This window comes from Spea bombifrons, chromosome 6, assembly GCF_027358695.1.
Source record: "Spea bombifrons isolate aSpeBom1 chromosome 6, aSpeBom1.2.pri, whole genome shotgun sequence".
Taxonomy (NCBI): domain Eukaryota; kingdom Metazoa; phylum Chordata; class Amphibia; order Anura; family Pelobatidae; genus Spea; species Spea bombifrons.
This window is the reverse complement of record NC_071092.1, coordinates 12260020-12404198: the sequence shown is the minus strand read 5'-3', so window position 1 is coordinate 12404198 and position 144179 is coordinate 12260020. Positions and strand designations below refer to the sequence as shown.

The 144179-nt window shown below is 40.1% G+C and overlaps 2 protein-coding genes across 2 annotated transcripts; both read left to right on the top strand.

Annotated features, from left to right (window-relative positions):
• The first annotated feature begins 44185 nt into the window (after positions 1–44185).
• On the top strand, positions 44186–112919 carry LOC128500520 (complement factor H-related protein 4-like). The gene is made up of 5 exons (XM_053469682.1): positions 44186–44231; positions 92985–93167; positions 94996–95178; positions 95570–95688; positions 112887–112919. Exons 1-5 carry the CDS (start codon positions 44186–44188, stop codon positions 112917–112919), a joined length of 564 nt encoding a protein of 187 aa, XP_053325657.1.
• Positions 112876–127552, top strand: LOC128500161 (complement factor H-like). Its single transcript, XM_053469207.1, has 10 exons — positions 112876–113069; positions 114220–114393; positions 115377–115553; positions 117292–117474; positions 117852–118049; positions 120144–120323; positions 121055–121228; positions 121308–121508; positions 121841–122039; positions 127255–127552. Exons 1-9 carry the CDS (start codon positions 113042–113044, stop codon positions 122026–122028), a joined length of 1503 nt encoding a protein of 500 aa, XP_053325182.1. The 5' UTR covers positions 112876–113041; the 3' UTR covers positions 122029–122039; positions 127255–127552.
• Positions 127553–144179: the final 16627 nt, after the last annotated feature.

Genomic DNA, 144179 nt, shown 5'->3' with positions numbered 1-144179 from the left:
TTCTTTTGTGCATTCGTATGAATGTCCGATAAGAGGAGGGCTTTTAATGTAATAAACGAAAACAAATGGCAAAATATCTGAAATTATGTTTTGTGATTTGTTATATTCGATACATATAAATGACTGATACATAGAAGTAGCCAAAAAAAGCAGGATGGTCTCATCAGCATTTACAAGTGGAAGGGATACGCATAGACATGCAAGTGTGTTGATGTTGTTATAACTTGTCAGTAGCAGCCACTGAATAAGACAGTCAGTGATAGTGTCCGCAGCGGTGTTTCCATACTGCAAGTTTTAACAGTGGCATGCAAAAAATGTACGTGGGTGGATTGGAGAAGCTGACCAACTTTTTATTGATTTACTGGGACTGCAGCAGAAGTTGTGATAATATTTTATTTATTTATTTTTGGGCTGTTTTTTCAATATCTTTCCATTTTCCTATTAAGTTGTGTCTTAGTCATTTTATTTTTGGACAATACGAAACAATGGATCATTAACATTGGTCACAAATTAGTAGACGTGCAAATTGGAAAAAAAATGATTTAGACAAAAATTGGGGGGGACATTTTACACAAGTCTGCAACTTAGGCAGTGCAGGCGACAATGAATGCAGTGTGTTTTATTTCCTGAAATACTGTTCCTGAATTGAGTTTTACACAGTTGCACATTGATGCTAGCAGCAAAATCTCTAGTTTGTGGACAATGCAAAACAATAAATCATAAATATTGGTAACAAATTAGACAGGGCAGATGACTATTCAATGTGTGCAGTGTGTTTTAGTTTTTGAAATACTGTTCCTCAATTGGGTTTAAGTTTCATATTTGCACTATTTGCACTATATTTGCAGCAAAATCTCTTAATTTTGGACAACACAAAACTACTACAGAGAGGTCACGCAACGTGATGTAACCTCCTTATTAAGAGTGCCAGAGAGAACTTGCCTTGGCGAGATTAATTGCTCCCGGTATCAAGGTGCCACTTGGTGCCCATGGACCCAACAGGACCCATCTAAGAGGCAGCTCTAGTATTGGTAGTTTATACACTGAACATAAGCAACTGAATTATAACGGTAGACGCCTACCCAATACTCAGAAATTTCATTGTTAGAAAATAAATATTTTTATATATTTAGTTATTCTACCTGTCCACTTTATAGGTGTGTTGTGAATGGCACTAAACTCTCCCCCAGCAAGAGTCACTGGGCTCCTGGGAGCTATCCATCGTCAAAGGTGACAGTTCCTTGTTTGGTGGACATGTAATTCAGCCTATGGCAGGAGATGTTCCAGCCTGGAAGCTCCTGAAACAGAAAGGGAGGATCAGAGCTGAGCCAGAGAGAAAGGAAGGCAGGTAACAGTATACTATTCTCATTTCAAACGAGCCCTGGATTTAGCTTGCCATTTCTAAAATGTGCACTGCTGATGTCCAAAGAATGCACTAAAACATGTGTCAGTGTGCAAACCACTCAGCAAGCCTGAAGAGTCTGAGTCTGAAGAAGTACCCATAGTGAGTCTGCAGAGTGTTCCAAGTTCTAGTCATATTTACCTAGAGTCACAGCTCCAGTGAGAGAAGACTACAGCAATTTGTGTGCAAAGACAGCATTAGTTTCAGCCAGGAGAATAAAGGGGCTGCATTCCAGGGCTGCCTGGAGACATTAAAGAGAAGTATCCTATTAAAATGTACACCAGTATCCAAACACTTTTCCCTGAGTAGGCTACCTGCATAAAGGCCCCCAACAGTACACCAATACAGGGACTACCTGGGTGGGGAAAGCACCAGAATTTGAGGGGGAAACTTGATGTTATTGTGTTCTGTCCTTATCCTTTGAAGACTGTGTATCCACTGCCAACACACTGAACTACTTTATTACACTGGTTTATGTGTTACATGGTGATTGTAATACATTTTCCTTTCTGTTTACAAGTTTATTTTCTGTGGAAGGGGCCATCTCTCAGTGGGTGAATTTCACTGTTTACTCAAATCAAATCAGTGGAGGCACTGTGAAAAAGAAGATGTCCAGCAGCCACATCATGCGTGCCAACCAGATGGAGGAGCAAGATTACAAAAAGGGGTTAAATTGCATTAATTTCAGTGTACCCCTGAAATTTTTTGTAGTGTTTAGTGTTGGCTTGTACAGAGGAAAGGCTTAGCGTGTTACACCATTGCTATTGAATGCCTTTCTCAATCGATGTTTTAAACCAACTGTCTCTTATTGCAATACAGATAACAGCTTATTTCTTTCCATTTCACTATCAAGCTGGTCAATGTCTACTATTTTATCAAGGATTTTCAAAATGTAGCTGTCTGCATTTTTTTTGGTTGGCTTCCTGTCTTCCATCAGTGACAGATCTCAGCAAACTGCTTTCACCCTGGGGAGACAATATTCCAAATATCAGAAACTCATAGAGAAAGACAGCCCTTAATGCCTTAATTAAACACTTATTGCTGAGAAGTAGGCAAAAATAAGTTGAGCTGATCTTATGTTTTAGAAAATTATCAGTGTACACTTGTTATAGGTCTTGTAATAGATAACTATATTTTATCTTTTAGAATCGTTAAGTATGCCATTTCATCCTATTTTTTAAACATTAAACTACACATTTTTTGGTTTCCAGAAAAAACTGAATAAAGTAAAATTACAGTATAGACTGTTTTGTTCTTTTCGACATACAGTAAAGGAAAAAATTATTTGATCTCCTGGTGGTTTTGTACATTTGCCCACTGACAAAGATATGATTCTTACGTTCTTCCCATGGGCTTAGGCTCTCCTCCTCACTTATCACCTCTTACTTTTCCCGTCTACAAGATTTCACTCAGGCTGCCCCATATCTCTGGAATCCACTTCCACTGAACCTTCAGTATTCACCCTCCCTCCCAACATTCTAGAAACATCTCAAAACTCACTTCTTCAGAGAAGCATACCTTAGCTGCTAGAACCTCCTTGTCGTTGATACAACCACCACACTACCTCTCACCCTTTCTCTGTGCCTTATGTTGGTCACCCCATTCCCTCAAGATTGTAAGCTTGCGAGCAGGGCTCTCTCCACCTAATGTATCGGTTTGTCTTAGTCTGTCAATTCTCGTCTTGCCATACCCCTTGAATATATGTATTGTATTAAGCGCTGCATAAATTGTTGGCGCTATATAAATAAAAGATTATAATAATAATAATGATCAGTCTATATTTTTTTAAATAATTTATCAATTGAATACGTATTTGATCCCCTATCAATCAGCAAGATGTCTGGCTCCCAGTTGCCTTTGTACAGGTAACGAGCTGAGATTAGGAGCACTCTCTTAAAGGGAGTGCTCCTACTCTCAGCTTGTTACCTGTTTAAAGTACAACTGTCCACAGAACTGTCAATCAGATTCCAAACTCTCCCCCATGGCCAAGACCAAAGAGCTGTCCAAGGATGTCAGGGACAAGATTGTAGACCTACACAAGGCTGGAATGGGCTAAAAGACCATCGATAAGCAGCTTGGTGAGAAGGTGACAACAGTTGGTGCGATTATTTGCAAATGGAAGAAACACTAAATAACTGTCAATCTCCCTCGGTCTGGGGCTTCATGCAAGATATCACCTCAAGAAGTTTCAATGATCATGCGAGCGGTGAGGAATCGGCCCCCAACTACACAGGAGGATCTTATCAATGATCTCAAGGCAGCTGGGACCATAGTCACCAAAAAAACAATTGGTAACACGGTAGATTGTGAAGGACTGAAATCCTGCAGCGCCCGCAGGATCCCCCTGCTCAAGAAAGCACATATAAGGGCCCGTCTGAAGTTTGCCAATGAACATCTGAATGATTCAGAGAAGAACTGGGTGAAAGTTCAACCTGTTTAGCATCAACTCAACTGTTGGTGCAGTGTTGAGTTGTTGCAATGTTGCCTATGACCCCAAGAACACCATCCCCACCACCAAACATGGAGGTATAAACATTATGCTCTGGGGGTGTTTTTCTGCTAAGGGGACAGGTCAACTTCACCGCACCAAAGGAACGATGAATGGGACCAAGGAGTGGCTCAAGAAGAAGCACATTAAGGTCCCCAGCCAGTCTCCAGACCTTTATCCCATAGAAAATCTGTGGAGGAGGCTGAAGCTTCTAATTGCCAGATGTCAGCCACAAAACCTTAATGACTTGGAGAGGATTTTCAAAGAGGAGTGGGACAAAATCCCTCCTGGGATGTGTGCAAACCTGTTGACCAACTAGAAGAAACATCTGACCTCTGTGATTGCCAACAAGGGTTCTGCCACCGAGTAGTAAGTCATGTTTTGCAAAGGGTTCAAATACTTATTTCACTGAGCAAAATACAAATCAATTTATAACTTATTTGAAATGTGTTATTCTGGATTTTTTGTTGTTCTGTCTTTGTCAGTAGGCAAACGTACAAAATCAGCAGGGGATCAAATAATTTTTTCCTTCATTGTATTACAATTTAGAAAAGGAGCAGTAAAGTGGACAAAAAGCAAACAGTGGTAATTTGTTCTATCAATGGCAAATTGCAACAGCAAGCAGCAGGGTTAGGATCCAGATCTCCCGCAGAGCTGCAGGGGACCTGGATCCTCCTCTCCGGCAGCCGGTGGACGTCTGCATGACGCTTCCGTCCAGGAGCGGCTGCAATACATGACCTTCCGGTGCTCCACCATAGAAGCCCTGGCGGAAATACCGGCCAGCAACAGTGGGGTTGTCTGCATCGTGCAGACATCCACCGGCTGTCACTGGAAGACACCAGGGAGTCTGGGGATGGATTGGTAAGTCGAGGGGGTTGGGCAAAGCGGCATATCAGGGGGGGCATAAAGCATATCTAGGGCAGCAGAGTGGCATATCTGGGGGGGGATGATGCATATCAGGAAGCAGAGTGGCATATCTGGACGGCATAAAGCATATCAGCGGAGCAGAGTAGCATATCTGGGGGGGTAGAGTTTCTTTTTGTATATAACATATGCTGACTATGCTGCATAATAGATACCAAATATGTTAAAATACATGTATTCATGTATACGGTTTTACTATTCCACTTGCGCATTTTTAAAATAGCACCAAACTTTATGGGTGCGGCCTATAATCGAGTGCAGCCTATAATCGAGCAAATGTGGTAATTTTGCACAACTGTAAAATTCTAGTTCGTCATAAATATGATTCAAACATTTAGGTTGCCACTGTTCATGACTATATTGTTCATTAGGGTTTTACTGCCACCAAGTGTTCAGTTGCTCTATTTTTCTCTCTTTCTACACAATCTACATGGACATTCATATTTCAGTAAATTGGCGATGACCGTCATTCAGATCTTTACATGTTAAGACATTAAAAATCTATACAAGTGCAGTGAGTTGTCTGAAAATATTATACATGTTTTATAGATAGAATTTTATGTTCTATCTGTAAAATGAAGGTGTCATGCCTCCAGCATCTATATGTACTGTGTAGTGTGCTTAATTACATAGGCACTCGATCTAGTGGCTGGCTTTGCCTTTCAGTATTTTGCCCCTCTGCTGTTCCCATCCCTCCTCAGTGAAGTGAGGCATTCTGGGAAAGAGAACTCCATTTTACAGACTGTGTTAAGAAGATAAAAACTGTAACTTTCATGCTCAGCATCGCTGGTAAGCCTGTGGACTTACTCCACAGTTATTCTGTCACAGCTGCCACCAGTTACACAGACTCTTATATTCAGGAGCAGCAGCTGTATTTGTCTTAAGTTGTGACTAGCAGACCAGTTCTCCACATGTCATCTATGTTATTACATGTTGTGTTTCAGCCATCTTGTATTATGATGACATGTTAGTTGTATATGAACATGTGTTCATTCATGTTTTCTGCTCTATTGTTTTCTAGTTTCACCGCACATTTCCTATAATTCAATAAATCTACTGACTTCATCATACAGTCTTGTCTATTGAAATTAGGGCGGTTTATCTGCATGTCAAACTACACACACGCCACGGGGTAACGTGTAGCGAGGACAGAACAGAAGGAATCCTAAAAATGTCTCAGTAGTGCCTCTAAATCTAAGAATTGTGTAGTCTTTGAACAAGAGAGTTTTATGAAAAGCTGTGTGAATTTGTGGCAGAGCAGTCATCGTAACAAGAGGTCCGATAGCTTTGCAGTCCTTTGGATTTTACAAACTCAGTACAAGGCACTGTGTCCTAGACACCACTCCTAGGTAGGATGCAGAATGGCAGAAATATGGCCACTGTGTGTGTGTGTGTGTGTGATAGGACTGCAAAAGAAGAGAACTAAATATGTAAAATAATAAATTGAAGAATACGATGCACTTTATCAGTGTTTATAGTATTAAAAGCATAATGCACCAAATGTGCACTTAAAAACATACATGCACAAATAATGTTACCAAAGAATTATTTATTTATAGCTAAATATACATGTACATACCTAGAATAAACATAGTACAAACACAAGACGAGAACATACAAAGCATGGTAAAAGGAAACTACATGATGTTTAGTCATCAATGTCTTTATCAAGATTGTTGGCTTGAAGGACTCTGTCAGGCTATGCGTTTGCAACTAAAATATATTAACTGGTTGTGACACCTGTGATGAAACCCTCTTTTACCCTGGCTGGGTACCTCCGCCAGAACCTTGCTTCTTCGCTTACCAGCTATCAGAAGAGCTGAGGAACATAATGTACGCCACCACCAATCACCCAAACCACTAGCCCAAGCTTAGTGTAGAGTGCAGAAAAAGAACAGTAAGCAGAGCAGGGAGTGTTAGCAATTCACTCACTCACCAGGCAATACCAATGTAGAGTGAAACAGAAACTCTGAATAAAGAGTCCCACACAGGGTTTTTATACAGACATAAATACATTTTCAACATAGTGGAATACTATGGAATACTGATTAACTGAAAGAATGGCTGTCACTCCCTGGTTGCATATCCTTGCTGTCTGCAAGAGTTAATCCCCTCAGCAAGTGATAAGAAAATACACTTCTGGGGGTAGCTGAAAACATGGGCTACCATGTTATGTTTTGTATCAGTCTGCAGTCTAAAGCTATGTCCTTGGGTTAGTGTTTAGATTCAGTGTTTGGTTTCAACTTATTAGTGATTCAGTAGGCAGGGTTTAGCGTTAGGACTCACCGAATATTGGAGTACTTTGTCGTAGTGGTGGGCTAAGCATACTATGGCCATATGATGTGACGGAATCTCCATAGTCCTAGGCTAGTTATCGTATTCATGTTTGTCTGTCTCTTATGTACCTTTGCTCTCTTTTCCCTGAATCATCTGAGGATTTTGGTTCCTCTCTCCTCTCCCCATGTCCCAGTTAAGATGTCCTATCCTTGCTTAAAGGAGAAGCGTCCTTGCCTTGTTCCCAGTCCTTTGTTGTGCCCTGTATCATGTATGTCTTGTCTGGTTATGTTTCTTGCTCGGTCTCCCTGTTCCTTGCTCTGTCCTCCTTGCTTGCTATGTTTCTGTTGATACTCTGCTTAGCCTCCATACTCCCAGCCTGCAGCATCCTGCACATGATTCTAGTGTTATGTCTCATGCCTGCTCCAGGGTGCCTGCAGGATATCTCCTAGTTCTGCTTTGTTCTGGACAGTGGCGTCTCCAGCTTTCATATTTAGGGGGGGCACATGGGGGGCCAGGGACCAAAGTAGGGGGGCCAATTATAAAACAGTACATATACACATATATATATATATATATATATATATATATATATATATATATACATATATACACACACACACGTTAGACGTGCATTTTTAACTACATAATATGCACTTATCACTTTGAAGTAAAGACCGTGATTGAAATAACAAATAACAGCTAAAGTGACAGTTATTTTTCATTCTTTAATATTAGCCCCTGCTGACAATATATATAAATATTAGACCCTGCTTCCGATATATATTAATATTAACCCCTGCTGTGGATATATATTAATATTAGCCCCTGCTGCGGATACATACTTATATTATACCCTGCTGCCGATATACATAAAAATTATACCCTGCTGCCAACATATATTAATATTAGCCCCTACTGCTGATATATATTATTAGTCCCTGCAGCCAATATATATAAATATTAGCCCCTGCAACCAATATTTATTGATAATAGGCCCTGCAGCCAATATGAATATAAATACTAGACCCTGCTGCCAATATATATATATATAAAATAAATAAATAAATAGTAGCCCCTGCTTCCGATATATATTAATATTAGCTCCTGCTGCTGATATATATTAATATTAGACCCTGCTGCCGGTATATATTATTAGTCCCGGCTTCCGATATATATTAATATTAGCCGCTGCAGCAAATATATATTAATATTAGACCCTGCTGCCAAAACATATATAGATATTTACCCTGCTGCCAATATATTTTATAGTGAAAATATTGGACCCTACCCAAGCATTTTCTTGGGCCCCGCTCAACGCTCCCTAGCATGCATGGGCGTAGGAACCCCTAAAAATCTGGGGGGGATAGCATTTTTACTGGTAAGGTATACCTGACCATTTCACCAACAGGGACTTTTATGACATTGCATTATAAATACATAGACATTAATATGTAGTTGGTCCCCCTTTTGCAGCAATAACGGCTTCCACTCTTCTGGGAACGATTTCCACAAGATTTTGGAGAATTGTGGGGAATTTTTGCAACCATGCCTTTATGGACCTTGTTTTGTACACTGGGGCACAGTCATGATGGAATAGAAAAGGACCTTCCCCAAAACTGTTCCCACAAAGTTAGAAGCATAGTGTTGTCCAAAATGTCTTGGTTTATCACCTTCAGCTCATAAAACGTTCTACTAGATGAATGGGAGAAAATTCCCACAGAAACAGAAAAATCTTACAACCACAGATGGACCCCGCTGGACACGGCCACAGAGACTACTATGATGTATGGAAGGATCCATCTAAGACTCCTAACACGTCATGCACACAGGAACATATCCACACACTTAGACACTTGAATAACATACATACACATGCACACACTAACAAACACACACACACTCACAATAATACACCCCAAAACAATCCCACCCTAATATACCTAGGCACATGCCCACCATAACACACCTGGAAACAGACTAACATACCCATAAAAACAGATGTGCACAATAACATACCCACAAACATACGCTATCACACCCAGACACGCATTCAAACACATCCTTCACTTACTCTGCCTACCCGTAGATTTAACACGTGGTGCTTTGTATTAGTGATGCCCTAGATCAAGTAGCACCCCGCAATATTCTCTTGTGTCCAAATGCTACATACAGTGACACACACACTCATTTTAACCAGAAATAGGCCTGGATTTAACCCTAGGTGCCCCTGAGTTAAACATGTGTTACAGGGAATCATTGTCTTCCCTTTAAGTACGACATGCCTGCTCATACACACACACATATGCACTGCTCTTACGCATGCCTGCCCACAAAAACACACATATACGCTGCAATTGCCTGCACATAGACACTTGCCAGTACTCACACATATGCACTACCCTTATACACGCCTGCCCAAACATACATAAACTGTTCACACACACATGCCTCCCCATAAATATACACTGCCCTTGCACATACTTACACAGACGTATACACTATAAGACAAATACACTCCTTATATACACACATATACACTGCCCATACAGACACATATACACTGCCCATACACACGTATGCACATACAGTGCCCATATATGCGCGTGCCCATACATGCACATATACACACCTGCCCTATACACACACATATGCCTGCCCAAGTGCCCATACACATTCATAAACATTGCCCGAATACATGCCTCACCATTTGTATATGCACACACACATATCTACCATCAGACCCCCCTTCGTTTTGCACATCAGACCCCCCCTCGTTTTGCACATCAGACCCCCCTCGTTTTGCACATCAGACCCTCCCCCTCGTTTTGCACATCAGACCCCCCCCTCGTTTTGCACATCAGACCCCCCCCTCGTTTTGCACATCAGACCCCCCCTCGTTTTGGACATCAGACCCCCCCTCGTTTTGCACATCAGACCCCCCCTCGTTTTCCACTTCAAACCCCCCCTCGTTTTCCACTTCAAACACCCCCCCCTCGTTCTTCACATCTCTTACCTTTCTCTTCTTCCTTTCTGCTTTCTCTTCTTCCTTTCTGCTTTCTCTTCTTCCTTTCTGCTTTCTCTTCCTCCTTTCCTTCTGGTTTGCCGCTCACTCTGTTTATGCTGAGCACCGGGGCTGGGATATAAACGTCATATCCCATCGCCCGGCGCTCAGTGACAGAGAGCACACGGATCTTCCCAACCAGTCCTGCACGCTGCAGCTGCTGATCGGGCAGCACCACTTACAGCCCTGGGGGGGATTTCTCTATTATCGGTCCCCCCCTTCGGTTTTACAGCAGCTCAATGTGCCGGCACACCGGGAAATGTCCCGGTTTCCCGGCGGTGAGCCGGGTCAATTGGGGGGGCACACTGGGGGGCACAGCATAATGTAGGGGGGCCATGGCCCCCTCTGGCCCCCCCCTGCCGACGCCACTGGTTCTGGACAACTCGAGCTCTACGGTGGGTCTCTTGTGTATTTCTTTGGAGCGGGCACAGGGAACGCAGGAGGATTCAAGGATAGGAGCAGAGGCAAATTTCTCCTTCAAATAGTCAAAGGACTTTTGGGCTGCCTCGGTCCAAATAAATCTTTGTGTTTTAGAAGAGAGGGTAGTGATAGGTTGTATTGTTCTTGAGAAATTGCGAATTAATTTACGATAAAAGTTTGCGAATCCGACAAACCATTGTACTCTTTTTCGGTCTGTAGGAGCTGGCCAGTTGAGTATCGCCTTGACCTTTTTGGGATCCATCTCAATACTGGTTGGAGACAGGATATATCCCAGGAACTCTACACTCTGTACCTTGAACACGCATTTTTCCAATTTGACATATAGTCCGTGTGTCCTCAGACGGGCCAGAACTTGGCACACATGTACGCGATACCTTTCCAGAGACGGGGAGAATACTAATATGTCATCCAGATACACGATAACGAAATGGTCTAAAATATCATGGAATACATCAGCAGGGGAAGTAGAGTGTCATATGAAGCCCTTTGCAAGATTCTCTTGAATAAAGTCTTTCAGTGTAGCGAGTTCTGGTTCTGAGAGAGGATAAATACGGCAGAAAGGTATAGCCGCACCAGGTAGGAGATCAATGGGGCAATCATATGGTCTCAAAGGGGGTAATTTGTCAGCAATTTGACATATTCTTTTTGAATACATCTTTAAATTGTTGATAGGGAAGGGGAATCTCTTGGGGAGAAATGGTCTGTGTGAGACAGATGGATTCAGTCTTCAGACAGCGACTGGTAAAATAGAAGGAGGAGAACTGAAGCACACCAGTCTCCCAGTTTATGAGACGGTAATGTCTCCTGAGCCATGACAGGAGATACTGGAGAAGGTACAACATCGAACCGGATGGTCTCGGTATGGCCATTCCCTATTTTAAGGGTCAAAGGAAAGGTTTCTCTGACAATGGGGCCTGTTTTGAGAGAACTTCAGGCCACGAGCTGGATAGCTACCGGATTCTTCTTGAGACATGTAGGGATGGTGAGAGTCTGAAGTGTTTCGATATCGATAAAATTCCCACTGGCTCCTGAGTTCACCATGAATGTGAGACGGCTCTACCTTTATTCCACTGCAATAACACAGAAATAGGTGATAGGTAGGGGTGTCTATTAGAACTAGTATGAAGCAGAATGATCGGTTCCTTGTCCTGGGTACGGATTCTACAGTCTTTGTATAGATGGCCTGGTTTGCCACAATACATACAGAGGTTCAAGGCTCTATGGTGCTCTTTTTCTTCGGTCGAGAGTGGGCCTCGAACTATACCTATCTGCATAGGTTCTTCCGTAGGAAGAGGAGAATGAACCCCAGGATGGTTACGTGCTGGTGTCCAACTGGAACTGGTGGCTTAGCCTTCAGATCACCTTACTTGTAGCCTCCTGTCGATCTGGATTACCAGGCGTACAAATTCCTCTAAAGATGACGGGATAGAGGTACATGCAAGTTCATCCTTGATGGCCTCTGATAAGCCCCAGCGAAACTGGTCATGTAGTGCAGGTTCGTTCCAGTTAGATTCCAGAGCCAGGCGCCTGAACTCCGAGATGTATTCTTATACTGGTCGCCAACCCTGCTTTAAGGCTCACAATATGGTTGTAGCTGAAGAGACCTTGTATGGATCTCCATAGAGGGTATCCAAAGCCTCACAAAAGGAATGCCATGAGTCCAATAGTTGGCTATTGCTGTGCAATAGGTGGTGTGCCCAAAGTTGAGGTTAACCGGATAACAGGGATATGTCCGTGTGCACCTTGATGTAGTCTGTAGGGTAAGCCCGGGGTTTCAGACGAAAGAAGATACAGTGGGGTAAAAAAGTATTTAGTCAGCCACCAATTGTGCAAGTTCTCCCACTTAAAAAGATGAGAGAGGCCTGTTATTTTCACCATAGGTACACTTCAACTATGAGAGACAGAATGGGGGGAAACAATACAGGAAATCACATTGTAGGATTTCTAATGAATTCATTGGAAAATTCCTCGGTAAAATAAGTATTTGGTCACCTATAAACAAGTAAGATATCTGGCTCTCACAGACCTGTAACATCTTCTTTAAGAGTCTCCTCTGTCCTCCACTCGTTACCTGTATTAATGGCACCTGTTTGAACTTGTTATCAGTATAAAAGACACCTGTCCACAACCTCAAACAGTCACACTCCAAACCCCACAATGGCCAAGACCAAAGAGCTGTCGAAGGACACCAGAAACAAAATTGTAGACCTGCACCAGGCTGGGAAGACTGAATCTGCAATAGGCAAGCAGCTTGGTGTGAGGAAATCAACTGTGGGAACAATTATTCGAAAATGAAAGACATACAGGACCACTGATAATCTCCCTCGATCTGGGGCTCCACGCAAGATCTCACCCCGTGGTGTCAAAATGATCACATGAACGGTGAGCAAAAATCCCAGACCCACACGGGGGACCTAGTGAATGTCCTGCAGAGAGCTGGGACCAAAGTAACAAAGGCTACCATCAGTAACACACTACGCCGCCAGGGACTCAAATCATGCAGTGCCAGACGTGTCCCCCTGCTTAAGCCAGTACATGTCCGGGCCCATCTGAAGTTTGCTAGAGAGCATTTGGATGATCCAGAAGAGGATTAGGCGAATGTCATATGGTCAGATGAAACCAAGGTAGAACTTTTTGGTAGAGACTCAACTCGTTGTGTTTGGAGGAGAAAGAATGCTGAGTTGCATCCAAAGAACACCATACCTACGGTGAAGCATGGGGGTGGAAACATCATGCTTTGGGGCTGTTTTTCTGCAAAGGGACCAGGACGACTGATCCGTGTAAAGGAAAGAATGAATGGGGCCATGTATTGTGAGATTTTGAGTGAAAACCTCCTTCCATCAGCAAGGACATTGAAGATGAAACGTGGCTGGGTCTTTCAGCATGACAATGATCCCAAACACACCGCCCGGGCAATGAAGGAGTGGCTTCGTAAGAAGCATTTCAAGGTCCTGGAGTGGCCTAGCCAGTCTCCAGATCTCAATCCCATAGAAAACCTTTGGAGGGAGTTGAAAGTCCGTGTTTCCCAGCGACAACCCCAAAACATCACTGCTCTAGAGGAGATCTGCATGGAGGAATGGTCCAAAATACCAGCAACAGTGTGTGAAAACCTTGTGAAGACTTACAGAAAATGTTTGACATCTCTAATTGCCAACAAAGGGTATATAACAAAGTATTGATATGAACTTTTGTTATTGACCAAATACTTATTTTCCACCATAATTTGCAAATACATTCTTTAAAAATCAGACAATGTGATTTATGGACTTTGTTGTCTCATTCTGTCTCTCATAGTTGAAGTGTACCTATGGTGAAAATTACAGGCCTCTCTCATCTTTTTAAGTGGGAGAACTTGCACAATTGGTGGCTGACTAAATACTTTTTTACCCCACTGTATCACAAGATGTTACAAAAGCACGATATTTACTTCGATCCCCCGAGAATCGTTCTAGTAGAGGTATCTGAGGCTCAAGAGCAGTGGCGCCTTTGGCAACTGGAAGTGCTACAGCAGGTGGATTGGTTGGAGCTTGTTGGAATGTGCGTTTTGTTGCATCAAAAGGTGTCTTAAGTGGTGGTGGCCGGCTTGAATCTCCTGAAGAGTCTGTTAGAAGTTGGCCAACTGCTGTGTGAGAGCAGTAATCTTGTGCGATAATCCTGCGGGTACCATGATGGCTCAGTCATTATGTCAGGTTCGGGACGTGGAACCTGGTATGCAGGATACCTCACAGCAGGTGAGGGCAGATAGCAAACACAGCAAAGTCCAGAAATAAATAGCCAAGGGTTCAGGATCGGAGAAATCAGTGTAAACAGTATTCAATAGCCAAGGCATCAGGAACAGAGAAATCAGCATAAACAGTATTCAATAGCCAGGATACATCAACAGTAATCAATAGGATAATGCAGCAACACAATAGAACTCCGTTAAGCACAATAACTGAGCACTGAGTGATACTCAGTGCTCGTTTTTAAAGCTACCACCAGGGGTTGCCCCGTTCTCCTAAGGATAGGAGAATGGGAATGTTGTGAAAAGGAGAAGCTGCAGCAAGCATGGTTAGACATTTTATTGGCTAGAAAGCACTTGGTTGATTAAGTGAGGGCCAGATTTATATTGCACACTTGTATATGCCCAGTACATTTGTCATACACTCTGTACAAAATGGGAAGTGTACAGGAGCAGGATGAGCTACCCAGTCTGTCTTGTAAAACATCAGCTGTGGCCAACATGTATTTGTAATTTACTTGCACCCAATAAAATAATTGTTTGTGTTACTAGCTAACTAATAGTACATTGGATGTAAATACTATATTTTGGGCATCAAGCATGATCATTTCCTGGTCAGCCTCTGCTTGGTAGGATGGGAGCTACAGGTCAATAAGCCAAGCTTAAAACTATGTTAGCCAAGGATGCAACAGCTGCCAATTGGCAATTTGCCAGTAGAGTCTTTTCAAATAGACTTATGGCTTTGATATTTTGACATAAACCATATGGTCAATACACCTGGCCATTACACAAACAGGGACTTTTCATACATTGCATTCCCTATACAGACATTAATATGTAATTGGTCCCCCTTTGCAGCTATAACAGCTTCCACTCTCCTAGGAAGAAGTCCACAAGATTTTGGAGTGTTTCTGTGGGAAATTTCGCCCATTCACCCAGTAGAGCATTTGTAAGGCCGGGCACTGATGTTGGAAAGAGAAGGCCTGCCTTGCAATCTCCTTTCCAGTTAATTCCAAAGGTGTTCAATGGGGTTAAGATCAGGGCTCTGTGTGAGCCGGTCAAGTTCTTTCCCCAAACTCATCCAACCATGTCTTTATGGACTTTGCTTTGTGCACTGGGGCATGGTCATGCTGAAATAGAAAAGGACCTATCCCAACCTGTTCCCACGAATTTTCAAGCACATTGTCCAAAATGTCTTGGTATGCTGACACATTAAGCTCAACCCCTGAAAAACAGCCCCATACCATTATCCCTCGTCTACCAAACTTACAGTTGGCTCAATGTAATCAGGCATGTAACGTTCTCCTGCATCCACCAAACCCCGAGTCGTCCATTAGACTGCCAAACAGAGAAGTTTAATTTGTCACTCCACAGAACATGTTTCGACGGCTCCAGAGTTCATTTGTTTTCCTTTGCAACTGCATGTTTTATTACCCCATAATGCATTACCTGATTGTCAGAGAACAGCCAGCGATGGCTCAATTGAAATTCCCAGGGGGTCCAACATCTGCGCATGGCATTGACTACATAACTCCCAAGTGTACCAGATTTTGCATTGCAGTCACAATTGTCTTGTTCTGTACCCTGAGGGCAGTGTGGCTTATGCATATTCTTTATGTTTTATGACTACTTAATAAAGTTCATTCAAAGCCTATAGCTGATCTGACAATCTAGATGCATACGTTGATGTGTGCAGAATCAAAACTGCAGATTCAAAGCTACAAACCTGTATACAGTATGACAAATGACAAAAGGAAAAGAGAATGGCTGCAAATAATGTCCAATTGGCTGTAGAGGTGACCTGGCTTCAAATTGGGCTTTTACCAGGATCCAGTGGGAGGATTGTGAAACAGCAACTGAGCTAGGTAGCAAAGATCCAAAGTTACAGATTGCATTCTTTAATTTTGTAATGGGGAGAGATAGGCTGCACATTAACCAGCACTTTTCTGTGTCTTAAGAAGATAAGTAGAATGTCAGCGAAACCATAGATGCATTAGAACAGTAATGGCGAACCTATTATGACTCAATAGCCAAGGCATCTGTTTTGGCACATGGCTAGATTGTGAACTGACTGGTTAGTTTTTAAAATTGGCATAAAATAAAGAAAGCATGAGGACTAAAACAGAACTTGGGCTCCCTATATGTTGGGCCAATTTGAAAACATAACTGGTAAGTGCTCTGTTGGAAAACACCAGCCATTCATGCTATGCACCTGGATCAGTAGCGTACCTGGCGGGGGGGGGCGGTCCGCCCCAGGTGCCGCTCATCAGGGGGGTGCCACGGGCTAAGGTGACCGCATGTCCCAGATCCCTGGCGGCCTCGTCACTTTTTTTTTTACACAGAGGAGAGAGAGGACTTTGCGAGGCCTCTAACTCCGTCGCGATGCCAGCATGTCATGCTAAGCGCCGAAATATTACTTCAGATTTCGGCGCTCAGCAGTGAAGCAGCACAGCGGCAGAGCAGAAAGCAGCGGCAGAGCAGGAAGACGGAGGCGTCGTGCTCCCACCGCAAGACTTCTGGATGGTATGTCCAAAACCTTTAACTACAAAGGGGGAGAGGGTAGATAGTGGGGAGGGAGGTAGATAGTGAGGAGGGAGGGGGGGAGAGGGGTGTAGATAGTGAGGATGGGGAGGGGGTTAGCTAGTGAGGGGGGAGGGGGTATATAATGAGGAGGGGGTAGATAGTGAGGAGGGAGGGATGGATGCGGTAGATAGTGAGGAGGGAGGGGGTAGATAGTGAGGAGGGAGGGAGGGATTTAGATAGTGAGAAGGGGTAGAAAAGGGGGAAAGGTAGATAGTGAGAATGAGTGAGAGAATGAATGAATGTATGGATGAATTGTCTGAATGAGGGAGATAATGAGTTTGTGAGAATGCATTAATGAATGTGTAAATTTGTGTGAATGAGAGAGAGAAATGATTGTGTGAATTAATTATGTGAATGAAAGTGTGAATTAGTGAGTGACTGTTAGTGTTTGTGTGTATGATAGATGTATAATTGATTTATGGAAAGGCAAAGATGGCACAAGCAGGATGTTTGAGCCTTGGGGACCAAGATGACACAGGCAGGGTGTTTATGGGACAAAGTTGACTCATGTTGGGCTGTTTGGGGACAAAGATGGTAAATCCTATGTGTGTAATCTGGGTGCTGGTCAGGTTCTATGTGGGCAGTGTGGACGCCAGAGCTGGCTTTGGGATGTGCAACCTATCATCTATGATGACTGTAGTTTCATCTCTTGCTATGTTTCCATACATTATTATTGTATACCTGCAAATACAGGATTTGTATGTCTGATTCTATGCCTCCAGTGCTGAGTTCACATGTACATGAACAATGATAATAACAATATATATATCTATATATCTATATCTAAATATCTATATATAGATATATAGATATATATATATATATATATATATATATATAATTGCCAACAGCAATCACACTCCTATCATGCCAAGTCAGCTAGTACATGCTGGAATCTGGGTATGCCTGGGCATGATAGGAGTGTGATTGCTGTTAACAATCATATATATATATATATATATATATATGTATATATATATATATATATATATATATATATATATATATATGTATATATATATAAAATATTAATATTGTTATTGAATTTTTTTGTCCTATTTTGCTGTGTTACTTACTTTAAATAAGAGTGTGAGATTTTTTTTATGGTCATATTTGGTTTCGGACAGGTAAATGCTGGATTTTCGGTTTCATTCCAGAATTTTCGTTTCGGTGCATCCCTAAGCCAGATAATGAAGTGGTAGGCCTACACCACATCAATGTTTGGCTTAGTATATAGTGATAGGAGTCATGCTGCACTATTATCAGTGTCTGGCTCAATGTATAGTGATAGGGATTACGCTGTACCACAGTCAATGTCTGCCACAGTATATAGTGTTAGGTGTTATGCTGTACCCCTGTCAATGTCAGCCTCAGTATATAGTGATAGGTGTTATGCTGTACCCCCATCAATGTCTGCCTCAGTAGATAGTGATAGGTGTAATGCTGTACCACCGTCAATGTCTGCCTCAGTATATAGTGGTAGGTGTTATGCTGTACCACCGTCAATGTCTGCCTCAGTATATAATGATGACAGTAATGCTGTACCACCTTTGATGTCTGCGCCAGTATATAACGATAGAAGCTAAGTGTTTGTGGGGGGGGTGCCACATACAGTATCCGCCCCAGGTGCCAAATACTCTAGGTACACCCCTGACCTGGATGAAATGACCATTACTAGCTAGGACTATGTAATTATGGTAGACTCCTGCTGTGACTTCTGGGAGGTTGAGCCTGTCACAGAAACCACTACAGCAACCAATATAGAATGTTACAAAACACAGTTTAGTCCAGAATTCCATTTATGTAATTTATGTAATTTTGACTGCAGCAATCATGCTAGTCCGTGTCAGTGCACTAAGCTGTGGAAGGCTGAGATCTGATCACCAAGTGGTAATGCATCTTTTTTTTAAGACACCACTTGGAATATCTGATTCCAGCACTATTTTATTGCATGGTATCCTAGCTAGTTGTGCAGGTGCTGCTGACCCTCAGATCTGTCACTGTAGAACTAGACCAGGCAAGAATACGCTGGTGCATATTATAGAGTATAGAGGAGAGGTACTGTTTCAACTCTTGGATACCACAATACAATGTCACAATGCGCAATGTGACTAATGCATTGTAAACCTGTGGGGTAACTATTTACTCAAATGTCAGATTAGAGATCAATACATGAATTCGCATATTCAGAATCATATATTTTATCCAATATGTGTAAACTAAAATGCTACAATGTTATATATCAAAAAGTTAAGGTGCAGCATAGTCTTGAGCTAATCTCTGTACCTATTTTGCATTTAATGGTATTTAGCCAACCTACTTAGGAATGATCAGCCATGCTGAAAAAGTGCTGTATATTGATCCTTCTGAACTGCACTTTGCAGGATTGTTTAAATACTTGGTTTGCTAGCTCAGTACTAAGATGTACTTCACTCTTCAGGAAATGACAGCCAGCTTATACTGATTTAACACTAAATGATGACCCTGCCACCCATTTCCATTACAAAATCACAAGTAGGTTAAGAACCATTTGCAAAACTTTTAAATCACGTTCTGGAACAAAGTGTGTTTTTAGGATTGAAGGAATATCAGCAATTTATTATTGCAGTTAATGTATTATGTTATCTCGCAGTCAAGCCAAGTTTTTATTGAATGAGTCCTAGCATCCATCAGCAATGAAAATTCTTCTTGTGAACATATATAAATCTGTTTCATGTTATTCATGCATTTTTCTGTTTTTCTCTGCCTGAAAGTCTAACATAAAGGGGATGCACTTACATTGGAGGGAGGGGTGGGCTGACAACTTCCTGCACATGGGGCACTGTAGCTGCTTGAGTACAGCAAGTGGCTGATCTATTGTCACAGGGTCACGTAACACTGTGTAACCCCACCTCTGCAAGTGGGTTAGTTCAACTTTGGGCTGCCTTGTAGTAGGGGGAAATTCAAACAAACTTGCCCAGTAATAAGCAAACAAAGACATCTGGAGATAACATTTTCTATGTGTATGATCCATTCCTGATCAAAATACATTTACAGAAAGAGAATGTACAGAAAATCCACTGAATGATGCCAGCTTCAAAGAAAAGCCCCTGTTACTGTAGACATCCGGGTGGCTATAGAGTTGGAATAGATCTAGAAAGACAAAGCTTAATTTAGTCGCCCCAAATCAGACCGGCCCAAGGGGCAAGTGCCTCTTCCTCACAGCCAGCTTTCCTAACTAGCCCACCGTGCTGCAGTTAATGTGGCACATGAGTACCCTTAATAACAGCAAGGCCCATTGTAAACTGGAAAACTGTAAATAAAACTGTAAATTCTGAGAGTAAAATGAAAATTAAATAGATAAATTAGAGGAACCAGAGATATTCAGACCTGGGAGGCAAGGGGGAAATTGCCCCACACGACTGTCTAAATTTCCTTTAAATAGGGCCAGCCCAAATCAGACACGCAGAGGCGGGAATGAGGTGGGGTCATGTAACACAATGTTACTTGACCCAGTGATAATAGTGTGGCCACTCGCACAGTGTGCAGGAAGCTGGAAAAAGGCTCAGATGGAGGTAAAGAAGTGAATTGTTTGATAGAGTGGCTGAGTGAGTTTTACTAAGTGTATGTTAGCATGAGGGTGGTTGTGTAAGAGGCTGTGTGTTTGTCAGGGTTGTGGGTTCCTGGTCAGGTTGGAGTGTCTGTGCAGCGGCAGGACTGGGCTTAGCACTCAACTGAAGGCAGAATGGTATTGGTGTGTCGAGTTGCAGATTGCTGTGTGCTGTACCTTTAGACTTTCTCTTTGGGGCCAGCTGAAGACACACCTGGGCGAAGCAGGAAGTCTCAGAACAGGCTAACAGCAACGGGGTCTGTGGAATACGCAGTGGGCAACTGGGTCTGTAGAACAGGCAGGAGGACAATCGTTAGAAATAAGCTGAGGTCAAAAGACTAGAGGAAGCAGGTTTGGTCTGAAAGCAAGCCAGGGCCAATAACCAGGTAGTAAAAATAAAATAAAAGGATCTTAGTCAAAGTCCACACCAGGTGTCAAATCCAGACAACTGATGCAATATATGCATAGTGTGTATGCAAAGGGATTTCATTCCCTCTATATGCCAGATGGTGGGAGGAAGCCAAAGCATTCAAAAAGATAAGGGACAAGGATCTTGAATTGGCCCAGACTCAATTGGGCTAGTTACATATCTGGTCCCTTAACATGCAGCCACCCAGTACAAGAGTTTAAGTGTGTAGTGTGTAGCTGGGTATATCTAGAAGGTAACCGGATATATATCACTTAATGTAACAATGTAACTCCCATGTGCACCCTGGTTACCATCCATTACTTTATTTATGTGTCTCTTTGTTAGTACTTTACTAGTATTACCATTCTTACTGGTACATATTATGCATGGATTTGGATGTTTTAAAACAAGAGCTGTGATAGACCTCAAAGAAAATAATGTAATCTGTTACAGAAAGGTCAGATATTCCTTTAATCCCTTCAATCCCAGGGGTTTTTGGTACCTCAAAGCCCAGAGCAATTTTGCCATTTTTGGGGTATGTCGGTTTAGCGATAATTCTCTTGAACTGTGAATAGTGTACCCATATAAACTATATATTGTTTTTTAAGGAGAGATAGAACTTTCGTTTGATACCATAGTTGGATGATTAGCTGAAAATTTAGAATGAGAAATTTAGTAAAAACTAGCGAAGATTACAAAAATAAACTATTTTTTTTTTTACATTTTCCCTCTGAATCCTCACAAAATTAGGTAAAGTGATGGAAAATCCCCTCCAAGTTTATTAATTCAGGTGTCCTGATTTCAGAAATACCTAATTTATATAGATTTTCCAGACTTTCCCAGCACCAGGGAGCATACTATAATTTTGTATAATTTTTATGCCTATGGCTTGGGGGTTGTGAATGGGGGCAGAAGGGTTATACTGGCTAGATGTTATGCTAGGGCAATGGGAAGTAAGGTTTTTTAATAATTTTTTATTATCTTTTTTATATATTTTTTTAAATTTTTTTTTAATTTTAATTTTTTTACATTTTTTTATTTTTTATATATTATTTTTACACAGAAAAATTTTACACTACTGGGAGTAATAGTTAGCTCAAAGAGGTTAAAACCATTATATGACATTGATTTTACTTTACAATCATGTATTTATCACCCAGAAACATGACGCATATCTTTTGAAGCACCTTACAAGGGTTTGTCATTGTAAGCATTTAAAGCTGTAAAGTGCATTATGATTTTTTCACAAGCATGTATTTTTTAGAAAACAGTATGGCAACCCATCGGGTAGTTCAGCTAAAACTAACAGGAGCAATATTATTGCAAACAGAGGCAGCAGGGTATACCATATTTCCCCATGTTTTTTTAGAAAAATTTGGGGTCTAAAAACTGGGTGCGTCTTATACAGTGGTGGTAGATTTTTTTTTACCCGAAATAATCATCTGCAGGGGACCTGCCGCTTAACTCTGTGTTGCTCAGCAGCGTCTCTTGTTCCGTCGAGGCGGCTTAGGAACTCAGTGGAGTCACGTGAATGTACATCACATCACATGACTCTGCTGAGTTCCTGTTCCAGCAACGCAGAGGGAAACAGCAGCCCCCATAGCCCCAAGTCTGCGAGCAGCACCAGAAGATCTGCAGTTCAGGTGGGGGAGTAAATGAATGAATATATGCGTGTGTGTGTGTGTGATAGCACGGATGCGTGTTTAGGGGGGCACAGGGAGGCTGAAAGTGATGTGCATGTATTGGCTGCCTGAGCATGATAGGAGTGTGATTGCTAACAATTGCTAGCAGCCAACATCAATCACACTCATATCATGCCCAGGAAGCCAGTACAATAACTTTATGTAATATAGATTTTTTCAAATTTCGGGCCCCAAAATTAAGGTGCGTCTTATACATGGGGAAATACGGTAGTCAGGCCAAGTTTATCTTGTTGAATGATAGGCAAACTAGGCAGATGCTTAGGGTACTGAACTGGTAGGGGCTGCCCGATCCTCCATGAGACTCTCTTATATGAGCAAGCCAGTGCATACAAGGGAAGTACTAAAGGTAGAGATGGTAGAAAGCCGAGATCTGGCCATCTTATAATGAAAGACTGATGAGAAAAAATAAATATTTTGTCTCAAAGTCACTAGTAGATGAGCATGCAGTATCTATGATACAGCACCATTAAGTGCACTTAGTTGAACCCTTTATTATTCTAGGGCAGGTATTGCTGGCGAAAAAGTGAATTATTTATGGAAAGCATCAAATGACTACTTCTCACTAACCCTTTCTACTGACTTTTGGTACTGAATAGCGTATTAATGGATTGTAAATAATCCATGCATCTTGTCTGCAACGTGATTCCAAGAAATAGTAAAACCAAGCAAAACATTTTTTCTACTTTTTTTCTTTACAACCCAGGGGTGTATTGGCATAGAGGACATGGGTTACTTGGCTGGATTTGTCCTGACTTGAATGTTGCCAGTCCTCCCCTGATTTCACCCACACTTTTATTTCATTTGAACCCAATTTCCTTCAACTGTTATTTTGGTGATATTCTTTTCATAAACCTCCTTCCTTACAAATGAATTCCTACAACTTCCAATAGGTCTTAAGACAATATTGTTTTGTGTTCACAATTCCAATTTGAGTAAGAGAAGTGTAATAACTGCACTAAAGAACCTGCATGTACTCTGGAAATAGATGTTTTTCTTTTTTCATGTAACGAAAGCACATCAGTAACAAACTATGGGCTTCTGCCTGCAACAGCTAAACCATAGAGGAGGCATTTATTACTGCCACGATCTCTCTCTTACAAATGGTGACTAAAAGGGAGCAGACAGAGAATGAACTGATGCATGAAATATGAAAAACAGGCAGCATGTATGACATCTGGGCTTTATTCTGGTAACTTAAACAACATCACTCAGTTCCAATATGTGGAAGGATTAATGAGGATATAAAAAGGATGTTCTGCTGATCATTCATTTCATTTTGAGGAGAAAGCAGCATTTCTCCTAGTAACGCATTAGAATTACTTTGTGTATATCGATCACCTGTATGAGTGTGTGCAAGAAACTGGGCTCCAATTGGTCACTAGGCATTTGTAGAATCCTAGATGAGTCAAAAGGATACTCAAATAAAAAATGCTGAAAACGTGTATGTAAAACTTCAAGATGAGTTTGAAGACCTTATTCTGTCAACATATATTGTACTTGTATTTTATGTTTTAGTCTTATTTGGTGTACAAAGATATAATTGTCAGTGTGTAGGGGTGTACATCTCCTTGGTGTAATACCATGACTGTGTTAAATGTATGGTTTGCATTTGCGACCTAGAGCTCAGATACAGTAGAGATCCTGGGGCACAGTTTCCATGTATTGCAGAGGGAGGCAGAAGAAATTATAAACACACAGGAATTCGACATCATATTCTGATATCCTTTGCCACTTTCTACATGGAAAGAGCATAAAGAGATGTTTGGGGCCCTCCCGCTCTGTCCTACCTGATTGAGTGGACTCACTCTTTGTCTACACGTAACCAAAACTGTTAATTTCCAAGGTATGCATTGCCAAATCGGAAAATGGAGAGAGAGAAAGAGTAAGACCAGGGTGGCAAGGTTGGTTTCATACTGGGTGGTCTTAGTGTTGTTAGAAAAAAGAACTGGGCAAACTGTACTCTTTCCGCCCATAGATTAAATCATGTAAATTTATGAGTGGCATGGAAATTGGGGTGTTCCAGGGGTGTAAATGTAGGTGTTACTAGATTTCAGGTGTATGTGATTTACTCAACACACATGCCGTGTTCCTCTGATATAAAAATGTAGTGTAATATTTAAATATAAGGACACTGAACACTATATCAACACTAGTTGTGGTATGGCCCCATAACACCAAAATTACTGAAAATTAAAGAAAGAATATTGCATTAAACAATTGGATGCATTTCTTTTAAAAAGCAACATGTACATACAGAACACATTCATCATGGCACATATCTCTACCAAATTTTTTACCGTTGTGTGATGTTATATATATGTTGTTGTCAAGTATTGAACTTGTGGTCACTTGAAATGAGGACTAGGGTGACTATATCAGACATTTTATCTAGCACTCATATGTTCATAGGTGATGTACAGTACTCTGATGAACAGAGCAAGAAATCAGTGAATACCTCTCGAATACCATTAAAAAACACCTACCTAAGTATTGAGAATTCTGTCACTCTCTATGTCCATATGCTGCTTAGCCCACCACTCAGTGGATTAAAATGCAGTGCAGTCCCAATGATTCAGCTCCTTGGTAAGCAATATACCCATGTAAAATTACATAGGACTCACCAATCTTGGGGTAGTTTCACATAGCGGCGGGCTAAGCAATATTGTTTTAGGACCATTTAAAGACAGGATTATACACATACTCCATAGCATATATTCTGCACAAAAGAGTTTGTTCAGATAAGTACTATTATCAAAAATACACAACAAAATTCCTAATTTTCATTCCCAGGGCTTTATCTGTGTAGGAAACACACTTGTTCACGTACGCAAAATGCTAATATACAGGTAAATTGAAGAAAATCAAGTCCAAGAATCTGCTTTATATACACTGTACATTTTGAAATAATGCATAGAAAGTATGGATAACTCCTGAGACTTGGAGAAGAGTATAGCAATAAGATATAAGGAATATTTAGCACCTGATCAGTTATATTATTCTGGTTGTATTGCAGTGCAATATTTTTACTTCTTAATAAAACATACAACTTTATGTTACTCCTTTTAACCAGTGGGGTTTCTTATTGCAGACATTCATAATCCCAGCAAAGATTTAAAAACAATTTCATATTTAGATGTAAGAACAAGGCATTCTTAACAGGTTTATTCTTCAGAATAATTTAATAATTTTGAATATATAAATATGTATACATTTTTTTTCTTTCTTTTTTTTTCTTTTCAATTTTATATTTTATTGTTTTATTGTTAGCAATAATTCAATAATTTTAAATAGTTATACACATATGTGTATATATATTTCTTTTCTTTTTTTTTCTTTTCAATTTTCTCTTAATTCCCTGATTGCTTTTGCTCATATTCTTTTGTCTGACTCCAAACATCACATTCCTGAATTTGTATAGTGCGGATGGCAATTTGGCAGTAATATCAATCCAAGGATCAATTTTTTTTATGAGTAACTTAATGATTAATTTGAAAAAAACACCAAGATATAGGTATTTGTAACAGGATGACATGTTTGTAAAACCTTATGTATGTCAATGAGTCTGAAAGAGGTATATGTTTCTCAGTAGCCTTGTGGCTGTGCTAAGGTCAGAGGTATAAACTAGGGCAGCTCTGAGGGTAGATACAGCCCTGGTGCAACTACTCCCTCTATAGCCACCTTCTATACTCTGACCACCAAGATTCGACATAATATCCTGAAATTCCAGGTGTTAAGGATGCATAGTGTCTGAAAGCAGCATTCTATGGAGGCTGTAAAGGTTCAGAATAGCTTAAATGGGCGTTTTCAGGAGAACATAAGCACTGAAATAAGCAGCAGTGCACCAGGAGCAAATTAACTTCAACAGTTTGCAGCTCCATGATGTACGAGTAAAAAATAGACTTGTGCACGAGGTCCAGAATCATTGCGGATGATTTTTCATCTTTAATACTCACTAATTTGTTTTTGGGGAAAGAATTTAGTCTGCTGTCTTTTTATTGTGGGGGCTTTTTAAATTCAGAAACACAATTTGAGGGACGAAGACACATCTCTCTGTCCTCCAGTCCTGTCTGTGCCCTTGCACCCTCATCCTGCCTTGTATCTGCCCCTCCCCACCTGCTCACTTACCTTTTTCCAGCTGTTATCTCCATTGCGTTCTTGGTAGATGCAGAGACCATGCTGACAGGGAGCAGCGGGGGGGGGAGGGGGTCAGCATGTGAGACAGTGTCCTGTTGCATAAAGAAATACCACATGAGAAGGGGAGGGTGTGTAGTGCCCAGGCAGTACCTGCAATAGAAGCCACTCTAAATTATTATTATTATTTTATTGTTTTATATAGCACCATCAAATTCTGTAGCGCTATACAATGGGTAGACAGTACATAATAAGTAATATGTAACATAACAAATTGGCTAAAAGAGACAACAGGTGAGGAGGGCCCTACTCAAACGAGCTTACAGTCTATTACACAAAAGGTAAAAGTGCCGTTGTTAGGGATGGACCAGCCACATTACTATAACTATTGCAGGAGAGGGACTAGGAAAGGTGAGCTAAAGGAATATGGTGCGGGCAATGTTTTTAAAATGGAGGCAACAGTTTTTAGAGACAGACTGAATATGGGGGGTGAACGAAAGGTCGGAGTCAAGGGTGACACCAAGACAGTGTGCATGAGGAGACGGGGAGATGATAGCACCATTAACATTGAGGGAGATAGGTGGGGGAATCTTAGCATTGGAGGGAGGGAAGATGAGGAGTTCAGTTTTGGAGAGGTTAAGTTTCAAGAAACGTGCAGACATCCTTGCTTGAGCAGAAGTAAATTAATGCACATATTTCCTTACAGACACCGAAATGGGTAATTGTCTTTTTCATATTACTTATTATAAAAATTCTGCAAATTGAATTTTCTTCAATGTAAGGAAGACTTACTTTAATGATAGGCTGGTGGATGGTGGATAGCCTTCCAACAGAAGAACCTCTGGACCCCTGAGATGTGTTCTTTTATTTAATGTCATAAAGACCTGATTAATGTATGGAAGATTTACTGTGGGGCTGGTAGATATGGAGAACAGCCTCCCAACAGGATTAACTTGATGTCTACAGAAACCCTGAGACGTTTATTTTTCTTTTCCTCATCTTTGTACCTCTTTATTATAATTCAGTGTTTTGGTTGAGATTTTTAATGATCTTATTAAAAGTTTAACTTTAAAGTGATCCGAGATAGGATTTTTTCAGTATTGATGTCTCTGGCATTGCAATGGTTAACCATTATCTTTCTTTTTCTTTTGCTGTAGGTAACGTTTTGCACCCTGTCCTCGATTGTTTCCTGTGGAGTTTGCATCTGCTAATACTTAATAAACAGTACTTTTTGGATCAATTGATTGGGCTCTGAGTGCTTAACACGTGTACAGACTTTGAACCTTAACCACACTTTCTGGGAATGCTGTCATAAATGGTAATCATAGCTTGTTCACACCTGTATGACCCTGGATAAAGCAACATTTTGTAATTAAACGCAACCGTCACAGGCAAACGAATGAAGAAATCTAACAAAATGTTGGTGGAATTTCAATTTGTTTTTGTTAGTTTTGCTGAGGATCGCCCTAATTTTCTGAGATTCATACAGAAAAACCAAGTCCGCACGAATCTTAATGCCCAAGTCTAGTATAAAATATATGAAAGGTAAAAATAAAAAGCATAAAATGCATCCCCTATTTAAAAAATATCCAGCAGAGAGACACATGGATGTCATTTGAAGCCTCTGCCCTTAAAGTACAAGGGCCTCAGTCATCCCCAGTCTGTCCCTGGTTATTCAAGAACAACATTACAATAATTGAATGCGGAGACTGTTTCCTTAAAGGGACACTCCAACCATCATATGCATTTAATTTCCAGTGTGTGACTGGCTGCTTCAAGCAGCAAATCAATGGCAAGAGAAATATTTATTAAAATACTCACATTTCATTTGCATTCTTAAAGTGGGGTGTGCCAGGGACATAATATTGTCTTTTTTAGAACTAAATATTCAAGCGGGTGCAGACTGTGGGTAGACAACAGCTGTCATTCCAAATGTGGTGTGTGTGTGTGTGTGACTACAAGTCCTATCATCCATGGTTGAGCTATCACCTACTAAACAGAATTGGACTCACCACCCATTACTGTAAGTCCATGTGCACATCAATCCAGAGATTGTTTGTCTCACGTCTGGCTCTCACAGCGTTTCGATGTGTCTGCTGTTATGAGTCACTTTCAAGCATTAGAAACATTGTGCTTAGTGTTACTGAATGTCCAAACTCTTTTGAGAAAGCTTTAATCATCTAAAATGTTGCCTTATTAATAATTTTTCAGGGAATACTTAATGACAAATACGCGGCACCGTAAAAACATGTTACTATAAAATATTTTTAGGTTCCAAGTGATTAAAGAGTAAATAATAAAATAACTTATCTGCTAAAGTTTATTCAGCAGTATGCTGTTTATGCTAAGTGAAACATAACAACCTTAAGGCTAGGTTTCCACTTGGGTTTTTGTCCGGCGTTTTTTTCTTGATGAAAAACGCCAGGAAAACTGCCAAGAAAACTGCCGCTGCATTTACCTGCGTTTTGGCGTTTTTTCTGCAGTTTTTTCTGGCGTTTTAGCCTTTCTGTGGAAATTGCTTTTTTTTGACCTTAGGCAGTTTTTCCAGCCTTTACAAGTTAGAAGTTTCACCCAGCTAAAAGGGATTAGGATAAATGGCAAGTATCTGCCCTCTCCTGATGTCATTTACTTGGTAGACCCTTTTGTCTCTTTTCTGTGGTTTGTAAGGCATGCTTTATTCCGAATGTCTGCTCCTCTGGGAAGATTGGCCCCAAATGATGGTGCAAATTGTTTGCTGATGCTTTTGGCACGCAGGATCCAGTCGCGTATGTTTGTTTGTAATGGCATGTTTGTTCCAAATGGTGTAAAATTCAATATGAACCAGTCCAGGACTTTGTTTTGTGTGAAACTGTTTGTTTTCAGCCTATTTCTCGTAGGACACACAGATACTGGGTCCATCCTCTGCATTGTAACTGTGGAAAAAACGCCATAAAAAACGCCAAGGCAATAAACCCACATGGCTTTTTCATGGCGTTTTTTCTCTCCCATAGACTTCTATTGGAGAAAAAAAGCCAAGATTTCTTGCAAAAAACGCCAGAGTGTCAACATGCTGCAGTTTTGAAAAACTGCCACAGAGCCCAAAAAAGCAGAAAAACGCCAAAGAGGACTAAAAAAACGCCAAACAGAAAAACGCCAGGTGGAAATGGCATTTTGCGATTTCCTATTGAATTACAGCTAACATCTGGCTGCATGCGTTTTTCACAAAAAAACGCCAGGTGGCGCTATTGGCGTTTTTATAGGCGTTTTTAGCTAAAAAAACCCAAGTGGAAACCTAGCCTAAGGCTAGGTTTCCACTTGGGTTTTTGTCCGGCGTTTTTTTCTTGATGAAAAACGCCAGGAAAACTGCCAAGAAAACTGCCGCTGCATTTACCTGCGTTTTGGCGTTTTTTCTGCAGTTTTTTCTGGCGTTTTAGCCTTTCTGTGGAAATTGCTTTTTTTGACCTTAGGCAGTTTTTCCAGCCTTTACAAGTTAGAAGTTTCACCCAGCTAAAAGGGATTAGGATAAATGGCAAGTATCTGCCCTCTCCTGCTGTCATTTACTTGGTAGACCCTTTTGTCTCTTTTCTGTGGTTTGTAAGGCATGCTTTATTTCGAATGTCTGCTCCTCTGGGAAGATTGGCCCCAAATGATGATGCAAATTGTTTGCTGTTGCTTTTGGCACGCAGGATCCGGTCGCGTATGTTTGTTTGTAATGGCATGTTTGTTCCAAATGGTGTAAAATTCAATATGAACCAGTCCAGGACTTTGTTTTGTGTGAAACTGTTTGTTTTCAGCCTATTTCTCGTAGGACACACAGATACTGGGTCCATCCTCTGCATTGTAACTGTGGAAAAAACGCCATAAAAAACGCCAAGGCAATAAACCCACATGGCTTTTTCATGGCGTTTTTTCTCTCCCATAGACTTCTATTGGAGAAAAAAAGCCAAGATTTCTTGCAAAAAACGCCAGAGTGTCAACATGCTGCAGTTTTGAAAAACTGCCACAGAGCCCAAAAAAGCAGAAAAACGCCAAAGAGGACTGAAAAAACGCCAAACAGAAAAACGCCAAGTGGAAATGGCATTTTGCGATTTCCCATTGAATTACAGCTAACATCTGGCTGCATGCGTTTTTCACAAAAAAACGCCAGGTGGCGCTATTGGCGTTTTTATAGGCGTTTTTAGCAAAAAAAACCCAAGTGGAAACCTAGCCTAAAGGCTGCATTGCAAAATAATCCCACTTTAACCTTGACGCAAAAAAGTTTATATATCTTAATAATGTAAACAATTAAACCCTCTAAATATTGTATTTGGTAGTAATAATACGCATTCCATCATGAAGTGGCATCAATGATAATATGATAAAAATATACATTCAACTGAAAAGTTATTTTAAAAGAATTTTTAAAACCACTTGAATACTGTCAGGGTTTTTTTTGTAAACCAAGGGGGAATGCATCTTAGTCCATCAGAGTGATGAATTCTAACAAGAAACACTTTCAATCTTTTTTTAAAACTCATGGGAAGAAAGCAGCATCCTGGAGCGATAAAATGCAGCTACAAAAGGAACGATTTGCAGAATACATTACATATTTCTCCACTGGTATTTCATGAATAGAAATGGATTACAGTCCAGATGTGCTTTGCCATCACATCGCACTGAACACCACACAAAAAAGTGATCTCTTGGCTAACATCCTCATACAAGCTAGGTAATAAATTACCCAGACAGTCAAACAAAATCTGGATTTCTTTTTGACTATATTCATCAGAGTAATGGTTCAGGAGCTTTTTCTGGAAGAAAACAAGAAATTAATTTGGATATCCAGTACTAGTATGGTTTGAGAGAATAATTTGTATAAAATTAACTTGTATATAATACACAGGTATATTGTAGACACAAGTTGTTTGTATTTCTATACATACAGGTACACATATATGCATTATACAAATGCATATTTTTCGTATTTTCTGTCTATTTTTGTAGTATATGTAGTATTTGTTTTTTTACCAAATCAGTTGGTATAAATTTATACAAATAGATCTATTTATAACATCCATAAAGACATGGCAGGATGAGTTTGGTGTGAAAGAAATGAGTTTGGTGTGATTGAGCATCGTTTAAACACGACAGCCTACCTGAGTATTATTGCTCATCATGTCCATCCTTTCATGACCACAGTGCCACAGTGTACCTATCTTCTGATGGCTACTCCCAGCAGGATAATGCACCATGTTACAAAGCTCATATCATCTCAAACTGGATTCTTGAACATGACAATGAGTTCACTGTACTCCAATGGCCTCTACAGTCACCAGTTCTCGATCCAATAGAGCACCTTTGGGATGTGGTGGGACGGGAGATTCGCATCATGGATGTGCAGCCGACAAATCTGTATCAACTGCATGATGCCATCATGTCCATATGGACAGAAATCGCTGTGGATTTTTTCAACACCTTGTAGAAAGTATACCACGAAGAATTAAGGCATTTCTGAAGGCAAAGGGGTTCCAACCAGGTACTAGCAAGGAGTACCTAATAAAAGGACCAGTGAGTGTATATGAGCCTCACAAACATCCTCAACTAATGGTTAATCTGTGTAAAGTAGAAAAAACTAAATCCGTGGGAGTACTAATCCAAAATAATAGTCGTAAGAGATGCAGATAGACCACATATCCTCAAGCATTTAAGGTTCCATTGATGTAAACAGGGGGCAATATGCCTTAGAGTTAAAATCAATATGCAGAGCAGAACTAACGGAGTGAGGTTTAAAGGAACATAGAAAAATACCTATCTTGATTAAGAACATTGGATGTAAGTGTGTAGATCCAGAATGCTTCACGTCTCTTCAATTGTGTGTCACATCTAACGCCCCTAGTTAAAGGTGCAATTGGCTGAATCCCCATGAATGTAAGCTGGGAGACACCATGCTCAGCCCTGTTGAAATGTCTAGCAACAGAGAAAACTGTATTTTGATTGGCACTCTTATGTTTCCGAATGCACACAGTAAAGAGTCTAGTCAACAGGGACATTTTAGTAGGTAGACAACAGACAGGCAATTAATTTAAATATGTAGAGGATTTTCTTTTACCTGTGCATGGATGTGTAAAAACCTCATGTGACGGAACCCTCCATCACTGGGGCCACTGGAGAGGTCTGACACCCAGCCTTCTCCCTATTGACTATGGGCCCTGACTTTGTAAAGACTTCTGTGGCTTCCCCCAGCAGTATATCATCCCATCACTTGCTGAGGGGATTTTCTTCGACAGACAGCCAGGATCTGCAACCAGGGAGTGACCACCATTGTCTTAGTTTAATGTTGTATAAGTCAGTCTCACCCCCACCTCCCCCAGTTCCACCACTACAGACATTTACCCTGGCCAAACATTAGAACTGATCTGGGCCAGTAATAGATAGTGGAGATTGGGACCCTATTGTATTGTTAATCTCTTTACTGCCCCTGTTGTCTCTGGGAGGCAGATTAAGGGGGCAGTTTCTATCCCAATATCTTTTGTTATCTTAATGTGTGTTTCGCTGGATATATCCAGACCTGTGTGTGTAAAATAAATCAGTCTTTGTTTTGGTTATACCCTACACTGAGTCTCGGCTAGTGACTGGGAAACCACGGAAAGTGTGTTGCCTCAGGCTAAGGGAGCACAAGTCAGCGGAGGTAGTTGTTCGGACTATACAGCTCCGTGACACCTAACAAAGCATAACACGATTATTAACCCCTTAAGGACCAGGCTGTTTTTTACTTGCTATTGTGTTTGGTGTCATATTGGAGAGTTGATAGTTTTTCCTTTACTCCTGAGGGAGTTACCTTTTCAATTTCTATGTCCATCTCTTATCCTTTTTTTCTGGGAGTCCCCTAAACTCTGTGCGGCTACCACCTTATGCAGTTATGTGGACATGACGTCGTCTTTAAAAATTTTAAGTCCAGACAGTTGTTGGTGTTTTATATCAAGCCCTACAAGCCAGTGACTACTACAACTCTGGCCGTAGTGACAACCACACCGACAGCCAAACACACACACACCAGGAGAGGCTCTGCCACACTGACACCCAAATACACACACCAGGACAGGCTCTGCCACACTGACACCCAAACACACACACCAGGACAGGCTCTGCCACACCGACACCCTCATCAGTACGGGTTAATCTATACGAAGCATAAAAAATGTTTTTCACACTGGTTTGTTTTTGTATGTTCCCCCCCTTGTGTATTGATGCCCCAGACAGGCCCCCCTTTGGTTTTAATGTATTTCTCCCACACCCTTGTGTAATGTCCCATGTGCATTTGCACCCCCAGCCAGGCCCCTTTGTGAATTTATGCCCCAAAACCTTTGTGTATTGATTTCTGTGATGCCCCAACCACCCTGTTGTAATACCCCCAGCAACCCCCTTTTGGCATTTAATTGTTCCAAGGCAAACCCCCCCTTTGAATATGGGTCCCCTTCCACCTATCACCCCAACTTATTTATTTATTTATTTTTTAATACTTTTTTGCTGGCTTCCTTCCCTGCAGACTGCTCGCCTCCGATGCGTTCTTCTCCCTGAGCGGCACGTCGCGTCTTCAAAGGGCGGGACAAAGAGCCTCACTGAGCCACTGGGTGCATGGTGCAGGCATGCTGACCACTTAATGATTTAGATTCAGGGAGGCCTGGGCGGCTATTGCCCCCCAGCCCAGCACGCCCCTGTTTGCACAAGTCTACTCAAGAGTCAACACTATGCACTTTTAATGCTTTTTCAGCAAAGTAACTAAAAAAGCCTACAGTATATTGCTTGTAGATTTTGCTGTTGTGCATACCAATTTTAAAACTCTTGAATGTGTTCAATACTAAGAAAATCAAACAGAAGATAGTCCTATAATGGCCTTTTAGACACATAATTTTACATTTATAGAACAAAGGAAACCAGATCATGGTGTGGCGTCCAGTCTTGCTATAGTCTTGTGATGGATATCAGACGATCTTTCCTAAATTACAACAAGATGAAAGAAAGCAAATGCTTGTGTTTGAGCAATAATATTACAGAATCAAGCAGATGAACATATAAAACAAATACAGCATAGGCTGCACGATATAATGTTTTCAGGATGCTGAATACTAGACCTTTGTATGTGTTTTAGTTGGTATCTTACCCCAATATACTAGACAAACAACTTGATTCATCATCATGCAGTAGTTCTTAAATAACCCGGCCTGAAACTCTGACTGATGACAGACTATGGAGGCATAAACTTTGCCAGTATTACCATAAAGAATTATCTCAGTGTGGTGTTTTAAAAGGAAGAGCCACCAAAAATATCACAATTGTCTTCAACAGCACTTCAATAGCCTCCGGGTATGCAGATTAAGGGCATTTATTAGAACAAAGTGAGATAAAACAAGGTTTTTGTCATTCCTCAGTTACATTACCGAATACAAAATGTATTTTATGGTTAAGGATTTTTTTTTCAAGAGACTTCTCCTCTTAGATATTGAGGGCTGCTCTGGCTGCAGATATTAATTTACCAGTTTCTTCAACAGGAAAAAAGAAGCTCTCCTCCCTAATCTCACCCTCCTCCTCCGAGGATAAAAGGATAAGGGGTTCTAAATCTGAATCTTCTTCTTCTTCTTCAGGTAGCTGAGTCATGAAGGAATGGTCCCCACTGGAAGGGCCAACTGGTTGTACCTGGGGGATGGACACACAAGCCATTGATTTAAAGTAATCAAATGTAGACTGCAATTCATCCTTTAGCCAGGAGGTTACCTTGGCTGTTGAGGATTGACCTGCTCTAGTATAGGACCCACATAAGTTTGCTGATATTTCATGAAAAGTTTTTACGGCATAAGGTTCAGCTGAAATATCTGGGTTCTTATCCGTCATCTACAACATAAAAATATATACAGAATTATCCTAATAGAAATACACTGAACTGTTTTCCTACAATTAAAACCATCCACTAGTCCAAAAGGCTGCCCCTTACTTTGAGAAGAAACACAGATTCTAGGCACCACACAGCTCAGACTGTCCAGCATTCCACCAAATCTAGGTAAACATACCTCCCTTTAAATTGTTTAAATTTTGGCGGATGTGCCCTGAGTGAACTCGTCGATTCGCCGACATGGAAGTCCGTTCGGTGCTTGGATTCTGCCCTCTGGAGCTGCGTGATGTGCCTTACCCATCGGACCAGCCTCCCAGCAGAGCAGGGAGACAGAGGTCTCGTGCTCCCACCTCAGGACTTCAAGGTAAGTGAACTACAAAGGGGAGAGAGGGTAGATAGTGAGTAGGGGAGGGAGAGGGGGAAGAAAGTGATAAGGAAGGGAGACGGGGTAGAAAGTGATAAGGAAGGAAAATGGGGGTAGATAGGGGGGGCAGGGGGTAGGGTGTTTATGGGACAAAGATGGCACAGGCCGGGCTGTTTGGGGAGAAAGTTGACTTGTGCTGGGCTGTTTGGGGACAAAGATGGCAAGTCCTATGTGTATAATTTGGGTTGGCTTTTGGCTGTGCAGCCTGTGATCTATGCCTGTATTTATCTATACCTGTAATGCCGTGTTTTTATGTGAATTCCAATTGATCTATACCTGCAAAGCTGGGTTTTTGTGTTATTCTGTAGATCAATATCTGCTATGCTATGTTTCCATACATTATTTATGTATACCTGCAAATACAGGGTTTGTATGTCATATTTAGTTGATCATTACCTGCAGTGCTGTTTCCATGTATTTATTTGATCTTTACCCTCAGTGCTGAGTTTACATGTGATTTCCAGTAGATCTATACCCGCAATGCTATGCTTCCATACATTATTATTGTATAGGATTAGGATTGTATTAGGATTTGTTTGTCTGATTCTGTTTATTTGATCTATATCATCAATGCTGAGTTCAGAAGTGAATTTTAATTGATCTGTACATGCAAAGCTGGGTTTGTGTGTTAATGTGTTGATCTATACCTGCTATAGGCAGCAGGGTCTAATATTTACCATATTTGCTCCATTATAAGACGACCCACCAACATCTGAATATTAATTTAGGAAAAAAAAGAAAAAACCTGAATATAAGACGACCCTATAGGAAAAAAGTTTTACCAGTAAATGTTAATTCATGTAAACGATGTAAACTATTTTTAATAAAAGCTATGATTGAGAAAAATATTTTGTTTTTATTTCCTTTTATTTTCCAACCTGCCCCCCCAGTTATGCACATCTGCCAAAAAAAACCCTTGTCTTATAATCGAGCAAATACGGTATATTTATATATCAGCGGCAGGGGCTAATATTAATATATATCAGCCGCAGGGGCTAATATTAATATATATCAGCAGCAGGGGCTAATATAAATATATATCAGCCGCAGGGTCTAATATTAAAGAAACTGCCAGTTCAGCTGGTATTTTGAAATAATATTTCAATTTCAAGAGATAAGTACTTATTATGTAGTTAAAAATGTATGTCTAATGCGTATATCTGATGGGGGCCATCACATAAATCAATAATAAAGACGGGCTTGCTGGGGGCATTAATACAAATAGAGCTGGCTGGAGGCGATCATATAAGGGTGTGGGAGCACCACATTAATCTATACTAAAGGGGTGCTGGCTGAGGCATCAATAAACAAGGGGAATAAGCGCTAAGGGGGTATCAATGACAATGCAGTGTGGAAAATCCATCCTGATGTAGATGTCTGTGTCATAGATCGTGTCCTGCTGTTTGTGTGTTTTGGTTATCAGTGTAGCAGAGCCTTTCCTGGTGTGTGTATGGGTGTTGGTGTGGCAGAGCTTGTCCTGGTGTCTGTGTGTTTGGGTGTCGGTGTGGCAGAGCCTGTCCTGGTGCCTGTGTCTAGGTGTCAGTGTGGCAGAGCCTGTCCTGGTGTGTGTTTGGGTGTTGGTGTGTCAGAGCCTGTCCTGGTGTGTGTGTCTGGATGTTGGTGTGGCAGAGCCTGTCCTGGTGTCTGTGTGTTTGCGTGTCAGTGTGGAAGAGCCTGTCCTGGTGTGTGTTTGGGTGTTGGTGTGGCAGAGCTTGTCCTGGTGTGTGTGTCTGGATGTTGGTGTGGCAGAGCCTGTCCTGGTGTGTGTGTTTGGGTGTTGGTGTGGCAGAGCCTGTTCTGGTGCGTGTATCTGGATGTTGGTGTGGCAGAGCCTTTCCTGGTGTGTGTGCATTTGGGTGTCGGTGTGGCAGAGCCTGTCCTGGTGTGTGTGCATTTGGGTGTTGGTGTGGCAGAGCCTGTCCTGTTATGGGTGTCGGGGGGGAAGAGCCTGTCTTGGTGTGTGTTTGGGTGTCAGTGTTGTAGAGCTGTCCTGGTGTGTGTGTTTGGTCATCTGTTTCCTGGCACTTCATTTACAGTAGGAACTATTTCATTTTTACTTATCCAGATAAAACACCCTCCTGAATTTGTAGATACTAAAAAAATTATAATGTGAGCTGTGATGTCACTGTGACATCACTGGCATGTTCAGGAGGTCCCTAGGAGGACCTCTTACCATTACTGTGTAAAAAAAAATATATAAAAAATACAAAAAAATGTAAAAAAAAATTAAAAAATATATATAAAAAAATATAATAAAAAAATTCTTAAAAAAACCTTACATCCCATTGCCCTAGCATAACATCTAGCCAGTATAACCCTCCTGCCCCCGTTCACGACCCCCAAACCGGTTAAGCCATAGGCATAAAAATTATACAAAATTGTACACCTAATAGTATGCTCCCTGGTGCTGGGAAAGTCTGGAAAATCTATATAAATTAGGAATTTCTGAAATCAGGATACCTGAATTAATAAACTTGGAGGGGATTTTCCATCACTTTACCTAATTTTGTGAGGATTCAGAGGGAAAATGTAAAAAAAAATTAGTTTATTTTTCTAATCTTCGCTAGTTTTTACTAAATTTCTCATTCTAAATTTTCAGCTAATCATCCAACTATGGTATCAAACGAAAGCTCTATCTCTCCTTGAAAAAACAATATATAGTTTACATGGGTGCACTATTCACAGGAACAGAGAATAATCGCTAAACCGACATACCCCAAAAATGGCAAAATTGCTCTGGGCTTTGAGGTACCAAAAACCCCTGGGATTGAAGGGGTTAAACATAGTATTGTAGCAAATCTATACTTTTGTGGGTTATGTTTAAAGAGGAAGTCTGGTAAAACTGGTACAACCACCATACATAGGAACTATCTGGGTTTTGCCAGAGAACTGATTACAGGGCTCTCAGGTCATTGGGTTTGCTTTCTGGGATGGAAGAAACATTTACCCTGGTCCACTCCCCTGCCCAAGTTGTACCTGTCCTTTTCAAGTCCCTGTGTGTGGTCAGCGGCGCCTCCTTAACTCAGAGACACCGCTTTCCTGCCTCTTATAATGAGCAGAAAAAGAATGGGACCAATCATGGGATCCCCCAGGAATGGCAATCTGCTTAGCAACCTATGGACAATGCCTGCTGATTAGCCCAGCTTTACATGTTTGCACAAAATTGCTCTCTCTATAGGTAACTCAAGTACATCTCTGTATACAGACAGAATAGTCCAATAATATAATTACCAAAAGGTTATTTAAACACTTTCATTCACGGGAAAGGCAAAGAAAACTAAGTTGCAGTTTCTAATCCTTTTTTACATTTCTTTTAACACACAATGTATGTTTATGTGTATGCAGCAATAAATTGCTGTATGTCCATCAGTGATGCATTCCAGGAAATGGGCTGCATCCCCAAGAAAAGTTTCTAAGCACGCTTGATAGCGCTGAAAAAAATAACATCAGTGAAGTAAACACTGTTTGTTTCACTGATAATTGAACAAGCAATTGCTAGCATTACTGCCCTTTTAATTCATCTAGTGGACATTTGATTTGCTTTACCAGAGAATAAATGGCTCTTTAAAATCATGTTATGGAATGTGTTTTTTTTTTCATTTATTGATAAAGTAGTGGAAATTAGCATTAGGACCATGTGTTTATAACACTAGATTAGCAATATACAGCTAAATTTAATTACCCTAAATATGCTATATATTATAGTATAATTTCATAAAAAAAAGGAACAGAGTAAACATTGCTGTAATGCAATCTCGGTGGTGTTCTCCCATAATTCCATTTTCAATGTACTGCAGACTTTATGGGACAATAAACATATTGTTGATGCCATCTGTATTATTGCTGATGCAATGCAGCAAAGACAGAGCAAGTTATTGGAATGAGAGACCAATAAATAGATTGACAGTAAAAGCTATAAATCACATAGGATCTATAGCACTGCTGAAAATAGAAGCACAGCAGAAAATAAAAAGGTTTACTGTATAGAGCAAATTATATTGCATTAAACCAGAAATATAACTGTTATAATTATGTAATTTTGTGTTAGCAGTTGTGCTTCTCTGAGTATTTACAAAAATACTTTAATTGTACAATGAGTATATTTGGCTACCTGTTATAGGTACCTTTTTATTATATATTACTATTATAGAGTTTTGTTATTTGTTGGTTTTGTAATCCATTTTTTTTTATAATTATGGGGGGGGCATTTTTAATTTCTTTATTACTAGCCAAGTAGCTGAACATGAAGGCATTTTAACAACTTGTGACCACTAGTCCAGTGTTCTGAATCTGCATTGTCAAAGTACAGAAGATCCATGGTTCAGCTATATTATGTTATGAAGCAAGTTACTCTAAGATTCGACAATCGGTGGGTAATTTTTTATGATGAAGATTTGCAAGAGAATATTGTATAATGAACACAAGCCCTACATCACTTGCCTTTAGGTGTGTAGACTTCCAGTCTTAGGTTATGGACAACCTGTACAGACCCCATCAAACTCTTTCTCACACCAACTGGGATGAGTGCAACTTCCACCATAAGTACTCAAAATACCAACTTTCACTGTCAGCTCTGATTATTTACATAGAGCATTCTCATCCCAATTAATTCACACACACACTGTTCTTATCTAGCCTGGCATTTACTCTTCCCACCCAAACTAATGTACATATTCGGACCACTCTTATCAAACTGACACACATACATGCACTCCTCTCTAAACTGAGGCATACTCAAACTTATGAACACGAATAAGGAGTCCAAACAGCGCTCAGTGTATGAACACTACTAAAAGGGAATAAGATAAACCAGACTCTATGGCTTTTTAGTACATGATTGAAAAAAAGCAAATATCATTATAAAACAGTTTGAATTGACAATAAAAAAGGTTGATGTATATAAATAACTATGAAGTGCAAATGGAGTGACACAACAAATGGTGACCATGTGACTTGTTTACAAAGGGTCAGTGACTGTAAAATGTGATTCACAAAAAACTTTGAAGGTGATACAATATGCGAAAACACAAATGCAATTGCAATATAATAAAATAAAATATCACAACAGCATGAGTCTAGTAGTAGTAACTTGTCCAAAAACCTAAAGGACAATAACAAAACTTGACAACCTAGTGCAATATGTAGGGACAAAAAGCAGAATGGGCAAAAACTTGTTGGAGTGCACTCTTGCAGCTTGGGGGTAGTGGCTGGGAGTTTTTCCCTGGGTCAGGCCTAGGGCAACCCTATAAATACATAACTGTAAGTACCAGACCATTGGAAACCATTTCTAATCATTACTAGAAATCCATGAGATACCAATATTCCACATAGTTCATTATCACATAATTGTTTTTAACATTTTCCTAGATGCAAGATCAACTAAGGCTAAAACTCAAATGTCTGCTGCATCTGTTTCATTATTTCCTGAAAATGTTGTAGGAAGCAAAATGCTGTAAACAGTTTAGCTAGCAGCTGTTTCACATTTCAAGGATTCAAGACACAAATTGTGCAAAGCAATATATGCCTTAAATGTTAGGAATATATTTATGAAGAGTAAAAAACTTGGACCATTGGTGTGCCTTAAAGACTGGTTGTCAACCGCTGATCTACATACAGTACATAGTTCCCATGAGTCATATTCATAAGGAAACATTCCAAACAAGTTACCATATAATTTATTGTTCCACATTTAGCACTTTGCAATAAAAAGGTTATACGATATATCTAGCGTGACCCATATTCTATATTACATGTATATTTCACGTTACTATATAAAATGCCATATGGAGCACATTTATCAAGATGCAAGAATTGGTAAACAACTTGTTACAATAACTACCTTTTCAATAAAATAGTTTGTGCGCTTATACAAAAAAAATAAAAAATAATGGTTCATGCTGTTCAATTGTATGTTTACAGGGTATACTTGTGGGTGATGGCCAATATTTGGTCCAAAAAGGGACATGTATGGTCTTTGGTCTACCTTTTAATTTCACTTCTCTAACTAAAGGATGTCAGGTACATGTATTTACAAGTATATGGCTGACCTGTTTGGATTGGATTCCTGACAGTTTCCTCTGCTCTACAGAGGGGTCAATTCAAAAGTTTGCAGAAGCATTGTGTTCAGCATCTTGACTTCAGAAGTTATAAAGGGACAGTCCCAGTGAGTTTCTGCCACAGGAAGAGCTTAGCTGGACCTGGCTAATCAAAATACCTGGGAACTTGAAGGCTCCATCTACCGGTGTCTTTGGACACGGTGTCTTTATGAGCGATGCGGTTAGCTATGCCCACCAGCTCAGTCCTTCCTCTCATGTCAGTGTGCAAGCCCTTCACGCTAAATAGAGAAGTGAGGCAGATTAAACCACATCTCTGCTGTAAACTCTCCCTTGATTGAATGAACTCCAAAGTACCTTCTGCTGCAAGTACAGAATTTCTATGGCAGGGAAGGTCTGACAAGATAGGTTTGATTTTTTTATGTTGCAGTTCCCCATACAGCCACAAAGGTGTCTAGGACAACATGTACACAATATGTGGTATGCTTTAACTGTAACAAAGGGGAGAATGCATTTGGAATGCATGAATGTTTACCTCAAATGCATGTGGATAGCATCAAGTACTCATGCACAGAAAACCCAGTTGTTTAGTTAAACACTATTTGCTTTGCTGACAATACCCTTCAATATAAATTGGGGATTACTCTAGCCTCGGTGTAGACCTAATCTAAATTTTATTAAAGACAGGAGGTGAATATTTGGATAACTTCTTTTTTTTTGCATAACTTCTTTACTACAAAACCTCCAGCAGCAAAGAAACAGTTAAAAAAACAGAACCAAAAACAGAACAGAATAGAGTCCATAAATAACTCTTCGGAACCTCCAACTTCCTCTTCTTTGATGTGCTGAAACAGGTAGCACCATAAAACATCTCAGGAAAGGAACTCAAGAAAAACACCATGGACCACCGAAAGTGCTGATCCTCAACACAAACTGGACAACATCCACAACGGAATTAAGCTGTAAATGGAGACGTAAAACGTCAGGTAAATAACAAGACCAGAACAGTAATAAAAGTAAACATAACATGAAAAACTCTGAAGGGAACAACAGAGCAAGAAAAAAAAAACCCAGGCAGGGAAAAGTCAGGGCGGGAAATATTTGGCTCCTGTCTTTAATAAAATTTAGATTAGCACTACACCAAGGCTAGGGTAATCTCCAATTTTATGGCAAGACAGGAGGCTTCATATTTGCAATTTTAAAGCATCCCTAAAACTGCAAGAGAGGCATGAGCACAAGGACGGTAATAAAAGGTACGAAAGGTAGAATCTCTAGACCAATCTGCTGCGGAAAGGATGTCAGACAAGGAACCTCCCAAATCAAAAGCAGCAGAAGCAGCTGTGCCCCTAACAGAATGCACACCAAAGGAGCCGTGCACTCCTGCCAAATGCAGGATCCACTTAATCCATCTAGCCACTGTAGGGACGACAACGGTTTAAAAGGAGAGACGTAAGAAATCAACAGAGGACCCGATGACGCTGGTCTAAGAGACACCGTGGTAGACAGATAAACACGTGTTTGCTACTTTGTCCGGGACTGTAGGTTTAGGGCATTCTGTGCGCAGCTTCTGGCGGCCTCCTTCTCCAATGGGCGCCGTAGCCAGAAACGGAGAAAATCTGAGATGTGGGACGAAGGCGCCGATTCAGAGGATCTCGGGTGGCGCAAGGTGTGAGCGTCGAATATAGGTAGACCGGCAGCGTCCAGGATCTCCGCTCCTGCTGAGGTACAGGACTGCGGGTCCATAACCGTCTCACAGATGTAGGAAGGACCGGCCACTGGAGGAGATGGTCTGGATATCTCGGCATGGCACTCATCCATGATCTCATAATCCTCCGCCAGGTCATCAGCCTCTACCGGTGGTGTAACCGGGCGTGAGGGGCCTGGAAGCGGACCCTTACACCTCTTTAAGGGAGCCTTGCCCTTAAGGGAGATCTCCCCCTCAGCCTACTGGCGTTTGCGTGGGTGGGACGTCACGGTCGCACGGAGGGATTCCCTAGAATCCGACTCTTGAAGGTCTGCTGATGGGCGGAGGGGCTATATGATCCGATGAAGCAAAGGCTGTTGGGAGGGATTCAGTTAAGGCAGCCTTCAGCCATGCTTGGAGGGCAGATGGCAGTGGTAATCAGAATCAGACATGGTGAAGGCCGTGTCACTTGTATCTGCAAATATACAGAAAATATGTAAGTAGTTTCAGAGAACACATGCAGGGTTCACCCGCTGGCGCCAAAGAGGGTCACTCAGAGGGCCAGGACTCAGGCCAAGGTCGGTCCCCTAATTAGTAGGGGGGTCACCCCTATGGTAAAGCAGGGAGCAGGCACCGCGCAAGTGTCAGTCAGTGACAGATACCAAGTCACTCTCCATAGCAGAACAGCAAAGGGTTAATAGTGCAGGGGGAAAAAAAAAAAACTGAAAAACGTGTGCTTGAGTGCAAACATAAATAGTCACATGTAAATCACATATGCCTCTGCCTGGAGTCAAACCCAGGATCCACGCCTCACTTATGGAATATACTGCTTGAGTGGGATGAGCCACAGAGCAGTGTTGTAATGTGGTGGGGTATTAGTAATGATATCTTTTTTTTAAGTTATGTATTTATTTTTTGTTCAATCAACATTATGAATGAAAGGTAGACGGCCCCGGCTGAAAGACTCGGCGGCCGCAGCACACAGAGGGAGGGGGTCACCTTCGTTCAAGGAGGGGGTCACCCTCGCCCAGAACGGAACGGCGGGATCCCTGTAAGGAAGCACTATAAGGTAAGAGAAAAGGGAGAAGGGGAAAGGAGGGCAGACCGCGCACAGTAGCAGTGCGTGAGAAACCGCCGGCGGTCAGGCGCCACAAGGCCAGAGGGTCGCGTGACAGGAGAGCCGCACGTCCCTGACGGCTATGCCAAGGTGGAACACGCGGAAAAGGCTGGAAGATCCGAAAAGGTAGAAAAATGATAGGGAAAGGAAATAATCCGACGTAGTGTCGGAAAAAGGGGAAAAAGGTCAAAGAGAGTAGAAGGGTAAAAGAAGGCACAGGACCTGCAATATAAACCATAAGCAAGGAAAAACAGTAGAGACAAGAAACAAAATAAGCAAAATATAGACAATCAAGGGAATGTACAATTAAATGTTTTAATACAAAAACCCAACAGAATGTGTAGCACAGTAGTATGGAGGGTGCTCACCTGGAGGCTGGCAGCAAAAAAGAGGAAGTTGAAGGTTCCGAAGCGTTATTTATGGACTCTATTCTGTTCTGATTGGTTCTTTTGTTCTGTTTTTTAACTGCTTCTTTGCTGCTGGAGGTTTTGTAGTAAAGAAGTTATGCAAAAAAAAGTTATACAAATATGAAGCCTCCCATCTTGCCATAAATTGTATTTGCTAAAATGTATATGTATCACTTTTTCCTGGTAGTTTTTTTAATGAAAATTATAGTAAAACTAAATATAATCACAATATTTAGTGTTTTAAGGAATTTGTTCACACTCAATGTGGGCTAAACAGAAGCCTTGTTTTGTGCATACCGTACACTAACATATGTTCATACACGTACTGCAGAATCCTAATGACCCATAAGAGTTTTAATATACCCCAGGGATGCAGCAGCAAAATAATCCAAGTTTAAGCTCTGATAAGCATTAGGCTACAAACACACAAGGTCATCAGATTTTCCCTTGTGGAGAACAGATTGCAAAATAGCACTGACAGGAACAAGGTTGCTGACCACCTCTGAATCTATCATAAAAACTTGTCAAGCAGAAATGTGCTTTTTTTAAAGGTGTAACTGGGATTTTGCTTGGAAATAATACTGTTTTACTGTGAAACCCGAATGGTCACTGAAAAATGACATTGGAGGATTTTTAACTGGTTCTCAACAAAAGTCCCCAAACAGCTTTGTTTAAAGCAGAAAATGTTTAGGTTTACTTTGCAGATTAAAGAAATTAAAATAAAAAAAAAAAAAAAACAGGAAAGGAAGAAATGTAAATTTAAAAATATTAATATGCTTGGATGATGTATGTAATATATACCTTATATACAAATGACTCCTGAAACTATATTCTTAAAAAGTGGGTACTTCATATTGACTTATGTTATGTTACTACTAATCGACAGTAATCAGTTGGTCACCTAAAATGCTTTTGTGGGAAACCAGATGTATTTCAAAGTTAATTCTACAGATGTTATGCAAGCACATAGTTGGCTTCAGTCAGTTTGGCTGGCATTGATTGCTGCATCACTAAGCAATAGCCCAAACATTTCAAGTGTCCAACATTTCAGTGGGTCTCCTGTGTTGGGGGTATGGCAAAGAGTGAGGAGGAACAGAGCTGACAAATGGAAGTTGGCACTGTCCCATGATAACTGGGACTAGTTGGAAGGTATGCTAACTTCTTATATAAACAGAGGATAGTGATTTCTATGTAGACAAGATTTATTACCTAGCACTGAGTGTTATTAAACATGCTTGTTTATTTGTTATGGATGTTGAAGTACATTAAGTGTACTCCAAAGTATTTTACTGCAATCAAATTGGAGCATAAATGTTTAAATTGCTTGAGTTAGAGACTACGATTTCAGCCTCATTAAAATTTTCCCCTGTTTCTACTGAAGAATGGTAACTGTCTGCACATACTTAATAGCACTGAAGTCACTAAAGCAGCAGCCAGTCACATGTATGGTAGCAAAATGTCTGTGCTCTGATAGCATACACTTGATTGGCAGCTGCTACTCCATTTGGTTTCAGTATAAGCTCAGCTTCCATTAGCTAGAATGGGAGGTCTACTGAGCACGCACAAGACGCATATTACAGTATATGCCCTGGTATGGAGAGGAGTAAAATGCAGGGTCGGACTGGGAATGAAAAGCAGCCCTGGAAACATTTGGTGACCAGGGGTCGCGCTCTTATACCCCCATGCACCCCTAATACATACCCGAGTCACACTATTTGCATACAAATAACTATAAAGCATCCTTTTTATCACATTATTTGTATTAAAATGCCAGAAAGCACAAGTGTTAAAAGGCCCTAATAAATGAAATACATTAGACATAATGGAATCAAAACATCTGCTACTGCAAAAATGTTTACATGAAAAAGTTCCATTTTATTCAGTGGAACAAAACAGTGATCACATTATTCTTCATGATTCTTGTAAGAAACTTTTATTTCTTTATTAATTCATGTAAACTATTTTTTCATATTTAATAAAAGCTTAGATTGAGAAAAATATATATATTTTTTTCCTTTTATTTGCCAACCTGCCCCCCCAGTTATGCACATCTGCCCCCAGGCTTGCCACTCTGTCCCCAGAAATACCTTATACCCCCCTATATGCCACTCTGCCTCCCTGGTATGCCTTATTCCCTCCTATATGCCACTCTGCCCCGTGAGATGCCTTTTAACCCCCTATATGCCACTCTGCCCCATGATATGCCTTAACCCCCTTTATGCCACTCTGCATCCAGAAATGCCTTTTGACCCTCTATATGTTGTCATTTCATATCCTCACTGATTGAGCAAAGCAGTATGACATAATATTCCAGTGCTCAGCATCAGTAGCTGAAGCACACTGCCAGTACCACCCTGCCCCAGGTACACCACTTGCACAGTGGCCCCCTGACCCACACAGGCCCATGCTTCTTTCCTAGTGCCTTATGGGTTAGTCTGCCCCTGATATACTGTGGTCAATGTGTATTCGCCTCATATATCTCCTATTCATTTATTTGAAATATTATGGAAAAGATATATAAAATAAGTAAAGGAATCTTGTTGATTGCTGGGTATTATAACTGTATTCTTGATCTGTTAATAGATAAAAAGATGGTAAAAGATAAGCAGCTAGATACAAAAATAAACCATACAGGTGTTTTAATAATACTTAAAAAACTTAACCTCTATGACTGTTTATACTGTTTGATTTTGGGAAATATGTCTTCAATTAATATATTTAATTATAATTAATTAGAAAATATGCTAATAAAAGACAACACTTGGTCAGATCACAATCTTATCATATTAGAATTAAATGAAACCTACTCCAACAAACAACATGGAGATTGAATAATGCTCTTCTAAATCATAATGAAAATAAAGAGTATATTAGTGTAAGGGCCACTCTAAGTCAGGTCACATTCAGGCCGCGGAGCTGCTCATCTTTGGTTTCCTTGCCGTGCTTCAGTTTCCTTGCCTTGCCTCAGTTTCCATGCTTTGCTGTAATCCATTCCTGGATTTCCATATGCTCTGTTCTGTACTTCTGATTCGTTGATTCCAGTTCTGCTCTTTGCTTCAGCTCTGTTCCCTTTATAAAGTGTGCCCCACCCGTTATGTTTGTCTCAGTCTGCAGTCTACAGGTATGTCTCTCTGATATGTGATTAGATTCTATGTTTAGTTTGTTTAGTAGTTCTGTAGGTCTGGTTTAGCTTTAGGACCCACCGAATATTAGAGTACTTTGGCGTAGTGGTGGGCTAAGCATACAATGGCCATATGATGTGACGGAATCTCCAATTGTTATCTTATAGTCCTAGGCTAGTCCTGTTTCCATGTGTGTCTGTATTCTGTGTACCTTTGCCCTCCTACCCTGAATCATCTGAGGATTTTGGTTCCTCTCCTCTCCCCATGTCCCAGCTAAGATGCCCTATCCTTGCTTAAATGAGATGCATCCGAGGATTCCAGCTCCTCACTCCATCCCCTGTGTTCTTTTCCTTGTTCCTTGTCCTTTGTTGTGCTCTGTTCCAGGTGTGTCCTGTCTTCCTATGTTCCTTACTCGCTCTGTCCCCCTTGCTTGCTCTGTTCCCCTTGCTTGCTCTGTTTCCGTTATATACTCTGCTTAGCTTCCCTACTTCCCTACTGTCTGTTGGACATCTCCAAGTTTTGTTTGGATTTCCACATCCAGTCAAGTTTAGTACTGCTTTTTCTGGACTGCTGCTATGTCAGGGCCCTGGTTTGTGGCTGCACTATCCTAGGTGCCCAACCCATGGGAGAGGGCAGTTACTCTGTACCAAGCCTTGACCAACTCTGCTACTGCACTAATACTCCTGTGTCACTAGAGAACCCTGACAATTAGTAAGATGACAGACTTTCTTTTCCAAGAAAATGCCTCTGATGAAATATCTAACCCTATGATATGGTGCCTGTACAAAGAGGTAATCAGGAGACGTTTTATAAAATTAGTTGAGAAAAGGAAAATAAGAAAATGGGCCTGAATTAGTGGACATATATATCATTTTATAAACTATAATATATAAAGACGATCCATCCCTTGCCAAAGTTAAGTAGTTAACAGCAACAGTAAATAAACTAAATCTGAAAAAATAACGAGGTTCTAAAATTGACAGATGGGGATAAGATGTATATGACACAGGGGCGGGCTGGGCCGGGGGGCAGGGGGGCAATTGCCCCCCAGGCCGCCCGAAATCTAATCTAAACGGCCGCTGGGTGCTGATGCCGCCAGCCGGCGCTACTTTAATACTTTTTTTTAAAATTTAATATGGCAAGCCGGATCGGCTATTAAATGAAAAAAAAAGTATTAAACCAGCGCCGGCCGGCGACATCAGCACCTAGCGGCCGTATGCGATGGCCGCCAAGTGATGGGAGCAGCGTGAGGGGTGAAAGCTCCGCCCCCTCGCACTCACCTTTTACCCCTCACGCAGCTCCCATCACTATGCGGCCATCAGACTGCTGGAAATCGAATCTAAACGGCCGCTGGGTGCTGATGCTGCCGGCCGGCGCTACTTTAATACTTTATTTATTTATTTTTAATATGGCAAGCCGATCCGGCATATTAAATAAATAAAAAAAAGGGTTAAAGTAGCTTCGGCCGGTGGCATCAGCACCCAGCGGCCGTTTAGATAAGTTTTCCAGCAGTCTGATGGCCGCATACTGATGGGAGCAGCGTGAGGGGTGAAAGGTGAGTGCGAGGGGGCGGAGCCACTTCACTTGACTTGCCCCCCAGGCCTTAGGCTGCCAGCCCTCCCCTGATATGACACCATAAGAGTTTTGTTCAACCTTCAATAGATATTATAAAAATACATATAGCTTATCCTTTAACACCTCAGATAGACAAAAGAGCACTTATCTAAAAAAACCTAATTTACCAAAATTCCCAGAATCCCAGAAGAGGAATTTGAATAGTAAAAATCTTCATCTGCATCTTCTTTTTCTTCATATTCTATGTTTTATTCTCTCCCTTCTGTCTTCAATCTGCTATCTTCTATCTTTTTCTGCATCTCCGCAGACATATCCTGGCGGGAACATATGTGTTTGGAAAAGATTTTCGTATTGCGCACATTCGTTTTTTGTTTCTTTCTTCCAAAGCTGCACTTACTGGTTCGTTATTCGGACAAACGGCAAATTTGGCACGAAAACACATTCGTATGAAAATGAACCCACAAGTTTTGTTACAACTAGACTTTGATAGGTCTAAGACTTGGTATAAATGTGTCACAATAAAGATCTGGCCGACCTCATATGGATAAAAAATTGCTGTAATAAGGAAATTATAAAATGAGAAATAAACTTAATGTTATCACAGATAAAGTTTGAGATTCAGGATAAACTTATGATGCTGTTACACAGTTAACATTCTTATTATTGTAGATGGGAATTACATTGCAAGCTTCTTTCTGCAAAGGACATTGCTGAAGGTGAAAGTTGCAAGACAAGGGACTGTAAAGACTTTCATCAGACCTATCACGGAAGTTATTTTCCTTTTGCCCATTGGAGAATGAACTTGCTTGCGTATGCTGCTGAATCCTACCTGTGACTTCAAGAAGGAAGAGTCTTGAACTTTACTGTTACAACTTGAAGCTTACATTATAGTTGTTGCATCATCTGCATGTTCTCCGTTATGTTTTCCAGGTTTTCAAGACATCAAGCAAATTGCACTGTTGTTTATTTGCAATTGTATAACTACCGTTATGGTGTAAATAGTGACATTTACATTGCCAGACGGGGAGTATGCTGTTACACAGTTAACATTCTCATTATTGTAGATGGGAATTACATAGTTTATTCTTTTATCCATTTACTATGGATTTCTCTATGGTTACTTATTTACTGCCATCTTCTGGCTCTTTTTGGTAATGCACTTATCACACATTTCCTTTGTATGTAAACCCCACCCCTGCTTTCTAGTGAGGCACTTCCTGTATCATGGCTGCTTGTATCTGCCACCTGTAACAGGGACACATGTATTCTGCATGCTAAGCTAGGAAAGCATCATCTTTTGACTGCATAATACTGAGATCCATTCATTCTGCTGTATTCAATTGTTTGTTATACAGAATAAACCAGCTCTTGGATGAAAACCAGTATTGGTGAGTTCAGCTATCTGACAAGGATTGTCCGCAGTGGTTATATCTGCTTATTCAGGCCAGGCATAGAGGTCTTACAAGGGATAGATCGCTATCACAACAATCGGAGTCAGAATACTTATTAAGTTTTGCCAGTTAATAAAATGAGAAATAAACTTAATGTTATCACAGATAAAGTTTGAGATTCAGGATAAACATATTAAGTTTTGCCAGTTAAATAGTTTGGAAACAAATATTAATGACTTCTCATTAAAAGCATGGCATAACAGAAAGATTATAAAACTTGAACAATAAACCAGAAGTGGCATTTTTACAATTTTTTTTATCTCTATTTTATTCTGTAAACAATAAATGAAATTAAAAAAAAATGAACACATAACCAGATTTGACAAAGTACAGGGTGGAAGTTTATTTCAAAGGCGAAATATTGCACAAGATATTATTATTATTACATAACCTAAAACAAGAGGGTCAGATGCTTAGATGTCAAGTTTTACTTCACTGAGATAGCAGATAAGAACAGCACCCTAGCAGAAGGCAGTAGAGACAAATATAGTGAGGGAATTTAAGCACCTTAAGATACAACTATACCAAATCCAACAACTGATGGAGTTTTAAGTCTTTTCATCAGGAGGGGCAGACTAGATGGTCCGAATGGTTCATATCCAATGTAAAGCACTATGTTTACTCGTATGCAGTGAAATACCGTCAAGTCTTTGCAAAATCAACTCCAATATGCAGTTAACATGCAAATAGGACCGGATTGCTCCTAACATCAGCATTCTGCTCAAGTGCTCCCAAACTGGAGCTGGACAATGCTGACTTTAACATTTTAGCCTCAAGTAGTCTACATTAAGACCTCCAAAACATTTTGTTTCTAATGACTGCATTCTATTCAACCATGATGTTGTATGTTTCATTAAAATGTATTTGTATAGCTCCGTAATCCCACATAAACAAGGCCAGCATGAAAAGTGACAGGGGAGCAAATAGGGCTGTTAATATAGTAATTTAAAATTAAAGGTACAAATTAACTGATAATGAAAAATATACAAGATATACATGCTGCATTAAGATTCTCCGCATTCTGTTTTCATTTTCAGTGACATTAGTTATGATGAAAATTGAACAAATGCTATGTTTAAAAGACAAATTATTCAAGCTGCATTTTTTGTACTATCATTTCTGAAATGTGAAAAAAGGAGAGGGAAAAATAATGTTTCAACAAAGTAATATTCACAGGCACAGTTTGTGTCATTTACTGTAGCTGACACTATGTTTAAAGCAATTCTGTGCATAGCTATTACACAAATGGCTACATTTCATAAAAGGCCATTAAAGTACCCTAGAAAAAAAACTTTGAAATGGAATGAATGCATTTATTTCTGGTATGTATTAAAAGGCAAATAATCACTATTTATTATTATTTTGTATATATTTGCACGCCAATCACTCCAGTCTAATTTATTTAAATAACGCGGCCTGTTTATTAGGACTATTGATTGCAATATTTGGCAGTTTCTCCATTTACCCAGTAGACACTCTTAAAGGACCACTCCTTAAAAATATTAACGTTTGTAATGAAGAATATGTTTAGGAACACTGGTGACTTCATGGCCTGAGTTTTTACTGTTTCTGTTTTCTGTGATAAAATAAAATGACAAGAACTGGGTACAATAGGAAGTAAAATGGATTAAGTTGTCCTGGGAACAGCTGGAATGGGCTGTTTATTAATGTACATGGGCACTTTATAGAGTTGGTGTGGTGTCTCTAGGAATCACAGCTTCTTCTGGGCATCAGTTGTCTGAATAGGGCATGTGCAAGGGGAAAAAAATGTAATTTAAAGGAAACCGAATAGACAGGGAAAGGAATTTGTTGCCGGAAAACAAATGGGCTAAAAAATAACCGAAAAATGTTCTGAATTGTTTTTGGTCCATTTGCATATGTCTATTACACATTTGTTTGGTTAAAGTGCTTTTTTTCCACTCAGTAAACAGTATTAGTATAAGGTGAGAAATATACAGTTTTGCTTTTTTTTCTTTTGAAACATCAATACCTGTTTACATTGTCTAATGTTAGACAGCAGAAGTGCACTTTTTCTTGTAGTAGGTGATAAAAAGTAGGAGAACTACCAGGTATCTTAGATGACTGGAACACTAATTGAAAGACCAGTTTCAGAGTTATAAAACAAAAACCCTCTGTGTACTATAAATTGTACTATCACTTTCAATAATAATGAAGACTATGGGTCAAGATGTATGTTGCAATCATTTACATTACAATATTTTCTTGTATTATATCACTTTATGGTCTATTATTTTGTCTAATATTGTCATATTGTACTTTTCCCAACACTCATCAGATCCACTTAATTGTTCTTTAATTACTAAGCAGTGTTTTTTTTATTCCAGGGTCAAGGAAACGTTTGTCTATCTTATCTAGCTCATTAATGTGGCTGCCAACTCATGCATTCTTTGTTTATTTGCTTGTTCCAATGCTTAGCTTCAAAACAACAATGGGATTACTAGTTTGGTGAGTCACCTACTCAAAATATGTTTTTGTAATTCTTGCTAGTAAATCAGTTCATATTCTCCAACTATCTTACAGTATACCAGTTTAGAGTACAGCACTTTTAGCAGTAAATACTTGTTTCAATATAAATTCATTTCATAATTATAACCTATTCAGTTGCTTTGACTTGTCCTATACTAGAACCACAAATTTATAGGAATTTAGTAAAGGAACTAAAGTTTAGTTTAGTTTAGATAGTTTAAATTTTCAAGTTTTTCACTATGTCAAAAATGTACTTATTTCACAACCCATTACAAAAGGTGCCATACTGAGTGCATGTTGAGAGATTGCTTTTAGAACTCGAAATAAGACCTTACTCTAATGTGTGAGCCAGAATATATTCAGCGGCTGGAGCTTAATGGGCACAGATGCATTGTAGAACATTTTAGAGCTAAAAACATAAAAATGCTCCCAGACGAAAGACAGGCAGGAGAGGAAGGAAAGTATTATAAATGTAGTTTTGAACTATGAGCATAGAGGTGTTCCTACTTGAAAAGCCCCAGAGTAAATCTTCCCCGCTGTTTTTCTCTGTCTGTATCTTACAATTTTTTCTAACCACCACTGCTATTTGTAGAAGTTTCTTTACAAAGCCAAGGTGACAAAAAGAGCAGATAACGTGGTTCTCAGCAGGCATTGTTTTAAAATCTTCTATGGAAATATACAGCACATCAAATTGCAGAGTTTATTAAATTACTATAACTGTGCCTTCAGAGAGTCAGAAGAAAAATGAAAGACTTTCTGCTCGGTTTACAATATACACTGTGTCCTTCAATTACATTTTGATTTTGTTCTGATTTGTTTTAATTAGAAATGATATTATACAAGCTGCAATGGGCAGCTCGTTAAAGATGATATGTGAAAACAAATATACCGTATTTATAACACGCACTTTTTAAACTAAAATATGAAGCTGAAACCCTACCTGCGTGTTATACGCCAATAAATCCTAGAGCTGCACAATCTTCCCCTGCACAGCTCTCGCGCTCGCTCTCTGGTGCCGGGAGCCGGTAGTGACATCACTCCAGCCCCGGCATCAGCACAAAAATTTAAATGCTGGAAGATAAAGAGGACCCATACCAGATCTCCCAAAAGGTAGGGAGTCTGGATGGGCCTCTCAAATACTGGCAATATTGGCAATATATAAAATTAATGTGTGTGTCTGTGTGTCTGAGTGTGTTTGTGTGTGTTTGAGTGTGTGTGTGTCTTAGTGTGTGTCTGAGTGTGTGTGTGTGTCTGAGTGTGTGTGTGTGTCTTAGTGTGTGTGTGTCTGAGTTTTTTTATTATTTAAACTTTTTTACTCAAATTTCCTTGTTAAAATGAGGGTGCGTGTTATACGCTGATAAATACGGTAATCATATAATGTAGGTATGATGTTTCTATAGAATAAATGGGGAAAAAAAGCAGAGATAGCTTGTATAACCTTTTTAAAAGCATTGTCCCAAAAGAGTAATCAGGGACATTTTTGCTTTGTGTTACAGTGGCTAATGATGCTTCTCTTTGTAAGTCCAGTGTGATGCACTCCAGGGCACAGAGCTGCTTTCCTTTGTGATAGTCTCGTACCTATTCCTTCTGCAATCTGAAGTTCTAAAAGCATACATCCTTCTGAGGACAACTAAGTATAATTTTTATCCTATTTGTTGACCTTTGAGGTCAGTGAACAGTTGTACATCCAACAATTTCTTATATCTAATACAGCTACAAATGTCTTTTCGATGCTTGTTAATAATAAAAAAGGAAAATACATTTTGCCATTTTCATCATTGTGAAATACCATCTGGCAGATGATTTTTTTTCTTTTTAAATGATTAAGTGTATTCTTTTTTTTGTTGTGAAAAAAAAAGAACAATGTTCCCATAACCTCCCAGTGCCACCCAGTATGAACTGTTATGCATCAGTCACACTAACAGATTTGCTTGACTAATACTAATCACTTGCACATACTGCTATGAAATCAAACTCTCAATACATGGTCTTTGGGACACTGATAACTAAAAGTGTTGGCTTTCATCTTTTGATTGGTCACTCCGTAGTCCCACATAAACAAGGCCAGCATAAAAAGTTACAGGGGAGCAAATAGGGCTGTTAATGTAAGAATTTACCATTAAAGGTGCAAATTAACTGATAATGAAAAACATACAAGATATACATGCTGCATTAACATTCTCTACATTCTGTTTTCATTTTCAGTGACATTAGTTAGAATGAAAATTGGACAAAATTAAACAAGCTGCATTTTTCCTACTATCATTTCTGAAATGTGACATAGAAAAAAGGAGAGAGAAAAAAAATGTTTCAACAAAGTAATATTCACAGGCACAGTTTGTGTCATTTACTGTAGCTGACACTATGTTTAAAGCAATTCTGTGCATTGCTATTACACAAATGGTTACATTTCATAAAAGGCCATTAAATGACCCTAGAAAAAAAAATCTTTTAAATGGAATGAAGACCACAGGCCTATTAGCCAGTTCTATCACAGGTGAAATGCTGGGTGTCTGGGTGGACCACTGGAAGAAGCCAGCTAGACTCTTAAAAACCTATGACCACGCCAATTGGAATTAAACAATGTCGTTATTATAGTTCTAACAGTAAATACGATACGTTGCATTATGCTGGTCTTTAACTTTAAAGATGTTTACCGTAAAGCTGTCACAATCTAAGGACAATGGCATAAAATGGATTAGGGTTTATTTTCTATTCCATTATTTGAAAACTACTACTCTGTTTATTCTTACTTTCGTAATTTGAGTCTCATATTTGCTCTTTCATTTCATAGTCTTTTTTTCTGTATATGTCAGATAGGCAGCTCAGGGTTTCTTCAGCACTTTGTGTGATGTCACTTGGATGGAAACCATATTATTCAAAGAAAGACTTTTTTAAAACAGATACAAATGATGGTATTGCATGACTGAACACCCCTTAGGGATGCAGGATATACTCTTTCCTGAGCTGTTTTGCACCACCAGGAAAATCTCTCTACAAGTGTACAGGAGATCAGACTGGCTAATGTATCTTTCCGCCAAAGCCAATGTCTTGAAGGAGCAATGTGTATGTTTCCTCCAGAAGATACATATCCCATTCATGTAGGGTGTTCACGTACCGTTTTGTCAATTTATTTAGTTAAATAAATCTCTTGGCATTGGTGTGAGCACATACGATTTGATATCCATGACATATAACAAATAAAAAACTGGTCATTTTTCCAGATCGTTTACTTGTTCTATTTGTTCATTTAATACATCTGTATACCTATCCATGCAGGCAATGCCACTTGAAGACTGGATTTAAAGGAAGGTATCAGCTGAATTGATAATATACATTGGTCTTGGATTCAGCAAACTTATCTCCAGGCACTGATTTAGCAGAAACCAAACCAATGAGACATGGATAATATGAGCCCACAACCCTTGACAACATATAACAGTACTGTTTAAAAATACACAAGGGAAATATGCAAATTCATGAAATATTTATGAACATTAATGTCCAAATAATACAAAGATTATTATGCTACAGAGCACATGGAGGCATCATTTGCCATTACAAGACTAGACAGGATAGGAAAGGACACTTTCTGTTTCTCTTCATCCACCTGGACAGGATTTAAAATACAGGCTTGAAAAAAATCACTACTAGAGCCTCTAAACGTAGTAAAAGAAATACAATAAAGGGTCATAGTTGGAAATAATCAGAAAATTGGCTCTGTATACATAGGTCGCCTTAGGGAAAATTAAGCCCTTCTTTCCCATTGTTTTCTAGCCACCTTACCTGTGCCAAGTTCCAGTAACACATTTTCAGCAGGTGCATAACAGATTCTTTTGGTACATAAATATATGAAGTTCATGTTCTTTGTTACTTGTATAACAAAGCCAGTTTAAATGAGCATAATGATGTCTGGCAAAGTCAAAAATGTGTTTGATGACAGTAACATTTCACTTTTCTACAGAAATCTCCATGGAGATCCCATACTTTGGCTTGCACTTAATCTACTTGACTTTTTTTGATCATCCTGAAAGACTAGATCTGAGTTGCATTAGGTTAAATATTCAGTTGAGCTACTGGGCTTTATATAATAACTGCATGGATAACTCATGAGAAAAGAAGCTTGGTCACTTAAGAGAAAAGATGTTGGAGTGGGAGATATTCAGTATTTCATTATTCAGTCTATTTTATTATTTATTTACTTATTTATTTTATTTTTTTCTGCCAGTGGTCTTTATTTGTTTTGGGAAAACTATGTGTCCAGAAGACATAATGTACACAAGTAATGTTTCCAAACTTGGAAATAGCAGGTTTGCTGTTAACAAGGGAGCTGAGCCCTTGAACATTCTGAGATAAAATATTATCAGTAATATATTACAGAGACTTTAGATGTATTGCAGATCTGTGTCACAAAGAAATTTGCAGGTAATATAATAGAAAGAATAAGAGAACATTGCCATCTAGTGGTGATATAACATAATAGCAATTGTCCTAGTATGGAATACAATAAAACGCTATCCAAGAGACCAATGAAGACTTTTCATGTGCAATATTAGTGTGATACAGAATTGGACAGCACCATTTAAAAAAAAGTATAGAATACTTGACTTCAGCAGGACCACTTACTGACATCAGCTGGACCGCCCATCGAGGTTAGTGGGCAGTCCTGGCCGCGTCTAGCAAGGGAAGGCTCCGGGTAGCCGGAGGCCAAAGGTTCCCAGGTATGGTCATTATTCATTTCTTAACACAGGTGTTAACAGTATCCTGCTTTGTACCATCATGTTTACTCATTTTCTTAAACATATCTCGATTTTTAACAAGGGAACATACATATTTATCATGGTATACAAGGTATGACGGAGACACACAAAAACCCCCCAAAACGCTGCAACATGTAACACATAACTGGTCTCAAATCTTCCCATATGATGCCAATCTCATAGAGAGTAACCCCTTCTCTACTAAAATCTGTCAATCTTCATAGACAGGGCTAGAGACTTAGAATTGGGGGGCCATAAAACATATTAATCTACATCTGTATTAATCCTAGTTTAACAATACTCCATTTTCATCTTCTTCTCCTCCCTTATTTTTCTGGGGTAGGGAAAAGAGACGATTACCTTCTATTACAGGGGTGTCCAACGTGCGGCCCGCGGGACAAATGCGGCCTTCAAGGTGCGGCCCACACACGGTGGTCTGCCAATCCGTGGGCCGGCAGACCACATTCAAAGCATCCGCCTGGCTGCGACGTTCAAAGCCGCCGTTGTGGACATGATAGAATTGTGATTTCTGCTAGCTTTTGGTACAGTGGCTGCTTTGTGCATGATAGGAGTGTCATTTCTGTTAGTAATAATCATATATATTTAATATAGCAATTACACTCCTATCATGCACAAGCAGCCAATACATGCACATAACCTACAGCCTCCAGGGCCCGACTGGCCCACCGGGATACCGGGAAATTTCCCGTTGGGCCGGTCGGTCCGTGGGCGGGGCCGGCAGATCCATCTTCAAAACAGCCGCCGGCGCCTAATATGAAGTTAAAGAGGCCTGTGTTCACACACCGCGGTGCCCAATGGCAGTGCCTCAGCCTCAGCCCTTTGTCGCACCCCTTGTAAGATGTGGGACGAAGAGCTGAGGCAAGGCCATTGGGCCGCGCCGTGCATGAACATCGGCCCCTTTAACTTCATGAATGCCGGCCTCCACCCACTGCCCCCACCAGACACTAGAAGCAGTGGTAAGTCGTGTGTGTGTGTGTATTATATGGGGGCTTAAGGTTTTTCTGAAGGCAGAGTACCCCATGATATGCCTTTTAACCCCCTTTATGCCACTCTGCCTCTAGAAATGCCTTTTAACCCCATATATGCCACTCTGCCTCCAGGAATGCCTTGTAACCCCCTATATGCCACCCTGTTCCATGATATGCCTTTTAACCCCATATAGGGATATAAGGCATTTCTTGAAGCAGAGTGGCATATAGGGGTTAAAAGGCATCTCATGGGGCAGAGTGGCATATATGAGGGTATAAGGCATATCAGGGAGGCAGAGTGGCATATAGGGGGGTATAATGCATTTCTGGGGGCATAATGGCATATAGGGGGTATAAGGCATTTCTGGGGGCAGAGTGTCAAGCCTGGGGCAGATGTTTATAACTGGGGGGCAGGTCGGCAAATAAAAGGTAATAAAAACAAACAAATTTTTTTTCTCAATCACAACTTTTATTAAATATGAAACAATAGTTTGCATGAATTAATAAAGAAATAAAAGTTTCTTACAAGAATATCGTGACGAATAATTTAATCACTGTTTTGTTCCACTGAATAAAATGGAACTTTTCATCTAAAAATTTTTGCAGTAGCAAATGTTTTGGTTCCATTGTGTCTAATGTATTTCTTTTATTAGGGCCTTTTAACACTTGTACTTTCTGGTATTTTAATACAAATAATGTGATAAAAAGAATGTGTTATAGTTATTTGTATGGCAAATAGTGTGACTCGGGTATGTATAAGGGGTGCGTGTGGGTATAAGAGCTTGACCGCGAGATAAACTATATGGGGCTGGTCTCTAAATGGAGTTGGACAGGTTATTAATTGCCCCCCCCGTTGCGCCCCCGCCGAATTTGGAACCACCCGCAACGGGACTTTAAGTCCCGGGCAGCCTCAAACGCTTTTTTTTTTATGTGGAGGAGAGAGAGGGGTGCCTAGCAACCGCTCTACCTCCGTCGCGGTGTCGGCATTTCATGTTGCGCGCGGAATAACATCATATCCGCCGTTAAGCAGCGCGCGCCGCGGCAGAGCAGGAACTTAAAGGTGTGTGAACTACAAAGGGAGAGAGGGTAGATAGTGAGTAGGGAAAGAGGAGGGAGAGGGGTTAGAAAGTGATAAGGGAGGCAGAAGGGGTAGAAAGTGATAAGGGAGGGAGAAGGGGTAGAAAGAGATAAGGAAGGGAGAAGGGGTAGAAAGAGATAAGGAAGGGAGAAGGGGTAGAAAGAGATAAGGAAGGGAGAAGGGGTAGAAAGAGATAAGGAAGGGAGAAGGGGTAGAAAGTGATAAGGGAGGGAGAGGGGTAGAAAGTGATAAGGGAGGGAGAGGGGGTAGAAAGTGATGAGGGAGGGAGAAGGGGTAGAAAGAGATAAGGAAGGGAGAAGGGGTAGAAAGAGATAAGGAAGGGAGAAGGGGTAGAAAGTGATAAGGGAGGGAGAGGGGGTAGAAAGTGATGAGGGAGGGAAGAATGTGGATGAATTGTCTGAATGAGGGAGAGCATGAGTTAATATGTGGTTGAGTTGTCTGAATGAGGGAGAGCAGGAGTTAATATGTGGATGCATTGTCTGAATGAGGGAGAGCATGAGTTAATATGTGGATGCATTGTCTGAATGAGGGAGAGCATGAGTTAATATGTGGATGAATTGTCTGAATGAGGGAGAGCATGAGTTAATATGTGGATGAATTGTCTGAATGAGGGAGAGCATGAGTTAATATATGGATGAATTCTCTGAATTAGAGAAAGCATGAGTTAATATGTGGATTAATTGTCTGAATGAGGGAGACCATGAGTTAATATGTGGATGAATTCTCTGAATGAGGGAGAGCATGAGTTAATATGTGGATGAATTGTCTGAATGAGAGAGAGCATGAGTTAATATGTGGATGAATTGTCTGAATGAGGGAGAGCATGAGTTAATATGTGGATGAATTTGAATGAGGGAGAGCATGAGTTAATATGTGGTTGAGTTGTCTGAATGAGGGAGAGCATGAGTTAATATGTGGTTGAGTTGTCTGAATGAGGGAGAGCATGAGTTAATATGTGGATGCATTGTCTGAATGAGGGAGAGCATGAGTTAATATGTGGATGCATTGTCTGAATGAGGGAGCGCATGAGTTAATATGTGGATGAATTGTCTGAATGAGGGAGAGCATGAGGTAATATATGGATGAATTCTCTGAATGAGAGAAAGCATGAGTTAATATGTGGATTAATTGTCTGAATGAGGGAGACCATGAGTTAATATGTGGATGAATTCTCTGAATGAGAGAGAGCATGGGTTAATATGTGGTTGAGTTGTCTGAATGAGGGAGAGCATGGGTTAATATGTGGTTGAGTTGTCTGAATGAGGGAGAGCATGAGTTAATATGTGGATGAATTGTCTGAATGAGGGAGAGCCTGAGTTAATGTGGATGAATTGTCTGAATGAGGGAGAGTATGAATTAATGTGTGGATGAATTGTCTGAATGAAAGTGTGAATTAGTGAGTGACTGTAAAAGTGTTTGTGTGTATCATAGATGTATAATTGTGGAAGGGGAAAGATGGCACTAGCAGGATGTTTGTGGGACAAAGATGTCACAGGCTGGGCTGTTTGGGGACAAAGTTGACTTGTGCTGGGCTATTTGGGGACAAAGATGGCAAATCTTATGTGTGCTGGGTGCTGGTCAGGTTCTATGTGGGCAATGTGGACCCCAGGGCTGGCTTTGGGGTGTGCAGTCTGTGATCTATGCCTGTAATTAAGGGGGTTTTAAAAATACCTTTAATGATGTGTATTTATGTGAATTCAAATTGATCTATACCTGCAAAGCTGGGTTTTTGTGTTATTCTGTAGATCCATATCTGCGCTATGTTTCAATACATTATTTATATATACCTGCAAATACAGGGTTTGTATGTCTTATTCAGTTGACTAATACCTACATGTATTTCCATGTATTTATCTATACCTGCAATGCTATGTTTCATACATTATTATTGTATACCTGCAAATACAGGATATGTATGTCTAATTCTGTTTTATACCTTCAGTGCTGTGTTCACAACTAAATTTCAATTGATCTATACATGCAAAGCTGGGTTTTTGTGTTAATGTGTTGATCTATACCTGCTATCATCAGCAGGATCTAATATTTATATATATCGGCAGCAGGGTCTAATATAAACGAAACTGCCCGTTCAGCTGTTACTTTGAAATCGTACTTCTATCATAGTCTTTACTTCAAAGAGATAAGTACTCATTATGTCGTTAAAAATGCATGTCTAATGCGTATATGCGATGGGGCCATCACATAAGTCAATAATAACGGGGAGGCTTGCTGGGAGCATTAATACAAATAGTGGTGGCGATCAAACAAGGTTTTGGGGCACCACATTAATCTATACTAAAAGGGTGCTGGCTGAGGCATTAATACACAAGGGGCAAAAACACTAAGGGGGTATAAATGACAATGCAGTGTGAAAAATCCATCCTATGTAGATGTCTGTGTCCTAGATCATTTCCTGCTGTTTGTGTGTTTTGGTTATCATTGTAGCAGAGCCTGTCCTGGGGTTTGTGTGTATAGGTGTTGGTGTGGCAGAGCCTGTCTTGGTGTGTGTTTGCATGTGGGTGTGGCAGAGCCTCTCCTGGTGTGTGTGTTTGGGTGTCAGTGTGGCAGAGCCTGTCCTGGTGTGTGTGTTTGGATGTGGGTGTGGCAGAGCCTGTCCTGATGTGTGTTTGGGTGTCGGTGTGGCAGAGCCTGTCCTGGTGTGTGTGTGTGTGTGTGTGTGTTTGGGTGTCGATATGGCAGAGCCTGTCCTGGTGTGAGCCTGTCCTGGTGTGTGTGTTTGGGTGTTGGTGTGGCAGAGCCTGTCCTGGTGTGTGTGTATTTGTGTGTCGGTCTGGCACAGCCTATCTTGGTGTGTGTGCTTGGTCATCTGTTTCCTGGCACTTAACTTACAGTAGAAATTATTTCATTTATACTTATTCAGAGATAAAATGCCCTCCTGAAGTTGTAGTGACTTCAGGGGACAAAACGTTCAAGGCCCTGAAATCATTTAATGGAAAAGTTAAGGTATTGTGTTATTTACTCTGCAATATTTATTTCAAGGATTAGTCGTACTTAATTAAGGCTTCAGGCTTTCCATGTTGAATGATCAAGTATTATATTAGCCCAATAACAAAAGTATCATTCCATAGCACATTACTTTTGGCAATATATATTTGTGTGTGTGTGTGTTTTTTTCAGTGGTATGATTAAATAGTGGCAATTATTAATGCCCCCCCAGTTTGACTGTAGTATCTTGTGTGCCCGCCCTATATATTGTTTCTAGAGTCGCCACTGAATAGATGTTACTGTTGCATCTAGTGTCTTCTGAGATTGGGGGGAGAACATGTTATCAATTTTCCTCTCATTTTTAGAAATCAAATAAATGTTTTTCTTTTAATCTTTCTCCTTTTCTTTTTCTCTCTTAGTAAGTAATTTATAGTCTGTTCCCTTTTTGTTTGGCATCCTCAGATAAGTACAATATCTTATATTTCTAGCATAATATCTAAGATCCCCATTGTATTACTATAGAAAGACCCAATTTAATAAATAAATAGATTCATTAAATAAATAAATAGGTCAATTAGTTTAGATAAGTAAATTAGTCGGATAATTCATAGGCAATTCATAATAGGATTAATAGAAAATTCATAGTAAATCATTATTTTTATTAGATAATCAATACGTTAAATTAAATAAATAAATAGATAAATAAATTAAATAAATAGATATAATTAAATATACATAAAAGTTCAGGAAAATTCATATCACAATTTCACATGATTAGGCATTGTGCATAGATTCCCATAGGTCAAGCAATCATTGTTCTACACAAATCTACACAAATATAATAGAAAATCAACATTCAATATATTCAATATAAAGAGGGGGGATTTAGTCCATTTATCATTTCACTCTTTGGGAGATGAACTGGCACGTCTATGGCCAGGCAGGTGAGGTCCGAGAAGCAGATCCTTCGAGGCCAGAAAGGGGCGATCATGATGAACTTGTGAGGACTCTCTTTTATCTTTCGAAGAACTCTGGAAATAAGAGGTATTGGGGGGAAAATGTATGCCAGATGGAAGTTCCAGGTCTGCGAGAGAGCTTCTAAGGCCCGAGGCTGCCCCTCTGGAGAAAAGAACACCTCCACCTGCCTGTTTAACCTTGAGGCCATCAGGTCTATCTGGGGATTGCCCCATTTCCTTGTGATGTTATTGAATACCTTCTTGTTCAGGCTCCATTCTCCCAAGAGCACCACTTGTCTGCTTAGGTAGTCTGCCTTCTGATTCAAGGACCATTTGATGTGAACAGCAGAGAGTGTGGACTGGTTGAGGTCTGCCCATCTGCTGTCAGGGTCTGTAGGCGTCTGCTTCTTGTGCCTCCCTGCTTGGCGAGAAATGCCACCACGGTGACATTCTCTGAAAGGATCCTGACTGACCCGTGGCGCAGGGTCGGGGACCAGAACTTTAAAGCTCTCCAAACCGCTAGTAACTCTAGATAGTTAATGTGTAACCCTGATTCCTGTAAAGACCAATTTCCCTGGGCGATCTCTTTCCCCATAACAGATCCCCAGCCTTTTAAACTGGAGTCAGTTGAGATTACTATTGTCAGTATTCAGCCCCAGCCCTGCAAACTGCCAGGCGTGGCCGCCCCTTTAAGAGGTCTGCCTGGAGTTGAACTCCTCTCCACAACTTGCTGTCTTGTTTATTTGTGTCTGTATTTTATGTACCTTTGTCCTCTTTACCTGGGAATCTGGGAATCTCAGCTCCTCACTAGACTTGCGCATTCATCTTCGGGCGAACATGGAAACGAGCAGGAAGAGGCCGCTTTTTTGTTCGTTCCGAAGCCACGCCGAAGAGAAAACAGTGCCGGCAAAACATAGGAGAAGACGAAGACTCACAACCATGAAGAATCGAAGATTCTTCGTGATCGTCTTCGTTTTTGCCACGCAACCGCCAAAATTTCAAACAGGAGTGAGCTGATCCTCGTCTCTCCAATCAGCTCACTTTTGTGACGTCACGCTAAGGGTCTCGTCCAATGCCTGTGCTGTTGTTTTTTGAATTTCTGAAACCGTCTTTATAAGACCAGAGCTTGCCTGAGAGATCCATTCATTTTTCGCTGTGACTGCTTTGGCAACACTGCTGTGCTGCATCCGAGCGTTACAGAGAGAGATTGTTCTGTTCTGTGTGAGACTGGTAAGCCTCAGCCTGCCATTTCTCACAGTGTACTGTGTTCAGTTCTACTGAATTAATAATTGTATTAATGTAATCATTTTTTAATTTAATTTGTCATCAACTGTGTAGTGCTGTTGAGTTGGGGTGCCCTGAGCACTGGGGTGCCCTTGCCCTGGGTTGGCACTAGTGCCTACTGCCTGTCCTGCTTAAATAAATTAAGTAATAGAATTTATAAATAATTTAATAGAATATATTAATAATTGAATACATATAAAAATATATATATATATATATATATGTCAGTTATATATACTATAGTTAGTTTAGTAATAGTATACTAGTGTATTGTGTACTGTAGACATTCAAGACATCTACTAGTGTCTAATCTAAAATCAGTAATATTAATAATTGAATACATTATAAAATTATATATTTGTCAGTTATATATACTATAGTTAGTAATAGTATACTAGTGTAGAGTGTACTGTAATCATTCAAGACATCTACTAGTGTCTAATCTAAAATCATTCAGTAATATCAATAATTCTATAATTCATTTTAGCTAGCTTAATAGTTAATTAGCTATAAGTAAAATTAATAATTAATTACTACTAGCTTATAGTTCAGCTAATCTTATTAGTACTGGTGCTGCAGCTCTTTAGTTTGTGCTTTGTTTTAGCAACAGCAAGAGACCAAGTCAATTTTTCTTAATTAATAATTTCATTTTATTTCATTTGTTTTGCTCACCTCAGTCCATCAGTGAAGTGAACTTGTTGGGCTAGTGAGTGCAGCCGCATAAGTGATGTTCTTTTTTGATCAGCAAGCAGTGACGTTAACTGTTTTGCAAAGATTTTCTCATTTATTTTACATTTTATTTAAATTTTATTAAAAGTACTCTTAGTGTTTTGCTCACCTCAGTCCATCGGTGAAGTGAACTTGTTGGGCTAGTGAGTGCAGCCGCATAAGTGCTGTGTGTTTCAGCAAGCAGTGAATCTAACTGTTTTGCTGTGACATTTTATTTTATTTCTAATTTCTTTTCAAGAAAAATTGACTGTGTGACGACAACAACTGTACTAAGCAAAGCTTCAAGCTACTAGCCGTAGTACTAAAATAATTCTAATCTTTAATCTTAATCTATAATATATTATATAACATAATATAATATAAATTCTAATTCATAATCTATTATATAAGTAATTCTAAATTCTAATTCATAATCTATATTCTATCTATAATCCATAATATAAGTAATTCTTCTAATATGAATTATTGTATAACATAATATAATAAATTCTAATTCATAATCTATAATATATATAAGTAATTCTTTCTAATTCATAATCTATATTCTATCTATAATCCATAATATAAATAATTCTAATCTATTAATAATATAATATTATATATAATTTAACCTCACTTTAGCTTAGTGGGCTTGAGAGCGTCTGCCTAGAGTTAGACTAGAATAGTAAGAAATAGCTTTAGGTTTAGCAGAGTAGTAGGATAGGCTCTTAGGCCCGTGTAAATTCAAAGTCTTTAATTTTTTAATCCCCCCCTTTTTTTTTTTTAAACACTACACTACACACACAACACAAAATTTGAAATGGATCCTCCTTTTGGGACTAAGGAGGGACAAGCTCCATCTACCACCACCACCAGCACCACCACCAGTTCTAAGATGCAGCCTTTGCGTCAGTCTAGTCGCCCAAGTAGGCCAAGCGCTCGCTTATCATTTGGGGAAGCATTGCTTGAAGGATCATCAAGTAAAGGAAAGGCACCAAAAGCAGCCAGTAGTAGTGCTGCTAGGCCCACAAGCTCTATGTTTTTTTTTACGGAAAGCCTAAAGCACCGGAAGCACGTTCAAAGTTAAAGGGTAGCACAACTAGTACTTCTACTAGCCCAGTGAGTAAAAAGAAGTGCCTTTTGCCCCAAGCAGCATCTTCCCCATCCACAAGCAGCATGCAAGGTACCAAGCAGAGCCAAATTAGCAGCAAGACTCAGAGGGGTTTTCCCAAACCAAAGCGATCTCATTCCTTCGTAGGGAAAACCACCCCTACACCCCTTGATGGCGGCTGTGGCTCCACAATATACAGTTCCGTCACGTTGCACTTTCAGCAGGAACATTGTCCCCTCATTGTATCGGTCCTGTGTTTCAGCAGTGAAAGAGGAGCTTTCCAAGGCTGCTGGTCAGTCTGTTCATTTCACAACAGATTTGTGGAGTGCATCTAGTGGGCAGCATGCCTTTCTTTCTTTGACAGCACACTGGTGGCAGCCCGGTGTGCCCAAGGAAGCTTCTGCAGCAGGCTACTGATCATTCCTTCTCCATGCAGAAGTGATGGATGAAAAGCACACTTCCCAAAATATTCTGCATGCGATGAGCAGAGGCAGGCACCAATGTTGAAGTTGGTTTTGTGGTAACTGACGGAAGTGCCAATATGGTGAAAGCGCTGCGACATGGTCATATTGTTGGTGTGAGCTGTGCAGCCCACATCATCCATCTTGTAGTGAAGGCAGCAATGTCAGAAGGAACTAATGTAGCAGCAGTAGTTCTGTCCCGCTGCGGAAAGATCGCTGGGCACTTTCATCATAGTGTTAAGGCTAGCCAACTTTTGAGGGAAGAGCAAGCCTACTGTCTACGTCAAGATGTCAGTACACGGTGGAATTCCACGTTAGACATGCTGGAGAGGATTTTGGAGCAGCAGAGGGCAATCCATAATCTTGCCTCAGAGCATAATATTGGGATTACATCTCCATTGAATAGGGAGGATTGGACGGTGATCGCCCAGCTAGTGGCAGTCCTTAAACCAATCAGGGATGCCACTGAAAATCCTGCACTACCTGATAGCTCTCTCTCTGCTACCAGGAATGGCAAGGGAAAAAGTTCCTCTCACCCTGACAAAAGTCAAACTGCCTAAGAAGCAGACAATACAGTTTTGTCGCCAATTATGAACACTGGCCAAGAACAGAGCCTGCAAACAGTTTGTCTTTTAGTTTCGTACAGGTTTACACAGAAAAGGTGTATAGGGAAGACTAACAAACTAAAGAAGGGATGATGTCAAGGATATTATTCACATGTTTCTTTAATCTGGTACCAGATGTTGTATGTACTAATCCTCCATGCTGTAAGGTTACATAAACCATTAGGCAAAATAGTACATACCCCTTAAAGAAAAAACATTACAGCTAATAAAAAATAGTTTATTGGACAAGAATAATATTACAAAATACACTATTACAACTACATTCTAACCTAACAAAATGTTTATTGGATAGCAATGGAGGACATTACACATACTCTTCTCTTACAAATAAAAATGAGGCCATATTGGCTCAAGAGAAAACAGGGTGTTTTATCAAATCGGATACCTTTCACTCGTGTAGCATATGAAAAGATGTAAACTTACATAAACTTAAAAAGATAAGTCCTCTGAGGTGTCAAAAACCACACATTTTTCCTGTTACCCCCGACAAAAAAGGCAGCGCGATGCGGGACCATCCATCAGCAATAACGTACCTGGTACGTCCCGGTCAGCAGGTACCATGTGACCAGGAAGTACCAGGTACATCCCAGTCTTGAAGGGTTTAAAGTACCGTATTTGCTCGATTATAAGACGACCCCCCAAAATCTGAATATTAATTTAGGAAAAAAAGAAAAAGCCTGAATATAAGACGACCCTATAGGAAAAAAGTTTTACCAGTAAATGTTAATTCATGTAAACTATTACATTTTTTAATAAAAGCTATGATTGAGAAAAATATTTTTTTGTTTTTATTTCCTTGTATTTTCCAACCTGCCCCCCAGTTATGCACATCTGCCCCCAGGCTTGCCACTCCAATATGGCACTGTGGCCCATGATATGCCTTTTAACCCTCTATATGCCACTGTGCCCCATGATATGCCCTTTACCCCCCTATGTGCCACTCTGCCTCCAGAAATGCCTTATACCCCTATATTCCATTCTGGCATTTAGGGGGTTAAAAGACATATTATGGGGCAGAGTGGCATATAGGGAGGTATAAGGCATTTCAGGAGGCAGAGTGGCGTATAGAGGTTTAAAAGGCATTTCTGGAGGCAGAGTGGCATTTAGGGGGTTAAAAGGCATTGTATAGAGCACTCTGCCTCCAGAAATGCCTTATACCCCTATATGCCACTCTGGCATTTAGGGGGTTAAAAGGCATATTATGGGGCAGAGTAGCATATAGGGAGGTATAAGGCATTTCAGGAGGCAGAGTGGCGTTAAGGGGGTTAAAAGGCATTTCACAGAGCACTCTGCCTCCAGAAATGCCCTATGCCCCCATTTAACACCACACACACACACACACACACTTACCGGTGCTTCCAATTTCCTGTTGTATTGCCGGGGCAGCGGGTTGACGTCTACGCGATTCGCTGCAGCCAGAAGGAGGTGGAGTTGGCAGAGGAGGTTTGTCTGCGTCCATCGCGCAGACCTTCCCTGGCTGTCAGAAATCAGAGTTCCCCACACCAGTGCGGCACTGGCACCGGTGCGGGGAACTCTGATCTCTGACAGTCGGGGAAGGTCTGCGCGATGGACGCAGACAACCCCCGCTGATAGCCACACCTCCTTCCGGCTGCAGCGTAAGTTGTCTATGCAGTTCGCGTAGACGTCAACCGGCTGCCCTGGCAATACAGCAGGAAATTGGAAGCACCGGTAAGTGTGTGTGGGGTGGGGGGGGAGTGTTAAATGGGGGGGCAGAAGGATCCAGGTCCCCTGCAGCGGTGCGGGGTATCTGGATCTTAGTCTCATAGTCAGACCTCTATTTGAGGTCTGATTATAAGACGACCCCGACTAGAAGACGAGGGGTATTTTTCAGAGCATTTGCTCTGAAAAAAACCTTGTCTTATAATCAAGCAAACACGGTATATGCAGGGCCAAAATAATGAGCTCTTCAGTGACCTGTTCATTAACAGAAATGTACAAAGAACAAGAGGTCACCCTCTGATACTGGAAGAGCGGAGATTTCATAGATGAAAAAGGAAGGGATTTTTTACAGTAAGGACAATAAAGGTATGCAATTCACTGCCAAGGAAGGTGGTGTTATCAAATACATTAAATGCTTTCAAAAGGGGTCTGGATATTTTTTTATAAAGGCATGACATATAGGGCTATAAATAGAATGACATTTATATTTTAGAGCTTCTTGATCCAAGGAGAAATCCGATTGCCTCTTGGAGTCAAGAAGGGATTTTTTTCTCCTGATGGCAGAATTCAAAATAGCTTAATTAGGGATTTTTTTGCCTTTGAATAGGAAGGTTAGGTAGAAGGGTTGCACTTTATGGACTAAGGTCTTTTTTCAGCCTTATGAACTATGTAACTGTGTATAGGCAGTGTGTATGAGCAGGTGTGTGTAAGGGCAGTGTAAACAAAATTGCTGCTGTAAAAAATAACAATAGCTGAGGGGCACAATTTTCCATTGTGGAAGCAAAAAGAGCTAGCTAAGGCTCTATATCCTGTTAAGTTAACATAGAGGGTGTGTGACAGGGCCAAGCTAGCTGGCTCATATGTCCATGTGAAGTTTAGCCGGGTCATGGAGCAAGTCAGCAGTGACGCAATCCCTCGCCTTCTGGGTGGCTGCCGCTGCTGTGCAGAGGCGGGGGGGGTCTCCCCCTTCTTTGTGGCGGCTGCGGCTGCTGGGCAGAGGTGGGGGGTCTCCCCTTTCTTCGTGGCAGTTGCGGCTGCTGGGCAGAAGTGGGGGGTCTTCCTCTCCTTCGTGGCGGCTGTGGCTGCAGCTGCTGAGCGGAGGACCCGGAGGATCTCCCGGCCAGGTACGTTACAACTTGTTACCATTTTTTAACCAATTTTCTTTTTATTGATTTATTTTACTAATCACACTGTAATTAGTAAGCTGGACTCAATTGACTTGCATGGTTTAATGCAGTACCGTTTAGTCACTTGTTTGTTTTTTTAACTCCTTCATGACAAGACTGTTTCTTACTCGCAGTACACTTTGGGATAAAGGTTCTTTTTTCCAGTGTTGCTGTTAAGCTGTAATTTTCCTCTTTCTCATTTTGTGCACCAATACACAATATATATTGGGTTTTTATCAGGACAAGCAGGGCTTTCTTTAGATGCCATATTTTTATCATATCATCTAATTTACTATAAAAAATGATAACGTGGTGATTTTTTGTATAGAAATACCCAATGTTTTTATGTGAATTTTGCTTTTTTCTGCAAGTTAAGTAATAAGTAGCATCTTGCTATTTCCAAACCATTTTCCCATTTCCTTTTCATTCTGGCCAGTGAGATTTGAGAATCTTTGAAGCTGGTATTTTAATCATTTCTGAGCACTAATTCTACCACCAGACTTTGTCAAACTTTATGGTAGTAATTTCTTTTTGTATTTTTTTCACATATGTTGTTCTTCAGGTATGATTTTACAACTCCTGATATTTGTCACTGTCAAATAACACTCCAATATGTGTTCAGTAACATCTCCTGAGCACATTGATACCCCACAAGCTGGTTGTTCGGGGATTAAAGGCTCCATTTGGGAGTTGTGCATTTTTCAAATTGACATGTTAAAAATTCTGACAACATATGCTATTTGGAATATATTTGAACCTGGCCAATTCAATTTACCCCCACAAACCATTTTTATTTTTTTTAAATATACACCCCTGGGAATTTCAGATGCTGGTATTTTAACTTTTTCTATGCACACATTTTACAATCAGCCTTTTATACAGTTTGCTATAGTATTTTCTTGTGTGTTTTCAAACACCTCAATATGTGTTCAGTACAGTGATACCCCTGTGCATGGGTTTGTTGGGTTATTTAGGAGGTAAAAGGCCATCTTTTTGGCATTTGGACATCTGCTCAATCTTTGCCCATGTCCAATATTTGGGACATCTTTGAAGCTGGTCGACTCAATTTACTACATCAGATTTTACATTTTTTTAAAAAACAAGGCACCTTATGGAAGCTATAGCGCTAATTGTAGGACTTGCTCATAAAAAACTTTTTTGGTGACAATGGGGAATTATTTTTACATGTCACTATTTTTTTCTATGTAATGGTTAATAATTATATTGGATTTTGATGTTAAGGTTTTATTGTGTTCTGCACTAGTGGAGTTTATGTATTTTGTGAAGATATTAAAGAAGACAATTTTACTGCAATCTTTGATGAGCTTTCTTCACATCATATGTTAGTGAGTGAAACCTATTTTTAATCAGAAAAAACTAAGTTTATACATATTACACTATTATTTTGTATTATTTTTCCTATGTATATGCGCCCCAAGCAGTGCAGATAAATATCCACTAGATGGCAGTAAATGATTGTAGTAATGTTTGTAGATAATTTAAAAACTTTGTCAAACAGGGCCAGACTGGGAATGAAAACCAGCCCTGGAAACATTTGGACACCAGCTCCATGTATTGGATCTCGTGGTCAAGCTCTTATACCCACATGCACCCCTTATACATATCAGAGTCACACTATTTGCCATCCAAATAACTATAAAACATTATTTTTATCACATTATTTGTATTAAAATGCCAGAAATCAAAAGTGTTAAATGGCCCTAATGAATTAAATAAAATAGACATAATGGAATCAAAACATTTGCTACTGCAAAAAAAAAACATTTACTGATTATTATTTGGCCATTAACACCACACAATCATCCTAGCACTACATCACCCAATGAATACCTCATCCCGGATAAAAAACAAATGTATATGATTTGTATATGAGTTGAACACGACTTGGTCGGTCACTGCGTGTGTTTAAAAGGTTCTCCCTTAACGGGAATGACTATGAAACCAAAAAGGAACAGACCCCTGTATAATGAAATCAGGAATAGGTTTCACAGACTCCGAAGAGCAAACATTCAAGTTTCCTTTACTCTTCCTCTCACTGATTTCTGGGCCTAGAATGATTTGTCCTCTGAAGTGACTACAAATTCAGGAGGGAGTTTTATCTCTAGATAAATAAACATTTAATAGTTCAATGTACTCCTACAGTAAGTAAAGTGCCAGGAAACAGATCACCAAATACACACCAGGACAGGCTCTGACACTCCGACACCCAAACACACACACAAGGACAGGCTCTGCCACACCAGCACCCAGACACACACAACAGGACAAGCTCTGCCACACCGACACCAAAACACACACACCAGGATAGGTTCTGCCACACTGACTTCCAAACACACACGCCAGGACAGGCTCTGCCAAACTGACACACAAAACACACACCATGATAAGCTCTGCCACACTGATTCCCAAACACACACACCAGGATAGGCTCTGCCACTCAGACACCAAAACACATATACTAGGATAGGCTCTGCCACATCAACATCGAAACACACACACCAGGACATGCTCAGCCACACCAACACACCAAACACACACACCAGTACAGGCTCTGCCACACCGGAAACCAAACACACACACCAGGTCAGGCTCTGATGCACCGACAACCAAACACACTCACCAGGACAGGCTCTGCCACACCTAAACCCAAACACACAGACCAGGACTGGCTCTGCCACACCGACACCCGGACGCACACACACCAGGACAGGCTCTGCCACACTGACACCAAACACACACACCAGGACAGGCTTTGCCACACTGGAAACCCAAACACACACACAGGTGGCCGACAGAGACAGTATACAGCTGCTTTAAAACTCGCAGCCCCATCGGCTGCAATGGTATCTCGGTGTGCCGGCCCACATTATGTAGACACATCGTGACGTTCAAGGGGGCGGGGTCACACAAAACAGCTCCTTGTGACAGGGAGGTTGTCATGTAGGAGGAGAGCAGCCTGCAGGGGAAGGAAGCTGGCAAAATGTAAGTATTTGAAAAAAAAAAAATTGGGGTGATAGGTGGAAGGGGACCCATGTTTCAAGGGTAGGGCTGCCTTAGGACAACAAGTAAATACAAAAAGGGGGCTGGGGGGTATAAATACATAACAGGGTGGTTGGGGCCTCACACATAAATCAATATATAAAGGGGGTGGGTGGCTGGGGGCAATACACATGGATACATTAACTAGTACAAAAGGGGGCATTAGTACATAAGGGAGGGGGGCTGGTAGAGGCATCAATACACAAATAACACAAACCAGTGTGGAAAGTGTTGTTATACCTTGTGTAGCTTGACCCATCCTGATGCGGGTATTGGTGTGGCAGAGCCTATCCTGGTGTGTGTTTGGGTGTTGGTGTGGCAGAGCCTGTCCTTGTGTGTGTGTTTGGGTGTTGGTGTTGCAGAGCCTGTCCTGGTGTGTGTTTGGGTGTCTGTGTGGCAGAGCCTGTCCTGGTGCGTGTGTTTGTTGTTGGTGTGGCAGAGCCTGTCCTGGTGTGTGTGTGTTTGTTGTTGGTGTGGCAAAGCCTGTCCTGCTGTGTGTGTTTGTTGTCAGTGTGGCAGAGCCTGGCCTGGTGTATGTGTTTGGGTGTCAGTGTGGCAGAGCCTGTCCTGGTGTGTGTGTTTGGGTTTCGGTGTGGCAGAGCTTGTCCTGGTGTGTGTGTTTGGGTATCTCTGTGGCAGAGTCTGTCCTAGTGTGTGTGTGTGTGTCTGGGTGTCAATGTGATAGAGCCTGTCCTGTTTTGTGTGTGTGTTTGGATGTCGGTGTGGCAGAGCCTGTCCTGGTATGAGTTTGTGGGTGTCGGTGTTGCAGAGCCTGTCCTGGTGTGTGTTTTTTGTCAGTGGGGCAGAGTCTGTCTTGGTGTGTGTGTGTTGGTTTTGGTATGGCAGAGCCTGTCCTGGTGTGTGTGTTTGGGTTTCGGTGTGGTAGAGCCTATCCTGTTATGTGTGTTTGGGTGTCGGTCTGGCAGAGACTGTCCTGGTGTGTGTGTTTTGGTGTAGGTGTGGAAGAGCCTGTCCTGTCTTGTGTGTGTTTGGGTGTCGGTGTGGCAGAGCCTGTCCTGGTGTGCGTGTTTGTTGTTGGTGTGGCAGAGCCTGTCCTGGTGTGTGTGTGTTTTGTCAGTGTGGCAGAGCCTGTCCTGTTGTGTGTGTCTGGGTGCTGGTGTGGCAGAGCCTTTCCTGGTTTGTGTGTTTGTTGTCAGTGTGGCAAAGCTTGTCCTGTTGTGTGTGTCTGGGTGCTGGTGTGGCAGAGCATGTCATGCTGTGTGTGTTGTTGGTGTGCCAGAGCCTGTCCTGGTGTGTGTGTTTGTTGTCGGTGTTGCAGAGTCTGTCCTGGTGTGTGTGTTGGTGCTGGTATGGCAGACCCTGTCCTGGTGTGTGTTTGGGTATCTCTGTGGCAGAGCCTGTCCTAGTGTGTGTGTCTGGGTGTCAGTGTGACAGAGCCTGTCCTGTTGTATGTGTGTTTGGATGTCGGTGTGGCAGAGTCTGTCCTGGTGTGTGTATGTTTGGGTGTCAGTGTGGCAGAGGCTGTCCTGGTGTGAGTGTGTGGGTATCAGTGTTGCAGAGCCTGTCCTGTTGTGTGTGTATTTGTGTGGCAGAGCCAGTCCTGGTGTGTATTTGGTCATCTGTTTCCTGGCACTTTACTTACTGTAGGAATAAATTGAACTGTACTTTGTACTTAACCAGAGATAAAATGCCCTCCTGAATTTTTAGTGACTTCAGAGGACAAGACATCCGAGGCTCAGAAGTCAGTGAGATGTAAAGTAAGGGTAAAGGAAACTTGAATGTTGATTCTTCTGAGTCTGTGAAACCCTATTCCTGATTTCATTATACAGGGGGCTATTGCCGTTTCGTTTCCCGTTAACCATTCACATACACGCAGTGACAGACCAAGTCGTATTCAACTCAGTCATTTGCATTTGTTTGTGTATCTGGGATGAGGTAATCATTTTGTGATGTAGTGCTAGGATGTTTGTATGGTATTAATGGCCAAATATTAATTTAATCTAAAAGTTTTTGCAGTAGGAAATATTTTGATTCCAGTATGTGTAAGCTCCTTAATTTATTTGGGCCTTTTAACACTTTTGATTTTAATACAAATAAAAAAAATGTTTTACAGATATCTGGATGGCAAATAGTGTGACTGGGGTATGTATAAGGGGTGCGTGTGGGCACAAGAGCTCAACCACGAGATAAAATATATGGGGCCGGTGTCCAAATGTTTCCAGGGCTGCTTTTCATTACCAGTCCAGCCCTGCACAAGTCTTAAAGGACAGCTGCCCTGGCCCTAGTCTGTGACAGAGCCCCTTGTACCCCAACAGGGTACTTCCGCCAAGCAAGCCTACGGAATTCCGCTCCCGTTAACCCCTGCGATGCTACGTAGATAACAGGAGCTGAAATCCGTAGGTTCCTGTTAAGAGTTAAAGGTCTTTAACTCTTAGAGCGGGGAGACGAGCCAATTGGTTGATGCCAGAGGAGGGTCCTCCAGGCGACCAATAGACTCACTTGCACGGCCTTTTAACTCCTGATGGTGGAACTTGGCTTGAGGAGACCGTACGGACCTTTAACTCTTGGAGTGGGAGACCCGTTGTTCTCACCCAGCCAAGTTTCAGCACCAGGATTTTAAAAGTCTGTACGAGTGACTCTATTGGTCGCCGGTACAGACCTTTAACTCCTGGAGCGGGAAGACAGGGCACGTTCCCCTTCAGGAGTTAAGGGCCGTGCAAGCGACTCTATTGGTCGCCCCTGCAGGCGACCTATAGAATCACTTGCACGGCCCTTTAACTCCTGACGGCGGAACTTGGCTTGTCTGTTATGGATAGTTATGATTAGATGATTAGATTAGAATTATGATTAGAATTGTAGTTATTTATAGGATTTTTAAAACATATAGTCTTCTATATGTTAATTGCAACTTTATTGTTCCTCTGTCATGATGAGACCGCTCATTTCTACCCATTTCTTGTGAAAGCTGTGTACCATGCAACTTTTTTTTTCATTTCTCTGTATATTTTATACCATCATACTGTTATCTTCTCAGAGGATTCTATAAATAAAAACAATTTTAAAATTTAAATTACATTTTTTAAAAAATTTAAATTAAAAAAAACAACAACAAAAAACATTTACAGTTATGGCAAATATTTCAAATATAAATCATCTACTTGCTTATGATTATGTTTATTTGATTCAAATGAACAAGCGTGAATAGAGCCCCATAGGCCGAATCTGAACGGAGGGGCGACATGACTAGGCCGCACTGAGAATGTCAGCCTGCCGTTTTTTGAGAGAGTAGTGCTATTGATATACAGAGGGATGAACCTCTGGACCCCCCTCCTTGTCAGAAGACTTCAGAAGCGAGCAGATGGGTCTTTCCTGTTTAGGTATCAATTTGCCAAGGTTTTTTGAATGGTGTTGGGGGCCATGGGTCAGAATTGACATAAATTTGCCTTGCATTCTTTTCACATAGTGGCAGCTACAGAGGCAGTGAGGTGGGGCCTTGAGGGTTCTGTGATCAAGCTAAATGGGTGTTGCAAGTCGGCCCAGTTCCGGTCGTACCTCATTTGGTATAGTCATTTTTCTGTTTTTCTGTGGCCTTGCTTCCTGGGTTGGTTTGCTTTGTCAAATGTTTTGTTTTCTGATGTACATTTTTGTTCTGACCTGATTCAGGTTGTTATGTTTGTTAATAAAAAAATGAATGAGAGAAAATACAAACAAAATACAAAACCACACAAGACTCTATACTTTTTCTGAAAAGGCAGTGGAGGAGCTGGAGCATGTGACGGTCTCTACATGTCTGGGCAGTTGGTCCTTTGTTCATAAGAGAATTTGGTGGACAGGTCATCAATGGACGGACGGATGGATGGATAAGAGGCAGCATTTTGCCATGTGTATCATATGTGATAAAGTTGCCCAGGGCCAGGGTCCCTTGGAAAACTTAGTTATCAAGGGCGATCCGCCTGCTAGTGTAGAGTTACGGCAGGCTGGGTTTATGTCAGCATTAATATATATATATATATATATATATATATATATATATATATATATATTAATATATATATATATATTAATATATATATATATATATATATTAATATATATATATATATATATATATTAATATATATATATATATATATATTAATATATATATATATATATATTAATATATATATATATATATATATATATATATATATATATATATATATATATATATATAATTACTTTAAATGTTATATAACAGGCTTACGACCTAGCACTACTATCGGTCAAGTAAACAATGTTGACTAAATAGGCTGTTACAAGTTTACAATGCTTGACAATTCAGGTCAAGTGGTTTTATGCACTTTTAAAAGTTATGGTTGACCCTGTCAGTGTGTAGCAACTGAGCAACAAAGCACTGTGGCCATGCACAAATAAAAGAAATTGTTTTGTCTTTATTGGAGGCGAATCCATTAACCAGTGCACGGACATGAAGCAACTTCAAACATTAGAATCAAGGGAATGAAAAATTCCATCAGTTTCTTGGTTAAAGTTATGTTTGTCATTTAAAGTTCTGGCCATGTCGGACTCATTGAGTTATTTTCTGTTTAAGGATTTTCCTGGTTACTCTTCATTAGAAAAGGATTGCTTTGTAAAGCCTGTACAATGTCAATAAAAACTATTGTGCAAGGAATAGCAGGACAGAGATTACTGGTAATTTAAATAGCAGTCCCTGTAGGTATGTTTACCCTGAGTTGAACTTTGTATATTGTAAGTGATAATGTAGGAGATTAGCAGTCATTTACTGGAACAGAACTCTGTTCCAGTAAATAGAGTTTAGCCTGTATAATCTCCAAGTATTTCAACACAGTGAGTGTGTTTATTCACATAAATTAGGCTTGTCTAATTAGTATGACAATTTTGGTTAATTTGGTAGATGCAACATTCATGAACTCAGTTATGTGTATTAAAAAGCAAAATTACCAATTAACTATTTTTTCAATGTGTCGAAAAGAGTTTGGAGAAACGAGCAAAAAAGTAAATAGAAAATTATAGTTTTCCCTCTACATTGTACAGGTTTCCAAATAATCTAAGAAATGATGTATAGGCACATGGGAATTGTCGAGGAAATTTACTTACTTTCTCTGTAATTTTACATTAAATAACACATCTGCAGAATAAATGCAAACATTTACTCAAAGCAAAAATGGGAGTAGGATCATTCCTGTTATTGAAGGATATACACTCTATGAATAAATGTATTGTGACACCTGACCATTACACCAACAGGGACTTTTATGACATTGTATCAAGTCTGTAGGAAGGGGGAAGTGAGAGAGAGGCACTCACTTTGTGTGCAGCTGAAAGGAGGCGCACAATCGCCCAATCAGCAGCTGCACCCTGCAGGACTGGTTGGAGAGATCACAAAGCCCCCTTACCAGCCAAAACATTAGGGAGTGCAGAGTCTGCACCGTTACATGATGTAAGTTGCGTGTAAGGGCATTGTACATGTACAGTGGATGTAAAAAGTCTACACACCCGTGTTAAAATGTCAGGTTCTTGTGATGTTAAAGAATGAGACAAAGATAAATCATGTCAGAACTTTTTCCACCTTTAATGTGACCTATAACATGAACAATGCAATTCCAAAACAAACTGAAATCTTTATGTCAAACACATTTACTTCTGAGCAGGTATAACATCATATTAGGGTAACTAGATGACCCCCAGAATGAGGACACTGTCCCTGGACAAATTATGTCCCCGGATGCAGGGCCAGATTAATATTCATTTCCGCAGGGGACCTGCCGCTTACCCGTGTGTTGCTCGCACAGTGTGCGCGAGCAGCGTCTCTTAAAATCGCCCCGGGGAAGCAGGAACCCAGCAGAGTTATGTGAATTTACATCACATAACTCTGCTCCATTCCTGCTTCCCCTGGGTGGTACAAGATAAGTGCGAGCAACACAGAGGAAGCAGTGGCCCCTGCGTAAGTCTGCAAGCGGCGCTGAGATCTGCAGTTCAGGTATGGGGGTGGGGGAGGATGTATGAACGAGTATGCGTGATTGAGGGAATGAATGAGTATCTGTGAATGATTTGTGAATGAGTAAATGAATGAGTGTGCGTGTGATCTGTAAGTGGGGTAGGGAGCATGGCACAGGGAGGCTGTAAGTGATGTGCAGATCTCATCCTCCTGGCAGCAACAGTACACAAGGGGGAAGCTAGCCAGGTTTCAGCATGTATTGGCTGCTTGTGCATGATAAGCGCTGTATTAAATACCATATTTGCTCGATTATAAGACAAGGTTTTTCCCAGAGCAAATGCTCTGAAAAATACCCCTCGTCTTATAATCAGGGTCGTCTTATAATCAGACCTCAAATAGGTCTGATTATGAGACTAAGATCCAGATCCCCCGCAGTGATGCAGGGGACCTGGATCCTCCTGTGTTAACCCCCCCCAACTTACCGGTGCTTCCGGCATAATACAGGAGGAGGCAGGGGACATGCTGCCCGGACTAAGCACCGGGGGCTCAGAAGCAGGGGACCTGGATCCTCCTGTGGTATGCGCCCCCCCCAACTCAGAAGCACCGGTAAGTTTGGAGGAGGGAGAGTGTTAAATAGGGGGTGTAAGGCATTTCTGGAGGCAAAGTGCTCTGTGAAATGCCTTTTAACCCCTTTAATGCCACTCTGCCGCCTGAAATGCCTTTTACCTCCCTATATGCCACTCTGCCCCATAATATGCCTTTTAACCCCCTAAATGCCAGAGTGGCATATAGGGGTATAAGGCATTTCTGGAGGCAGAGTGGCACATAGGGGGTCAAAAGGCATATCATGGGGCACAGTGGCATATAGAGGGTTAAAAGGCGTATCATGGGGCACAGTGGCATTTAGAGGGTTAAAAGGCATATCATGGGGCACAGTGGCATATATGGGGTATAAGGCATTTCTGGGGCAGAGTGGCAAGCCTGGGGGCAGATGTGCATAACTGGGGGGGGCAGGTTGAAAAAAAAGTAAATAAAAACAAAATATTTTTCTCAATCATAGCTTTTATTAACAAACAATTGTTCACATAGTTTACATGAACTAACATTTACTGGTAAAACTTTTTTCCTACAGGGTCGTCTTATATTCAGGCTTTTTCTTTTTTTCATAAGTTAATATTCAGATTTTGGGGGGTCGCCTTATAATCAGGGTCGTCTTATAATCGAGCAAATACGGTAATCCTTAACCTTTCAGCGTCAAATCAAGATAACTACATTTATGTTTATATTTGGCAAACAGTTGTCTAGTTGGAACAAAATTTCTTGAGTCTTTGTTATTAAGCTCCTTTGGGGTGTTTGTCCTGCTTGTTATTTGTTGTTGGTGGACTTTAATTTGATCAGTTCTAATTATTGAAGATACTGCAATGAATACTTACTCAAAACAACCTCAGAGGCGAACAGGCCCCCTTCTGGTGTGGGTTGGTTGCAAAAGAGATCTCTAATTTCCTCAAACAACCTTTATACAATATGTTCAGCCAAACACATCTCATGCAAGTCTGATCTAGTCCAAATTTTAATTGTCCCATTTTGTACCAATCTAATTTTGCTATTCCCAAGTCAGGTCTCATCACATTATTGATCTCTGAATATGTATAGACACTATATGCTGTAGAACCTAGTGATTAATGTTAGAATATTATTTTGATACTTTTGTACAATCTATATAGCTTTTGGCACTACACACTTATTTGGCAGTTTCTTTACTTTTCTGTTTTCTTTCCCTTTGTTCCTAGATTGTACATTTCTTTGTTTTGTATGCAATTTTTTTTGTTATGCTATTTAGCTTATGTAACGAAGACTCCAGTGGAACCTGAAGCATTAAGTACTATTCTCTATGAAAAATACTTTTTTTTACGAGCACCAAGTGTTCCCTTCAGAATGTATTATCTTCTGACCTTGATATCTAATGGAGACAAGTCTACATGTTTGCATGTTAAAAAGACATATTTGTCTTTTTGACAATTTGTGTAGTTTGTGTCTGTTGCTATTAAGCCAAAAGTTAAATCTAAAACAAAGAATAAATCACCATTTGTGTATCTTTGTGATGGACAGATAAAAGGATTTTGTAGTGCTCTCAGCAGTGATTGTTAAATGAATCCTTGAGATTAAGTGACAAATACTATCGGATTCTTTACTGCTTAAATTACTCTAAGACTAGAAGATTTTTTATAAACTGAAAATAAGATTTTTATATTGAATAAACAGCAGCACTGCGGTTAAACCCACAGGTCCGAAATCACTGCCGCCCTCACAACTTGAATCTGTGACTAAGATCCACAATGGCATTTTATGTCATGTAAAAACAGCAATACGGTGAAAGTCCGCTTATATATATATATACACACCAACACATAATCAGAGTTGAAAATACAGTATAAAAGTCCTCAGTATAATATGATCGCTTTCTGTAATGGTGAGGCATTCAGCAACACCAAGATCTCCAGACCCTCTCGAGAACTCTGGACAAGTACTACATTCAACCATGCAAGTCAATGGAGCCCAGCTTACTAATCACAATGATTAGTAAAATTAAAAAAAAATAGTAAACGAAAAAAAAAAATAATAACGATGATCAGGGGAACATCCAGTTCCAACAAAATTTTAAAAAGGTCCAAATATACAGATGTTGAAAAAACCCTAATAAAAATACACCTCACAAAGGTGGCTATAAATTCATATCTGAAGGAAAATGTGTGTGAAACAAACCCCCCAAAAAATACCACCACAATGTTTGACGAAGTAGAATTAGTACACGGAAAGAGTTGAAATATTGGCATTTGGAATACTCTGCGGTGTCTAGTTTTTAAAAATATGTGGTTTGATTAGGGTAAATTGAGCTGACGCCTTCAAAGGTGTCCCAAACATAGCACATGAGGTAGAATGACCAGTTTTGAAAACAAATTAGTTTGAAATAGCAAGATACTACTTGTACTTACTTTGTTACTTTAACTTGAAAAAATAAAAATATTTCTAGACTCAGGACAAATGCTATAATCTATTGAGCAGTTTTTTTTCATTAGCTTTTGTAGATGAGTAAACGATTTTTCAAATAAAGTTTTCACCTTATTTTATATATTTTAATGGTAAATTAGATGTTATAATCAACATAATGGTATCTAAAGAAAGCTATTTTTGTCCTGAAAAGAACAATATATATAATGTGTGTGGGTGCACTAAATGATAAAGGAGTAAATTACAACTAAACACAAGCACGGCAGAACTGTTAATTTTCGAAGGGTGCAAAAAAATAAAGTATTAGTACTAGTAATAGTATTAAAAACAGTATAACAATGCAATTTGTAACTCCTTGAATCCTCTTTCTGAAAACAGTGTTTTTTTTATTGAATTAAAAAAATGCTATGCTGTATCTCATCTCTATATACCATTTCAAATGGCTAATTTGTGTGTGTGATTGATTAAAGGATTTATACAAAGAATAGTATGATTTGGTAAATCTCATGTGCATTTAATAATAATATAAATATTTTGAATATATAAAACAATGCTAAATTCTCACAATTCAGTCTGAATAAAGATATTTAAGGACATTTCTCCAGAAGAAAATTGCCAAACATGAACAAGCAACACTGGCAGTGAAACATCACTGATTATCACAAAGCAAAGTTACATTTGAGACAACCCAATATTTACTTTGCTGGCCAAACATAAGATGTCCTTCTATGGGCGAGGGATTTTAAATCATCTACAATTGAGATTCTAGTTGTTCATTTGAAAAGGGTGAAGTAATAGTACTGCTGAAAGAGAGAGGAAGAAAAAAAAAACCCCAAATGAATTATTTGTTAGAGGTAAATCGAATCAACAAGAGGGAAGTTAAAGAGAGATTAACAGATAGGATCAGTCTGCATTCTGACACTCATCGGCTCAGGCAGACAGAGAAAGAGTTGCAGAGAATCAGAAGCCAATGCTCAGTTAATTGACAATGTTATTATTGGGATGCCTTGTTTTTCTTACAGCTGGGTTATGCTGTTCTACATCACCACCAGGTAAGACAAAATATATTTCTACACATCCCATTTGGATCAAATGTTTTCGTTGCTCTGTTATACTATTTGCTCTAGATCCTGTTTTATATATTAATACTTAAAGATAAAAAGCATTGATACTTACAGGTTTGGGTTGGCAAGAGGAGTTGGCTCCTTGACTGGTTTCATTTGAACATTCTAGTAGAATTTTTTTTTTATGTACAATTACAATTACTTTATGCAACATTTACCCATTGTCTGGATCCTTTCCATATTCCTTTTAAATGATCCTTACTCTAGGTTGCCCGTTTTGATGGCTTGGTGTTGCATCCCAAATATGTTCCAATTTGCTGTGATAATGAGCCATCCGGCTGGGTTTCCCTTTGGGCCAGGTGATGCTAGCCATTCCATGATTACAGAACATAGTTTGTAAATATTGCTAAACAATTGCATCCCCACAGACATTTAGTTACAAATAATGTACAGGGTCCCTGTAGTTGTTCAGTGTAGGAAAAATGCACAATTGTGTTAAACTTTGGGGGGAAAATATGTTCCAATAATGTGTGTAAATACATGTGTGTGCCTGGATGAGCTACAGTTTGATAGAACTAAACCCACCAAACAAAACAATTGGCACCAGTTTACCCACCTTTAGCTTTCCCAAGAATGACTGCATTAATTTGTGGGGAAAACAAATCTAAGTTAATTTTGTGACTTTTGAAAAGCTAAAGCTAGCATTTTGTGTCTGCACCATACATTCTTCACCGTGCCTGTATTTCTACAGGCTGGTAGATTTATACATAACATCCAATGCATTTTCTGAAAATTCCTGCAGTGCTTAGTAGAAGCACCTTCTCTAACAGAAACCTCTTAAGATGCTCATCTGTTACTGTGGTAAGTGCTTGCATTGGTGTTCATGTGTTCCCAGCAAAAATTATGAATGACCTACATGATTTTAGAGTTATTGTTAAGTATAATTGGTAATTTTTCCAAACACACATAATATTTATCTTAATGTAAGGTGATGACATTCAGGAGATGGGATTCATACCACCCGAGTTTCCTCTTTTAGGAGGGACAGGCCATCCTTGGGACCCAAAGGCACCTGTGCATGTTTAATCTCCTGTTGTCCCTCTTTTTCAGCTGAAGAGATTTAATGGGTTCCAGTGTATCACAGTGTTTTACAGTCCAAAAAGTCACAATAAAGTGAATAGAAACAGCATAATTTACATTGTGTAATACCTACATTTATTGTATAAATAAGATACAGTGTCGCATATAAAGCCTTTCTAACTATATGAAATGTTATGAGTTGCAATTTATTAATTTATTTGTAAACTTACTTTAGGATATTAGCTTAAAGTTAAAATGAGTGATTTACACCTGAGCAAAATACCCAAGGCTTATAACACCCTACAACCAGTGTCTCCGTAAAGGCTGGTAGTTTGATTATGGTAAAAGAGCAATTTTAAGCAATTTGCATGTTGCGTTTTTGCAACACCTTAATGCATAACCCTCATTGTGTTTTCTGAAAATCCAACAGTGCTTGAAAAATAAGGTCCATCACATAAACTTTTAAGGTGCTCATTCCACTTCTATAGTCATATAGTACATGCTTTTGTGGCACATGACAAGCATTTGTTCCCTGCAAAAATTATAAATGAGCAAAAAAGAATTGCATGACTACAGAATTATTCCGGTAAGGGGTGGAAGCATTCAATAGGATTAAGAATAATGTTTGTAATGGCATTTCATTACAAAAGTTGATGTCCTTCTGCAGTCTAAAGATTTAGTGGAAGGGAAATGCTCCAGTTGATTTATCATTGTTTTTTGGGCATGTGCGTCGGGTGTCTCATTAAACACACCCCACATAGGGTGAACACATTTTATTTCTGCCATTCAAGGACACATTATGAAGCCCGTGACATCACACACACAGGTGTGTGTGTGTGTATATATATATATATATATATATATATATATATATATATATATATATATATTTTTTTTTTATATTGAAAAAAATTGGACCCGAGGCAAGCATTTCCTTGGGCCCTGCTCCACGCTCCCTAGCAATCCCTCCCCTCCCGCACCAAAAAAAAGGTACAGATCAAATAAACAACACATAAAACAGGTGTTTCATGCATGGATCAACTGAATAAGACATACAAACCTACATAACTACATACATAAATATGGAAACATAGCACAGCAGATATAGATCAGCGCATTAACACACAAACCCAGCTTTGCATGTATAGATCAATTGAAATTCACATGTGAACTCAGCACTGAAGGCAAAGAATCAGACATGCAAATCCTGTATTTGCAGGTATACAATAATAATGTATGGAAATATAGCATTGCAGGTATAGATCAACAGAACACACAAGCCCAGCATTGTAGGTATAGATCAACTAGAAATCACATGTGTCGATCAACTGAATAAGACATACAAACCCTGTGTTTGCAGGTATACATAAATAATATATGGAAACATAGCATAGCAGGTATAGATCAATTGGAATTCACATAAAAACTCAGCAATAAAGGTATAGATACACCCGCTAAATCACAGGCACAGATTACAGGTTGCACAACCCAAAGCCAGCCCTGGCGTCCACACCTGACCAGCAACCAGATAACACACGCAAGACAGCCCAGCATGAGTCAACTTTGTCCCCAAAGAGCCCATCCTATTCCATCTTTGTCCCATACCCTGCCTGTGCCATCTTTGCCTTCCCACAAATCAATTATACATATATGATACCCACAAACTTTCACTAATTCATACTTTCATTCACATAATTAATTCACATAATTGTTTATTCTCTCACTCACACAAATAATATACACATTAGGGCTGCAACTAACGATTATTTTGATAATCGATTAGTTGGCCGATTATTTTTTCGATTAATTGGATAACAAAATGCAATTTTTTTTTATTTAAAATAATGTAATAAAAAACTTTACACTTTCATCTCTTTATCACAATGTCATTTCTCCATTCACCTTCTTATTTTACTGGCATAATGATAAAAGCTACAAGAACCCAAACACAGTGTTTCTCAAACTAGGTTTTAATACAAAGTTATTAGTAAATATTAATTCATATGTTAACTATTTTTCATATTTAATAAAAACTATGAGAAAAAAGCCTTGTTTATTTTCTTTTATTTACCAAACTGCCCCCACTTATGCACATCTGACCCCCAGCTTGCCACTCTGCCCCCATATATGCCTTATACCTCCTATATGCCAGAGATTCCACTGTGCCCCCTGATATGCCACTGTGCCCCCGATATGCCTTATACTCCTTATATGCCAGTGATATACAACTGAGCCCCCTGATATACCGTATACCCCCAGATATGTCTTATGCCCCCCTGATATGCCTAATATCGATATGCCCTGTACCCCCTATATGCCACTGTGCCCCCTGATATGCCTTATAACTTTCAATATGCCACTCGCCCCCATTTATGCCTTACACCTCCCTATATGCCACTGTGCACCCTGATATACCACTCCCCCCCATAAATGCCCTGCACCACCCTGAAATTCATTATACTCCCTGATTCACCACTCTGCCTCCCCCAGATATGCCACTCTGAAATTCATTATACCCCATACACCACTCTACCTCCCCTATACACCACTCTAACTCCCCCAGATATGCCACTCTGCCTCCCTTAAATTCATTACACACCCATACACCACTATAACTCACCCATACACCACTCTGCCTCCTCTGCCCTCCCATACATCACTCTGCCTCCCCCCATACACCATTCTGCCTCCTGCCCCCTCCCATACACCACACTGCCTCTCTCCCTAGCTCCCATACACCCCTCTGCCTCCTCCCCCTCCCATACAACCCTCTGCCTCTCTCCCGACTCCCTGATGTTTTGTGAACCTCCGTTGCTGACAGGCACTTTCACTGGAGCTTCATAGAAGCATTGCGCAGACCCCCACCAGCTGACAGAGAGGATGATCCTCTGCAGGAGACCTTGATTCTCTGTCAGCTGGTGGGGGTCTGCACGATGTTACTCCCCTTCACTTCCGCTGGGGCTTCTACATCATGTGATGCCGACGCTGCATCGTAAGTGGAAGTGGAGGGGAGAGGCGGAAGTTGTGTGTTAGCATCGCACACACAACCACCGGCTGACAGTGAAGGGAATCCGAGTCCCCTCCAGCGTTGCGGGGGATCTGGATTCTAGTGTTATAATCCGATCTCTGCTTGAGGTCGGATTATATAAGGAGAGGAGTTTTTCAGAGCATTTGCTTTGAAAAAAAAACCTCTTTTTATAATCGATAAAAATCGATTCGACTAATCGATAATGAAAATCTTTTCATTATCGATTTTATTGATTAGTTGTTGCAGCCCTAATACTCATATTCATTTATGCAGTCTCACAAATTCATTAGTTCTCTTCCTCATTCAGACAATTCATCCACACATTAATGCATTCATTCTCTCCCCTAATCACACAATTCATCCACACACTAATTAATTTATTCTCTCACTCACTCTTTATTTATTTAAATATTCTTTCTACCCACTCTCCCCCTTCTCACTATCTCCACCCCTCTCCCTCCCTTCTTATAATCGACCCCCCTCCCTTCTTATAATCGACCCCCCTCTCTTCTCATAATCTACCCCCTCTCCCCACTTTGTAGTTCACTTTGGTGAGTGTGTGAGGCCTCTGTCTCCCTGCTCTACCGTGGTGCTCACTGATGAAAAAGACGACACTTCAATTCCGGGACAATGCATTGTCCCGGATTGAGGCTGCCCAGGACCTGGGACTTAAACTCCCATTGCGGGACTGTCCTGGGCAATCCAGGACGTATGGTCACCCTATTCCCACACCCTTTAATGAGCCCCCACTGGTGCTTACCAGTAGTAAGTATATTCACTGAGCCGGAGCTTCAGTGCACCACGTGTCGGGAGATAAGTAGCTTCTCCTGCCTTGAAAATAGTTGGGGGCACGCAAAGGGTCAAATGCTTGTGAGGAGATTTTGCAGAATCCCCATTAATTTGCAAAGGGGGCAATATTTACCTTTAAGGGCATCTAATACCTGTCATGTGCATTAAAGTTCATATGGAGGGTCCCTTTCAGGGAAAAGCAGCCCTGTAAATATTTGGACACCAGCCCCATGCATTCTATCACATGCCTATCTGAGCCACACTATTTAACATCCAAATAGCTGTAAATCGTTATTTTTAAATCCATATTAAATTGTTCCTTTACAATAACAGAATAACACATTATTATTCATAAAATCCCAAGAATCCAAAAGTGTTAAAAGGTCCAAATAAGTACCTGGAAATGGACAGAATCTTAACTCCTCACCATCCATGTGTGCTGGATAAAGATGGTATCAGCGCTTGGCAGATGTATGAGATAGAATCTTATGTGATGGGATTGGGAGTAATCAGTACACTAAAAAAGTAATCATACACCTGAAGCCACAATTTACTGCCACTAATCCTTTTTCATAAAATATGCAGATTAAAATAGATTAAATGACACAAAACCTTTACTTTTTCTCTTACTGATTTCTGGGCCTAGAAGTGACCGCAAATTCAGGAGGGTGTTTTATGTAAGTAGCAATTAAATAGTTACATTTATTCCTACAATAAGTAAAGTGCCAGGAAACAGAAGATCAAAAACACACCCCAGGACAAGCTCTGCCACACATACACCCAAACGTACACACCAGGACAAGCTCTGCCACAACAACACCCAAACACACGCGCCAGGACAGGCTCTGCAACAAAGATACCCAGACACACACACCAGGACAGGCTCTGCCACACAGACACCCAAACACACACACCAGGACAGGCTCTGCAACACAGATACCCAAACATTCACACCAGGACTGGCTCTGCCACATCGACACCCAAACACACACACCGGTTTCCGGGTGGGCCAGTCTGGCTCTGAATCTATTTAACAGTTTTTTTTTCATTAGCTTTTATAGATGAGTAAAAGTTTTTTTGAGTCAGAAAAGGTCCCTTTTTTCTCTACATTCTTTCTGGTTGCTACCATTAGTATGTCACTTCATTTCTGCTGGTCTCTATAAGCCTTATGTATGACTATATATACAGTGGACATGTCTACACACCCCTATTTTAATGTGACCTATAATGTGAACAATTTAATTGCAAAACAAACTGAAATTTTTGAGGGGGAAATTAAATAAAAAATAAAAACAAACTCACAATACCTCTAGATTGAAGCCTTTTGCTTTTTTAGCATACTGTTTTGTCTTTTGTTATTTAGAAGCAAGTTGCAATAAGTCAGAGTTCCCTCATGGCTCGGTAAACAATTCAATTCCAATCTACAAAGAGGATGCAATATTATCATATGTGATGAGAAATACTCCATGCTAATCCTACTGGACCTTTCTGCAGCTTTTGACACTGTGGACCACCCTCTTCTCCTTCAAATGCTTCATGATCTCGGCCTCCGTGACCTGGTTCTCTCTCCTGGTTCACTTCCAACCTCTCTGATCGTACCTTCAGCGTCTCCGTCTCCATTAACACTTCCCATGCGCTACCTCTCTCAGTTTTGGTACCACAAGGCTCTGTTCTAGGACCCCTTCTATTCTCTCTTTACACTTCCTTGCTTGGCAAACTGATCTCATCTTTTGGCTTTCAATACCACCTGTACGCTGATGACACCCAGATCTATCTATCCTCCCCTGATCTCTCTCCCTCTGATCGTGTAACTAACTGCCTTGCACCTCTACCTGGATGTCTGCACGTTTCTTGAAACATAACCTCTCCAAAAAATAACTTCTCATCTTCCCTCCCTCCAATGCTAAGATTCCCCCATCGATTTCCCTCAATGTTAATTGTGCTATCATCTCCCCGTCAAAATCCTCACTCATATTTTCAAAGCCCTTCACAGCGGTTCCTCCTCACTCATCTCTACATACACTTCTAACTGGTCTCTCCACTTATCCAATGATCTCCTTCTATCCTCATCTCTGATGCACGCATACAAGATTTCTCCAAGGCTGCCCCTATCCTCTGGAATGCCCTCCCCCGTCATATCCGTCTCTCCCCCTGCCTTCGGTCCTTCAAAAAATCCCTTAAGACCCACTTCTTTAAGGATGCTTATAATATTGCACATTAACACCCCCCATATTCCCTTAGCTCACCTCTCCTAGTCTCTCTAATGAAGTACTTATACTAGTGTGGCTGCTCCATCCCTTACTATGGCACTTTTACCTTTTACCTATTGTGTAACACACCCTAAATCCCTCTAGATTGTAAACTTGTTTGAGCAGGGTCCTCCTAACCTGTTGTCTCTGTAAGTCAATTTGTTATGTTACATACTACTTGTTATGTCCTGTGTACCCATTGTATAGCGTTACGGAATTTGATGGTGCTATATAAAACAATAAATATTAATAATAAATACAAAGTGTACCGGAATTCTGAAGCAACTTGTACTAAAAATGGTTGGAGCCCTGAGCCTGCATGATTGGTTTTAAAATATATATTTGAGTTGAAAAGAAAAAAAGAGATGTCTACAATTAAAATTGTCCTAACAAGCATCATTGTTTCAGTGCTTTTATCTCCTCTATCACTATTTGGCTTATCTTTTCTGGTGAGGGCAATATGCCTTTTGAGTGCATACTGGGATGTAGATCAATGTAACACAAAATAAAATCATATAATTGTATAAGCTGAACACTTTTTATGTTTGTTGCAAATTTCTTACTAGGTACTGCACATGTGGTGTGTTCAAACAGTTGTATGCAAACTCATTATCACTGTTACAATTGTAGAATTACATTTATGAAGTTTTTTTAGCACAAAGTTTTAAATGTGATCTTATCATCATTGCAAACGTATGCAACCAGCAGGACTAATATTGGTTGCTAAAGTGATAAGACTGTTTCAGACTACCTTTTTTACATGTAACCCTCCATTGTGGCCATTAAGGGTTAGGTGTTGTGCACTGCAAGGTCACATGCATCATATGCAACTGTAAATGTACATACTAAAATGCATTGTATCAGGGTTTTCCCGTCACCCTGTGCCCCCCAATGAGCACAGGGGGTTCTACAATGGTCTGTCCCTACAGACCTCTGCTCCATCCCAGTGTACACAGCTTCAATGTTGAGCATCGGGATATGGCATCATATCCTGGTGTTCAGCATCAACAGCCTGTAGGCATTAAAAGGTTTATAATATAACATATACTACAACATAACACATATTTTTTTACTTTTTGTTTTTTGTCTTTGTGTTTTTTTTCAGGTAAAAAATGTAATATGCCCAACATTGAAAATGGAAGTCTTTATTACAACTATTGGTTTCCAAAATCACTGGGTAATGACATCATCTATACTTGTCACAGCGGATATTTGTCACCATCCAAAGATTATTATAGCAGATCTTTTTGTTCTGAAAATGGTTGGATTCCCCCACCAAGGTGTCTAAGTAAGTACTATAAACAAGTTTATACCATTTTAGAGACCAATTGTTGTAAGCCCAATGTAAAGACACAATAATATAAAAAACAATTTCTTATAAAGTATGCGTGTCCACTCCTGGCAACTGTCTTGAATGTTTTCCACTTTTGAATAATCTTTCTCACTGTAGAATGATGGACTTTAAATTGTTTGCTTCTGTAAGATCATTGCTGATGTCTTTCTTACTTGGCATTGTGTTAACACATACCTGAATGCTCCAGACCAGCAAACTGCTAAAACTTCGACTTTTATAGAGGTGGTCACACCTGCTGCTGATTAATTAATCAAGGGCATTTGATGAGCTGCACCTTACCGCTGCATAGCATCTTAATTCCTATGGAAGCAGTAAGGGTCTACTAAGTTTTTCATATATGGCTTCTACATTTTGGCTTTATTTTTGCTAAATAAATCATGACACAGTGTAATATGTAATGTGTTGCAATGTGTATGTAATTTTTAGACCTGCTAAGAAACAGATGATTGTTATTATGTTCTGATATGTTAAACGCTAGAAAGTGTATATTTATGTGTATGGGCAGTGTATATGTGCGTGTATGAGTAGACATATGTGTGCGCAGTGTATATATGTGTGTGTATAGGCAGGTGTGTGTATGGGCAGTGTATATGTGTCTGTATGGGAAGGCATGCGTATATGGACAGTGTATGTATATATGCCAACATTACTTTTTTTTGGCCTAAAGGTATAGAATAATTCCCTGTGATACACGTGACCTGGGGCACTGTTTAGTATTGATTGTTTTTTGTAAAGCATTATATTAACTAGTTATGTGCTGGAATGTAATGCTCTGGTAATGTTTTTTTATGTATATTTGTTCTCCTTAACTTCCCAGCCTTTCTCTTGATCTCTCCTCCTTTCTCTCTCATTTTCTCTGTTATCTCTCTTTTCTCCGCATTCTTTTTACCTCTCCTCCTTTTTTTCTTTACCACACCTTTTTTCCCATATCTCTCCCCTTTCTGCAGATCTCCCCTCCTCTTTCTCTTAAGCTCTCCTGCAATTGATTGCTCCTTCTTATTTTCTTTTCCCCTTTTTCTTCATACCCCCCCTTTTGTTTTTTAACTTTCCATTTTTTCTTTGATACCTCTTTCTTATCTTTTTTTTATTATTTCAACTCTTTCATTCTCTTTATCTCTTCTCCGATTTCACTTTACCTCCCTTCTTTCTATAACTATCTCTCCCCTTCACTTACCTTTTTGAAGTTCTGGGGTGTGAGCACGAGGTCTGTTCATACAGACCTATCTCTCACCACTCCATCTTGAAGCTCCTGGCTTCAGCGCTGAGCACCGGGATATGTGGTTATATCTATTCGCTCAGCATTATTAGCTGGTGTGTTTTGTGAGGGAGCAGGAAGACAGAGGTCTAAACAGACCTCGCACTCCCTTTATTGTGAGTTGGTTAGTTATGATCTCCCCAACCAGTCCTGCTCCTAGTGGGGCCAGTGGGCAGTCGCCAACAGCGTTTCAGTTGAAGGAGCACATGGGGGCACAATGCTATGTGTTATTAGCAATGCTAATTAGTTGGCTCAGGGAGAGTTCCTGTCCAGAAAGTGCTCCCATTTATTTTAATTGCAGCATTAAGCTACTGATCTTACTGCATCTTATACTCTAGAGCTATAGCTTGTACGTAAATTACAATTTATTTATTTTTATTTTTTCAACAAGTTGAACACAAAAAAAAATACTGACTTGTAATAAACTGAGATTGTGTAAACGTACTCCAAGTAAACATGAATAAAATATTTTTGGTGAGCAAAATTTTACTTTATTTTTTTCATTAGAAACCTGTAGTCATCAGGAAGCTTCAGTTGAAAATGCATATCTTGAGAATCCTGAACGCATTTATCTGAGTGGTGACAAAGTGAAATTCAATTGTTACAAAGGCTATTCAACTCCAAATGGTAGAGAAAATGGAGAAAAGGAATGTCTTCCTAATGGGAGGTTTACTCCAGCAAAATGTTCCAGTAAGTAATTTAATATGTATCGCTTATGATAAAAACATTGAAGTGGCAGTAAACCTTTTGTTTCACTTTTAGCAAAATTATTAAGAAAACCTTACATAAAATAAATGTTTGCAGAATTGCCAGCAATCTTGTCCCTGGTCTTCACTACTGAAGCTGACCTCTGACCATACAGGAGCTGACTGAGTTACATAGTTACATAGTTATATAGGCTGAAAAAAGACATGTGTCCATCAAGTTCAGCCTTCCTAGATCTGTTAATTTGTCGCTGTTAAAAAAGCATGCTTAGCTCCTCACTTAGCTGCCACTTGGTATATTTGATGTTCTTTAGTTGGGACTGAGAGGGAGGTAATGCATAACATAATGTTGTTGTTATTGTTTTCCACTTCTACAGAGACCTGTGAAATGAGACAATTACTTAATGGAAAATACAGCCCGAATAAAAGTGTATTTGATGTTGGAGAGTATATCCGTTTTGAATGTAATGAAGGATTTATGATTAAAACTAGACTTGTGCATTCATCCATTCGTCTTCGGGCGAACATGGAAACGAACACGAAGAGTGCGTTTTCGTGTTCGTTCCGAAGAGAAGACGGCGGCGGTAAAACGTAGGCGAAGACGAAGACACACACCACGGAGATCTTCGTGATTGTCTTCGTCTTCGTCTACCATTCCCCCCCCCCTCTAACTTACCTTGTCTTCGCGGCATCGCGGCAGTTCCCGGAAGTGGAAATCCGCAGGTTCGCCGTCACGGGTTACAGGGCAGTGCGAATGAGCCTATTGGTCGCCTACAAGGACCTCCTCTGGCATCAACCAATTGGTTGATGCCAGAGGAAGACCCTGCAGGTGACCAATAGGCTCACTCACACGGTCTTTGTAACCCCTGACAGCGAACCTATGGATTTCCGCTCCCGTTAACCCCAACAGAGTCGCTCGTGCAGACTTTTAAAACCCCAATGCTGCAACTTACCCGGCACATCCCACTGGTCTCCCTGTTCTATCAGTTAAATGTCCGCACGAACGACTTTATTGGCACCAGGAGTATAACAGTCTGTACGAGCGACCCTATTGGTCGCCAGCAGGGGGCTCGTCTGCCATCAGCCAATGGCAGACGAGCCCCCTGCTGACGACCAATAGAGTTGCTCATACGGACATTTAAACTCCTGGCGCCAGAGCAGCTTTAACCCCGTATTAACCCCTTAACTGGGGAAAACGAAGAAAACCTGAACACGAAGAATGTCCGCGAATATTCGCCCGAAGAGAAGACAGGACCAGGCGAATATTCGCGGATACGAAGTTTTTTTTTTTGCCGAAGACGAGCACGAAGACGAACACGAAGAGCCCCCTGGTGCCCAAGTCTAATTAAAACCAGAAAAATCATTGGAAATGCTCAATGTCTTTACAGTGGCTGGTCAGAATGCACTGGTCGCTCGTACAGACATTTAACTAATTGAACAGGGAGGGAGACCAGTGGGAAGTGCCGGGTAAGTTGCAGCATTGGGGTTTTAAAAGTCTGCACGAGCGACTCTGTTGGTCGCTCGTACAGACTTTTAAAACCACAAATGGGCAAGCGTAAGGATCAGGTGTTCCTGATCTCCAGGGGTCAGTACCTATCAAAAGTGGTCCAAGGAAGGAAAAGTGATGAATTGGGAACATGGGCATCCAAGGCTCTTTGATGCACATGGGGGGGTGAAGGCTTGCCCATGTGGTCCAATCCAACAGACAAGGTACTGTAGCTCAAATCAGTGGCGTCTCCAGCTTTCATATTTAGGGGGGGCACATGGGGGGCCAGGGACCAAAGTAGGGGGGCCAATTATAAAACGACACATATTATGTAATAATACATGTAATAATAATAATGTAATAATACATAATATGTAAATAAGTAAAGACTGTGATTAAAATATGATTTCAAAATAACAGCTAAACTGGCAGTTATTTTTCATTCTTTAATATTAGCCCCTGCTGACAATATATATAAATATTAGACCCTGCTGCAGATATATAGAAATATTACACCCTGCTTCCGATATATATTAATATTAACCCCTGCTGCGGATATATATTAATATTAGCCCCTGCTGCCGATACATACTTATATTATACCCTGCTGCCGATATACATAGAAATTATACCCTGCTGCCAACATATATTAATATTAGCCCCTACTGCCGATATATATTATTAGTCCCTGCAGCCAATATATATATAAATATTAGCCCCTGCAGCCAATATTTATTGATAATAGGCCCTGCAGCCAATATATATTAATATTAGCCCCTGCTGCCGATATATATAAATATTAGTCCCAGCTTCCGATATATATTAATATTAGCCCCTGCAGCCAATATATATTAATATTAGACCCTGCTGCCAATATATTTGCCACCCTGACTGCAGATCAGGGGAAGACAGTGAGAGTCAGTGCAGTGTTCCCTCCTTCTGACTGCACCGTGACATTGAGAGGTCCTCTCCCCTGTAATCATCCCCAGAGTCCCTTTGTCCCCTCATTCACTAAACCATACCGCTCTTTTACTTACACCCTGTAGTTCAGGTATAGATCAAATAAACAACACATGGAAACAGCACACGCAACTGAATGAGATAAAAAAAAAAAAAACTGTATTTGCAGGTATACATAAATAATGTATGGAAACATAGCAGATACAGATCAACAGAATTATTAAATTATTAAAATCCCAGAAATCCCAGAAATCAAAAAAGTTAAAAGGCCCAAATAAATTAAGGAGGTTAGACATAATGGAAACTTCAACAAAACTTTTAGCCATTAATGCATCACAACCATTTTAGCGCTGCGTCACCAAATGAACACCTCATCACAGATAACACAATGCATACAGCTGCATATAACTAAGCTGAGTACCACTTGGTCTGTGAAGGCCTGTGAAACCAAAGGGGAATAGTGTCCTGTATACTGTAATCAAGAATTGAGTTTCACAAACTCTGAACCAACATCTAACTTTTAATAATATATTCAGATTGAAATAAGAGTAAATTACACAAAACCTTTCCTCTGATTTCTAGGCCTAGAAAGTTTTGTCCTCTGAAGTGACCACAAAATCTGGATAAATAAAAATTACAAAGTTCTATTTAACCCTACAGCAAGTAAAGTGCCAGGAAACAGATGACCAAACACATATCAGGACAGGCTCTGCCACACTGACACCCAAAGTTTTGTCCTCTGAAGTGACCACAAAATCTGGATAAATAAAAATTACAAAGTTCTATTTAACCCTACAGCAAGTAAAGTGCCAGGAAACAGATGACCAAACACATATCAGGACAGGCTCTGCCACACTGACACCCAAATACATACCCCAGGACAGGCTCTGCTGTCACATGGACCCCCACATCAGGATGGGATAACCCACTAATAGTATATAAAATGCCTTCCACATTGCTTTGCTGTTTGTGTGTATTGACCCTTGTGTATTTGTGCCCCCCCAGCCATCCCCCTTTGTGCATTTTTGCAATACACCCTTGTGTATTGATTTATTTGATGCCCCCAGCCAGCCCCCCCTCCCTTGTCTATTGATTTATTTGATGCCCCCAGCCAGCCCCCCTCCCTTGTCTATTGATTTATTTGATGCCCCCAGCCAGCCCCCCCTCCCTTGTGTATTGATGCACCAACCCCTTGTACTGGTTAATGGCCCCCATACCCATGTGTATTAACCCTCCCCCCCGTTTGTGTATTGATATATGTGACATCCTTCTAACCACCCTGATGTGTAATTATGTCCCCAGCCACCATCTTTTTGTATTTTTTTATTTTCCCAATGCAGCCCCCCCTTGTTAATGTCCCTCCTTCTGTCACCTCCACTATTTATTTAAAATAAAATACTTTTTTTGCTGGCCTTCATTCTTCCACTGTAACACAGCAGACTGCTCTTCTCCCTCATGCTCTTCTCCCTGTCAGGCAGTGACAAGCAACTGTTCCGTAAGAGCCCGCCCCCTTCAAAGGGGCGGGACGAAGAGCCTCAGTCAGTGATCGTCATGCCGGCAATCCATTAAGCAGCCAGCGGAGGCGGTTTTACAGCCGCTTTGAAACAATTGGAGCTTAGTGTTCCGGCACACCGGGTCAATGGTATAGCGTTTCAATTGGGGGGGCACACTGGGGGGCACAGCATAATGTAGGGGGGGCCATGGCCCCCTCTGGCCCCCCCTGGCGACGCCACTGCTCAAAATTGCTGAAAAAGTGGTTCTGATAGAAAGGTGTCAGAACACGCAGTGCATCGCAGTTTGTTGTGTGTGGGGCTGCGTAGCCACAGACCAGTCAGGGTGTCCATGCTGACCCCTATCTACTGCTGAAAGCGCCTACAATGGGCACGTGAGCAATGAAAGAAGGTGGCCCGGTCTGATGAATCAAAATTTCTTTTACTCCATGTGGGCAGCAGGGTGCGTATGCGTCGCTTACCTGGAGAACAAATGGTACCAGGCTGCATCCATGGAGGCCCCACCATCCAACTTACAGGACAGGATCTGCTGCTAACGTCTTGGTGCCAGATTGCACAGCACAACTTCAGTGGTCTAGTAGAGTCCATGCCTCGACGGGTCAGGGCTGTTTTGGCGGCAAAAGGGGACCTACACAATATTAGAAAGGTAGTCATAATGTTAGTGGGGATCGGTGTAAATATATATAAATGGGGATGAAGGAGCCTGCCGTAATACTTGAGAGTTAAGGTAAGTATTCAGAAGGGGCAAACCAGGGTCGGTAACCAAGCAGGCAGGCAGGTGAATAATTGCTGTCGGATACAAGCTGGAGTTAAGGAATGGAGAAAGGTTGGGCTGTAGGCAAGTCAGGCAGGCGGATAGTCAAAATCAGATACCAGCTGGAGTCAAGAATTGGAGATTGATTGCATAGGCTATCCTAAATCATAGACAAGATGAAGGGCCAGTTAAAGGTTTGAGCATATATATATATTACCCCCAAAACCAAATGCCTGTAGTGTGTGTCCTAGAAAATCCCATCTGACCCTGTCAAAAGCCTTTTCGGCATCTAATGACAGGGCCAGAATTGGGATATTTAATCGTTGGGAGGCATCTAAGATATCTATGACTCTTCTAATATTGTTTTTGGATGATCTACCTGGAACAAATCCAGATTGATCTCGATGAATTAAGTCCACAATCACTCCTTTTAATCTCTTTGCTAATATAGCAGCATAGATTTTAATATCGCCATTTAATAGCGAAATTGGTCTATAGTTAGAAAGGATCTCCGGATTTTTATCAGGTTTTAAAATAGGAATTATGTTAGTTCTTAACATATCCCGAGGGAAATTCCCCTTCACTATTGCCTCATTAAAAGTTTTAGCAAGTTTAGCTGCCAGAAGATCTTTATATATTTTATAAAATTTATTGCTAAATCCATCCGGTCCAGGTGTCTTATTGATTTGTAGTTCCTTTATTACATTTTTAACTTCTGCTATATTAATTGGTCTATTAATGACCTTTAGTTGTTCTTCTGAGATTCTAGGAAATTTCCTATTTAAAAAATAATCCTGAGGTGGATTTTGTTCTGTCCTTGTTAAATTATAGAGAGTCTTATAATAATTATTGAAAGCGGCTCCAATTTTCTCGGGTGTAAGACATAACTCTCCATTAGATCTAATTCTATTGATTCTTTTAGATTGTTTCTTAGCTTTTAATTTACTTGATAATAATGTGTCTGCTCTATTATTTTTATAGTACCATTTAGTTTTTAAATAATATAGATTTTTATTCTTTTCCTCAATAAGTAGTTCATTAATTTTATTTTGAATCTTACTTAATTGTTCAGTTTTATGATGAGTTGGAGAAAGTTTATTTTCATGTGAGAGTCTATAGTAATTCACATAAAGGTCTGCTAAAGATTCACCTCTAGCTTTCTTTAACATGGAGCCAAGTTTGATTATATGCCCCCTAATTACACATTTATATGCACACCAAATAGCACCTGAGGTAACATCTTCAGTTTCATTTTCAAGAAAATAATTCTCTGACATTTTCGCTATATACTCCCTATTGTCCTTTTTAAGTAATATATTTTCGTTTAAGCGCCAATTTGTCATTTTTTTAAAGGGTTTGGGGTATAATATCAAGTACTATCGCGTTGTGATCTGACCAGGTTATTTCATGAATCAGCACTTTTTTTACTTTCTTAATCATCTGATCATCGCCTAAAAATAAATCTATTCTGGAGTAAGAAAGGAAAGTTTTAGAAAAACAAGTAAAATCTATCTCCTCAGGATGATATATCCTCCAGAGGTCCGAAAGTCCATAGCTTCTAAGAAATTTCTTAAATTGGGCCGCCTGTGATTTTATATTTTTATCTAGAAGCTTACCTCTAGTAGTTTTTTTTATCTAATATTGGATCTATTATTCGATTAAAATCCCCTGCTAGGAGTAGATTACCTTGTTTTAATCTATCAATTTTCTGAAAAAGATTCTTAAAAAATAAGTTAGAGGATCCATTGGGTGCATATACATTTATCAAAGTATATATTTCGCCTTGAATCTCAGCTATAACTATTAAGACTCTGGCTTCTACATCAGCTTCATGATAAATGATTTTTATATCAAGCTCATCGCTAATAAGAATTGCTACACCTCTTTTTCTATCGGTCTCTAATGAGGAGCAGAACACATGACTAAATTTCTTAGGGATAAATCTCTTAGAATCCAATTGTTTCCAATGAGTTTCTTGTAGAAATACAATCTGAGCTCTTTCCTTTCTGATATAATCAAATAAGATTGAACGCTTATTGGGAGAATTTAAACCCTGGGTATTTATAGAAATAATCTTAACCATGATCCTTAATTCTTTGATTTTTATGGATTCCTTCCTTGCTCATCTCAAATAGTACATAGTAAACATTTAGACCGTTAACATTACATATAATTAAAAATAAAAAAACATCATCTTTTATTATAATTAATTTAATTATAAAATATCCATTTATGTTCCGTGGTAATAACCCCCTACCACGATTAAAGAGTATCATATTCGAATTATACATAAGAAATATGATATTGGGTGGAGCCGTGAGGCCGTTAGCCGAGAAAGAGAGAAAAAAAAAAAAATCACTCCTGTGTTGACCTTCTCTTTATATAAAGCCTTTGAGTGTGGTGACATTAAGTTAGTGAATATCATCCCAAATGTGTTTCCCTATATCATTTAGGTTATTATGTATATATGTTTAAAGTTTCAACGTGTTGTGATATATAATCTGCAATTTTTTTATTACTAAAGGTCAGACAATATGTCAACTTTTACTGAGTGATGTGGACAATTATATTCATTACTATCCCATTTATTATATGTAGTCTCTATGGTCTTTAGTAAAATATATTATATATATATATATAATAAGTAAATCTATTATCCCTTGATTGTTATTTAAAAATATCCATTATTTACCTATTTATAAAAATACTATTGACCATCATTCACAATCATTTTTTCTATAATTTAAATGTATGCATATCTGGTCTATTGATTTAATTTGCTCCAATATTAAAGTTCATTTAAAATCTCTCTATTGTCATAATGACAATAGTTCATTTAAAATCTCTCTATTGTCATTTTAATAATGTACCTGTTTATCTATTCAGAAATGAATATATCTATCTAATTCTAAAATAATTATTGATCATTATTTTTTCATCAATTTTAATTTTCAATATAACTGATTAATTTATCAATATAAGTTTAACAACAGCACCAAATCACGTTTAATTATTTATTATCATGAGAATGATAGTATCTACAGCACTAGCACTTGTCATACATATTTAATTATGAGGATGATAGCATTCATCACTATCACAACTCCCATCACACACTACACACACACACCATTAGAAGATTCCATAATAATTTATAAATATTTATTATCATGAGAATGATAGCGTCTACAGCACTAGCACTTGTCATACATATCCAATTATGAGGATGATAGTACTCATCACTATCACAACTCCCATCACACACTACACACACACACCATTAGAAGATTTCATAATAATTTATAGTTAGTTCTTTCAGATCACGTCACACATACTATTTGTACACCCAATTAGGCGATTATATATTCACATCCAGTCAGACACTTTCGATAACACTATCAATATGCAAATAAATACACAAATATAACACTCACGATATATCTTTATTGATGAATTTAAGCCAACAAGACAGTCTTTTATTTTTTTGGCATTGTAACATTTTTAAACGATATAAGACAGCTTTCTCTTTCTCTCTTCTTGACTTACTTACGCCGAGCGAATCAGCACAGTTGATCACGGCAAGTCCGATACACACGTCTTGTTTGGAAAGTCGGTTTTCGTCACGTATAACTGACGGAAAAAGCCGAAAATAGCCGAATATGCCTGAATGTCTCCACACTGAAAACGTCAGAAGGCACGTCAGAAAAAGCGACGGAACACACAGATAAAAGAGACGAAGATACCGAAAACCAAACAGAAAATCCTTCTCTTGAGGAAGCCACACGGCGAAACGCGTCAGAAGGACTACAGCGGATTTATTATTTATATTATTTATTTATTATTTTATTTACGAAGAAAACATCATACGGGACTCCCCCCCCCTTTTGGTGGACTTCATTTGCTTTTAAATGCACTCCGTGCATGGATAAACTGTGAGTGCAATCTAAAGAAGTACTTTTGCTTTTATTAAGATACTGCACTATGTCCAGTTTTATTTTCTAGATCTTATATGAAGATCAATTAAAGATTCAACTATTTACAACATTTGAGAGGCCTGAAGCATTCTGTTCGTTTGTGAGTGCATTCATATTTCCATACACTTTTCAGTGTCCATACGATTTACACTATATATTTGTTTTTCTCTTCCCTATATGTACCTGCGCCCCAATCATCTGTATATATTCGTATTTGCACCCTAAGGAAGAGTGCTTTTTGGGTTGCTGCGGTCATTTGGGAAGTATATCATAATTATTATTTTTCACTTCTTTCACTACTTTATTTTTATTTCACCCACGCACACGTGATATAGCATATTATTTTATAGTAAATTCCACATATTTGTTTTTCTTATTCTAAACAACTCTATTCACTGCTTTAAGTGAAAATTACTTTCTTCAAGTCTGAATGGATGACCACTTGTTATTTGCACAGTCTTATTAATGAACATGGCATCAGAGAGTGGATTGTATATATTTGTATAATATACTCTCTAAAATGCCTTTTTTTATTGCTTGTATTAACATTGTAGCTGGCCTATGCACTTTTCCAAGCTCCATTACTGCCAGTACTGGACCTTGGAGTAATAGCCTGACGTTAAACAATGTTGCTAAGTTTATTGTTCACAATTATTCTTTATACAATCGTCTTTATACAAAAAAAGCAGGTACTACAATTAAGCACTTAATTTTGTCAGTAGACTTGTGCATTCGGATTCCTGCAAATGTACAGCATCTTGGCAAATTCAACAATTCATACAAAGCCACAAAAGCGAGGCCAGACCGCTCATAAAGTGGCTGAAAATGAAGCAAAAACCTGAGTTATCATCAGGTTTGCAGGCTCTTTCACTCATACTCTCACTCTCCCTATCTCATGCTTTTGAATAGTTTCCCTACCTTCTATGCCGACCACTTCTGCATCTTCTTGTTCCTCATCTTTTATTTTCTATGTTTGATCTTCTCTCTTTTATCTTCATCTGCATATCCGCGGACATAACCTGGCGTAAACTTCCAGAAAATGGTGGCGCTTCCAGTGACCTCCTCTTGTCTTATCCTCCAATCGGGGGGGGGGGCGTCACAGAATGGCAAAATGCTTTCATCGACGTCCTGTGACCTGATTGTAGGATTGGACATAACCTGGCAAGAACGTCCGCCAAAATTGCAGCTTCCAGTGACGTCCTCTCGCACAATCCTCCAGTCAGGCAGGAGGATGTGACAGAAAGCCATCTTTCACGCCAGATTATATCTGATCCTCCAATTGGGTGAGACAATTGCGTGACATTTTGCCCTAATATGAACTTCAGCCAAAATCGCAGCATTTTTGGTGACATCATCCAACCCAATTGGAGGATTGGGTGGGAGGATGTCATTGGAAGCGCCCCCATTTTGGTGGAAGTTTGTGCCAGGTTATGTCTGTAGATGCAGATGAAAATAGAAAATAAAAGAGAGAAGATGAAAGAGAGAAGATGAAGAAAGAAGATGCAGTAGCGGAAAAATATATTGTACTTGTATTTGAAAAATATCTTACTCATCTACAAAAGCCAATAAAAAACTTACTAAATAGATTTTTTTTTGCAATAAGTAGCATTTTGATATTGAAAAACCATTTTTTACAAATCTGGTCATGCTACCCCCATGTGCTATTTGTGACATCTTTGAAACCAGACAATTCAATTTACCCCATCAAACCATATATTTTGAAAACTAGACACCACAAGGTATTTCAGATGCTAGTATTTTTTTCTTGTTTTTTTTCTTTATTCAGTTTTCATAAACAAAAACATCATAATCAAATTATGAAAAGAAACACATTGTGTTAGTTCTTTGCATAGGCAGACAGCAATCCGTATTCTTTCCCATCTTTCAATTACACTTCTGGGTATTATCACCACCCCAAATAGGATTACATGTATATGAGAGATGAGAATTGTTTAGAATCATCATTTAAACCTAGCTTATATATTGTATAATAATATTGTTATTAAACCTTAGAAGTTATTATAATGCAACATTATCTTGTAATTCCATGTTTTGGTCTACATAATATTGTAAGTAAAAAAGAATCACTCTTACATTGTTAATTTAATACAAATACCAAAGTTATATGATAACTTATTATAATTAAAAATAGAAACAATTGGGCTTCATCCTTTCTCCTATATTCGGCTTAATTATCGATAAAAGTAGTCTTCATGCATATAAAACTCCATGTGTGGTATTTAAAACTAAAAATATCATATACCTATTGCACGAGGCATGGAGGAGAACCATAGGTACGGTACACTTTACCCAAAGTTAGATTAGCTAATATTTATTAGTCGATATTAGTTATGTGCATCGGCCCCATATTCTTCTGTCTATTTTATCTTGCCAAAATTTCCAAATTTCATAATTTTTGTGGGAATTTAAATATAGCCAACGCAATGATTTTTCCATTTTAATCTGGAGGCTAAGTTGTATAACAGTAGACCAAAGCAGCTGATGAGGTTGTTTCCAATTTCGTGCAATCGTAATCTTAACAGCCATTAGGTGGTTGGTAATATATTGTAGATCGATTCTTCTCATTTTAGGCAATTTTACATGCAATAGAGCCAATTCTGGTGTTTTCTTTAGTTGGATATTAGTCATTTTTAATGAAATTAAAGGCCTTAGACCATAAAGGTCTGATGTCTTTGCGGTTCCACCACACATGTAAATATGAGCCCTCTACTTTGTTGCATCTCCAACCAATAGAGGAACTGTCAGAGTACATTTTAGATATTCTGGTAGGCACCAAATACCATCTATTACACTTTAAATTGTGTCTCCAATAGATTTAGATTGTGTACAGACAAGCACGGTAAAAACGTATTCTTGAGAAAGTTCCAATTTCGCCGTCGACAGCTATTGTCAACAGGGTAGTTTTCCTCCAGGAGGAAAACCACCCTGTTGTACAATGTTATTTAAAGTTTTGACTAGGTGTGTGTGTGTTTATTTTGCTTCTAAACACTTTATAAAAGAGGTTTAATTGTCTAAGGCAGAAATAGCTCTATCAATCTCTGAAATTGTAATGGGGATATTTAGTCTATCTCGTTGTAGATCTGAAATTGTCGGGATATCTGTTTTAGGTAAGTTTACTTCAATAGCATCTTCAGCTGGGCATTGCGATAAGTTATATAATTTTTTTATAGTATTCATTAAACACCTTGCCTATGCTCCCGGAAGTCATACAAGACTTATCGCCCTCAGTTAGTTTGGTAATTCTATTTATGGCATTCTTTTTCTGTAGCTTATCAACTTTATTGCCCTTAATGTAGTATTTGAGTTTGAGCTTTTCTGTCTGTGCAGTTGTTTTCTCTCTGATTTATTATTTGTTGAATTTTGTACCATACTCTTTCCTTGATTATTCATTTTGATAAGGTGTCCCCTGTTCACTAATGTAAACATGCACCAATTATTTCAGAATTATGCATCTGCAGCTTTGTTTTCAATAAAAAGCAATCTATAACTTCACTCTATATTGTTTTGAGATCTTAACAGATAATCATTAATTTTCCAAGTAGTTCTTGGCCTATATGAATAATCATCGGTGAAATTAGTAAGCATAATACTATGGTCCGACCAGGCGTTTTCTAATATTGTACATAATTTAGTTTTATGTACATTTCCCCAAATCATGTCTATTCTAGAGTAAGAAAGATGAACTCTAGATAGATATGTATAGTCTCTTTCATTTGGATGCGTGGTCCTTCAGGTATCATATAGGTCATAGCTGTTAAGAAATTTTTTCAATAATCTATCTTGATTCATCTACTTTTGTCCCAGGAGTAATTTTTTTGACTATATTAACATCTTAGATGCAATTAAAGTTACCTGCCACCACAATATGTCCCATTTTGATCTACTCCACCTTTCTTAGAAGTTTTATTTAAACTTCTTACCGGCGCTTCGTCAAGTAAATATATATTAACTAAAGTATATTTTACATCATTTATTTTGCAAATCAAAATCGCTTTAGAAAATATTATAGCCACTCCATGCCTCATGGAGAAATCCGATATCTACTCATTTTGTAAGATAAAATTTATATACAAACAACCCTCTATATAGGCCCTGCACATTTACCGAAGCCAATCTAACCTTAATCAATAACCACTGGACCGTTGGGTTCCTCCAGTCCCCTAGAATCAACACATGATACAAAACAAAAACATAAAAAACATAACACTTATTAGACGCATAAAGAAAACATCCCAGCTTAAGCCGTTCACATCTTCAGTGCAATTTCTATATCTCATCGTGACACAAGGTAGGAAGCTATCTTCCCCCCGAGAATGGTACCCTATACCATATATAAATGAATAATAGGGTTTGGGGAGTGGGGGAGATGCAAATAGAGAGTGGAAAGAAAAAAAACGTCCCTATGAATACCTAAATCACCAATACATTATTTATTTAGTGACATAATTGAATCATTGACATGAAACTCCAGTGGTGTAATTCAACAAATAAATAAGACCAGTTTGAATTAACCTGACATATATAGAGAAACAAAAGAGATTCCCTATGTGTATCCTAAATCACCAATATATTATTTAATTAGTGATGTAGTTGTATCTTTAACGTGAATCTCCAGTGGTGTATTTCTAGAAATAAATAAGGCCAGTCTGAATGAAAAAAAATAAAAACATTTCCCTATGAATACCTAAATTTCCAATGCATTATTAAATTAGTGATGTAATTGAATCATTAATGTGAAATTCCAGTGGTGTAATTCAAGAAATAAACAAGAGCAGTCTGAATTAGCCTGAGAGAAAGAGAGAGAGAGAAAAGATTCCCTATGTGTATCCTAAATCACAAATATATTACTTAATTAGTGATGTAATTAGATAATTAACGTGAAACTCCAGTGGCATAAGATCAGTTTTTATTAACCTAATATAGACAGAAAAACAAAAAAACATCATATCAAATGATAATCTATGTCCCATCCCCAATGTGTCTCGTTTGAGCCGTGTAATCATCCCATCAAATGACGTGTCATTGGTTGTTAAGGTGTTAATAAACAACTGTATGCAAGCACAGTCAAATGCCTAGTTTTTTTACAAATATTTTTTTTTGTGTGTTGACCAAAAACTATAATTTTTGCCCCAAAATAAATTGGGAAAAATATCTGATGCAATCCCTGCAATCCTCCCCACAATAGTACACTTTTTGCACTATAATATTACCTTATTAATTAACTTGCAGTATTGTAAATGACCAATGAGCATCAGTCTCAGACTATGCTAAGCTCCAACTTTCATCAGTCTGTGACTGCTGCTACTGACAAGTTAAAATGGCATCAGATAATGCTTGTCCCTTCCACTTGAATTCTGATTGGCCACAGTGATAAAAAGGAACAAAAAGCTCCCACATGTTGCTGGAGTCACAGCCATGAGACAACCTTTTGGCTACTTCCACTTCTATCAGTCATTGATATATATATACCCTCCTACACACAGTCCCTCCCACTTTACCTCATTAAGGAACGCCAAAACGGCTTGTAATGGCAGCTACAAATCCTACTAAATTTAGGCACTTTTGCACTTCGTTTTCAGCAGTTTCATCAGGATCGCCCTCGTTATCAGAAATTCATACGAACGCATGAAACAGGCAATTTTCTTAAAATTGTATGAATCCGAATGCACAATTCTACCAAATACTGGTCATGTATGGTAAATCAAAAAAATTTCTTCAAGGTCTATTCACCTATTGAATTATGCATTATATAGTGCCAGCTTGGATCTTCTTATTAAAGAAACCCGCGTTGCGCTTCTTAATGAATAGTGACATCAAGGAGTTGAAGCCACAATTCTCTTGGACAATATAGCATAGCTAGGCTAGTTTTTCCATGTAAACCATAATGATGCAACAACAATGTGAAAATGGTAGGATGTCAGAGATCAGAGTTCCCCGCACCGGTCCGGCAACGGTGCGGGGAATTCTCTCTGACAGTCGGGGAAGGTCTGCTCGATGGACGCAGACAACCCCCGCTGCTAGCCACACCTCCTTCCGGCTGCAGCGTAAGTTGTCTACGCGAATCGCGTAGACATCTACACACTGCCCCGGCTGCATGACAGGGAAATCAGAAGCACCGGTACGTTTGGGGGTGGGGTGTTGTTAAATGGGGGCATAAGGCATTTCTGGAGGCAGAGTGTTCTATGAAATCCCTTTTAACCCCCTTAATGCCACTCTGCCTCCAGAAATTCACTTTTAACTCTCTATACGCCACTCTGCCTCCTGAAATGCCTTAAACCTCCCTATATTAAACCTGCCCCATAATATGCCTTTTAACCCCCTTAATGCCAGAGTGACATATAGGGGTATAAGGCATTTCTGGAGGCAGACTGGCACATAGGGGGTCAAAAGGCATATCATGGGGCACAGTGGCATATAGGGTTAAAAGGCATATCATGGGGCACAGTGGCATATAGGGGGTATAAGGCATTTCTGGGGCAGATGTGCATAACTGAGGGGGCAGGTTGGAAAATAGAAGGAAATAAAACCAAAATATTTTTCTCAATCATAGCTTTTATTAAAAAAAAATACTTTACATGAATTAACATTTACTGGTAAAACTTTTTTCCTATAGGGTCGTCTTATATTCAGGCTTTTTCTTTTTTCCTAAATTAATATTCAGATTTGGGTCGTTTTATAATCAGGGTCGTCTTATAATCGAGCAAATACGGTGTATATATATATATATATATATATATATATATATATATATATATATATGATTGCAAACAGCAATCACACTCCTATCATGCTCAGTCAGCCAGCACATGCTAGAACCTGGGCATGATAGGATTGTGATTGCTGTTAATTATATAATATTGTTATTGATTTTTTTTGTCTAATTTTGGTGTTACTTTTAATAAAGTATTTTAAAGTTTTTTTGTTTGTTTGTTTGTTTGTTTGTTTGTTTTTGGTTTTGGCCAAGTGAATGCTGAATTTTCAGTTTCGGTCCAGAATTTTCATTTGTGCATCCCTACTATATACTAAGCCAGTCAATGTGGTAAGCCTACACCACATCAATGTTTGGCTTAGTATATAGTGATAGGGGTTGTACTGCAATATTGTCAGTGTCTGGCTCAATGTATAGGCACACATTGACGGTGGTACAGCGTACTCCCTAAGTATATAATGATAAAATTATGCTGTACCCCTGTCAATGTTTGTTTAACCATAGAAACTATGCAGCGTTAAAGTGTGTGTGGGGGGGGTCACATACAGGATCTGCCACAGGTGCCAAATACTCTAGGTACGCCCCTGCGTCGTGCGCTAGTCAGGTCCAATGGCCATGCCTCAGCTCTTCGTCCCACGTCTTAAAAGGGGTGGGATGAAGAGCTGAGGCACGGCCATTGGGCAGCGTGGTGCGTGCACGCCGACCGCTTTAATTTCATTAGGCGCAGGTGGAGTGACTGCCGCATGACGGCCGCTTTCAATGTCGCTCGCAGCTGCTTTGGTGGCGCAATGGGCCACTTGACTAGACTTGCCCCCCAGGCCTTAAGCTGCCAGCCCACCCCAGAGCGCCACAATCCTATATCATGTTATGATGTCCTATCCTGGCACTCCGCAACAGCTGATGGTAAAAGCCCTTTAGGAGGAAGTGTTAGCAGGGAGGTCTGTGCTAGTGGACTATGATTTTCCCTGTATTACAGCAGCCCTGTCAACAACCCCTACCTCCTAGGCAATAAAAGTATGCTATTTATAGGCTTCTGGCTTTAACGGGCCATGGATTATTTTACTTCTCAAGTCAGATACAACTCATGGATATAGTATGGTAGATTTGTTTACAATATGTAGTGAGGAAGCATCACACAATAAAAATATAGGTCATTTTTTAATGATGAGTGAAAGGGAAACACAAAAAGAAACATAAATTAGTAAATCTGGATTTGGTAGAATCTGGAATGCTACTGTTCCCTTTTAAAAACTTCAGCACAAACATGTGATGGTTGACATAATAAATAAATGGTAAAACTCTAGACAGAACATGACACAACATGTGTACAGGATGGTGCCGTTCATTTATCTGAATTTCAAACTGATATCTTAAACTAATCAGTCAAATTAGAAAACCCAACCAAAATTTAAAAACATGACATTAGATGTACAATAACAAATAACACACATGGGGTGGATTACCCTATAAAACTATTGGCTATTGTGCAATGGGCACTTCCCTCCCATTACTTCTGTAAGTATGTTTATTTCCTATCCAATATGATTAGCAAAATATGTTAATAGCATACTGTATCCAAATAGACATTTTAACAAAATGTTTTAGCAAACCTATTCTGTTGTATTATTCTGTTCTGATTATTACATGATCCATTATTATGGGGAATTTAAGGTTTAGTGCAATTTAGTACCAGATGGAATTCATTTTGCATCAACAGGAAAATCTCCCTGGTAGTATAAGGGAGGTCAGGCTGTCTGGTGAGATACTGGCTGCTTGCAGCTAGAAACAGGGTAACACAGTCTCAATGCCTGAACAGAAATTTGAGCATTGCCTTCATGTGGTGTCAGAGCTGACTTGCAGGAGGGATCCCTCAGTGTTACAGAATAGTCTGACTGTCTTTGTGTAGCTGATCACAAATGATCCAAAAAGCAGCTCAATATGTAATAAGCTTGTAAATGCATAGTTAAAGGGACCCCTGTCCATTAATCGTTTCCTTCCTGTATATAACAATATGTTTAGTTATGTTGCATTGCTCTTTAAAAAAACAAACTGTATATTGTGTAGCTTTAGTATACAATTGAAACCCAGGTTAAGAATCTACCGTCTGAAGGTAATGATTTCATAATAATGACCAGAGCTTTCAATTTATCCTCTGTGATTCTGTGTTTTTATATAACTCAAATGTGGCTTTTAAGTTTTAACCTCTTCCATTTCTCTGATGTATAAAGAATAGTACCCCCCTATTACAGAATAATTTGTTTTTAAATTTTCTGTTAAAGGACTACACAGATGTGAAAAACCACCTTCTATAACTGACGGTGAGATAATTGAAGAAACCAAAAGCAGAGAATATTTTACAGGCCACATTGTGAAATACAGATGCAACCATGGTTTCCACATTATTGGGTCAGAGGAAAGCCAATGTACGGAAGGAATGTGGTTGTCTCCTCCTGAATGTATCGGTGAGATTTTTTTTTAGTAAATGCATAATTTGCATTTAGTTAAAGTTTAACGATAAACTGGTAACATGCCACACAGTGAAAATACATCCAGTGAAAATGTATCCAATGACATATTCACCTTTGGGGCAGCCTAGGACTGACCCCTCCAGCCGTCCCCCTCCACAGTCTTAATCTTTATCACATTAAAAGGCGGTGAACGCCTGGATATAATGTCACAGTGCAATTTAATGCAGCCTCTGATGCATAAATTGGCAAGGTAGACTGATCAAAGATCTCCCTTGTAACCAGTCTATTGTGCAGCAGAACACTGAGTTGATCGCATAATTTTGCAGTAGGGAGACTGCCGCCCTCCTGGACCTTTTGCCCTAGGTCTAGGCCAGGAGACATCACTGCTTGAATTAAAAGGATCCTAATAAAATACATAAAATAATGAATCCTCAGCTTGTAAGGGATAAATACATGTAGTGAAACAAAAGTGTACACACTGCGCTCGTGTATATAAGCTGCACAGAAGAAAAGTATACAAAATAGAAAAGTGAAGATGTGCGCTAAAAATAATCAAATAATGTCTAACAGTAAAAGCACTTTGTATAAGATAAAACATAAACACTCCAAACTTATTCCAGCTTGTGTAGATGGATCATTTCTCTTTCACAAAGGATCAGAACCTCACAAGGAGAAAATAAGGAATAAAGTGCATTGTGCAGTACTTTCAGTATCAGCAATAAGCATAGATGATAGATGTATTGCACTGACTCTCATACCGCTAAATATATTCAGCGCTTTCAATTGGACCTCTTAGGCTTCTGTGTCAAATATGAGCTGTGACATTCCTCCAGTCTTCGGTGAACAGGCGAACAAATGGATCAACCGGATCCCTACTGTTCACTCTATATAGAAAGAGCTTAAAGGACTTGGTACCAGGTTCTGTTCCTTTGTGAAGGAGAACTGATCCTGCTGAACAAGCTGAGATAAGTTTGAAGTTTCTATGTTTTATCTAACACAACATTGAACATGTACATATCTTCCTCTTATTTATAAAACACTTCTCCTGTGTGATCCACTAATAATTATACAAGATTTCTCCTTCATATTGGCTTCAATGCAAAAAAAACAATCGTCCTTGTTGTTTGTTTTTTTCTTTGTCAAGGTGATTCATGTGAAAAGCCTCCAGCTGTTGCAAATGGGGCTGCTTTATTGAGAAAATTAAAATATGAACATGGTGACAGCATAGAATATGTCTGCCACAAGGGCTTCAAGAAAACAGATAACACACCATCTAAGTGTTTAGAAGGGAGGTGGTGGAACATCCCTACTTGTATCTGTAAGTAATTATGGCATTTAAAACTATGAAAGTCATATTGTAAGCTTGCTTAATATTGTATCTAATTGTACTTGAACAACCTCAAAACACTGTTATATATTTTTTGCTTTATCATATTTGCAATTGCACCCAGTGCATCTGCCTCAGTATGCACCTAGGCAGTGCCGAGCCCCTATGAGTCAGGCACTTAAGGCATCTGCCATAGCCGCCTGTTACTGCAGACCAGTCTGCAATGTGCATTTTAGCAGCTGTAAATTTGTTTCTGTATAAACTTCTGACATTTACAGAAAGGTAATGTATAAAAAAAAACTAAAAAGAGGTGCAGACAAATCATGAGGGGCCATAAATGGCCATTGGAACACAGGAGTGATGGGAGTGATAAAGGGCTATTGGAACACAGGACTGATGAGGGTGATAAATGACCTCTGGATGCCTAGAGGAGATTCCAATAGTCATTGAAATGTGCTTTTGTTAAAAAAAAACAAGGACATATCCCACACTTTTGAACAATATATATATATATATATATATATATATATATATATATAATCTTACTTAATAAACCATGGTGGTTAAATATAAAATAGCTGTCAAACACTCAGACCAGCCTAGGGGCATGTTATACTTGGAATGTATTACACTGCCTTCTCTCTCTTCCCTCTCACATTAAATAGTGGCTTTACACACAGATCAGAGAGCACAGCAGCCATCTTAACTCAGTGTGGAGCAGTAATGCTGCAGAGGATGTGTATGTACTCCTGTATTCCTGTCAGTGATAAAGCTGATTACTAAGTAAGAGTTTAGCAAAAAGTAAGGTTGTATTTAAATACTGGACTCATATCTAAAGCTGACAAGAACCATAACAGGGCAGTCGGCCCTTGCATGTCTTGCCCACTGGCCCCTGTTTATATATTTTTCTATGTTGACCCAGATAATATGCATTAACTCACTTACTATACAAATGCTATTGCTTTACTTTTCAGCAACCTCATGCGATTCACCGCCAAGTATTGACAATGGACATCTGAAATATCCTGTAAAGAATGAGTATGAATCTGGTGAAAAGGTGCACTATGAATGCAGAAGTGGTTATGCGTTCCAGAACAAGGATGAAGCCATGTGTGAGGAAAGAGAATGGAAGTCTATACCAGTGTGCAGGAGTAGGTGTTCCTTATGCAACCAAAACATTTTTTTACTGTAACTTATAAGCATACTTTCAGGAAAAACATTTATATGAAAATATACGTAAAGATACAAATTCTATTTCTGGGTATTGTTTTACAGTAATAATATTAAACTTTAAATGGTAATGCTTTAAAGGAATCTTTAGACACAAGTATTAAATTCTGATTAAAAAAAATCAATCTATGCTTTTATGACAAAAGAGTTTGTCTGCTGTATGATGTGAATATGAGTATAACTATATTCCTAGTGGTGTTAAGGATATTCGGGTGACCTTGTGTACTGTATTGTGCTGTGCTGGATAGTCATGGAATCTGGGGATCTTTATTTAATACAGACTGTGTGCCAGCACAGAGCTGCATTGTTGCCAGTGGTCATGAGAAGGTATATTTGCACATGCATGCAAATTAATACTGGGTAGACCATGTCGTACTTCATAGCTGGTCAATTCACTAACATACACTGCCACTGCAACATTTCAGGTGTCCAAAGCATGACCATAACCCTTACAACTAACATACTTCTGCCTCTCCTCTACAATATATCAGCCTCTTCCTGCCCTGATGTTGCCACAGCACAGCACAACCATCCGCTAGCCTCAGCCATAAATGAGGTACCTACTACAGTTGTGTGCTCCTCAATGCTTCCACTTCAAGCATTGCACTCCACACAGACCTACCACCTCTAGAGATGCTTTTGCACTGGTCAGAACCTGTGGAAGAAATTGTACTAGTTAAGAATTTTGCATACCATGTTAAAACATTCTATCATTGCTCCCCATAAAGAGCCATCTCTAGATTGCACCTAACTACTTTCCTTGCATAAAGCAGGTAACTAGTGACAGGGAAGCACTACCACTGAAATTAATGGGAGAGCTTTTAGCATATGCAATGGATCCCATTAGATCTTCAGAAATCTGACTAGGCCAGCTGTACCACATGATGCTAGGCAACATGAGAAATATTAGCCATACACATCCATTGCAAGTCTAGCAACTGGGAGTAAAGAAAGAAGAAACTTCATAAGATGAATTTATCAGAATCTGCCCATGCTTTTGCAAGAGAAAAAATAAACATTTAATGAAGCAGTGATGATCATGGCTCAGTTGAGGAGATCCTCTGAACGTCCCTGACCAGCCCAGCAAACTGTCAATGCTTTAGCAGCAAAGGTCCCAATCATAGCTCACCTGTGGTCACCTTGTAGCACATTTCATCAGAGCTCATAAGAGTTGGTTGAACTAGAAATGTAAACTGGTGCCCCCCCCCCCGGCTAAAACCATACCTCCACAAGAAGTATGCAGATTAGAACACCTTAAATGGCGTGGGGGTATGTGTTCCTGAATTTAGGAAATGAAATGTGAGCCTTCTTTGCTCTTAAACTCCCTGTCTACGATAATCCATCACCAGTGGCATATTCTAGCCTAGGCTGACTATGCTTAGGATAGCAGTTCCAGGCATATGGTTGTCCCTCTGCCGTAAAACTAGGGGAAGATCACTCTCTTGGGCAGTTAAATCCCCTGGATATATCCAATCCTGTGTGTGAGAAATAAAGGAGTCTTCGTTTGGTTTTACCCTACACTGAGTCTCTGCTAGTGACTGGGGAACCGGGGAAAGTGTGGTGTCCCAGGCTAAGGAAGCACAAGTCAGCAGACAACTTTTATGTGCATGATAACATTTACCTAATCTCTTTAATAATTTCATTTAATTATATTTTTAGGAAAAGGAGAACGCTGTGTGAAACCACCTACTGTTAAGTTTGGTGATTACCTTGGAGAAAGAAGGAATTATTATGAATCAGGCTCTTCTGTGGAGTATAAGTGTCCAGACTTTTATAAGATGCAAGGAAATAAATTTGTGAAATGCCAGGATGGAGTATGGGGCGAGCCACCTACTTGTCTAGGTTTGTGCAAAACTTTACTTTGAAGGCTTGCTTAATAACTTTACCAAATTATTATTTTTAATCTGATCAATGTAATATCTCAATCTGTGAAAATATTAGGTATGTTGTGAAATATTTTATACTTTATCATTTGACAATTATGCAAATATTCATTTTAATTGTTTTTTATCTTCATACAATAAGCAGCATATTTTAATCCGATTTTATACATCTGCCAATAGGCTATATGGGATGTCTGGCATTGCTTTGTTACGATATGACTTTATATCATGAACCACCAAAATCTTTAGGACTGGGACTCTGGACATCTTGTTTAAAGTTCATTCACTAGTTGAGCTATCATTTAAATTAAATCAAATGATTCTTTTGTATTTCAGAGCCTTGTATAACACAAGAGAAAGAAATAAAGCAAAACAACATTGTACTTAAATGGACAGCTACTCCTAAACTCTATAGTGAACATGGTGACAATATTGAATTCATCTGTATTCGTGGACATGAAATAGCTGATCAAACAAAGCTAAAATCAAAGTGTAATCAAGGGATAATCCCATATCCTAAGTGTGTTAAAATTGGTAAGTGTATGTATATATATATATATGTGTGTGTATAAATTTATGTTTAGATTTTCTGTAACTTTATGGTTAATTGCATTTAGTGGTACATAGTGTCACAACAAATACAAGTATTCTCAGGATTTAATTCATCCTCAATTTAGTATTTCACTTTGGTGCTTCCCTAGGCCTGACCCACGGCAGTGGCACCAGTGCCGCCTATGTAACTTTTTACCTTTGCTTTTTATAAAAGAGCAGCACATTGCTGAATTAAACTGGCTAAGTACAATCCTCCATAGTGATAATGGGCCATTTTGAGAGATGATAATTAATACGTAGAGCTTCATGGACCTAATTCACCTAATAGGGCAATTGGCTCCATGTTATGTGGCAGTGGGGCTGCTGCCCTCTTGATCTGCCGCTCCCCTTAACCTATTATTTCCCTTGACCTGTAGTTCCCCTGGACCTACTGTCCTAGGCCTAACTGAAACAAAAAGTCAGCGTGTAAGGTGCGTGTAAGTCCATGTATCATAAGTAATACACAACCTGTTTATTAAGCGAAATACATGTGAGGGGTGAAAGCAGAGGCAGGGAACCAATAATACAAATGCCTTACCCATTTCAAGCTATTCAAAGGTCTTAAAAATAGGCCATAGGTGGCAAGACAGGGGTAAGCCCATCCAGTTATACGAGTAAGTTTTTATTAAAATATCTACTAAAGTAAAGATTAGTTATTTTTTATCAGTGATATTAAACTTATTTTAAGCAAAATATTCACAAATGGATGCATAAAATGCAAATAATAAATTACTCAGAATTGATGAACAGTGTTAAGTGATTCCTTAGTGACTCTTTTGGTCTGGAGCAATCCTGCCTTGATTAATGTATCCTGTGGTCTAGGATAAGTAAAAAAAAACAAAATGGATAGAAGATTTGCCAGACGTCAGTAATTTTTTAGAATTGTTTACTATATACACTCACTGCCCACTCTATTAGGTACACCTGTTCAATTGCTTGTTAACACAAATAGCTAATCAGCCGATCACATGACAGCAACTCAGTGCATTAAGGCATGTAGACGAATGGGGGAAAAAAAGGGATTCAAGTGACTTTGAACTTTGGGGGTCCAATCTGGTGCTGGCAAGGTGTACCTAATAAAGTGGCCAGTGAGTGTGTGGATATATATATATGTGTATATATATATATATATATATATATATATATATACACAAATGTATTACATTAACCCCTTAACAACAAAGCCCGTACATGTACGGGCTTACAGTGCAACGTGATATGACAAAGCCCGTACATGTTAAATAGCTGCATCGGTGAGGCTGACCGTGGATCCGGGGAGGAAAGCCCTCCCCGGAAGAATGGAACCGGTGCGGGGAACTCTGATCTCTGACAGCCGGAGGAGGTCTGCGCGATGGACGCAGACAACCCCCGCTGCTAGCCACACCTCCTTCCGGCTGTAGCGTAAGTTGTCTACGCGAATCGCGTAGACATCTACACGCTGCCCCGGCTACACACCGGGGACTCAGAAGCACCGGTAAGTGGGGCGGTGGGGGGGGGTTCAGGAGGATCCAGGTCCCCTGCAGCTGCGGGGGATCTGGATCTTAGTCGTCTCATAGCCAGACCTATTTGAGGTCTGATTATAAGATGACCCCGATTATAAGACGAGGGGTATTTTTCAGAGCATTTGCTCTTAAAAAAACCTCGTCTTATAATTGAGCAAATACAGTATATTAAGAGTTTGCAGAATCTTTTTTTTTTTTTCCTAAAAATCCCCATCTGGTCTCTGTTTATTGAACAAACCTGGTTCTTACTCACTTATGCAGTGTATGGACTGGTGATGGAAATCAGTCTTGTCACTTTTAAGCCAAAACCTTTACGTGAAATAGTCACCTAGAGAAAGATAACCATTTAGTACTTTTCTCTGCATTTGCTCTCTATAAATATGGATCAGAGACTCCAAACAGTAGGAGTATGGTAGCATGGTATTGACTAATGTGGTCATTTTTTTTTAAATATATGGATGAGTTTTTATATTTATTTTGAATCTGCATATATTATTAATTGTACACCTTCCTTAAGCAAATTTATGTTTTGTAGGCTCTTGTTACCTATCACAATCAGAAATGAAGAACAGAAATTTATATCTGAACAGAACTAGTGAAATCCTACCTGGAGAAACCGTTACATTTGAGTGTTATGAAGGAATGGTCCCAGAAACCAGCCTGTTAGCAATATGTGTTAACAGAAAACTTAACTACCCGAAATGTGTGATTTCAAGTAAGTATAGTATGTGAAAATATATATGTGACTGGATATAAATGTGTTAGAGATATGTGATGGTTAGTTGTAATAAAATATTTATACCTGGACGGGTCTGCGGTTTGGCCTAGAGTCTTCAAAGCCCTGGCTTTCCCAGTCATTAGGTTGGTTTGTTCTTTCTCCAGTCAGAGGAGCCAACTTTCTAACTACTCACCATACATTAAAGACTAGTCCCACTTCTTCATGCCAAGACTACCCCAAAAGAGATAGCTCCAAGTAGCCTACCCTGGGAAGTTCCCAGGTATGAGAATAATACTATTTCTTTTATATAGCTAAAGGTGCCTCTATGACTGAATGTAACACTTTTGCTACATTACAAACACAATGCCTATTAATGTTGAAATGTACAAACCTTTCCCAAAAATAATTCTTCAATAACTTTATATATTGTCTCGTTTGTAATTGTTCATAGAATAATTAATTGTCATGTAATTCAGTAGCATCTGATAGGTTGGTGCCATTGACATTGGAAAAATATGCTTTTTGGAGTTCTTGTGTCTTTTGTGTTTAAAACTTCAGAGGAAATAATAACTTTTTATTTATTCAGTTATGTGTTTTGGAGACTATGGCAGCAGCACAGTCTTTTTGTCTAGGGTTGGGTATGTAAATTTAGGCCTCTGTGCAGTCTCAATGCTGTCCCATTAGAAATAACACCTATTTGTTTTGCATTTGTTTTTCCTGTGTTCCAGAAAAATGTACATCTGTTCCTGAAATTCTGAATGGGAAGATTAGGAGTGGAGTACAAGACAGCTATGAGTCAGGCTCATCTGTTGAATTTGAATGTAATGAGAATTATGTGCTCTCAGGGTCTATAAATGTTAAATGTGAAGATGGTATCTGGGTTGACCTTCCGCGATGTCTTAGTAAGTACTGTGTAAACTGCTTGCTTATCAAAAATTACATCCTCTTTATGGACTGTAAAATTAAAATCCATTTTTTCAGGACCATGCAAAATTTTGGGGAAAGACCTTAATGAAAAAAATATTGCACTGCAGTCATCAGTTGATCTGGATAAGATTTATAAAGATGGTGAGGAGGTTAATCTTAAGTGCAGTCCAGGATTCCGAAATCCATCTCCATCATCTTCTGTAAAAGGGGAATGCAGTGATGGTAAAATGAAATACCAAAGGTGTTTCTCAGGGTGTAAGTATAAATTAGTTTTATAATTTCATTTTATTTATTTTCTTACTATTCCTTATTATACATTTGTTTAAATGCTTCAGCATTAAATGAACATTTCAGCACAATGCTATTAAAGTCAAACAATTCAGCCTCCTGCTATTCAATATCCCTTCATTTGGCTAGCCCTACCCCAACGTTGCCAACCCTACCCCCACATGAAACTACTACCCCAGAAATGGCAGAGCTCCAGGAAGCCAATCCCGAGAACGTACCACGTATGGTACTATTATATCACTTATTGGAAGAATGTTTTGAATTTTAATGTTTATAAATAGTTAATTTTTATGTTATAGCAACATGCCGGTTAAATCAAGACCAACTTGATCAGTTTAATTTGGAGCTGGATCCTGTGCACAATAATGACATTTATTATGGAGAAGGTGAAGATGTTATATTCAAATGTAAGGTGGGATTTTTTAGTACATCAGAACTGACCCGAAAATGTACCAACACACAACTGACTTATCCACGATGTCAGTAGACATACGAATAGTAAGTAGAATCTGTATATCTCTGTTTTTGTTATTGTTGTTACCATATTTGCTCGATTATAAGATGACCACCCAAAATTTGGATATTAATTTAGAAAAAAAGAAAGGCTGAATATAAGACCACCCTATAGGGGAAAAAAAGGTTTTACTAGTAAATATTAATTCACATGTAAACTATTTTTAATATTTAATATGATTGAGAAAAATGCATTTCTTGTTTTTATTTTCTTTTATTTGCCAACCTGTCCCCCAGTTATGCACATCTGCCCCGACAGCCTGCTACTCTGCCACCCCAGATATGCCTTATAACCCCTGTTTGCCACTCTGGCCTCTTGATATGCCTATACCCCATGTATTCCCCCCAAATTACCAATACATCCCTAGACTAGTCCCTCGTGCTCCAGACTCCCTGGTATCTAGTGGGGGCAGCCAGTGGACATCTGTGGGATGTACATAGACAACCTCTGCTGCTACCCAGCACTTCCGTCGGGAGGTCATGTCACGCCAGTCCTCTGTCATAGAAGCCCCGGCGGAATTGTCAGGTAGCAGCGGAGGCTGTCTGCGTGCATCGTGCAGACGTCCACCGAGCTCGAGCAAATATGGTATTATTTTACCATTTTTCACATGTCAATATACTGATAATTTCTATAAAATAGAAATCACCATAACCTACCCTTATCTGCCCTATTATCAATGCACTTTGTGAAAGAAGCTATTCTGTCATAGTTATGGCTTATGTAAGTCAGGAGCATAGTCCATTTATTTGATTTATTAACACTAAATTTAAATGTTTTTTGTTGTGAGTGAAAGGACAACACCATCAAAACTATTAACACAATCTATCAAGTGGACATGCTAGATTTACTAGCACCATTTAGACCAAGTCCAGCCTTGTGGCCCAATATTATAGTTGTTAATGACAAATTTCGCAGACTGTGTGTTCAATGTGCACTAGCCAGTTATGTCCAAAACATACAAAAAAAAGTACATAAAAAATGTATACACATCCCTTGAAAAGAGCACCCAGGTAGGGTGTAAAAGTGCAAGAACTTGCTATTCTAGCCAACCCTGATGCCTATTAATGGAATTGCAAGGTAAGCACATCAGATTGACCCTCTCGTCAAGCATCCTCCACAGGCTGATATGTATGTATGTATGTATGTATGTATACATACATGTGTGTGTGTATATGTATATGTGTGTGTGTATATGTATATGTGTGTGTGTATATGTATATATATCAGGGCTGCAACTAACGATTATTTTCATAATCGATTATTGGCCGATTATTTTTTTCGATTAATCAGGTAAAAAAATTAATGTAAATTTTTCATTTATTTATAATACCGTATTTGCTCGATTATAAGACGACCCTGATTATAAGATGACCCCCCAAAATCTGAATATTAACTTAGGAAAAAAAGAAAAAGCCTGAATATAAGACGACCCCAAAGGAAAAAAGTTTTACCAGTAAATGTTAAGTCATGTAAACTACCGTATTTGCTCGATTATAAGACGACCCCCCAAAATCTAAATATTAATTTAGGAAAAAAACAAAAAGCCTGAATATAAGACTACCCTATAGGAAAAAAAAGTTTTACTAGTAAATATTAATTCATGTAAACAATATTTTTATATTTAATAAAAGCTATGATTGAGAAAAAAATATATTTTTTTATTTCCTTTTATTTGCCAACCTGCCCCCCCCGTTATGCACATCTGCCCCCAGGGTTGCCACTCTGCCCCCAGAAATGCCTTATACCCCCTATTTGCCACTCTGCCCCATGATGTGCCTTTTAACCCTCTATATGCCACTCTGCCTCCAGAAATGTCTTATACCCTCCTATATGCCACTCTGCCCCATGATATGCCTTTTAATCCCCTATATGCCAGAGTGGCATATAGGGGGTTAAAAGGCATATCATGGGGCAGAGTGGCATATAGGGGGTTAAAAGGCATTTCTGGAGGTATATATATATATATATATATATATATATATCTGCTAACAGCAATCACACTCCTATCAAGCCAAGACAGCCAGTACATGCTGGAACCTGAGGATGATAGGGGTGTGAGTACAGCCTCCCTATGCCATGCTACCACCACCACCACCCTTACACATCCATACTAACACACACTCATTCACAAACATTTAAATACTCATTCATTCCATTAATCACACATACTTCACACATTAATCTCAAAAACCCTCCCCCACCCCCTTACCTGAACTGCAGATCTCCCACTCGAAGACTTCTGCAGGGGCCTGGCTGTGCATGCAACTTCTCTGGCCCCGCCCCCAGAGGAAGGAGGGGGGAGTCAGAGTTATGTGACACGCTGCTAGCTTCTTGTTCTCCTGCTGCTCGATCAAAGCCCGGTAAGTAGCATGGCCCCAGCAGACATTTTGAGGTCTGATTAGAAGACGACCTCGATTATAAGACGAGGGGTGTTTTTCAGAGCATTTGCTCTGAAAAAAACCTTGTCTTATAATCGAGCAAATACGGTATTTTTTTTAATAAAAGCTATGATTGAGAAAAATATTTTTTTTGTTTTTATTTCTTGTATTTTCCAACCTGTCCCCCAGTTACGCACATCTGCCCCCAGGCTTGCCACTCCAATATGGCACTGTGGCCCATGATATGCCTTTTAACCCTCTATATGCCACTGTGCCCCATGGTATGCCTTTTGACCCCCTATGTGCCACTCTGCCTCCAGAAATGCCTTATACCCCTATATCCCATTCTGGCATTTACGGGTTAAAATGCATATTATGGGGCAGAGTGGCATATAGGGAGGTATAAGGCATTTCAGGAGGCAGAGTGGCATTAAGGGAGTTAAAAGGCATTGTATAGAGCACTCTGCCTCCAGAAATGCCTTATACCCCTATATGCCACTCTGGCATTTAGGGGGTTAAAAGGCATATTATGGGGCAGAGTGGCATATAGGGAGGTATAAGGCATTTCAGGAGGCAGAGTGCTCTATTAAATGCCCCCTTAACGCCACTCCAGAAATGCCCTATGCCACCATTTAACACACACACACACCCTATACCCCCATTTAACTAACACACACACACATACTCTCTCTCTCTCTCCCTCCCCCCCCCCTCTCTCCCCTCTCTAACCGGTGCTTCCAGCCGGGGCAGCAGGTTGACGTCGCCTTCCACTGCAGCCGGAAGGAGGTGGAGTTGGCAGCGGGGGTTTGTATGCGTCCATAGCGTATACATTCCCCGGCTGTCAGAGATCAGAGTTCCGCACCGGTGCGGGGAGCTCTGATCTCTGACAGTCGGGGAAGGTCTACGCGACGGACGCAGACAACCCCCGCTGCTAGCCACACCTCCTTCCGGCTGCAGCGGACGTTGTCTACGCGAATCGCATAGACGTCAACCCGCTGCCCCGGCAATACAGCAGGAAGCACCGGTAAGTGTGTGTATGATGGGGGGGTGAGACAGGAGGATCCAGGTCCCCTGCAGCGGTGCGGGGGATCTGGATCTTAGTCTCCTAATCAGACCTCTATTTGCTCTGAAAAAAACCTCGTCTTATAATCGAGCAAATACGGTAATTTAATAAACAAATGATGTTAAATACAAACAGCAGAATAAAAAAACTTTGATAAAATGCATTTCTTGTCTTTATTTCCCAACCAGCCCCCCATTTATGCACATTTGAGCTTGCCACGCTGCCTCCCAGACAAGCCACGCTGCCTCCCAGACAGGCCACGCTGCCGCCCAGACATGCCACGCCACTCTACCCCCACATATGCCACGCCACTCTACCCCCGCATATGCCATGCCACACTGCCTCCCACATATGCCACGCCACGCTGCCTCCCACATATGCCATGCCACGCTGCCTCCCACATATACCACGCCACTCTACCCCCACATATGCCACTGTGGCCCCTGACATGCCTTATACCCCCTGATACACCACTCCGTCCTCCCCAGACATGCCACACTGCCTCCCAGACATGCCACGCTGCCCTCCCCACATATGCCACTCCACTCTACCCCCAGATATGCCACTGTGGCCCCAGATATGCCTTATACACCCTGATACACCACTCCGTCCTCCCCAGATAAGCCACACTGCCCTCGCCACATATGCCTTATATACCCTATATGCCTTATACCCCCAGATATGTCACTCCGTCCTCCCCAGATATGCCTTATACCCCCCAGATATCACACACCATACTTTCATAAATAAGTTCTGGGTTAATCTTTACTACCCCCAGGATTTAGATTCCCCTTAGTTTGCCCCCCTTTACCTCTAACTGCACCTTAAGTTAACTTTATTAAATTATTTAATTAACCCTCACTCCTCATCATTAAATTAACCCTAAATACCCCATCAACCACAACTACCCTAAATTAACCCTAAACACCCCGTTAACCATAACTGCCCCTAAATTAACCCTAAAGACCCCCATCAACCACAGCATCCGCTAAATTATCCCTAAAGACCCCATCAACCACAGCTGTCCCTAAATTAACCCTAAACACAGCATTAACCACAACTGCCCCAAATTAACCCGAAACACCCCATTAACCACAGCTGCCCCTAAATTAACCCTAAACACCCCATTAACCATAGCTGCCCCTAAATTAACCCTAAACACCCCATTAACCATAACTGCCCCTACATTAACCCCCACCTCCTCTAAATTTCAGCAGCCCAAATATTAATTTTATACTTGGTTAGATGAGTGTCACAGCCATGTGGTTCTGGCCTGGAGAAGGAAGGGGCAGGGCCAGTTGTCACAGTGATTACAGGGAGGGACTGTAAGTAGGAACTGCTGCTGTGAGTCAGACTAAACGGATTATATAATGAGGGGTATTTTTCAGAACATTTGCTCTGAAAAAACACTCATTTTATAATCAATTAAAATCGATTCAACTAATCGATAATGAAATTTTTTGGCAACGATTTTCATTATCGATTATTAGCGATTTTATCGATTAGTTGTTGCAGCCCTAATATATATATATGACACATGTTCAAATGTGCATCCCACTAGGGAAACCTTCTGCACAGGGGCCAGTTGAAGGAGCTGCCTCCTGGTATTGTTTCTGTTAGTAAACAAGTGCAAGCAGGAAGTGGTTCTGGAGGTGGTTTCTCTATGGTGTTAATGGAAACTAAAGAACTGTACTTGTCACAACTTTAATTGTACTGTACTGAATGCAGATCATTTAGATTAATATTTTTCTTTTCTAGGAGGGTCTCCTGTATGAACTAAAGGCAGCAAGATAAACCAGACCTCTCAACAATATTCACACATTATTTCCAGTGGTAAAATAGATGTATATATTCAACAATTCCAATCTGCAGAAAGCATTAAAAATGTTGCTCTGGTTATAAATCAAAAGTTCCACACGTTCTATATACTGCATTTTTAAAGTGCTTTTTTTTCTCTAATCTTGCGCTGTAAAATGACTGACATAACCATCTACACATTGTACACTTTCAGACTACCGTATATTACAGAATAAAAAATGTTAGGCAACCTGCTAAATTTGTGCTTTTTGTTTTTTTTATTTTTAGATAATACATAGTTCATGCCACTGGGTTTATAATGTTGTCTCTTTTTTTCTGGTAATAAAGAACAAATTAATATGCTGCAAAAGGAATGCGACAAAATTTAAACTTTGATTTAGGTTAGTTACCAAGATAAAGTTATCTGACACAAGGAATATTTAACCCATTCTGACATATTATTTCATTCAAGTGGGATTGTGGACCAAAAATGCAATTGTTTATAATCTCACGTAGTGACAGATAATATTAACTTTAAGTTTTTGGAAAAGAAAAACAGCACACAGATTCAGAATATAATTTAAATTATTTATAGAAATCACACCACCACACCATCTTCTTATGCCATTGCCATTAATGTTGGCAAGAATATTTATTTCACAAAATCAACTGACCCTTTAGCAGCCTGGTACATTTCTTATATTTATTTTATTACATTTCTTATATTTATTTTATTATATTATAAAGGTTTTATTTTAATTTTTTACCTACATTTGCATACTTACCCACAAGGGCATACTTACTTTCCAAAGTTGACGGGATGCAAACAACGGGACTGTAGGGAAATTTGGAACTGTTGGAAGGTATTTGTTAGAAGAAAGAGGGCCAAAAAACTCCAAATATTATGTTAGGGTTATAGGGTGAAGTGTGAGTTATAGCGTTAATCGTAGGTGTGACAGACTGACCAGGGACCTCAGTCGCCAAGAGCGACTTCTCCCTTCAGGACAATAACTCCCCGCAATCCGTAAGCAATATCCCCAAGCAAAGTAATATATTGCTATCCAGTACCCAAATAACCAGGCAAGACTAGTCTTTAGGTACAACAAGAGGAGAACTGATTTATTTTAGACACAGACAACTGGATATATCCAGCAAAACACACATTAACATAAAAGAAGATATTGGGATACAAACCGCCCCCTTAATCTGCCTGCCAGAGACAACAGGGGCAGTAAAGGGATTAACAATACAAAGGGACACAGACACCACTAAAATAAGGAATACACATTGTCTTGATTAGATTATCTCCCAGACCTTAGTGTGCTGTGTGTAAACGGTTAGGAAATAAGGCAATAATAAAAGTTTTATGAATAACACACAAAAGGGCTTCATGTCACTGGATAACATTAACTGAGGGGTAGGGTGACTCTAGGAACCATCACAGTCCCAAAATGCAGGAACCGCAAATCTGTTTCCGAGCTTCACAGTCTTTAGAGTCTCTTATGATTTGATAACGTGGCACTCCTTACCAGGGCCTATAGTCTGTAGTAAGGAGGCTGGCACTCAGTCCCCTCCAGGAGCCCATGGCATGGAGGCTTCCGTGACAGTAGGCTACTGTGTATATATGTGTGTGTGTGTGTTATGTTTGGTTGGTTGTGAATCAGACGGAAAAAAATGAAAGGAATGACAAAGCATGATTTGCTGAGAAAAAGTAGATGATTGAAAAATGGAAAAGGTAAATGAGTAGGAAATTGGCGACCCACTCACCTGTTTCACCCCAGAGCAAAGCATCCAAACACTGTCAGTCCATGACGTTTGGCAGCGGACTTCCAGAGCTCAGACACTAGGCCCTAGCGTAAGATGGCTACTCCGGCAAAGGTAGCAGGTGTTGCACACAGCAAACAGACGCAGCCAGGGGGGAGAAACTACCCTTACCATTAGGGACATTTTGAGCATGACTGTAGCCAGGAAGCGAACTGGCAGAGAAGAGACGCTGGCACCACCCCCAGCAGCATTGGAAATGGAAAAGGTGAATGAGTGGGCAATTGGCGACCCACTTACCTGTTTCACCCTAGAGCAAAGCATCCAAACACTGTCAGTCCTAGACGTTTGGCAGCGGACTTTCAGAGCTCAGACACTATATATTTATATATATATATCAAAGCTGGTGAGGGAGGGTACAAAGCTGCCTCAAAGGCAGTCTCAAGCTGTATTGCCTCCCGCTTCCCCCTCGTCCTCCGCCTCCAGCAGTCCCCGCCGCCACACCGTACCGTCTCTCCGGCCGTAAACAGGACGCCACCGGACAACCCCCAACAATTCACGCCTCGTGGCATCCGGAGCTCACGTAAGAACTTTCTTGCACTGACAAGGAGATGTCATTTGAGAGCCTGGACTGCCCTCTCTCAGCAGAAACCAAGATGGCTGGTTTCCTGCTGTCCGATCATTTGTAGCAGCGGCAGTCATGAGTGGCGGTAAGCCGTTACATAAGGAATACTCGAGTGTGCAATTAAATATTCCTTCCTGGGAGACGTCACTACTGATGTCAACCAAAAGGGTCAGCAAAGGACAGAATATGCCCTGCAGGGTCTACTGGCCGCAGGGGGAACAGAGAGGAGACTCAGAAATAATGCTTATTATTATTATTTACTTGTGTCAAAAACATTAAAATAATAAACTAAGATAAGTGATGTCAGTGGTATAAAACATATTTGAGGGGTCACTAGAGGGATCTCTATCCATACTGCACTGATAACAGAGCCAAAATAAAACAATAAAAAAAATAAAAAAAATTTTAGTAAAAAAAATGTAGAAAGTATAACCCCTCCCCCCATTCACTACCCTAGGAAACTATGTAAGGGATAGATGTGGCCCTCTGGAACATAAACAAATATGTATGTGGGATATGTCTGTAATGAAGGGATGTTGCCGAACATGAATTTGGTTATTGTTCAACAGTGTCACCTAAGAAATTCTAAGGAAATAAAAAAAAACAACTTGCGAAGGGTTTTCTTTTTACATACTAGCACATTATTATTTTTTGCTTGTTACTTTCCATTCCAAGAACAGTAACTTCAGACTCAAGTGTAATGCATTTTAACCCATGCGCATTTTAGCGCTGTCAAAATTTCAAGTTGCCAAATGTGTGTGCCAATGTGCGTGTCTTAAATGTGGCCTCTTAGGACCCTAACAACCCGACAAACCTATGGAAGGGGTGTACCTAGAGTATTTGGCACTCCGGGTGAATCCTGTATGAGACATTGAGGTAGTAGGCCTCTGCCCCTAAGTAGGCCTCTGCCCCTGTGCAACCTCTGCCCTAAACACTCACTCACACACTCATTGATTAATTGATTCACCCATTCATTCTCTCCCACCCCCTTAACTCTAGTCCGAGGGCTGGCAAAGCATTACTGGGGCTGCGCAGACTGCCCGACTGCCACCATATGTGTGCCCGCAGCTTACTGCAGTGGAACCCGCACGTGGTGTGAAAATCTCTTTCCAACCAGAGGAAGCAGGAACCTGGGCAGAGAAAGACAGTTTCCTCGCCCTGTGTGCCAGCTCCACAGCGGTAAGCTGCAGGCACTGTAAGAAAATATATAGGACCAAACACAAACTTCGTATCAGGAACAACACATAAATATGTATGTGCGTCAAAAATAGGCAGAGTCACTTAGATGCAAACAAAGGTAAAACATTTAATATGAACAAAAATAAAAGAAGAATATAAAAAGAAGATAACAAAAATAATACGAAACAAGTCTTACAAAACTTTGGAAAGGAATTTAGTTGATGGCATCTGTCCTATGCATTCCTGAGGATGGAGGGAGGGAGTGTTGGGACAAGAAGAGTCTGTGGATGGCAAGTACATCTCTCCTCTACCTCTCCTCCCATGCCTCTCTTACACCAAGCTTATATACAATTTGAAAATGATGTCAGTCTATTGGTCTTCACCTAATTAGGTGTTCAAATATGTTCACTTAGGTCTTACACGCCCAAACCCTATTTTAGGTGGTCGCTGTACGTATATTGTAATGCCCTTTTAGAGTTACAACTATACCATGCATTAGCAAGTTACCATCCTATCTATAGACTGCATGTTCAGCAAATCCTTCATTCCATATTTTAAGGTCAAGGAAACCTTGAAACCTACCATTGAAACATATTAATATATCTTAATTATCATTTATTTATGCCCAATGATTACATATCTTTGACTATTGCCTATACTAATAATTTCATATGGTCCTTTATCATATTCTTAAGGTTAGAAGAGATGTTAAATGTGTTAGAATATTTTACAGGCACGCGTATAGGACAGCAGTCGGGCCGCATAAATGTAATGCTCAGCCAGCCCACCAGGCAACCCCCTGATGAGTGGCACTCCTACAAGCTTCATTGGCCAGGAGTGAAGCACCACGCTGTTAACAGGTAGTAGAACTACGGTGCGAAGAGCCATATGGCTGAGGTGAACATTGCAGACTGCTTAACTCACACTTCATGGTCTCCCCCACCCCCATTGTCTACTCTATGGAACCTACTCACATGGCAAATTTCAAGTTTGTAGCATGGTGGGAAGTATGCTAAACATTGAAAACATGCATATCCACACATTTTACTTTTATATACATTTAGACTAGATTAATATAAAGGAAATGTTCTATGTCATACTAGCAGTTCTACCTGTTCTTCACATGAAAATTCATAGTTTTAAGTTTATTCAATGAACGAATATAGATGATGTTGCATGGGTCTTTGCATTACTTGAAAAACAATGTGTTGAGGCGACCATGAATTCATTATTATGGGACGTTTGATTTGTCCTGGCAGACACTCTTGACTATTGCCATGTTTGAGAATTGTAATGTATAGGGAGTTCTGGTTAGTTTTATTTGTCCCAGAAGGCCTCATTTGCCTACTGTCATCATTGGTATACTAATATCCCTATACCAATGCTTGTTTGTAGATAATATTGCTAGACTTTCCTGTAGGGACCCAAAAGTAAGTATAAAGTTGAATCAATGACATACAAACACATACACGCTGCCCTCCACTATGCTTTCCAACAGCCACACTGGCATTTAAATGCCTGAAATTTAACTGCCATTTTTGAAACGGACACACACATATCCACAATTTTCCCTTTTATAAATATAAAAATATATATTTCAGATATTATGATAGAAATCCTATGTCATCTGTAATCCAGTGAGGGAATTTTTACATGCAAGGCCCCTGGGAATCAGCGTAGCTAAATGGACAGGGAGCATGTATGTGTGTGGGTGAGTGCATGCTTGGGGCATGTGTGTTTTTGATTGGGGTATGTAAATGTAGGGGCGGGAGTCCCTAGGGGATAAAAGGTGCCCTCTGGGTGACCCCGGTCACTGTCACTTTTATTTGAGACTGCTAACAGTTTACCTGCTTACCACCCTCCCTCCCTAATTTTATGTGCACTAACTGTCTTTTTGTTTTTGCTAACGGTCTGGTTTGTTAAGTTGTGGAGTTGGATGATGGTGTGAAGGAAGGCTCAATCCTCCCCTGACCTCTGGTGTCTATTGGACGTGCCCACCGAGCTTATGGACGGCTGGTGGTTAGCATTGGTTTTGGGACGGAAGGTAGTTGTCAGTTTTATTTGGACGAGGGGGTGTTACGCCGGATCAGGCACCACAGGTGATGGACCCACGATGCAGGGAATGGCGAGAATATCCGATAAACAAGCCGGGATCGAGGCAGGCAGCACAGGAGCGTAGTCAATACAATAGCCGGGGTCGGGGCAGGCAGCACAGGATAAAAGTCAAACAACAATAGCCGAGGTCGGGACGGGCAGTGCAGGATCAAGGTCAGAAGAACGAAAGCCGAGGTCTGGTACACGTGGATATCAATCAGAAAGCAAGAACACCCTGAGAACACTAACATGGACTCGTTGAACGGGCAAGGAAACAAGGAACCAGGAAGTTTAAATAGAGCCAATGGCGGGAGAACAGGTAAGATGGCAACCTAACAAAACCTCCTGCCTGTGTTACCTCCGCGAATGACGCGGAAGAGCCACACAGGCAGGGGAGGTAATGCAAACAGCCTCCGTGGACATGCAGCGGCGATCAACACTCGATGGCCGCCCAACCACAAGGTCCTCTCTGCTTGTGTTGCCGCCGCGAGCGATGCGGAAGCGCCACACAGGCAGAAGAGGTACTGGTCGGGTGCCGCGAGCATGTAGCGGCGGATCGTGTCTCCGATCGCCGCTGATATGCTGCGGCAGCCCGAGCAGGGCTGTCAGTGGCTGGGAGGCGTGCCTGCTCGATACGCACGCCCCCTCGTGTGCGTGTAGAGTGCACGTCAGTACACGAGGGGGACGTGCGCGAGGAACGCCGTGGGACCCCGGCCGGACAGGTAGGTATGACAAGGGGGAGGTGAACATCTGTGTTGGAGTGTACAGTGGTGAGCGGCCGGCAAGGACGGGGTTAATTTGTTTCCTGTGTTGGTGATGTATGAAGATATGTTAATTATGGTGATGTGTATATTTGTATTTATATTTATTTGTTGATTGTATATTGTAAAGTTATGATTATTGGTATATGGTGTTTAGGCCAACACAGTGTGGTTTGTGGTTACTGTTAAATAAAAATATGCTGTGGCCTGTTTTATCCAAATTATGTCTCCGTGTCGTTACTTGATGGGTTAGGTGGTGGTTGGATGGCTACTAAAATATTAAATATTTTGCAGTATGCACCAGCAAATGATGCCAAGCGCCGGGATATGACGTCATACCTCCGTGCTCTTGTTATGGAACCAGAATATATTAGCAAGAAAACGCTTATTGCTCAGATGAATATATGCTGGCCTCGACCAATTTAAAGGGTCACACCTCACGCAGGAATGTGGGAGACACAAGTAGCAGTGCTTTCAGTTTGAACTATATCGGCTTTGACAATTATACGGTTGACCTAGAGAATGCTAACATAATCTTCTATGCACCTGGCTGCCAAATATATATATTTGGTTTGCATATAACGGTTGCTTGCTTTCAGCCCCTATCACGTATAAACTTGTACAGCTTTCTGCCTATTTCCGCATAGTTTCAGAATTAACCAATTATCATGAATCACGTGATGCCCCTCTTTCCTTGCTCTATATAAGCTATAGTATAAACATAATAAAGCAGAGTGATTTTGGACCTGACCCAGTGTGTGTCGCGTGTCTTATTTCTCTCTCCGTGCACGTACATTTATATTTAAACAATTTGGAGCAGTTCAACAACTGAAGTAAGGCTTTACTGAGAAAGCATCCAAAACACTCTGCATCAATAGCCAGCGCATAGTTTAGGAAGCACTAAAGCAGAGGTCTGAAATTATAGACCTCGCGCTCCCACGACAGGATGGAGGATGAGAAAGGTGAGAGATGGGGAGAAAAGGGTGTGAGGTAGTGTACTCTGTGTACTCACTTTTGTTGCCAATGGCTGTGTGTGTATGTGTGTTTGTAAGCTTGTGTGTGTATGGGCAGGTGTGTGTAAGAGCAATGTAGGTATTTGTGTGTTTGTAAGCCAGTGTGTGTTTGTATATGTGCATATGTGTGTGTAAATGCAGAGGTATGTAAGGGCAGTGTATATGAGTGTTAATGGGCAGGCGTTTGTAAAGACAGTGTGTATGAGCAGTTATGTGTAAGGGCGGTGTATGTGTATATGTGTGTTTATGGGCAGGTATGTGTAAAGACAGCGTGTATGGGCAGTTGTGTGTAATGGCAGTGTATGTGTATATGCATGTTAATGGGCGGGTGTGTGTAATGGAAGTGTGTATGGGCCGGTGTGTGAAAGGGCAGTGTATTTGGATATGCGTGTTAATGGGCAGATGTGTGTAAATGCAGTGTGTAGGGGCAGTCATGTATAAGAGCAGTGTATGTGTATATGTGTGTTTATGGGCAGGTGTGTCTAAAGGCAGTGTGTATGGGCAGGTGTGTGTAAGGGCACTGTATGTGTATATGTGTGTTTATGGGCAGGTGTGTCTAAAGGCAGTGTGTATGGGCAGGTGTGTGTAAGGGCACTGTATGTGTATATGTGTGTTTATGGGCAGGTGTGTCTAAAGGCAGCGTGTATGGGAAGGTGTGTGTAAGGGCAGTGTATGTATATATGTGCGTTAATGGGCAGATGTGTGTAAAAGCAGTGTGTATGGGCGGTTGTGTATAAGGGCAGTGTATGTGTATATGCGTGTTAATGGGCAGGTGTGTGTAAAAGCAGTGTGCATGGCCTGTCATGTATAAGGGCAGTGTATGTGTATATGTGTGTTTATGGGCAGGTATGTGTAAAGACAGCGTGTATGGGCAGTTGTGTGTAATGGCAGTGTATGTGTATATGCATGTTAATGGGCAGGTGTGTGTAATGGCAGTATGTAGGGGCCGGTGTGTGAAAGGGCAGTGTATGTGGATATGCGTGTTAATGGGCAGATGTGTGTAAATGCAGTGTGTAGGGGCAGTCATGTATGAGAGCAGTGTATGTGTATATGTGTGTTTATGGGCAGGTGTGTTTAAATGCAGTGTGTATGGGCAGGTGTGTGTAAGGGCAGTGTATGTGTATATGTGTGTTTATGGGCAGGTGTGTCTAAAGGCAGCGTGTATGGGAAGGTGTGTGTAAGGGCAGTGTATGTATATATGTGCGTTAATGGGCAGATGTGTGTAAAAGCAGTGTGTATGGGCAGTTGTGTATAAGGGAAGTGTATGTGTATATGTGTGTTAATGAGCAGGTGTGTGTAAAAGCAGTGTGCATGGCCTGTCATGTATAAGGGCAGTGTATATGTGTGTTTATGGGCAGGTGTGTCTAAAGGCAGTGAATATTGGCATGTGTATGTAAGGGCAGTGTATGTGTATATGCGTGTTAATGGGCAGGTGTGTCTAAAGACAGTGTGTATTGGCATTTGTGTGTAAGGGCAATGTATGTGTATATGTGTGTTAATGGGCAGGTGTGTGTAAGGGCAGTGTATGTGTATATGCGTGTTAATTGGTAGGTGTGTGTGTAAAGGCAGCGTGTATGGGCTGTCATGTGTAAGGGCCGTGTATGTATGTTTATGGGCAGCTGTGTATTGGCATGTGTGGGTGTAAAGGCAGTGCATATGTATATGCGTGTTAATGGACAGGTAAGTGTAAAGGCAGTGTAAATAAAATAGCCTCTGTAAAAAACAATAGCTGGGGGCACAATATTCCATTCTTGCCCCGGGTGCAAAAGGAACTAGCTACGGCTCTGTATCCTGGTAACTTAACATAGAGGGTGACAGCCATGGTGGTAAGTAGTGGGGGTGGCTCAGTTGCTGCCTTGGGTCAGGCCAAGGGCAGTGCCCAGCCAAGATACACTATTGCTAGGGGGTAATGTATGTGCTGTATTTGGGGGAATAAAAGTACATCTACAGAAGTGTTACAGAAATAAACTTGATTACATGAGATATAAACATAACCAAAATAATGAACTCCTTTGTGGCAATGGTTGATTTTATTTTTTGTATCCTTCGTGTGATAGTGGCTGTTGTAACATTTCTGCAGTGCTCGTGTTTATCTGTAGTTTTCTTCTCTCTCACTTGATTGTACTTTTATCGTATCATCTAACACACTTATAAAATGTTTTAAAACGTTACTTTTTTTTAACCTTTTTTTTTTAAAATGTATTTTAGTAATCACATTGCAATTAGTAAGCTTGAGTATATTGACTTGCGTGGTACCTGTATTGAACCAGGTAAGGGTAAGTCCCTCTTGGAAACTTGTTTATTTGCAGCCATCTTGCAAGAGGCAAAATCTCTCGTAGTGGAAAGCGGTCACAGTGGACAGCAGTCATAGTGAATACTGGAGTGGGTTTTTGGTGTTGCTGAATGCCTCAATACTGAGGCATTTCAGCAACACCGTTTAAGCTCTTTTAAATTATGCATCCATCACCATATTATATATGGCGGACATTGGCATCTGGGGAGGGGACACAGGGCCCCTGCTGCTGATATCTGTGTTGCTGTAATGCCTCAATGTCGAGGCATTACAGCAACAATGTTTGGGTAAAGAAAGTGATAGTAGGTCACTTTCTACACCTTTTTAAAGTCATGACCTGCCAGGCATGTCAACTGCATAACTGCACAAGATTGTAAACCTTAAGTCGTGGACAAGGTGTCTCTAATTAGTTTCTATTGATTTGAATGGAGCTTTTCTTTTTGAGAGATCAGTCATGAATCCGTGATTGCTATGATGCAGGTGCGTGTGTATTTAGGTGAGGATATCTCTGTAGGAATGCATGAGGTTCTGAATTATGTAAGTGAATCATTCTGGAAGGGGCCCCTTGTAACAGTGTTGCCCCAGGGCCCATTTTTGCTATTTGAGGTGTAGTCAGGAAGTGGAATCACAACCTACCCCTCCCTTACTGAGTTGATGTTGCTGTTGAAGTTGCTGTATGCAGCACAATGATTAAAGTTCAGTTAAATATCCACTAGATGGCAGTAAAGGATTGTAGCAATGTCTGTAGACAATTTAATAACTTTGACAAACATACTTCATTGATTGAAGACATATAAACAGGTTAATTTCAGTCACTTTTTTGTATTCCTTGTTCTCAGTTTGTTCACGGAAGTCCTAAATTGTTCAAAATATACAGGAACCTTTATGCAACTCATTGTATACCTTGACTCAGGGGCGTACCTAGAGTATTTGGCACCCGGGGCGGATCCTGTAAGTGGCACCCCCCCAAATGTAAAGACATCTCCAAAATGATGTTGGCAAGAATATTTATTGCACCAATTTGTAAACTGTATGTCAACTGTAAACAACAATAAATCTGAAAAAATAAATTAATAACTTATAAGTAAAATAAATATGTTTAAATAACATTTACTGAACATATAATAGTGCTTTCTTTAATAACCCCCCCGAAAAAACAACAAACACAACAAGTTTCTAAGAAGACCTAACAAATGAGTGACAAACATTACAAATTAAGTACTGGCTAAGCAGCTAAAGACACTATAAACTAAAAAAAATTCTGATATTATAATCAGGAGTCACCATAACATTGTTCTCTTTTCATTTAAGCATTTGCATATATAGTGGTGTTGCCATGTCGACTCATGATTATATATACCATATGAACCAGACACTGACTGTGGTATAGCATGACACCTATCACTATATACTGAGCCAGGCAGTGACGGTGGTACAGCATAATGCCTATCACTCTATACTGAGACAGACATTGACGGTGGTGCAGCTTAAGTAATTTCATTATATATTGAGGCAAACATTACAGTGAAACAGCATAACTCATATCACTATACACTGAGCCAGATACTACAGTGGAACAGCATAACACCTATCACTATAACTGAGCCAGATATTGATGGTGGTACAGCATAACCGCTATCTTTATATACTGAGCTAGACACTTATAGTAGTACAACATAACTATCATTATACACTGAGGCAGACATTGACAGTTGTGCAGCACAACTGCTATCATTATATACTGAGACACGCGCTGACAGTAGTACAACATAACTGTTTCCATTATATACTGAGGCACGCGCTGACGGTGGTACAACATAACTGTTATTATATACTGAGGCCCACATTGCCGGTGATACATGATAACACCTATCACTTTATACTGAGCACACATTGACGGTGGGGCAGCGTAATCCATATCTCTATACATTGAGCCTGACATTTACAATAATGCAGCATAACCCATATCACTATATACAAAGCCATTGATGTGGTGTAGGCCTACCACTTCAGTGTCTGGCTTAGTATATAGTGGTAGGGGTTATGCTGCATTATTGTAAATGTCTAGATCGATGTATAGTGATAGGGATTATGCTGTACTGCCCTCAACTACAGATCAGGGGAAGACTGTGAGAGTCAGTACAGCCTTCCCTTCTAATGACTGCACCGTGACATTGGGAGGTCCTCTCCCCGTAATCATCCCCAAAGTCCATTTGTCCCCTACGTCACTAAACCACAACTCTCTTTTAATTACTCCCTGTAGTTCAGGTATAGATCAAATAAACAACACATGGAAACAGCACGTGCAACTGAATAAGACATAAATATCCTGTATTTACAGGTATACATAAATAATGTATGGAAACATAGCATTGCAGGTATAAATCAACAGAACACACAAACCCAGCATTGCAGGTATAGATCAACTGGAAATCACTCAGCACTGAAGGTATAGATCAAATAAACAACACATGGAAACAGCACCCCAGGTATTGATCAACTGAATAAGATATACAAATCCTGTATTTGCTGGTAAACATAAATAATGTATAGAAACATAGCATAACAGATACAGACCAACACATTAACACACAAACCCAGCTTTGCAGGTATTGATCAATTGGAATTGACATAAAAACTCAGCATTAAAGTTATAGATAAAACACCCTAAATTACAGGCATAGATCACAGATTGCACACCCCAAAGCCAGCGTCCACATTGCCCACATAGAACCTGACCAGCACCCTGCGGTGGGGGTGCAAGGCCTCTGTCTCCCAGCTCTGCCACTGTACGGAACAGTATAGAGTGATGGGAGTTATGATGTACTTTAGAGCATAATTACCGTATTTGCTCGATTATAAGACGAGGTTTTTTTCAGAGCAAATGCTCTGAAAAACACCCCTCGTCTTATAATCGAGGTCGTCTTCTAATCAGACCTCAAAATGTCTGCTGGGGCCGTGCTACTTACCGGGCTTTGATCGCGAGCAGCAGGAGAAGAAGAAGCTAGCAGCGTGTCACATAACTCTGCCTCCCCCCTCCTTCCTCTGGGGGCGGGGCAAGAGAAGTTGCAGGCACAGCCGGGCTCCTGCAGAAGTTTTCGAGTGGGAGATCTGCAGTTCAGGTAAGGGGGTGGGAGGATTTTTGTGATTAATGTGTGAAGTATGTGTGATTAATGGAATGAATGAGTATTTAAATGTTTGTGAATGAGTGTGTATTAGTATGGATGTGTAAGGGTGGTGGTGGTGGTAGCATGGCATAGGGAGGCTGTACTCACACTCCTATCATCCTCAGGTTCCAGCATCTACTGGCTGCCTTAGCTTGATAGGAGTGTGATTGCTGTTAGCAGATATATATATATATATATATATATATATATATATATATATATATATATATACCTCCAGAAATGCCTTTTAACCCCCTATATGCCACTCTGCCCCATGATATGCTTTTTAACCCCCTATATGCCACTCTGGGATATAGGGGATTAAAAGGCATATCATGGGGCAGAGTGGCATATAGGAGGGTATAAGACATTTTCTGGTGGCAACCCTGGGGGGCAGATGTGCATAACTGGGGGGGCAGGTTGGCAAATAAAAGGAAATAAAAAAATATATATTTTTCTCAATCATAGCTTTTATTAAATATGAAAATATTGTTTACATGAATTAATATTTACTAGTAAAACTTTTTTCCTATAGGGTAGTCTTATATTCAGGCTTTTTTTTTTTTCCTAAATTAATATTTAGATTTTGGGGGGTCGTCTTATAATCAGGGTCGTCTTATAATCGAGCAAATACGGTATAATGAAAAAGACATTGGAAATGGTACAGCATAACACCCATCACTCTCACACATTTACCAATCAACACTTACCAATCCACAGATTCCACACATACCAATCCACAGATTCCACACATACCACACATACCAATCCACAGATTCCACACATACCAATCCACAGATTCCACACATACCAATCCACACATACCAATCCACAGATTCCACACATACCAATCCACAGATTCCACACATACCAATCCACAGATTCCACACATACCAATCCACACATTCCACACATACCAATCCACACATTCCACACATACCAATCCACACATTCCACACATACTAATCCACACATATACCAATCCACAGATTCCACACATACCAATCCACTCTCACTGTCACTCAGTCTTAATGAATGATTTCCTACCTTCTTTTCTACCTCTTTTCTTCTTACAGCAGTCTTTTCTTTTTAGAGCAGTCTTCCTCTTCGCTCCTCTTCTTCTGTCTTCTTCCGGGTCAGAGGGCACTGTGGGCGCGGCTTCAGTGCAGCCGGGGTTTGTTGTCAGATCCCGGCGGCACTGAAGCCGCGCCCACAGTGCCCTCTGCACAGCAGCAGTTGCCGCGCGGATCGCAAGGGAGCAGTATCGGAGGTCTTTAACAGACCTCCGGCTCCCTTGAGTGATTTTAAGCCGGTTCCCTTGAACCGGCTTAAAATCACTCAAGGGAGCCGGAGGTCTGTTAAAGACCTCCGATACCGCTCTCTTGCGAGCCTGCTCCTCCAGCGGCGGACATTACTGTCCGTCTCTGGAGGGATGCCGGGTGCCGGCAAGTTGGCACCCCCCTGATGAGCGGCACCCGCCCCCCGCTAGGTACGCTACTGCCTTGACTTATTTTTGCTTTCTTAAATGATGCATTATATATTATATATCTGTTAGCATTTGGTTTTTGGCAGACACAAGATCATGGCACCTTGTACACACCTTACACATTTATCTATATTCTTCTGTACTTTATGCCTTCAAGTGCTAATAGAAGAGCAATATATTTACTATGGTTTTTAAAATGAATAAAATGAAAGATAATTAATCGATATGTGTTTTGAGGAACAAAATGGGCGATATTTTAAATGTTCCATTATATCCTTTAACATATTTTAAAGTATTTATTTATTGTACTGTAGCATATAATTAATAACATTTGCAGCTAAAGTTCTGTGTTCTTCGTTTTGATCTCCTGTGTATGACCTTGGCTACATTCATGATCCTGCTTGTGTTCCAAGACCCGGCGTGTCCCAGACTTGCCCAAGCCATGTGCCCTGCCTGAGGGCTTCCAAGCCGTGTCCCCCGAAAAAGGGGGCTTCCAAGCTGTGTGCCTTGCCAGTGGGCTTCCAAGCCATGTGTGCTTTTTTGTCTGTTATGTGCCTGTCTGTACCTACCTACCAGTCATGATGCATCAAGGGGTACAGACAGAGCCCCTGGTATCCCATGCAACTGGGCTCTTACCCGACATGTTGCACGGTCCTGACAGATGATTTAAATCATATTGACACAGATATTTGGTTGTTAGACATAAGGATGGGGATTAAAAAAGGCAGTGGAGTTGTGGAGGAGCCAGAGCATGTGAAGGTGTCTACGTGTCTGGGCTGTGGCGGTTGGGCCTTTGTTCATAAGATAATTTGGTGGACAGGTCATCTATGGATGGATGAGAGGCAGCGCTATGCCATGAGTATAATTTTGATTATGTTGCCCAGGGTCGGGGTCCCTTGGGGAATTTAGTTATCAAGGCCTAGCCGTCTGCTAGTGTAGAATTACGGCAGGCTGGGTTATGTCAGCATCATAATATATACAGTATCTCACAAAAGTGAGTACACCCCTCATATTTTGCAAATATTTTATTATATCTTTTCATGTGACAACACTGAAGCATTGTCACTCTGCTACAATGTAAAGTAGTGCGTATACAGCCTGCAGCTGTAGAAGTTTGTAAATGAAACGCGGCCTGCATTTTGGCGCCCAGCCTGGCCAGCCATTACTATTTCTACAGTGAGTCTTATTAGATTTTTCTTTTATTGTTCATTGATAATTATTTTTTTATTATTGTATGTCTTTTTTGTTATTTTTATTTCGATATGTATTTTTAATAATTTATTTGCTTAATGTTTGTTTACTTATTTAATAAATTATATATTTGTATACTTATACATTGCCGGAGCACTGTCTTCTTTTAGTTATATTCTTTGTTACCATAGGTCTTCCCTTGTTAGGAGGAATTTTACAAGTAGGGCTGCAACTAACGATTATTTTTTTTCAATTAATCGATTAATCGGATAAAAAAAGGCAATTTTTTAAAATTTAAAATAATGTAATAAAAAACGTACAATTTATACTTTCATCTCTTTATCGCAATGGCCTCTATCTCTCTCTATTCACCGTCTTATTTTACTGACATAATAAAAAAAGCTACTAAAACCCAAACACAGTGTTTCTCAAACTAGGTTTTAATACAAAGTTATTAGTAAATATTAATTCATATGTTAACTATTTTTCATATTTAATAAAAAATATGAGAAAAAAAACAAACTGCCCCCAGTTATGCACAACTGACCCCCAGCTTGCCACTCTGCCCCATATATGCCTTATACCTCCTATATGCCAGAGATTCCACTGTGCCCCCTGATATGCCACTGTGCCCCCGATATGCCTTATACTCCTTATATGCCAGTGATATGCAACTGAGCCCCCTGATATACCTTTTACCCCCAGATATGTCTTATGCCCCCCCTGATATGCCTAATATTGATATGCCTTATACCCCCTGTATGCCACTGTGCCCCCTGATATGCCTTATAACTTCCAATATGCCACTCGCCCCCATTTATGCCTTATACCTCCCTATATGCCACTGTGCCCCCTGATATGCCACTCCGCCCCCCATAAATGCCCTGCACCACCCTGAAATTCATTATACTCCCTGATTCACCACTCTGCCTCCCCCAGATATGCCACTCTGAAATTCATTATACCCCCATACACCACTCTAACTCCCCCAGATATGCCATTCTGCCTCCCTGAAATTCATTACACCCCCCTGCTACCCTGAAATTCATTATACCCCCCATACACCACTATAATTCACCCATACATCACTCTGCCTCCTCCCCCCTCCCATACACCACTCTGCCTCCTCCCCCTCCCATACACCACTCTGCCTCCTCCCCCCTCCCATACACTACTCTGCCTCCTCCCCCCTCCCATACACTACTCTGCCTCCTCCCCCCTCTCATACACCACTTTGCCTCCTCTCCCTCCCATACACCACTCTGCCTCCTCCCCCTCCCATACACCACTTTGCCTCCTCTCCCCTCCCATACACC

Bases quoted from the DNA above. Each gene is read 5' to 3' on its own strand.
- LOC128500520 (XM_053469682.1), top strand. From the start codon at position 44,186: ATGGTGAAGGCCGTGTCACTTGTATCTGCAAATATACAGAAAATAT. The intron at 44,232-92,984 runs GTAAGTAGTTTC...GTTTTTTTTCAG, and splicing joins TGCAAATATACAGAAAATAT to GTAAAAAATGTAATATGCCC. The intron at 95,179-95,569 runs GTAAGTAATTTA...CCACTTCTACAG, and splicing joins TACTCCAGCAAAATGTTCCA to AGACCTGTGAAATGAGACAA.
- LOC128500161 (XM_053469207.1), top strand. From the start codon at position 113,042: ATGTGGTTGTCTCCTCCTGAATGTATCG. The intron at 114,394-115,376 runs GTAAGTAATTAT...TTTACTTTTCAG, and splicing joins GAACATCCCTACTTGTATCT to CAACCTCATGCGATTCACCG. The intron at 121,229-121,307 runs GTAAGTACTGTG...CCATTTTTTCAG, and splicing joins TGACCTTCCGCGATGTCTTA to GACCATGCAAAATTTTGGGG.